The following is a 144,179-nucleotide window of genomic DNA, read 5'->3' on the forward strand; positions in this document are numbered from 1 at the left end:
TGATCTCGCGGTCCATGAGTTCGAGCCCCGCGTTGGGCTCTGTGCTGACAGCTCAGAGCCTGGAGCCTGTTTCGGATTCTGTGTCTCCCTCTCTCTGACCCTCCCCTGTTCATGCTCTGTCTCTCCCTGTCTCAAAAATAAATAAAACGTTAAAGAAAAAAAAAAAAGAGTCAGAAGCTCAAACAACTGAACCACCCAGGTGCCCCTTTCCTTTGGACTTTAAAATGATTAATTTTTATAGTCTTAATGCACTTTTTTGTTACTGACCTCAAATGCAACTAAATACGAACACCTACAAAGCAGAAGAATATAGCCCATGTTTTAACAAGTAAAAAGTTATGAAATTGGCTAAATTGTAATAGATTTGTATCCTAAAAGACCATTAATTAGTACGAGTTAATCATTTTCTTTAAATCTTAATCTAGAAGGCTTCAAATGTGCTTGCTTTGCTTCTGAATTCTATCTGTTTTCTTTCAGTTTGTCTCCCTCTGGTGGATCTTAAAAAAATACTAGCTTTTATTTTCAGAATAACTATGGATTATTTGGGACAGGTTTTGCACAAGTTAAGAGCTCATCTTGTCAGCCTGGTTTATGTTGTGGAATTCCTAGAATACTGTGTTGCCTGGGTGGGAGTCTTTGCAGAGACTCCAATTCAAGGAGGGTAGAGATAGGCTAACGGCATTTGCTCCATGACACCAACAGGAGCACTGATAAACACATGCAAAGACACAAAAGTGTATTCAGAGAACTACAAGTGGTTTGAAATGGCTGGGAACAAAGTACAAGCGAATAGCGGTGAAATGCTATGGGAAGAGATGAAGTGGAAGGGTAAGCAGGGGCCAAGTCACTAGTTATGTTTGAATCTTATTTGGTAGGTAATTTGGATTAGGCTGCAAAAACCAAAATCCAGTAAGTGGCTTTTAAAAAACAGAAGCTCAGTTCTATCTATGTAAAAGAAGTCAGGAAGTAGCTTGATATGGAGCTCCTTGTCATTGGGGATCCAGGCTCTTTCCAATTCCACTTCCTCCGTCCATAGGGTGTGGCTTTTGTCTTCATGGTCCAAAATGACTGCCAGAGCTCCAGCCATTGTATACGTTTATCTAATTGGAGATCTATATTTGCACTTCAGACTCAATTTTCCCAGAAAATAAACTGATTTCACAAATTTTTAAAAAATGTTTATTTATTTTTGAGAGAGAGTGTGTGCAAGAGAGAGTGGGGGAGGGACAGAGGGAAAGAGAGACAGAGGATCTGAAGTGGGATCCATGCTGACAGCAGAGAGCCATGAACCTCGAGATCACAACCTGAGCCAAAGTCTGACGCTTAACCAACTGATTTCTAAATCAGGTGCCCCTAAACTAACTGATTTCTACCCCCAGACTAAGTTCTTCCCTTTTGTTCTCTAGCTCCCTATGTCTCTAGAAGAAAGAGCAATAAAATGAGACTGAGAAGGAGGTATAGAAACCCTGGAGCTGAGGTGAGAGAGTTCAGAAAACAACAGAGGAGTGATCTAAAATGGAGTGGTGAGGAGCACCTGGCTGGCTCCATTGGTGGAGTGTGGGACTCTTGATCCTGGGGTCATAGGTTCGAGACCTACATCGGCTGTATAGATTACTTAAAAATAAAATCTTAATAAATAAATAAAATGGAGCATGGCCAATCATGCTAATGCTGCAGAGAGGTGAAGTCACACAGGGTCTGAGGTCAGCTTTTATTAGAGCTGACGGTAACGTGATTGGTGACCTTAGGGAGGGTGTGTCTGCACTTTTTTGTAGATCAGAGCCCTGCTCAAGCAGTGTTGAAGCTCATGGGTTAGAATTTGCATCTCTCTTGCCTCTTACTGTTATCACAAAGGTGAGATAGTGGGGGGTGGAAGTTAGTTGGCAGTGAACTGAGAAGTGAAAGGAGGGATAAAGAAGTACAGAAAGGGAGTGTTGGCCTTCAAGAAACTCACATGAAAGAGAAGTGTCCTGTGTTGATCCCTGTCATGATTGACCCAACCTCATACTGTGAGGTTAGCCTCCAAGCAGAAAGAACCATGGACATGTCAGCTGTGTCCGTGGAGAAGTCCCAGACTCCCTTATTCTATTTGCACCTTTGTTCTTAACCTTTAGCTCTATTCCTGTGTTTGCTGGAAATCTGATTATTTGGGGCCTCCACGGCCCCTGCTTCTTTCTTGGTTTTAACGACAGTCTTAAGTTTGCAGCATTTTCTTTAGGGTACCATCTTGTGTTTTCCTTCTGGCTTCTACCACTTCCAGCTGCCCAGGCCACCAGCCCTGCCTGAGGCAGCCTCTTCTACATGAATCCAACGTGCCTCATACCCCTCTACATCTGCCATGCCCTTCTCTAAGGGAGCACTGACGTGAAGAGGGATGGAAAGGTAGAGAAGGAGCCAGAGGGCGGAAAGAGCAACAGGAGTGGGCATCTTTTCTTTTTTTAAAGTTTATTTATTTTGAGAGAGAGAGAGAGAGAGAGAGAGAGAGAGAGAGAGAGAGAGAATGAGCGGGGAAGGAACATTGAAAGAGGGGGACAGAGGATCTGAAGTGGGCTCTGTGCTGACAGCAGAGAGCCTGATGCAGGGCTTGAACTCATGAACTGTGAGATCATGCCCTGCGCTGAAGTCGGACACTTAACAGACTGAGTCACACAGGCACCCCTCTTATTTATTTATTTATTTTTTTCAGAAGAGAGAGATGCTGAAGATGGAAGGAAAGTGGGATACTTGATGTAGGGAGGCCCCTGGGAGATGGAGAAAATGAAAGCCAGGGTACAGGTGTGAGACTGGCCCCAAGTAGCAGGAAGAACACTGATTTCTCTGAAGCCTGAGCTAATCAAGGGCTCAAATGAAGGGAAGGAAGTTTGTAGCTAGCTGTGGATGAGACTGGAAACTAAGAAAAGTATTATCAGTAGAGTTATTTTAGATGACTGAAGACGCAGTTGGTACTGATTTAGTTCACATTTATGGAGAACTTCTGTTCCTTGCAGTGTGCTTGTGATTTTCGTATACATTATTGATTTTTTGTTTGTTTGTTGTTGTTTCAGGGACAGAGAGTGCGTGTGTGTGTGTGTGAGTGTGTGTGTGTGTGTGTGAGGGTAGAGAGAGAGGGAGAGAGAGAGAATCCCAAGCAGGCTCTGTACTCATCTCGAGTCAGAGGTAGGGCTTAATCTCACAACCCTGAGATCATAACCTGAGCTGAAATCAAGAGTCAGACGCTCAACCCACTGAGCCACCCAGACACCCTATGTTATCTATTGTAATTCTCATAAATATATTTAACAGTCAACTGTATATGGTCAGAACACGTATCAATATAAATTTATATACAGTAATGTTTCACATTTATCAAATTGTTTCACATGTTTTATCTAATTTGATTTTTCTAGCAATTATCTCATTTTATAGGTTAAAGAAGCCAAAGTTGAGACATAGATGAAGCAATTTGCGTGACAAGAAGGTTTTATGACTTTAGTCTCCCAAAGGAACTATTATTTTAGTGAGCCAAATTTGGAAACAGATTTGGAAATATAAGGCATTTTAAAGGGCTGCTGTTTTGGCATTAACAAAACACTCTGCCTGAACTGGACAGCAGGGTTCAGTTGGGTGTTGGAGAGTGAGTTATGCCCCAAGTCAGGCAGATGCTAGCCACTGGCTCAGAAAACCCAGCCTTGAAACGAAATGAGGTTCATTCCGGTTGCTCACCCTATGAGTCGTATGTTGGCCAAAAGTACATTTTCTAGATTCTCTTTTATTTTTTTTAAGATTTTATTTATTATTACAATTTTTAAAAAATATTTATTATTTTTGAGACAGAGAGACAGAGTGCAAGCAGGGGAGGGGCAGAGAGAAGAAGACACGGAATATGAAGTAGGCTCAAGGTTCGGAGCTGTCAGCACAGAGCCAGCCCAACATGGGGCCTGAACTCATGAAATGTGAGATCATGACCTGAACCAAAGTCGGATGCTTAACCAACGGAGCCACCCAGGCACCGCTTAAAGATTTTATTTTTATTTATTTATTATTTTTTTTATTTTTATTTTTTTTAACATTTATTTATTTTTGAGACACAGAGAGACAGAGCATGAACAGGGGAGGGTCAGAGAGAGGGAGACACAGAATCTGAAACAGGCTCCAGGCTCTGAGCTGCCAGCACAGAGCCCGACGCGGGGCTCGAACTCACAGCCCTCACGGGCCGCGAGATCATGACCTGAGCTGAAGTCGGCCGCTTAACTGACTGAGCCACCCAGGCGCCCCTAAAGATTTTATTTTTAAGTAATCTCCACATCCAACGTGGGGCTCGAACTCACAACCCAGAGACAGAGTCACACACTCCACCGACTGGGCCAGCCAGGTGCCCCTAGATTCCCTTTTCTTATCTTCCTACAAAATCTGAGGTTCTAAAAAAATTAATCAACTTGGAGCAAAACTGAGATTAGCACTGCTCCCTCTTAAAGATGGGTTTTCATTGCTCTTTTGATTTTTAAGACTACAGTGAGTCCATTACAAAATGACTGTTCCATCTTGTGGTTGTTGCCAGGGATTAAGTCATAATCCTCATCCTTCATAAAATAAGATGTGTCATTATTACAACAGAGAGCTTCTAAAATGCATGATCCCAGTTTCTCATCACTAGCCTTGAATAGGGTTTTTCAGTGTTTGGGAGAGTTCTATTAAGCTATGCAATTTAGTAGCCTACATTTACAGAGCATTAATCCTCTGCCAGGCTCTATGCTAAGCACTTTGCATACATTATCTAACTTAATCCTCATTACGATGCTTTAGGGTAGGTAGCATTATCATTTTCAATTTCCATATGAGGAACCTGAGGTACCCAGAATTAAGTGACTTTCTCTTCTGGTCAGCTGTGGACAGGATTTGAAGAGAGAAGTACATCTCAGTGTAATAAATAAAAGATCAAAATTCCCCTATACAATCTGGAGATGGCTCATGGGTGATGCTTGATTCTGTGGAGTATTATTTCTGTGGCTGGAATTAAATTGGGGGAGCTTCTAAAAGTGAATAAGAAGAGGGAAGTGTGGTTAGTGTTCTGTGAACAGTTCAGGGCCAGGCACTTGGGGAGACAAGAGTGAGATAGACAAGGTCCTGCTCATTTTGGGCTTATGGTCTTGGGGGACAGATTACGATTTGGTTCTGAGGCCATGCATTGTCTGTGGTCCTATTTAACTCCTAGCGATAACCTTAATGGACACTTAATAGTTTTAATAGGATTTATTTCTCATTTTTAACCACTTACCGCATTCCCTCATGGTTGGGCATTGAGAATTTTTCCAGTTTGGGGCCAATATGGATTGACAGTTTTCCTGCATACTTTTTGGCTTCTACGGAAATATTTTTTTTTTTTTTAAATTTTTTTTTTTAACGTTTTATTTATTTTTGAGACAGGGAGAGACAGAGCATGAACAGGGGAGGGTCAGAGAGAGGGAGACACAGAATCCGAAACAGGCTCCAGGCTCTGAGCTGTCAGCACAGAGCCCGACGTGGGGCTCGAACTCATGGACCGCGAGATCATGACCTGAGCCGAAGTCGGCCGCTTAACCAACTGAGCCACCCAGGCGCCCCATGGAAATATTTTCTTAGAATACATTTTTGTAGTACAGTTACTAGGTCAAAGGATGTGAATATCTTTATGGTTCTTCCCATACATTATTATGGCCTCTGCCTTCAAGAAAGATACCAATTTCTGTCACTAGAAATGTATACTTTTTTTTTTTTAAAGATTTTTTTTTAAGTAATCTCTATAGCCAACATGGGGCTTGAACTCACGATCTTGAGGTCAGGAGTCACATGCTCTGCCAACTGAGCCATCCAGGTGCCTCTATACTTTTACTTTTGATGCTAAATCACCAGCACTGAAATTAAAAAAAACAAAACAAAACAAAACATTTTTTTTTTTACTTGTAACTAATTTTTTTACACTTGCATTTAATGATTGGCTGTTTATGTTCTATTTTTATATGAATTAATTTTGTGTACAGGTTGATTCTTTTGTGTGAAATACTGTTGCCCATTTTCATATTGTTTTCTTTCTTATTCTACTTATAAACTTATTTTTCTTATAAAATTGAAAGAAATGTTTCCATTTTCTGTCATATTTAATATATTTTTCTTGTTTACTTGCATTTTATCATTTCATTGTTACTATTTTGAATTACACATAATTCTCAAATTTTTATATATTTGAGATTGTCAGTCTTTCCTTTGGTATATCTTTTGCCTACAAACCGAATGACTATTTTCCCATAGATCTGATAAATATTATATTCTTTTTTCTGATGGTTGCTCTATAACTTAACCTTAAATTTTAGAATCTTTTTTTCTAGAGAGACAGAGAGTGAACCTGTGTGCGAGTGGGGGAGAAGAAGAGAGCATCTCAAGCAGGTTCCATGCTCAGCACAAAGCCCCTGGTGGGGCTCCATCTCAGGACCATGAGATCATGACATGAGCTGAAAGCAAGAGTCAGATGCCCGACTGAGTGAGCCACCCACGCACCCCTAGATGATTTTTAAAGTTAGTTTTAGAATGAGTACTTTATCATCCATTCGGTTTTTCTATATAGTTGGAGGCACTTCTGATTTCCCTTTATATCCTATTGAATACATTTCTATTACCTGTACTTTTTGCCTTTTCTTTTTTTTTAATTTTCTTTTTTATTTTTTAAATTTACATCCAAATTAGTTAGCATATGGTGCAACAATGATTTCAGGGATAGATTCCTTAATGCCCCTTATTCATTCAGCCCATCTCCCCTCCCACAACCCCTGCAGCAACCCTCAGTTTGTTCTCTATATTTATGAGTCTCTTCTGTTTTGTACCCCCCTCCCTGTTTTTATATTATTTTTGTTTTTCTTCCCTTATGTTCATCTGTTTTGTCTCTTAAAGTCCTCATATGAGTGAAGTCATATGATTTTTGTCTTTCTCTGACCGACTAATTTCACTTAGCATAATGCCCTCCAGTTCCATCCATGTAGTTGCAAATGGTGCACTTTTTGCCTTTTAAAAGATACTTATGCTTTAAAAAATTTTGAAAAGAAAATTTAAAAGAAAAACCTTTAACTGTAAACTTCATCTGGACACTGGGGATAATATTAATAGTTACCTCATAAAATATTCAGGAATAAATGAAAAAAATCCCTTGTAAGACATTTAGTATACTTTCCACCTACACGCTTTGCATAGGAAATACAGCACTAGAAACGCGTTATTGTGCTTAGCTTGAGGACAAATAGCCATTTTTACAACTTCATTTTAAGGTGGACAGACCATGTTTTTTTTATACTATGGATCGACAAAAGTCAACTCTTCTCATTTAAAAGCCATCTAAGGGGTACCTGGGTGGCTCACTCAGTTGGTTAAGCTCTGACTTCAGCTCAGGTCATGATCTCTGGTCTGTAGGTTCAAGCCCTGCAAAGGGCTGTCAGCTCAGAGCCTGGAGCCTGCTTCCGATTCTGCGTCTCCCTCTCTCTCTGCCCTCTCCTGCTCACCCCGCCTCCCCACAACTCCTCTCTCTCTGTCAAAAATAAAATAAACATTAAAAAATAAAATAAAATAAAAAATCCACCTTAGTGAGCTGCCATATGTCACTCAGAATCCAGCTCCTCCCTCCAGCCGGATTTAAAGGGGCCGAAGCTCCGCGCGGTAGCTGAGCCGGGGAGGGGCGGGCCCCGTTGCCTAGGAGAAGTGGGCGGTCGGATCTAGTGTTTGGACTCGCTGAGACTTAACAACGGCGCTTCCTGGGGGTGGGAGGAAGCGAGGGCGCGGTGCCCGGCGCCACGTCCAGCAGCCAATCAAAAGGCAGGGCGCCCATTCAAATCGCTGCCGCAGAGGGAGCAGGTTGTGGGGGCTGTGAGCGGTGTGGGGACTTCCTCCGGGAGGTCTCGGAGAGTGGCGAACCCTGCGGAGGGGCGAAGTATCGGTGTCGTGGGGGCGAGAGGGCGTCTTCTTTACCGGCGACCGCTGAGGTGCGGGCGGAGGCCTTAGCTCGGGTCCCCCACCACCCCGGAATCCGGGTCGGCGGCGGAGGCGCCCCCGGAGGACGCGCACGGGCGGCGCCTCTGCGGGGACAGCGCAGCCGGACTTCAGGGCCTCTCGGCCCACAGCCTCACCCACCGAAGTCTCGCCCAGTCGGTTGACATTAAGAGGTACACTCGCTGTCCCAGCCCTCGGAGTGACTAGCTTGAGAACCCATCCACGGGGATCTTTTGGTTTGGGTTGTGACAGTTTTTTCCCCCTTCTGTTCATTCCACTCCTTTTAAAACTCTATGGCGAACCCCCTCCTGCCCGCCCCCCCCCAAACAAACAGAAAGCCGTGTCTATCAGCGTAAGTAGCAAATAGTTTTTAGCTGCCCTAGAATTTCCGGAATCTTCTTGCCTTTACATTTCTTTCCATAATAGGAACACTCTATACTTTTTTAAGAGAAAAGGTTGAAGGGAGGAGCTTACGTCCTGACGATTTTTTTGGGGTGGGGGTAATGACTGTTACTCATTTAGAACTTTAAAAGATTTACTTAAAGATTAACTTCTATTATTTTGTTCCTCAATAGCATTATCTACGGAATTGAGCAAGTGTCATTTTACAAGTTAGAACCCGGCATGCAAATTTAAAGACTTCTTTACATCAATATAACCAGTTTGGGGCAGAGCTGAGTAGAAGCCAGGCCTTTTAGCTGTCACTGCTGTTTTTTTTCTTCTAGACATTAATGCCGGATAGATATTGTTGACATATTTACTTACACACCTGTCTACTTTGTTGTCTAATTGCTAGAGGGCAAGCTGTCCACTAATCTTGCATAATTTTTCTCAACACAAGTAATTAATTTACAGTACTTCTATTTATTGTCTGCACTACTTATTTGGGAATACTCTGTTTTGTGACACCACTCAAACTAATCTCCATGACTGTTCCTGTATTTAACATACATGCAACAGGTATTATCAAAATGCTTTACTCCAGCCTTTGATTTAGGGGCTAGGGTTTCTGTTAGTCCCTCTCCTAATCTGCAAACACAGAGTACTTAAATAAAAATCTCTGCTGACAGGCGCTCCCTCCCTCCCTTCCTTCTCCTCTTCTTCTCCTCTTACTCCTCCTCCTCCTGCTGCTGCTTGTGTTAAAATACACACTTATCATCTTATCTACTTTTATGTACACATTTTATTTTTTTTTTAACATTTATTTATTTTTGAGACAGAGAGAGACAGAGCATGAACGGGGGAGGGTCAGAGAGAGGGAGACACGGAATCCGAAACAGGCTCCAGGGCCTGAGCTGTCAGCACAGAGCCCGATGTGGGGCTCGAACTCACGGACCGCGAGATCATGACCTGAGCCGAAGTCAGAAGCTTAACCGACTGAGCCACCCAGACGCCCCTATGTACACATTTTAATGTGTATATCCTTAAATACATTCACATTGTTGTGCAGCCATCACCACCATCCATTCCCATAATCCTCTGTCATCTTGTAAATCTGAAGCTCTATATCTATTAAACAATAACTCCCATTGTCCCTTGCCCCCAGCCCCTGGCAACCACCGTTATACTTTCTGTCTTTATGATGTTAACCTCTCTAAGTACCTCCTATGAGTGGAATTATACAATATTGGTCTTTTTTTTTTGTGACTGGCTTATCTCTCTTAGCATTATGTCTTCAGGGTTCATTCATGTTGTAGTAGATTGCAGAATTTCTTTTTAAAGCTGAATGATGTTTCATTGTACACGTATACCCCATTTTGGTAAGGCCATTCGCCAGCCCATGGACACTTGGGTTGCTTCCATGTTTTAGTCATGTGGAATAATGCTGCTATGAACATGGGTGTACAAATGTCTCTTCAAGACCCGGCTTTCAGTTCTTTAGGTTACATATCCAGAAGTAAAGTTTCTGGATCAAAAGGTAATTCTGTTTTTTAATTTTTTGAGGAACTTCCATACTATTTCCCACACTGGCTGTGCCATTTTATATTTCTACCTGTCGTATTCCAGGGTACCAATTTCTCCAGTCCTTGCCAAGACTGTTTTTTTGTTAGTAGCCATCCTAATGGGTGTGATGTAGAATCTCATTGCAGTTTTGATTTGCATTTCCCTAATGATTGGTGATGTTGAGCATCTTTTTTATGTGCTTGTTGGCCATTCATATATCTTCTTTGAAATGCACTTTTTACATCTTTTAAGTCGTTTGGGACGTTTGGCCTGATATAGTGGTTATCTGTGTATTCTTTCTAGACTAAGGAAATGGGAACAGGGTCTTGTTTTTGAAATCCATAGTATCTGTCAGAGGGCCTGGCACATAATGGGGACTCAGTAAATATTTGTTGCACAATGATTGTAAGCTCTTTGAAGGCAGAGATTTGTCTGAAACTGCTTGGGAATAGTATCTGAGGAGGAGATCGTGGTTTATTCTAATGTGTTCCTCCGGGAAGTTACTTTCACAATGGAAGTTTCTCATATTTAAAAAGAAAATGGTTTTTTTTTAATGTTTATTCTTGAGAGAGAGACAGAGCATGAGCAAGGAAGGGGCAGAAAGAGAGAGGGAGACACAGGATCTGAAGCAGGCTCCAGGCTCCAAGCTGTCAGGACAGAGTCCAACGCGGGGCTTGAACTCACAAACCACGAGATCATGATCTGAGCTGAAGTTTGATGCTTAACTGACTGAGCCACCCAGGTGCCCCTAAGGTTCTCATATTTTTTAAAGTCTGTTTAGAGTCTGTGTAATCTCATTTTTTTTTTTTTTTTACAGTTTAGCCGATAGTTTTGGAAACTGATACTTAAAATATGGCTGGAAGTCAAATGAACGTCTAAAGAAGAGCTTAGTTGCTTCACTGACCTCCATTTTTTAAGACAACTTGCTGCCACAATGTCAGTGTTCACCACACATAATAGAAACAACAGCGATATCCTTGGTATACCTTCTTCCCCAGGGAGTTCCTCGCTGAATGTCCTCACCCATGGTAGCAGACCTGAGCTGCATTTGATGTCGGATATGACAGAATGTGAACACGATGATCCATTATTGAGATCGGCAAGGAAAATCAGAGACATGAACAGTACTTATGTGATTTCTGCCTGTAAAAAAACAGGAGATGTACCTCTGACTCCTAACCCTGTAGGTAGATTGGCACTTCAGAGAAGAGTCACAAGGAACAAAGAATCCTCTTTGCTTGGCAGTGAGTTGGGAGACTCCGCCGAAAGCACCGCAGAAACACGTCTTACGTTGCGGCGGCGTGCTAAACCAGAATCAGTGGAGAAGCGGAAAACAGCTCAAACAGATTGTGGGGAAAAGTGGAAAACAACACAGAATGTGGGCAGTGCAGCCGAAAATGATGGTGCCTCACTGGAAGCTAGTACAAATGTAAGGACTGTACATAAAGATAAAAACCCTTGTATTGCACCGGTTGTACCTTTAGCGGCCCCAAAACGCATTAAAATGATGGCCGCTGAAAACCACAAAGAGACATTTGTTGCCCTCCCTGGGGCAAATGAAAAGGTCGCACTTAAGTACTTAAGTAACAGAGCACCCACTGGTTCCCAGGGTCAGACTGAAGCTGTTCCATCGGGACGCTTGGCAACCAAACCTCTTCCGAGCAAGGTGAACATCAAAGTGTCGGGGAACCTACCTCACAGAAGTATTGGGAAGGATACTGCAAAATCTGCAAATAAATTTGAAAGCTTAGAAAAAAGAAGAACACCTACAAAATACATCGCAGGACACCGATTGACACCGAAGTGTGACACATCACAGCTGACGAGCCCAGCTGCGTCGTCACTGCTGAAAAAGAGGGTGCCTAGCCTGCAAGCTACACAAAAGCGAACAAGTTCTCTGCCTGCAGATGAAAGGGAAAGGTCACGAGAAAATACACTCCCTCTTGAAGAGGAAACCGCAGGTCGGAACCCCCCTGCAGAGACAGACCCCTTAAAGGTGGAGAACAGTCAAGTGACAGTGGCGGTACGGGTGAGGCCTTTCAGCAAGAGGTATGTTACACCTTTTATGTTTTCTATTTATCATTATTATTTTAATGTTTATTTACTTTTGAGAGGTAGACGGAGTGTGAGCGGGGGAGGAGCAGAGAGAGAGGGAGACACAGAATCCAAGGCAGGCTCCAGGCTCTGAGCTGTCAGCACAGAGCCCGACGTGGGGCTCAAACTCACGAACCCTGAGACCATGACCTGAGCTGAAGTCGGACACTTAAGCGACTGAGCCACCCAGGCGCCCCTCACCTTTTAATGTCTAAGGCTGAGCTAGTGACACGTAATGTGTGTAATTCCTCTCTGCTTTTGGAAAGTGAGCGTATTCGCGTATCTTCAGGCGTGGCGTGGCATTTCTGTGTAGAGAGGACTTTTAGGTTTAGTTGTAGTTCCCTGAGTATTTTTGATGATTGGCTGTAAAATTAAAACATTGAAGTCACTGGAGTTTGCAAATGTAAATTTCTTTCGATGTACTGCTTTTAAAAAGTCGGAAATACTTAAGTCTCTAATGCAGTCTGCTTTCAAATCTGCAAGATATGGTGGGCTATTCTCTGTTTCCCTTAAAAAGAGCACTTGTTAGCTCACTTACTCCCCATAAAGGCCCTTCCAAAACCCCTTCCAGTGTAGAATCATCCCCATCATCATCTCTGATCTATAGTAGTTATAAATGCAGTGATATATTAGATTTGATTTTGATGGCAAAAAAAAAAAAAATCTGTCTCCAAAGTGATTGGGAATGAGATGGTCACAGATTACAGGTAAGGCTGAAAAAGATGGACGTGAATGTGGCATCTGATTATTTTTGAGTGTTTTACGGAGTGACCGTGAAAAGCTTCAGAGTTAGTAGTTTTTGACTTGTATATCTAAGCAAGATATGAGAGGATATGGTGGCAATGGGAAGGAGCCTCTAGTTTGAACCTAAATCAGTAGTTTGAGGCAAGTTACACAGTGCTTTAAAGCCTGTTAGTAAAAATGTGGGGTTAGTGACAGGTGAGAGAACTGAGGGTGAGTTGACTGGAGAGAGAGAGGGTGGGGAAACCTAAAAGGCCTCCAGAATCATGATAGGATGAGAGGCAACAGAAAGAACAGAGCTGGTAGGAACAAACCCCATGATGGAGGACTACCCCGAAGAGAACTTAGCGAGGGACCCAGTGCCTGATTCCAGACTCATCAGACAAGCCCTGTAAACTGTGTTTATAGCCCGGGTGGAGGGGCATTTGTCAAATTGATGAGGCAGGTGCTTTCCAGGACGAATTCTGATCTAAAGCAGAGTTGGGACAAAAAGGGGTATCTGGGACCAAACAAGGACCGATAATGTTCTCCTGCAAAGGTAGAGTAAGTGAAAGATTTCTACGTAGGTCTGAGATGGAAGAAGGATGGACATGAAGATCCATAATATTAAGGGAGATAACCTAACAGAGGGAGGCGCCTTTGGATTAACAGTAACAATAGCTAGTGGCCAAAAGAGATTTATGATTGAAATTATACTTAACTGAGTTTGTTGCACTTATATTTGCATTTCATGTCAGCTTCATATAGATCTGCACCTACAAAATTTATTTATATTAAAAAGTTTCCAGATTTGAACTGAAGAGTATAGGTAGGTTATAGTAGGTGGGATGAGAGAAGGGAGAGCTCAAGAGAAAAAGGAAAAAGATGGAAAATCCTGTAAAAGGAGGGTAACTTTTCAGATAACATTTTTGGAACTCCATTTGCCCTTTAAGTGGTGGCAACTGGAGCCAGGGGAAGTATATTTTGGAAAACCACCATAATTATGTTAGCTGGTCTGCACTGTCCACGGAAAACTAAAGAATTATCTTGCCCTACAGGAATTTTATATTTAACTGGTTTTGAGGTTCTTATTATATTTCATGGGAAAAATACTCAAAATAATTAAAATAACTTAATAGTTTTCTTTCTGCTTCTTTTTCTTTTTTCTTTCTTTCTTTCTTTTCTTTTTTTTTGTGCTTCTTTTAAAGAGAGAAGGTTGAAAAAGCATCCCAGGTGGTCTTCATGGATGGAGAGGAAATCGCTGTGGAACATCCCGACATGAAACAAGTTTATAATTTTATTTATGATGTTGCATTCTGGTCTTTTGATGAATCCCATCCAAACTATGCCAGCCAGACAACTGTTTATGAGACCCTAGCCGTTCCGCTCCTGGAACGAGCCTTTGAAGGCTACAATGCCTGTCTCTTTGCTTATGGTCAGACCGGCTCTGGAAAATCATATACGTAAGTTTTATTCCAAGTACAATTATTGAGAAACCTTTAAGTCTTTGGTGAGAAGCAGCATGGTTTGATAGAAAGAATGTGGTTTTGAAACCATACAGATCTAGGCTCAGATCTCATCCATTTTATATACCGGTTCTGCAAACTTGGGCAAGTTACTTAACCTCTGGGCTTCAGCTTATGCAGAAGATACTGTTTAGCTTGTAAGTGTCAATGGCCCATTTGACTGTACATTATATTTCTTGTATAAACCAAAGCCCTGAGAGGTTATTTTGTAAGTATTCTTGTGAGAATTAAAAGTAAGTCATCTGATAAATGGTAATGGTATACCTGTCCTAGAAGGAGATACTCAGAATTTTAACAGTAGCTAACGTTTACTGAGTTCTTACTATATTCCAGGAACTGTATTAAAGACTCTGCTTATACTGTCTCACAACAACCCTCTGAATTAGATAGTTCCTATTTATTCCCATTTTATAGAAGAGGAAATTGAGGTTTATTGGGGTCAAGTATCTTGTCCAGGGTCACAGACCTAATAAGTGGTGAGATCAAGATTTGAACTCCGGAAGATATGGCTTCAGAGCCTACATTATTAGATTTTAATGAGGTTTAATTAGCTTGCTTCCCATTCACTCCCAAACCCTTTTCCCCAAAAAGAATTTTAAAAATGCTAATTTTATGTAACTTCTCCCCCGCACCCCACTCCCCATTTATTATGTATTTTTCAGGATGATGGGACTTAGTGAGGAACCAGGAATAATTCCAAGGTTTTGTGAAGATCTTTTTGCTCAAGTAGCCAAAAAACAAACCCAAGAGGTATGTTCTCATCTGTAAACCTTCATATCAGACTAGAAAACAGTCAAATCAAATTAAAATCAGAGTCCTCGCCACTAAGGAAATAATGGAAGATGTGCTGTGAGAGAATATACAAGATAAGAGGGAGATAGGTTTTCTTAGATGAGGGAACAACTGAGCTTATTTTGGAAGGAAACAGCAGTTATTAGCTTGGTGAAGAGGGGGAAGGACATTCTAGGCAGTGGGAGCAGTGTGTGCAAAGATTTGAAAACGAGAAGGTAGGGGGGCGCCTGGGTGTCTCAGTCAGTTGAGTGTCCAGTTTTGGCTCTGGTCATAATCTCGCGGTTGGTAAGTTCGAGCCCCACATCGGCCTAGCTGCTGTCAGCACAGAAGCTGTCAGTGCAGAGCCTGCTTCAGATCCTCTGTCCCCCTCTCTCTCTGCCCCACCCCCACTTGTGCTCTCTCAAAAAATAAATAAGCATTAAAAAAAAAAAAGTAGAGAGACTTTGGGAATCTATAAATTGTTTACTTTAAGCATGGAATCTGAGGGTGGGGGTGACAAGAGATGAAACTAAAGAAGCAGGCAGAACTCAGCTTGTGAAGGACTTTATGAGTCATGCTTCCAGGAATCTGAAAGGCTATAGAAGGTCAACAGGGAAGTCAAAGGATCATCTTTGTTCTTAAAAAAAAAAAAAGATAGCTCTGGCTGCAGTGTGGCGAATGGATTGAAAGGAAGTAGAACTAACTGGATGCAAAGAGATCAGCTGTGGGACTTGTAAACTGTGTAAGGAAGGCATGACAAGGAGCTAGATTAAGTCAGTGACTGTAGGGTTAAACATTTGAGAGATCTTAGTAAGTAGAACTTATCTTCTTTGAAGAAATGTCTATTCAAGTCGTTTGCCTATTTTTTAACTGGGTTGTTTGTCTTTTTGTTGTTGAGCTGTAAGAGATCTTTATATATTCTGGATACTAGAACCTTATCAGAGCTATGATTTGCAAAAAAAACACAAGGGTTTTTTAAAATAAGTTGCATGCTGTGTCTCTATTCCTCCTACTAGGTCAGCTACCACCTCGAAATGAGCTTTTTTGAAGTATATAATGAAAAAATTCATGACCTTCTGGCTTGTAAAGGTGAAAATGGGCAGAGAAAGCAACCAGTAAGATTGAAACAATTTATAATTTGCTTTTAATTTGTTTTTGTAAATGCATGTAGTTATATTGGTTCTCAAGATGATCTAGAGAGCTTACATTTTGACTAAAATTGCTGTTAAATGATAGCAAATGCTTGGAATCTACAGTCTAAATAAGTAAATCGATAGTAAATAAGCTGAATGTTATTGTTAGTGGAAATTAACTTAGGTATCAAATTTAACCTCTTGTAAAGCAAATATTGTATACAAATTAAAGATAAAATATTTGTTCCAGAGTTGAGTCGGACCACTTAAGTCAAATGCCAAATCCCTAAAAGTCTATAAAAGCCAAAACCAGAAGTTTAAAAACTGTGTTGTTATTATAGAATATGTATTTTACCAGATTATTTAGCAAATTGATAACATTTGTGGTTACAAAGTTTAAAATGTATAATGTAAAACTGAAAACAATTTTAACTGTCTGAAATTTATCGAACATATTTTAGAGACATATTTAGAAGCATAGAGATACTAGTTACTGCAGGTCTTAAGAATAAAGAACTAGTAAGATATTTGATGCTACAGTCAACTGTAGCATATTGTGCGATTAGAAAACAGTTTGGATATCGAAATTGTCTTAATGCCTTACAGATTTGTGTTTGTGAGAACCTTTATATTTACCCCTGGGTCAAGTAAAGGCAAATCTCTTTGCCTTAAACTCAAAATATAGACAAAAAAAATCATTTAAAATTATATTTTATATGAAATAATTTGTCATGCCCTTAATAGTGCCAATGTTTGCTTCCACTAGCTGAGAGTAAGGGAGCATCCTGTTTCTGGACCATATGTTGAAGCTCTGTCAATGTAAGTGTTTGGCTCAGCAAGAGCAAGGAGAAAAGCAATGAGTAGAGTGAATATTGTTCTCATTTGCCTCCCCAGCTTTGAAACCCTGGATAACTATTTAGCCTTCTATTCTTAACATTATTCAAATAACCATTCCTTCTCTTTCCAACTAGAGTGTGGGCTGCGTGTTTTTGTATTTGTTTATGTATTTCACAACATGTGTAAAGTGCCGAGCGTAGAGTGTTATGCTGTGTGTGAAATACTTGATTTTTCTCCCTACCCCCCGCCTTTTCCCCATTAAGTTAAGCCTTCCCTCTTGAGCTGCTTTATATATCTATTACTTGAAGCTGAAGAGGGGAGAAGGCAATAAGATAAGGTCAGTGTTGAGAGTGTGAAACATACTGAGTCATTTACTTCATCTTTCAACACTCCCAAATGCTTTCTTATTTTTTATTTTTATTATTTATTTATTTTTTAATTTACATCCAAGTTAGTTAGCATATAGTGCAACAGTGATTTCAGGAGTAGATTCCTTAATGCCCCTTACCCATTTAGCCCATCCCCCCCTCCCACAACCCCTCTAGCAACCCTCTGTTTATTCTCTATATTTAAGAGTCTCTTATGTTTTGTCTCCCTCCCTGTTTTTGTATGATTTTTGCTTCCCTTCCCTTATGTTCATCTGTTTTGTATCTTAAATTCCTCATATGAGTGAATATATGATATTTGTCTTTCTCTGACTAATTTCGCTTAGCATAATACCCTCCAGTTTTATCCACGTAGTTGCAAATCGCAAGATTTCATTCTTTTTGATTGCCGAGGAATACTCCATTGTATCTATATACCACATCTTCTTTATCCGTCCATCCGTTGATGGACATTTGGGCTCTTTCCATACTTTGGCCATTGTTGATAGCGCTGCTATAAACATTGGGGTGCATGTGCCCCTTCGAAACAGCACACCTGTATCCCTTGGATAAATGCCTAGTAGTGCAATTGCTGGGTTGTAGGGTGGTTCTATTTTTAGCTTTTTGAGGAACCTCTGTACTGTTTTCCAGAGTGGCTGCACCAGTTTGCATTCCCACTAAATGCTTTCTTAAGGGAAAGGGAAAGTGATTAGGAATGGATTCGGCTCCATTTAATAAAACTGGGATTATGTTAAGATCCATACATACCAGCATATCCACCCCCATGTATACATCAAGTGTATGTTTTAGTCTCATGAATTAGACTTGAAAATTATAATGTTAAGAGCTAAGCTGCTTCATTAATTAAAATCATACTTTTTGGTAAAATTAAAGCATTTTATTTTCTACCCTTCAAAAATGGAGATAGTGAAAGATTCTGTGAGAATCAGTATAATAATACCTATGAATTATTCAATTGTGGTCGTTAGAGGGTAATTATATAATTGAGAGGTTATTATATTATGAGAATAAGAGTGTAATAATCAGTTAAATTGATTTTGTCTTCTTACTTTTTAAAAATAGGAATGTTGTCAGTTCTTACTCTGATATCCAGGTAAGATTGATTGTGTTTTATTTTCTTTCCACTAGATAAAGATCATAATCTTAAGTATTCATAAGAATCTTTCTCCTTAATTACTACTTACATAAGTAAAAAGTTAATCTTGTTAATTCATTATGAGCTGATTTTGTTTGTTAAACTTTAATCAAAAGAATTACTCTTCTTAACTAAAAATAAAAGTTGACGATCATAGTAGCTGAGAGTTATTGAAATAGCATTTTAAAAATATGATTTGCCTGGCTGGCTCATTTGGTAGAGCATGTGACTCTTGATCTTGGGGTTATGAATTTGAGCCCCAAGTTGGGCATAGAGATAACTCAAACGTAATAAAATCTTAAAAAAATAAAAAATAAAAAAAGGTGTGATTTCCTGTTTCAGATACCTGTGATGGAAACAAAATTGACAATGGGAATACAAATTATTAAATGATAAACATGTATTTATTTCATTTTATAAACAGATTATAAAGCATATATGTTGCCAAACATGCTTATGTAACTTTTTGTTCCTTAATTTGTTCCGATAAATTTTAGTTTACAGTTCTGACCTCCCTCTCTTCTTTCCTCTAAGAGTTGGCTAGAATTGGGAAATAAACAAAGAGCGACGGCTGCTACTGGTATGAATGATAAAAGCTCCCGATCACATTCAGTTTTTACCCTGGTGATGACCCAGACCAAGGTATTCTTTCTGTTGATTGTTTTCTTATGTAAGATAACGACTGTATTCAGGTTTTATGTTTTTCTTATTTTATTCTTTAAATCAAAGGTAAGAGTATAGTAATCTATATATATAACATAATTGGAATTGAGTATACACAATATAACTGAATGAATTTTAGTATATATGGCAGGGTTTTTTTTTGCTGTTTAAAAAGTCAATAACATGATTATTAATTTATATTATTGGTGTTATCATATCAATATATGATAATAGGTTATCAATATATGGTAATTGTATAGTATTTGGAAAAACCTATCAGAAAGTCAGAGATTTAAAAAAATTCAGCCATAGGTTCCGCTACTCAAATAAAGCATCTCTAAATATTGTGGTATATTTTAGTTATTTTACAGTCACACTTAAACACATTTACAAGATCTACAACAATTTTATGCTATTAAAATTCTTTGCCAAATATAATTTTTCATAGCTGTGAAATATTCCATTGACTATTCCAGTTCCTCAAGTTTTTCTCTACTGTTGGACATTTATGTTGCTTTTAAATACCTTGCTCCTTTAATGTTGGGATAAACAACACCTTTGTGTTCATTAAGCTTTTGCTCTATTTATGGTTTTTTTTCTTTAATAGAGTAGTTGTGAGTTTTTCTCTCTTTAAAGTCACTTCTTTGTGGCATAATGCAAGCATTACTCCGTATATTCTTGGATATGTATGCATTATAAGTTGTCACAGATTCATGAAGGGATAGTTTCAAAAATAAATGAGTGGTTTGTAATCTTGTATAACTTTCCATTTCAAGACTTACATTGATAGCAAGTCGTAGAAGAATTTATGACATACTATTTTACTATCATTTTGCTACAGATAGAATCTGTGGAAGGTGAAGAACATGATCACAGAATAACAAGTCGGATAAACTTGATAGATCTGGCGGGCAGTGAACGCTGCTCCACAGCTCAGACTAGCGGAGAGCGCCTGAAGGTAAATATGAGGCTTTGGTGGGGCACCTGGCTGGCTCAGTCAGTGGAGCATGTGACTCGATCTCGGGGTTGTGAGTTCAATCCCCACGTTGGGTGTAGAGATTAATTAAAGAAGTAAAATCTTTACCAAAAAATATGAGGCTTTTCTAATTTTGATAAAACTTATTCCCCACAGCATTATTTTTAGGAGATTAATATGAAATATATTTAGCAAGAGCAACAGCAACAATAAAAAACAAAAAACTTTATGTGCAGTTTATAGATTGCATTGCTGTGGTTTAAAACGAGATCTTTACCTTTCGTTTATGTTTACTTTTTAAAGAAAATTAGTAAATTTTGAGTTGTAAAAAGGTGGTAGTTTATGGTAGAAAATATTTACTCAATAATTATATGAGGGAAGGAATATATTTTGTGAAATAAATTTATTGCTGAGCAGTTATTTTAAATTAGATGTTATTATCTTGTATGCAGGAAGGTGTGAGTATTAACAAGTCCCTGCTCACATTGGGAAAGGTTATATCTGCGCTTTCTGAACAAGCAAACCGGAAGAGAGGTTTTGTTCCTTACCGTGAATCTGTTCTTACATGGCAAGTATCTTTTGAAGTACAAAGAATTGTATAAAATATAGTGAATACTGTGGGGAAAAGAACAATTGACTGACTTCATGTAGCTTTGGGACAGAGCAGAAGTGCTTAGTGGTGTGAATTCTGGAGCTGACCTACATGGATTTGAATCTCAGCTCTGCATCCTATAAGCTATGTGACTTTGGTCAAATCCTTAATACTCTAAGAATTTTTTTTTTTATTTATTTATTTTTAACGTTTATTTATTTTTGAGACAGAGAGAGACAGAGCATGAACAGGGGAGGGGCAGAGAGAGAGGGAGACACAGAATCCGAAACAGGCTCCAGGCTCTGAGCTGTCAGCACAGAGCCTGATGCGGGGCTCGAACTCATAGACCATGAGATCATGACCTGAGCTGAAGTCGGACACTTAACCGACCAAGCCACCCAGGCGCCCCAAATCCTTAATACTCTAGTCTGTTTCCTCCTCTGTAAAATGGGGATAATAACAATGCCTACCTCTTAGGGTTATAGTGAAGATTAAATAATTAACATAAAACTCTTAATACATAGTATGTTCTATATCCATGTAAGCACCTGTTACTATACTTACTATTTTTAGTGCTTAATGTTTAATGTTTGATATCACCGAACATGTTGGTATGTGTGTAAAGTGAAATTGTCTTGTTTATTTGGCTAGCATTTTAAGCGTTCAATATGTGTTTTCATTAATGAATATGTTTTCATAAATCAGATACATTACATTCAAATTACATTTGTATAGATTTAATATCTACTTGTGACAAGCATTAATACATCATAATTCTGGTAAGGACTGTGTCTCTACTTGACAGCAACATGTCTTTACAATTGGCTTATTAGAATGTAGTTGTCGCCTCAAAACACGTAAGGGAAAATCTGATTTGTGTGTGTGTGTGCCTTTTGAAAGTTAAAGAATAGTGAAATTCATTCTGCATTAATAAAGATAGGCATTTTAGTCTCATACTACCTTTTTTCTTCTAAAGTAAGGCTTTTGCATATAGTAGAAAACAAAATTTTTGTTTATATGTCCATTCATCATATTCAATATGAGCACCTGTTCAGAAAGGTTGTGGTAGCACTGGAACTACAGGGATGAGCAACACACATCGTTTGTTTCCTGAAGTAGCTCAGAGTCTAGCCTGGGGAGAGGGAAGAGCTACCTTACTAAATACTTGATGGTTAGCCATATTTTAAAATCTTTGCATTGGTTATTGTTTCATGAAACAATATAAAAAGTATAAAAGGAAATAAAATGTTCGTGAGATCTAAAAGTAGCTACAAATATCAAAAAAGCTCTGAATGGTGGGGTGCCTGGCTGGTTCAGTCGGCAGAGCATGCGACTGATCTCAGGGTCATGAGTTCAAGCCCTACAATGGCCACAGAGCTTATTAAAAAAAAAAAAAAGTTCGGAATGGTGTTTGAGTGAAGAGTATAATTCTGTGTTTTATACCCTATTAGCTTGTTTTGTGCTTTCTAGATAATCACTGCTATTAAGTTGTTGTAGAAGCAAAGTCTAATTATAACTTACTTCCCTTGAAGGCTGTTAAAAGAAAGTCTGGGTGGAAACTCAAAAACTGCAATGATTGCTACAGTCAGTCCTGCTGCCAGCAACATTGAGGAAACATTAAGCACGCTTAGATACGCCAGCCAAGCCCGCATGATAATCAATATCGCCAAAGTAAATGAAGATATGAATGCTAAGTTAATTAGAGGTGACTATGTTTCTAAAAATTTAAAAATTATTTTGTAACAGTTAAATCTCAAATATTAATTTTAGTCATGAAAATGTGCAATTTAAGAAAATTAAAGATTTTTCTTTCATACTTATTTATAATAGATTTTAGTCATCATTCTACAGTGATGGTGGAAGTGATGATGGAAGGACAATGGGAAAGAGAATAAAGAAACCATCAGGAAAACTGCATAGAAAATAGAGAGTGGGTAAAGGGGAAATAGCAAGTATAGCAAAATCATCTTACAGACTGACCCATAGATGCATACAGCAAAATAACAATAATATTATTTACTATTTTTTCTCTTATGACCTTTTCTCCATTGTCATTCTGTTTATCAGCTCTACTCTTGCTTAATTCATTGATCTAAAAGATAGTGATCCTGGGTGCCTGGGTGGCTCAGTCGGTTGAGCGTCTGACTCTTGATTTCGGCTCAAGTGATGCAGGGTTGTGGGATTGAGCCCCGCATCAGGTTCTGTGCTGAGCATGGAGCCTGCTTGGGATTCTCTCTCTGTCTCTCTGTCTCTCTCCCTCCCTCTGCCCCTCTTCCCTGCTCATGCACTCTCTCCATGTATAAAATAAAATACAGGGACGCCTGGGTGGCTCAGTCGGTTGGGCGTCCGACTTTGGCTCAGGTCATGATCTTGCAGTCCTTGAGTTCAAGCCCCACATCAGTCTCTGTGTTGACAGCGTAGAGCCTGGAGCCTGTTTCAGATTCTATGTCTCCCTCTCTCTCTGCCTGTCCCCTGCTCATGGTCTGTCTCTCTCTCTCTCTCAAAAATAAATAAAGATTAAAAAAAGAAATTAAAATAAATAAATAAATAAATAAATAAATAAATAAATAAATAAATAAAAAAGATAGTGATCTAAAGGCTTGAGTTTCTAGCAAAGGCCTAACTTCATTTATGCTAAATACTACATTCTGTTTATCTCTTGGGAATCACCTGCTGAGGATGGGCTTGAGCACCTGCTAGGAACCCTTGATTTGTGCAGTTTCTCTTGGCTTATGTGGAACTACCATCTTGTCATAGTCCTTTGTCCTCTGGTCCTTTTGAGCACCAGAGGGTGAATAGCTACTTCAGAGGAGAAGGCCAGAGAAGAACGAGTTTATTGTATCACAGTCCATTTTCTCTCTTTTGGATTCCCCTCTCTTTCACAAATAGGGCTGTTTTCATTAAAAATAAGTATTCTGAATTCCAGCTTGAAAAATCTTTGATTTTTATCAGACATGTTTTTATGAGTAAGGTTTGCCAGGGCCGTCCTAGTTTATATCTGCTGTCTCAGTGTGATGAATAGTTCTGCCTTTCCTTCTCAAAAGTGTCCCACTTTGGACACTACATTATATGGCCATAGTGTTTATGAGGCAGTCGGGGGGTGGGGGTGGAATTCATTAACCTGGGAGCACTTTTTCAGGTTAAGTAGGGATTTATAGGTAATGTAAGTAAAGTAAAATTGATTTCTGCAAATATTGTTTTATTTAATAATATTTAAAATTTCAAGTAAGATTGGAGGATTAAGCCTCCTGTGGTAGTTATTACATACCAGATGTTGTTAATCATGCATCTTTTTACAAATATTTAGAATTGAAAGCGGAAATTGAAAAGCTAAAAGCTGCTCAAAGAAACAGCCGAAATATTGACCCCGAACGATATAGGCTGTGCCGGCAAGAAATAACATCCTTAAGAATGAAACTGCATCAACAGGAAAGAGACATGGCGGAGATGCACAGGTGGAATGTAGTCAGTACTTCAGATGTCAGGGTGTTGTCTGGACTCATTGGACTGGTGGGGCTGGGGCTGGTGGAGAGGGAGGAGCTTGGGAGGGGTCTGCAGCTCTGTTTCTCTACTTTCTGTGTGAACAGAGCAGTCCATCCCAGACTGTCATTTGTTAAATATTCCGAAGTGGCTTCCTAATCTTTACTGATGGTCTTTTGAGTCTCAGTATTACGTGTCTGGATATTTTTAACTCTATTATTTTTGTCTTTGGAAAGAGCCTGGAAAGAAAAATTTGAACAAGCCGAAAAAAGAAAACTTCAAGAAACAAAGGAGTTACAGGTATCATTTCAACTCTCTAAACTGATTTGAAAATTAAATAAAGATGACAGTAAATATGCAAATCTAATTTCTCAAATACTCATTGCATACTCTGTACAAAGCAATACCATAAACAGAACTGGTGTAAAGAAGTGTCGAGATAAAGATTGTGATTAGTTAGAGCCCATGGCTGTGTTGGAAAGTTAAAATATAAACAAACCATCTAATTCTATTTACTTTGGTTCAACAAATATTAAATATTTGTGCTGTGCTGGGCATGGGGGTGGCCCAAGATGAATAAAATGTAGTTTTGGCCCTCAGAGAGCATGTGATCTGAAGGGAGGTTTACAAAATGTAAATAGATGAGGGAAATGCAGTTTGACTTGACTCAGTTGAACCATATGACACTGCCATTTTTTAGATAAAAAATGGTTGAACACTGGGAGGGTCATGGGGTCATGTGGTTCAATCTAATGCAATGAAAAGCATATAAAAGGTAGAGAGCAGGAGATGGGAGGGAGTAATTAACTTTGATTGGGATGGTTATTAAGGAGGACTTTAAAGAGAAAGAGACAAGATTTTGTTAGGCTACCAAAGTCAAGATTTCTAAGCAACAAGTCCCATATTCAGAATCATGGAGGGACAACACAGCTTGGATGTTCATGGAATTAACTTGTTTATTAATGCTGGTGACAGAGATTAGACTGGAGGGAGATGCAAGATTCAGATCATGACATAGTTACGAATTTGAATTTAGGTGACTAGGAGCTACTGAAGGGCTCTAAATGGAAAGGGAGTGACATGCGTAGACTTGTGTTTTAATAGATTATTCTGGTAATGGTGGATTTGACGGAGGAAAGACTGATGATGTGTGGGGAGATTATTCATGTAGGAGCCTGTTACCATGTTTAAGGCAAGAGATGGTAAGAGCTTGGAGGAAAGAAGTGGTGGGGGAATGTCTAGTGGAGGAGCTGGATTCATGAGATAGAAAGGCGTTAAAATTGATAGGCGCAGAGGGTGTTTTTCGATGTGTGTGTTGAGAGAAATGGAAAAGTAAAGAATGATGCCCAGGTTTCTGAAGTGTGTGCACTGCATTGTGAAATTATGAAGTCATCAGTGTGGTCAAAGAAGTCCGACGACAGTGGGTTAAAGAATGACTAAGGAAATAGAGCCATACATGTAAACCTGAAAACCTCAAGTGGGAACTGAAGGAATCAGGAAGGGGCTGTGAGATTGTGGGGAAATTTTATTTTGTTCCTTTTGGTTTTGTTTCTTTAAAGGATGGAAGAGACTTAAACTTTTTTTAATTAATTTATTTATTTACTTAATTTTGAGAGAGAGCTAGAAAGCCTGAACAGGGGAGGGGCAGAGAGAGAGAGGGAGAGAGAATCTCAATCAGGCTCCATGCTGTCAGGCTCCGAGCCTGATGCAGAGCTTGATCTCAGAAACCATGAAATCATGACCTGAGCTGAAAACAAGAGTCAGACGCTTAACCCACTGAGTCATGCACCCTGACTTAAACTTTTTTATAGGAATCAAAAGCCCTTAATGGAATGAGGTTCTAAAGGGAGATGGGAGAGCATGGGTCAAGGGCAAAGGTATTGGCAGCGAAGGAAACACTTCAAATGATTGGTAGGTAAAGTATCATAAGAATTGAGCGGAAGGGTGGAATATTCCTTGGTAGTGGTCAGTCCAGCTTCACAGAAGTGAGATTTGAGTTTTGAAGATTTGGCTTTGAAGCTTGGGCAAGATTTTGATAGGCAGAAAAAAGGAAGAGTGCATTCTAGGAAAGGAAAATTATGTGAGAGTAAAGGTATAAAAGTTTAAGGTGTGCTCAGAAGAGGATGTGTAGATCAGTTTTATGGGAGCAGGCAGTTTGTATAAGGTCATAGGGAGATAAAATTGGCAGCATATGTTATGGTTAGTTTATTGATTTTCAAGCTAAGAAATTTGTTTTATCCTGTGTGAACCGGAAAGTGATTGAAACTGACCAGGGAGTTGACATTTTGAGAATACTCTTTCAGGAGCATTAATTTGGTATAGGATGTAAGATGGACTGAAGACAGGAGGAAGTGTTGACAGGGCGATCAGGAGGCTGCTGCAGTCGTTCAAGTATGAGGTGATAAGGGTGTGAACTAAGGTGATGGCAGCAGACACAGCAAAAGGAACTGACCCATTCTAAAGACAATCAGTCAATAAGAATAGTCACAGTTTGGGGATGATGGATTGTTGTATGAGAGGGCTGAGGATGGTGAAGATCAAAGAAAGGTTAGCATAACTCTAAAAGTCTAAGAAGTATGATGGTAAGAGTCATAGAGAAGTCATGAAGTAGAGAGTCTAAGAAACCTTTATTGAGACCTCACATACAGTGATTTTAATGTTTAACATAGACCATTTATTTTAGGTGGATTTAATAATTTGATGCTTGTCATTACGGTTAATTTGTTTTCTCTGATCTCTGCTAGAAGGCAGGAATTACATTTCAAATGGACAACCATTTGCCAAACCTTGTCAATCTCAATGAAGATCCTCAGCTATCAGAGATGCTGTTATATATGATAAAAGAAGGAACAACGACAGTTGGAAAGTATGGACCAAACTCAAGCCATGATATTCAGTTATCTGGGGTGCTGATTGCTGATGATCACTGGTATGTCATTCTTCTAAAAATAAAAAGGCACCTGTTCATTTTTAAATAGGCTTCTGTATCTTGGTAATGTATGGTTTCCTTCACATGAGGCGTTCATTTATACTGATTCTTTGGTATAATTCTTCAAATGCATCTTTTAGCCAAGGCAAACTGACATTCTGAGTGTTTCGCAAGGAAGATAGGTTAATTACTCTCAGTGTGAGGTACAGTGTAATGCTATTTCTGTTTTGGTGTATGTGATCTCTTGGTTGAGGGATCATTTCTTTTCTTGGAATGATAATCATTGACATTAAACTAAACTTCCATCCATCTTTTTTTATTTTTTAAGTTTATTTTAAGTAATCTCTACACCCAATGTGGGGCTTGAACTCACGACCCCAAGATCAAGAGTCACATGCTCTTCTGAGTGAGCAAGCCAGGCACCCCAAACTTCTCTCCACCTTACATGGCAAGATTTTTGGTTGGACTGAGAAATTAAAAGTTCTTTGTTCGATGTGAATTTTGTTCATATGAATTGAATGATTATATACATATTGTTGGGATGACAGTGTACGTAAACTGTTTTGGCTCCGTGTTGTTTTCAAGATTCATTCATGTTGATGTTCTTTTATTTTTACTGCTGTGAAGTATCTTATTAGGTGTATTTATCTATCTTTTATATTATTACAGTATATCTCTTGTCGATAGACATTTCGATTGTTTCTAATTTTTTGTTACCATGTTACTGCTGTGTCTATTCTTATACATGCCTCTGGGTACAAATGTGGAGAGTTTCTCTAGAGTAAGTTTCTCAGATGATAAACTGAGATGTGAGCCCTCAAGTGGTAGCCAGTAGGAACTTGGGAGGCCTGACCTACCAGACCAGTCATGTTTAACTGTGAGCAGCCTTTCCGTTTACCCTGATCTGCTGTATAAATATTATGATGGTCTAATTATGCTAAAATAATATTAATTTTTAAAGTTTGAGAAACACTCTTAGATTATATCTAAGAATACTTGAGATTATAGGATATGTTCTTATTCAACTTTACTTCAAAGTAATTTCAAATTGTTTTCCAAAATAATTTTCCATTTGTTTTCCAAAGGGTTTTCCAAATTAGTTTTCCAAAATTAGTTTTCTAAATTTGTTTTCCAAGATGATTATGAGTTTTTACTTCCATTGGCATTGAGAGTACCTATTTTTCTATATCCTTGTCAACACTTGGTATGCTCAGACTTTAATTTATGCCAGTATGGTAGACATGATATGGTATCTCATTGTGGATTCTTTTTGCATTTCTTTGACTAATGGTCTTTCATGTATTGGCCATTTTCGTTTTCTTTTATTTTTTAAATGTTTATTTATTTTGAGAGAGAGAGAGAGAGAGAGAGAGAGAGCAAGTGGGCGAGGAGCAGAGAGAGGGGGAGAGAGAGAATCCCAAGCAGGCTCTGGGCTGTTAGCGCAGAGCCCAATATGGGGCTCCATCTCACGAACTGTGAGATCATGACCTGGGCCAAAATCAAGAGTCGGGCGTTCAACCACTTGTGCCACCCAGGCGCCACTAGTTTGTCTTTCTGTGGCTTGCCTATTTATGTCTTTTGTCTGTGTTTTAGTTGGATTGTTTTTTTACTTGGTAATTTGTAAGAGTTCTTTATATATTCTCATTGCCAAGCCTTTGTTTTGTGTGTTGCAAGTATCTTTTTTTTCCAGTGTGTAGTTTATCTTTTCACTCTCTTATTGTGCCTTAGGATGGATCAAAGTTCTTCATTTTATTGTAGTACATAGCATCAATCTTCTCCCTTTACAACAGTTGTGTCTTCTTTAAGAAATCATTTCCACGCTGAGGTCATAGAGATGTTCTAAATTTTCTTCTAGATGTTTTGAAGTTTTGCTTTCACATTTAAGTCCTTAAGTAGTTCTGGGGTTTTTTGTTTGGTGTGAAGTAGGGATCTAAATTCATTTATTTCTCATGTGAATCACCAATTCTCCCAGTATCATATATTAAATAGTATAATTGCTTCTTTTGTGATCTGTAGTGTTCATATAAAAATTTTCCAAAAATATGGGAATCTTTTTCTTCTCACTAATACTCTCCATAGTCTTAATTATTTGAGCTTTATAATGTCTTTGTATCTAGTATGGCAAATCCCCTTCTTCAGGTCCTTTTGTTCTTCTATTAGTTCACTGCTTTCTATAACAAATAAATCTATTATTTACACCAGTGGCAAAGATACATAACATAATCCCGAAGTGTTAATGGTCCAGTAGGGGACTAGGAAGTCCCCTGCTTGCCTGGCAGTCTGTATTTCCCCTTTTAGTACGCTCATCACTATAGTCTTACTCACCACACAGTGAGCTTTATGACAGCTGGGTTTGTGTCTGTCTTCGTTGCTGAGACATACCTAGTACATGGGGGCTTAATGAATGAAAGAACTTCAGTAGCTGTCAATGTGTATTAATGTTACACGGGTCTTGCATTCTTAGTGCTTAGAAGTAAAGTCCACTTATAGTTTGAATCCTAAAGACAAGCTTCTAGCATTTAAAAAAAAATTGTTTTTAAGTTTATTTATTTTGAGACAGAGAGTGTGGGAGGGGCAGAGAGAGACGGAGAGAGAGAATCTCAAGCAGGCTCTGTACCATCAGTACAGAGCCTGATGTGGGGCTTGAACTCACGAACTGTGAGATCATGACCTGAGCCAAAACCGAGTCAGACACTTAACCGACTGAGCCACCCAGGCGCCCCAAGCTTCTAGCATTTAAGTTGGTCCTTGAAGGACGGAAGCAATAACATTCTTCCTATGTTGAAGAAATGACTCAAAAGAGAGAAGCTGATGTCAAGGCAAATTCAGGTTTCTGATATGGATGGTTGAGTATAAGATAGGATTCTTATGGGGAAACAGTGATGGATAAAGAATGTTGGTGGTTGAAGCCAGATTGTGGAGAGTTCAGAATGCCAGCAGGCCAAGGAATTTTGATGTTAGAGTAGATAGACCTAGGAGAGAGAAGGAATCAGAACAAGTAAATATTGTTTAAATCTTTACCTGGCTAAGACCCTAGACTGGTAGGAAGGATGTATTGCTTAGGGGTGAGCTATTCCTTCCAGATTCTTTTCTCTAGATGCTCCATTTGAACCGTTATTCTTTAATTATAGATCTTGGAGCCGAATCGACAGCTAGAGGTTTTGGGTTAGGACTCAGCTTTTGCTGCTGTTTTTTCCTCTCTGTCAAGTTAATCCAAAGATGACTTTGGAGTGTCTTTCCTATTCTCTAAATAAAAAGACTCAAAGGAACATGTAGCATTTATAGCTGATTTTCCATAGTGTCAGGGTCTAGTTAATTAGATTTAAGGAGTCTAATCTAAGCATCTAAGTGCTTCCATGCTTTTCCTTCTGTATTACCCTACTTTTCATGAGAAGAGAATGTTTGTTTTCCTATGCATCTTTAAAACTCCTACATAAAACCAGAAATTAAAAAATAAAACACTTAAAACTGTTTCATTCATAGGTCACTATTGTCAATCTTCTAATGTTTTTTTCCTTGAATTTATTTCATTTTATTTTTGGGGAGAGGATTGGTATTTTTTAAAGTAGTTGTTTTCAAAATATATATAGTGAACATCCTTCCCACCACTGGTGGACAGAATTGCTAAATAAGCCAGGCTTTTTTTCACCAGAAGTTCAAAATATAGTTGGAGGAAAATAAAAGAATTTTAAGTTTTTTTGGTCAGAAATTGATACGAACCTTAACACCAAAGGAATAGCCCAAGCAGGATGATTTCATATTGCCCGTTTCTTACTTTTTCATCTGTCTTGTAATTATAACAATGTGCTTCTTATCTTAACAGTATTATAAACAATTCTGATGGGATAGTGAGTATCCTCCCGGTTGGAGAGGCAAAGACATATATAAATGGAAAACATATTTTGGAATCCACAGTATTACATCATGTAAGTTAGCTGGTGATAAAAATATAACAAATTGTTTCACTTTGGGCAAGTTGTTTACTTCATGTGAATCCCAGTTTTCTCCTAAGATAAAGTAGTGAACTAGATTAAGGATTTTTTAGTTCTAAAATTATCTTTTCTATTAATTTACTAATTGCCTTTGTGTAAAGACACAGGTTGTATCAGTGTAAACCAGTACCTGAAGAGCTGACCACTGATAACATCATTATATGTCCAGTAAAGAGCTGGGCTTTGGAATTAGGCCAGACAAGGCTGAAGCCCTGGTCATTTGCTAGGTGATCTTTGAAAAAAATTATTTAACTAGGGTGATTATATATCACCCAAAGCGGGACACTTTTGAGAGCATTTTCTTTTCTTTTCTTTTTTTTTTTTTAATGTTTATTTATTTATTTTTGAGAGAGAGAAAGCATAGGCCGGGGAGGGGCAGAGAGAGAAGTAGACACAGAATCTGAAGCAGGCTTCAGGCCCTGAGCTGTTAGCACAGATCCCGATGCAGGGCTTGAACCCACAGACCATGAGATTATGACCTGAGCTCAACCGACTGAGCCACCCCGGTACCCCGAGAACATTTTCAATAATTACAGTGGGAGAACAGGCATAAACCAGTGTGTTGCAGACAAAGCAAGACATTTGGTCACTTCATATATATCCTACTTTTCGGGGTAGGGGAGGCTTAAATGAAATAATGTATAGCTCTTAACACAGTGTTTGCAAATTGTAAGCTCAGCAAGTGCTTATTGTTAATTAAGTTCTGTGCTCTTTAGCTTCCTCATTCCTGAAGTTGAAATAATAGTAGTGTCTCATTGGGTTGTTGTGAGACATAAATGAGATAATGTATATGTAAGTTGTTTAACACAGTGATTGGCATATAGAAAATATTTAATGTTAGTTGCTATGATTTGTATGTTTATTATTACCATATTAGATTATATTGAATTGTTGAGATTAATGATTTGTCCCATGTAAGTTTGTGGTTCAAACTCACCTCAAGTAGTAAATTTTTTGTGTGCTTTAGGGTGATCGGGTGATTCTTGGTGGAGATCATTATTTTAGATTTAATCATCCAGTAGAAGTCCAGAAAGGAAAAAGGCCATCTGGTAGAGATACTCTTATAAGTGAGGGTCCGAAAGACTTTGAATTTGCAAAAAATGAGTTGCTCATGGCACAGAGATCACAGTAAGTATTATTGTTAATAAGAAATAGTAAGAATATGAGAGCAGTCTACAAGAGAGAGTTAATCATATTGTGTGTCTCCAGTATTAATTCTTTGGGTGTTAGTTTCTGGTGATATGATCTTTCTCTTGGCACATTCATTCATTTAACAGCATTTATTGAGCAGATGTTATGTATCTGTCACCATACTAGGAAATACAAAACATGGCTGAAAGTTAACTACTCCCCTGGAGGAATTTATCATCTCATGGTCTGAGAGATAGTTGTGATAGAGTTCCAGGACAGAGTCCTGCACTGTGTGCAGTTTATGGAGTGAGGGGTACTCCTAGCCCCAACCAGGAATCAGCAAAGTTTTCTAGGTGATAAGAAGACATCCAATGGAATGGAGTCCCAAGAGACTGTTAGAAGTTAGCCAGCAGAACAGGGAGAGTGTAACCTTTTTTTTTCTTTGCCCCATTTTTAGTTCCTGCAATATTGTAGGATTTCTAATTTAAGCAGTATCCTAGTAAACTAATTGGTGAAGTATACATAAATAAAATACTATGGAGTTTGGACTTTATCTTAAAGAATATGGAGTCATTAAAGAATTTTAAGCAGACAAGAGACAGACATGATCAGAAATCACGGTTTTAGAGCTCACCATGAGCCAAGTCTGGAGAATGGATTCGAGTCAGAGTGAGTGTAGATTGCAAATGCAGTTCAGAGATTGTCGAAGTCAGAGAAGTACAGTGTGGTGGGATCTGAGAGAGAGTATCAAGGAGGAAGAATCAACCAGGCTTGATGAACAAAGAAGATGAAAAGAGGAGGAATCAGAATGACTGTTATGGACTGGGCTAATCCTACTTTATCTTTTTTTTTTTTTTTAATTTTTTTACATTTATTTATTATTGAGAGAGAGACACAGAGCATGAGCAGAGGAGAGGTAGAGAGAGGGGAAGACACAGAATCTGAAGTAGGCTCCTGGCTCTGAGCTGTCAGCACAGAGCCCGATGCAGGGCTCAAACTCATGAACTGTGAGATCATGACCTGAGCCAAAGTCAGTCGCCCAACCAACTGAGCCACCCAAGCATCCCCCTACTTTGTTTATCTTTTAAAAGTCTGAACTTGCTTTTGCTCTTTTTAAAAAACATTATGGTACAATATAATGTAACATAAAATTTACTACTTTAACCATTTTAAAATGTACATTTCAATGGTATTAAGTATGTTTGCAATGTGTACAGCCGTCAAACTATTCATCACCCCCAAATGAAACTCTGTACCCATTAAACTGACTCTCCATTCTCCCTCTGGCCCCCCTCCTGCCCTGGGCCCTGGTCACTGCTAGCCTCCTTTCTTTTGCTATTCTTTTTTTCAGTAAAATTGGGAATGGAAATTTCTATACAGTACTTGCTAAAGCGTTGATTTTATTGGGAAGAAAGAAGCTTTTAGTTTTCTATATTTCTTGATGCTTTTTCCCTTACATATTGAAAGATGACAATACTAATTTAATGTTTTGACTTATCAAAATGTCAAATTATTATAGATGGTTGAAAACATATACTATCTGTTTTATCAGCTCTCATATTATTTTTAGTTATTTCAATTTTTTCCTAATCTATGACTTAAACGTGAATTAAAAGTTACTGATATTTGAAATAAAATTTTTGTAGTAACCATTATTAAACATAAAATTTTATGTTTATTGTAATGTTAGCTATAAGATTTACTGCAGTGTTCACTATGACATCATATTTTTATATGACTTATTTTCTTTAAGATTAGAAAAATATATTTACTTAAATATCAGGTATCTGCTCTAGTAACCGAATTAGAAATAAGCAAATTTTTATCCTTTTATATTGCATGGTGTAAACAATTCTAAGAGCAGTAAAAGTTTAAGAATACTGTTGGTTGAGTATGGGAAAATTTTGAGTTTAAAATTTTTGTTTAGTGGAAACATTTTAAATTGATTAAGAACTATGGTATATAGAGGATTCTTAATATATTCTGTGAATATCTTGCTACTTTGTAGACTTGAAGCAGAAATAAAAGAGGCACAATTGAGAGCGAAGGAAGAAATGATACAAGGAATCCAAATTGCAAAAGAAATGGCTCGGCAAGAGCTTTCCTCTCAAAAAGCTGCATATGAAAACAAAATAAAAGCATTGGAAGCAGAACTGGTAAAAGGCAGAACTGGTTTTCTCTTTCTCTGCGGGTGCACCCCAAGTAACGTATTGGCTGTAAAATCGATTGTATCCCTAGATATCAAAGATTAGAGATAAAACCACAGTGGGTCCTGGCTTTCTTTAATTTTACTTTAGAAAGCAAGTTAGCAGTAGACAAATGGCTGCTGGAAGATGAAGAAAAATCGAAAAGCTTCTGTTCTTTTTTATGAGAAGGCCCTTCTTGCCTGAAAGCTTACATCTTGGTGATGCTCACAGCTCTGCTCTCACATCATCACACAAATATTTCAAAAGGGACATCTTGCATTCCCACATCCCATTTTAGAGGAGAATGCTCTACAAGGTTTGACTTGTGATACTTATTCTAAGTTAGATCAGTCAGGCTGAATTAGGCAGAGGAACTACAGGGCAACTTTCTATTGGTGAGTGGATTTCTTACACACTGATTAAAGAAATGGACTCTCGTACACTTTTATATTATTTTTGGAAAAATGCTGTGTATTTTTGCCCTAGTTATTTTTTATTATTGTTCTTTAAAGAAAGAAGAGTCTCAAAGGAAGAAAATGCAGGAAATAAATAACCAAAAGGCTAATGACAAAATCGAGGAATTAGAAAAGGCAAAACAGCGTCTTGAGCAAGAAATATATGTCAACAAAAAGCGATTAGAAATGGAGACTTTGGCTGCAAAACAGGTAATTTCATTTTGTAGGTACTTGGCTGTATTCTGAGCAACAGTTTGATTTTTTTTTTTTTTTTAAGAACTTAAGGGACCTGAGAGGAGATGGCTGAATCTGGGTCTCCAGATGAGAAGGGCTCTTCTTTTTGTTTTGATTAAGATCACTTCATATATATATATATATATATATATATATATATATATATATAAAATTTTATACATTTTATACATATATACATTTTATACATTATATATATACATTTTATATATAAATATATATATGTGTGTGTATATATATATAAAATGTATAAAATGTATATATTTATATATAAAATGTATATATATAATGTATATATATACATATATATATATGTGAATGAAGGGCTTTTCTTGCCTGAAAGCTTACATCCTGGTAATGCTCACAGCTCTGCTCTCACATCATCACACAAATATTTCAAAAGGGACAGAGCTCTTATTTCTAGCTGGTTCTATTACCGTTTTTTTTTTCCTTGTTATGCTCCCACAACTGTCCTGTGATCAGTCATGCCAAATAATGTAAGTGAATGAAATAGTGCTAGGGCACAATATGTGGAAGGAAGAAAGACACAGCTCTAATACTGGGTCACATTCTAATGTCAGAATGAAGCTTTCTCCATCTGTGAAAAGAGTGGCCAGCAGGCTACTTGCCTGAGTGACTCTTAAGAGAACTCACAGTAGGGTGTTTGTTATCCCAGTTGTATGAACTCAATCACTGAAACTTTTGTCATCTCAGTGAGGACAGAGGCATCTTCCAGGCGCTGACTCACATTAATCAAGTTCACAAGACTGAAGCATAAAACCAGAATGTCAGTATTTTAATATCTTCAATTGCCTTTTAATCAACCTTTGGCTATTCTTTCTTCTTACATTAGTGGTTCTTAAAGTATGGTCTCTAGACCAGCTACATCAGCATTACTGTTCGAAATGCAGTCTGAGTCCCCACTCCAGAAACTACTAAATCAGAAGCTCTGGAAGCGGGGCCCAGAATCCATTCTAACAAGTCTTGCATGGAATTCTGACAAATACTAAAGTTTGAGAAGTGTTGTTTTTATCTCTGCTTTGATTCCTTGTATCTTAACCTCAAAGTTTTATCCTCAAGTGGCAATTTTCTTTTTCTTTTTTCCAAGTTTTGTGGCAAGACTATGGGTAGAAGAAAATACCTCTAGTAACCCCAAAGTTCTGATACAATAATGTAGTGATGGTACATTACCCTAGGACACAAAGTACCTAGTGAATCACTTGAGAGTCTTAAAAGAAAAAAAAAGCTGTTTAAATCTTGAAAACAGTAATTATTAATGGGCTATTTGTATCAAATGAGGTTTTCTTGGTGTCTTTTAAATGTAAGTCTATTTAGTCAACAAATGAACTCTTTTGAGCAGTTTTTTTCTCTTTTTTTTTCCTGAAGGTTTTTTTTTTACTTCCTATCAATGGGAAGAACAAGATTAATTTATGTCATCAGAAATTCCTAATGATTTTGTTACGGGGCAAATTTCATAAAGATATTTTATAAATCACTTTTTAAAAACATTTTTTGCTTAATAAAATATACAAAACTTGTATGAAAATGAGGTTTAATTATACTGTGTTACCATTATCAATTACAATTTCTCTTTTTGTATATTCTCATGTGTGGGTCTATGTGAATGAATACCAATTAGGCTTTAGAAGACCACAGCATCCGCCATGCAAGAATTCTGGAAGCTTTAGAAACTGAGAAGCAAAAAATTGCTAAAGAAGTACAAATCCTACAGCAAAATCAGAGTAATAGGGATAAAACTTTTTTAAGTGAGTATATGATGATTTTAGCAGGCATTTTCAAGTTTTATATGTTATTTCATATAATTACTAAAAAGTTACTTGCCTTTGTATATTACAAATGGTTTATTCTAGATGTTGCTGACCTTTTGGATCTAAATAAATAAGTTTGTAGGCATGACTGTTTTAGAATATTCATATTTTAGAATATTTAGTTACAAAGGCAAATAGTAAACAAAATTTCAAGTGTTATTTTAATGTGTAAGATGTTTTTATTTTTTTTAAATGCTTATTTATTTATTTTGAGAGAGAGAGTGAAAGCAGAAAAGGGGCAGAAAGAGAGGGAGAGAGTCCCAAGCAGGCTCTGTACTATCAGCACAGAGCCTGACGTGGGGCTAGATCCCACAAAACATGAATTCATGACCTGAGCCGAAATCAAGAGTCAGACGCTTAACTGACTGAGCCACACAGGTGCCCCATGTAACGTGTTTTTAAATACAATCTCTTTTTCTGGGGCACCTGGGTGGCTTAGTTGGTTAAGTGTCTGACTTCAGCTCAGGTCATGATCTCATGGTTCATGAGTTCCAGCCCCACATCGGGCTCTGTGCTGACAGCTCAGAGCCTGGAACCTGCTTCACATTCTGTGTCTCCCTCTCTCTCTGCCCTGCCTCACTCGTGTTCTCTTTCTCTCTCAAAAATAAATAAACATTAAAAAAATAATCTTTTTCTAATTTTTAGTTCTTGTATTTAAATGGAACCTAATCACTGTGTAGTTCATCTTCTTTTTCACTTGGATGTTATTTTTCACGTATACTTCTACACTGCTGTATAGAACACGCATGTTTTTAATGTAAATGTTTTTCATTATGGAAAATTTTCAACAAACTGTAAAAGTAGAGCAATTACTACAACAGATCTTATATCCCTATCATCCAACTTTAGCAATTACCAACATGTTCAGTCCTGTTTTGGTTATGCTCAGTCCCCTGGCCTCCTTGGACTGCTTTGACGCAAGTCTAAGACCTTCTACCATTTGATCTATCAACACTTCACTGTGTATCTCTGAATTAGATGAGGACTCTCTTTTCTCTCTTTCGCTGTCACTCTTTAACCATCACCATGATATTATTATCAAACCTAAAAAATTAATAATAATTTCTTACACTCATCAGATTTCTAGTCTACATTCAAATTTCCTGGGTTATATCATAATTTTTTTTTATATCTTGTTTGTTTGAATCAGGATACAAGTGTGATCCACATGTTGTGTTTGGTGGATATGCCTTTGAAGTCTCTTTTATTTATTTATTTTTATTTTATTTATTTTTTAAGTAGGCTCTACGCCAACATGGGGCTTGAACTCACCACCCTGAAATTAAGAGTCACATGTTCTACTGACTGAGCCAGCCAAGTGTCCCTTTTTAAGTCTCTTTTAATCTGTAAATTTGCTCTTCTTTTTTTTCTCTTTCCCCTTGTAATTTGTTTGTTGAAAAAATCAGGTTATTTATCCTGTAGTTTCCCACATTCTGGATTTTGCTGTTGTATCTCCATGGTGTTGCCTAACAGGTTCCTCTGCCCCTAGATTCCCCATAAAGTAGTTGTTATTTCTGCAGGCATGTCAGACTCACATTCAGTTTTTTAGCAGAGTATTTGGTAGTTGTATTGTATACTTTTTATAACTTCTATTTTTAAACACATTGAAAACTATTATATAATATAACTGTTGTTATATCTGTTGCAAGAGGTGAAAAAAATACACTCACTAATAAATCTTTTTATTCCTCTTAGGGCCTAAAAACAGTGCCTTGCAATGAATACTTGATTTTTTTTACCATGTGAATAATGAGTTTTATCCTTGCAAAAAAAAGTGTTCTAATGGAATATTGGTTATAAGTTTGAGTAATACAGAAAATATTTATGATAAAATCTGAAATGTAACTTAGGAAAGTGGAATTGTGGCCTAAGTTATTTCCCTTTTTTGTTTTGATGTCCTGAAACATATGTTTGTTTGTTTTAATTTTCAGGCAAAATAAAAAAAAGATTGTAGTTCTATATAAGTAAGGCTGTAGTATACTTTACCTAAAATTTTAAACAAATTAGAAGTTAGGAAAGAAATAAATGAGAAAAACAAATCTTTAAAGATAGAAGAAAAAGCATTGTCTTTGGCATTTCCTCTCTTACAAAATCTTTTCTGTATCAACTTTCTGTGTCACCTTCAGCACCTTTTTTCTGTATCTCCACAGGTGAAAGACCTCATTTTCTATGAAGAGTATTTTATTTCAGGCTTGAGGAAAAGTTACTCACATATTGCCCTTACTTTCTGCAATAAATAGTTAAAGCCATTTATTTGAAATCAATATATTTTTTTCAGGAGTTGGTCTGCCTAATGATAGAAGTTAGGGCTCATATGTGTATTTTGAATCTTCTCTTTGTGCTTTCTACTAGTTCAGCCAAATTGGAGCTCCATGAAACTCTCAATGATGATTCAGGAAGCGAATGCCATCAGCAACAAATTTAAAAAATATTATGTTTTTGGCAGGTGAGCAATTATCTTAATTATACAGTAATTCTTTGTTTTAAACTAACTGACCCTCATATGATTGCTTTCTAAATTTAGTTTCCATAAAGGTACAGTATCTGTAGTGCCTGCCTAGAACAGTATCAGAATCCCCAACAACACTCGCAGATACCCCTTTCCGGACTCACTCTGGAGTAAAAGACTTTCGACAATTGCCATACTGTACTAAGTATGCTTATAAAATAAATATTTATTTTAAGCATTTTTAAGTATATTTAAGTATACAATAAAATATACTTATTTTATAAACATAATAATTTTAGATGTTTTAGGAATTTACTAACTTTCTTTTGAGTTACAAACTTATTAATATTACAAGTTTGGAAAGAAATATACATGATTAGAATTTGATTTTTAAAATTTTTATATAAGAAGTTATTCTTATATATACTAGACATGAGTTTTACTTTAATAAAAATGTTAACAGTGGAGAGAGATATTTAATCAGTGGACTGCATTTTCATGGAAGTTATTCTAATTCAGAAAACCCTTAGTATAAATGTGTATGTATGTTTTAGGGTAAGCAGTTTTCTTTGGTTTTTCTTTCAGACATGATGTATCAGATAAAGGAAGTAGTTCGGACACTTCTGTGCGGGTTCGTAACTTACAACTAGGGATCTCAACTTTCTGGAGTCTGGAAAAATTTGAATCTAAGCTGGCAGCAATGAAAGAACTTTATGAGGTTTGGAATATTATTAAAATCTCTATAAACTTTTTGAAATAAAAAATATGTAAGTGACATGTTCTTAGTAAAGAAAATTGGTAAATAAAGGAAAAGGCAATTTACATTACCCAAACCAACCGGTATTACCAATTATGTATGTTTATTTTACTTTTGCCTATAGATGGGCTTCTATTGATTTGTTTTAATATAGTTATGAATGTAGGGGCGCGCCTGGGTGGCTCAGTCTGTTAAGCGTCTGACTTCAGCTCAGGTCATGATCTCACGATTCGTGAGTTTGGTCCCCGCATCTGACTCTGCACTGACAGTGTGGAGCCTGCTTAGAATTCTCTCTCCCTCTCTTTCTGTGCACCTCCCCAGCTCATTCTCTCTCTCTCTCTCTCTCTCTTTCTCCCTCTCTCTCTCTTTCTCTCAAAAAAATAAAAATAAAAAATATTTAAAAACTAATATGCGCAGATATATTTTTAGTTCTATTAAAATAGCAAACAATTAGAAACACCAAAAAGCACAGCAATGGGGAAATATAAATTTAATTATGTAAAATGCATATTATAGGCATTGAAGATCATTACAAATGATACAAAGTGTTTTATGTCTATGAAATTTCTTCTTCCCTTAAGTTTAAATGTAAAAGTTTGAAAACACACAATTATAACTGTGTGTGAACAGATTAATAGAATATACAAAATTAATATAATTAATGTAATAATTTCCAAATTTTCTGCAATGAATGTGGATTGCTTGTGTAATTATAGCAACAAAAAAACTATTGAAGTCATTTGATCATTCTTGCTTTGATAGATGCATTAAAGTATGGTTTGTGAGTTAGCTTCATTATCTTCCTACTTGCAGCTGTTGCAATATTCTTTGATTATTTTTTCTATATAATTATACTATTTCTGAATCAAGCTCTATATGTATAGTATTTTTTTAGAACTTTAATTAATATTACTTTAAATACTTCAAATTATCAGGATTAATATATTTAACCAGGGAGTGATTGAATTTTAATGTTGTCATATTATTTTCCTTCTGAGGATTTATCTTTCCTGTTCTTACTATGTCTTCTAAATCCCAAGTTTATTTTTTTGAATCATTTAATGGTTTCTGTTTCTTTTATTAGTAGAGCTCTTTTAATACAATTTCTAGCATCATGTGCTTGATTTTTTTGTTTTATCAGGAATGGGATATTTTTAGACTTCTATCGGGTAACCTATACTTTTGCTAATTTTTTAAATTTGAAATGTAACAAACTTAAACTTTTTTTTTCTCTTAGTAGCTAAACATTTTTAACCCAACTTAGTAGAAACCATATATATATATATTTTTTTTTTTAGAGTAATAGTAATAACAAAAGTGAAGATATCTTTTGTGATCCTGAAGATGAATGGGAACCTGACATTACAAATGCACCAGTTTCTTCCCTTTCTAGAAGGAGGTAAAGACATTTTTATTTTTTTGTTCTGGGTACACATATATATCATTTCCTTATTTTAAAAGATCTATTGTCATAATGAATATGTCTGTGCAGGAAACCCAGTAACATAAGAGAAATAGTATGTTATTGATCAAATTACAGCACTTGGGGCATTAAGTTGTTTATCAGTCAGTTAGAATAGGAACAAAAATGGTTGGCATTTCACCAGTAAGTCTTAAGAGTGACATAAGACATAAATAACATAACTTTTTTTTAAGTCATATTTATGACTTAAGACATAAGAAACTAAATCTAATTTCCTATAAAAATGAATAGTGTTTATTACTTTTAAATTACCCTTTTTCAAGAACTTGGCATATTCTATGATATGTTATTATAAGTTATAGAACTTTAAATGCTGTCAAGTTAGTATGAACACCACAGAAGAATAAATCATGGTGATAGAGAACTTCTGTATATGACAAAGGCTGCTTATTAACTAAAAATATAAAAGACTTCCACGGTGAATAGATGCTTTTTGAGAAAAAACTAGCTCTGTTTAGACCTCAGATACTTAGATTACAGAGGGCAAAATGGTATAATAGAAAGGCCTTGGTCTTGGAACCAATTTAGCTGCTTAGTTTGGTTTTTAAACAAAGACTTCTTTTTAAATAAATACTTCTTAGTTTGTTTTTAAACAAGACTACTGTCTGCTATGTCTTGAGGATATAAAGATGAATAAAAAATACTCTCTGTCCTCAAAGACCAGGCACTGAGGAAACTAGAGGAACAGTTGATAAAGACCCAAAATTAAACCAGGCAGAAGGACTGGAGAGGAAAGCCTGGTTTTATACATATTCAGGAGGAAGAACCAGCAAGAACTTGGCTGGCTGTGGGGTTGAGGGTGATAAAAGGCTCCAGAATGAATCCTGGTCTAACTAGGGTGACTGGTGAGGGGAAGATGGTATTCTCTGAAATGGAGGTTCAGATCAGTTTATTTTTGACCCTGATGAGTTTGAGATTCCAGGGAGCATCCAAGTGTATATTCAGGTCAAGAACTTTGAAGGAGGGATTTGGGAATTTTCAGGATATAAGGGTCAATGGCATTCATCCATCCAACGGAAGCATCATCATTATCAAGAACATTTATTGAATGCTTGCTAAGTATTATCTCATGTCGTTCTTACAACAAATCTATGAGGTTAGTGCTGTCCTTACCTGCCTTTTACAAATGAAAAGGCCAAAGATTTAAAGAGGGTAAGTAACTTGTCCAAACTCATAGAGCTAATAAGGGAAGAATGGGCACTCAAATCCAGGTTTGAGTGACTCCAGAGATCCTGACTTCCTTGACTGCCATTGCCGGATAGCCCCTTCTTTGCATATGAAAGGACAGAATCTTTCTGGTTAAATAATTTTTTTTTCCACTTCATCACTGTCGGCTGCAGCTCAGAATCCGTTTGGGTTTCCAGACCTTTTCAGGCCTTTCTTGTTTTGGACTCATTTTAAACTCGTAAAATTTCAGAGAGATGTAATTGCTTTATAGGGGTTCTTCCCCCTGTACTTTTGTCCTATTTGCTGTATGCCAGCTCCTAAGCTGCAGTAAGAAATAGCCAAGATCTAATAGTTGATACGTGTTATCTTATATGTTATATACACAACAGCTGTGTGTTTCAAGCTGAAAGAAATACAGACCTTGTCCTTTAAACAGATTCTGAATTCCTTGAGCATAGGGAACACATCTGTATCCCCTACAATGTAGTATAATAAGAGAGTCACAGGCTCATGTCACAGTCCTGGGTTCTAATTTTTTGTATTAAGTTTTTAATTTTCATTCCAGTATAGTTTACAGTATTATGCTAGTTTCAGGTATAGTGATTTATGCAGAGTGTGGCCATGGGCAAGTGACATTACATCTTCAGGCTTCAGTGTTCTCGTCTACCAAATGGAGACAGTAATACATATCTATTCTACAGAGCTTATCACTGAGTTTAAGTGAGGTCATATATAAAAACAATTGCTTCTCCTGCTACTTCTATGACCACCATGGGGCTGATGATGATGATGTTGTGAAGTAGTTATAAGGATTAAGAAATAAAGTATGTAGGGATGCCTGGGTGGCTCAGTCGGTTAAGCGTCCAACTTCAGCTCAGGTCATGGTCTCGGCATTTTGTGCATTCGAGCCCCATGTCGGGCTCTGTGCTAACAGCTCAGAGACTGGAGCCTGCTTCGTGTTCTGTGTCTCCTTCTCTCTCTGCCCCTCCCATGCTCATGCTCTGTCTCTCTCTGTCTCTCAATAAGAAATAAATGTTAAAAAATAAAAATAAAAAAATAAAAAAGAGATAAAGTATGTAAAACTCCCACTGCAGTGGATGGGTATTGAATAAATGGCAGCTCTTATTATTATTGGGTGCTTAATATGTATTAAGTAAAATTAAATCTTGGAATTCAGAGATGATCTGAGATCTGATTTCCGATTTAATACCAATAAACAGATAGTGATATCTTTAGGTGATTTATCTGGAGGACTTCAAAACAGAGTTGGGCTCTCCAAAATGAGCTAAAGATGGCCTGTGGGGGAAATTGAGTGGATGGGCTTGGAGTACTTACGCTAACCTGGAGTAACATAAGCCTCCCAAAAATTCAAACCAGAAGTACAAATGCCTGAGGGGGTGAATTATAAATCCTTTTAGATTTTATAATTACTGGTTTCTTATTATCTTTTATTATAAACAGATACAGACTTAGAATTGTGGATCACAATATGAGCATTAATAATTAATGGACATCGGTGGGTGACAGGACGGGTGAAATAGATGAAGGGGATGAACACTTAGCATGATGAGCACTGAGTAACGTACAGAAGTGTGGAATCACTGTATTGTGCACCTGAAACTGATAGAATGCTGGATGTTAACTAGACTGGAATTTTAAATTAATTAAAAATAAATAAATCATGAACATCAAAATTTTAGCTTAGTGAAAGTTGGTGATTTACATCTTATTTTCTGCTAACTTCAGAAAAAATTAGGCACCAGGAATCTACTCCTGAAATCATTGTTGCACTGTATGCTCACTTGGATGTAAATTAAAAAATAAATTATTAAAAATAAATAAATAAATAAATAAACATTAAAAAAAATAAAAAAAGAATTAGGGAACCAGCAGAAGTTTAAATTGTTGCTGAAAAGCCAAAGCTTCTTTTAATATTTTTTAAGATTTTGAAATCCAGGTGTTTTCGTTTGGTAAAGAGGTTTTTTTGAGAACTTCTATAATTTAAAAGTATCATATTTTTTTAAAAAAATGAATTGCTCTTGGTCAGAGACCTTGTATATGAAGTTTCAGCCTTGTAAGAATGTTTATGACAGAATTGCAAACTCTGAGAATGCCTCCAGGTAATGGAAACACTGACAGATTCTTAATTATGGAACTGCTACCCGGCCACAATACGCACAGCTGTTCTGCAATAAAATAGACTGGTTTGGCTGCCTATAAATTTTGATATGTATTGTGGACAGTTAAAAGTAAAATTTCCCCTGAGGTTAAGTGAAAATTCTGTGAAAAGAACGTAACAAGCATTTTATTTGTGTTTAAACATTGTTTAACCACGATAGTGTTAAAAGAGTAAGTTTTCCTAGTTTAGACTTATTGTAATAATATACCCTTTCCTTTCGTCCCTAAGTACAAAAAACTGTTACTTTTGAGAATTGACATTTCCTCTCCCTACTACCAGTCATACTGAGAGTTGATTTTTCCTCGCCCTGTTATCAGTTATATTTCTGTGTTTTTCTTGTAGGAATTCATGGGGAAAAATTAAATTTGAAACATTTAGAGGACTACAGATAGAACGCGTTTTTGTTTAACGGTCTTTTCCACAAACAGCATTTTTCTTTGAGGGGCCGATGGTAATAGAGAGTTCTGTCAGGAAAGAGACTTCAAAGGATCCCCTAGATTTAGATCCAGGTCACCGCTCGTGTCTTCAGGGATGTAATGAGGGCTGGAGTTGGAGTTTAGAAAATTGATAGATGAATGGCAGGCAATCTGGAAGTAGGCCGCCTTTTCCAGTAGCAGTTAGGAAGAATGAATAACAGCTAGACAGCCAGTCACACTCAAGGGAGAAATCTGAGTGGTTTTATGGGCTGTGGGAAAAGAGGCAGCCAAAAGAGTGATTAAGGATAGAGTCATTCTCTCCATTTGTGCTATTGCTGCTACACTTCACAGGTGTTATGCTTTTCACACTGTAGCAAATACTTACTTGAATGTTTATTCAAGTGTTTAGAATCCTTCCCAGGATGTTCTCAGGATAAAATCCAAGCTTCCTTAATTGGCATCCGAGGTCAGCCTCAAGCTGGCCCCCACACACCTCCCAGCCTCATCCCTTGCTGCTCTTTCACATCTTAGACTGCGGTCCTTCCAAACCTCGCTTGGCTCTTTGCACGCGCAGTACTTTTCTCTCATCGCCGGGTCTTCCCGCATCCTGGCGCCCGTGTCTGAATACTCTTCCTTCTTTCTCAAGCCTGCCTCCTCATTTGGCTAACTCCTGTGCATCCTTCAGTGTCACTGTTCCCAGAGGCCCTCCTGACTCCTTGGGCCAGGTTGAGTTCTCCAGAATCTACCACGGCATGCTCTGCTCTCATGAAACATCACTTTATTGTAATTATTTGCCTAATTTTGTTACAGAAAAGGAGCCCAGAAACCATGTTTGCTTGTTTAACCACAGTATCTAGAGCCTGTAAATAGTAATACTCTTCAAATATCAAGCAAATATTGTTTAATTAATAACTAACTGTATGCTTAGAATAATACCTCTAAATAGTAAAGTTCGTGCTCAGTAAACCAAATGAACTATTTCTTGATGAAAAGGTTTCCATAGAAAAGACACACGTGCATACCCAATTTCTTTAGAGAATTAAGAATATTCTTGGGGTGCCCAGGTGGCTCAGTCGGTTGAATGTCTGACTCTTGATCTTGGCTCAGGTCATGATCTTGTGGTTTGTGGGATTGAGCCCCACATCAGGCTCTGCATTGACAGCACAGAACCTGCTTGGGATTCTCTTTCTCCCCCTCTCTCTGCCTCTCCCTCTCTCTCTCTCTCTCAAAATAAATAAACTTTAAAAAAAAAAATCTGTTCCTTTTTTTTTAAAAAAAGAATATTATTAATATTATTACTCCATGTAGTATATAACTACTAATTTTATGGTTTATCTTTTTTAGGAGCAAAAGTTTGATGAAGAACAGGAGAATTTCTGGTTGTTTACATGATATACAAGCCTACCCAATTCAGAATTTGCATTCTTCCCATTCATCAGGTATTTTTTCATCAAATTTTCTTACATCCTGAGAAAAGCATCAAGTCCTGGCTCAGTCACTACCTTGTGTCATGTTCTTGTTGCAAATCATTTCATCCAAACTTTCACTTTTTTTGCAAAGTGAAGAGGGTGGGCTGGGTGGCCCTTTCCATGTCTAAAATTCTGTGCTCAGAGCCTTTTAATAGAGTGCCTAATTCAAATGTGGAAGGAAAGTTTAAAAGAAAAAATTACAGGAATTTTTCCAGCAAATAATTATTTTATGTGAATATGGATGACAGTATTAATTTTCCTATAGAAGGTGGACACCCTGTAAATTTGCATGTGTAACTACCTGTAAGAGTTGAAATTACTACCAGGTAGTAGGGGCTATACAGCAATAAAAGAGAAAAACGCCTACTTCACTCAACAACCTGGATGAATCCCAAAAACGTTCCATTGAGTGAAAGAAACCAGGAAACAAAAAGTACATGCTGTATGATTATATTTCTGTGAAGCTCAGGAACAGGCACAACTGATGTATGGTGACAGAAGCCAGAGCAGTTCGGAAGAGAATAATGGCTCCAGAGGGAACCTGTTGGAATGTGCTTGTGGAAACCTTGCACACATTGATCTAAGAGGGGGCGCGCACACATGTGAAAGCAATAAGCTGTATACTTAAGACGTGCACACTTTACAGAGGGTAAACTATACCTTAGGAAACAAAAAGTTTTAAAGTTGCTGTGTAAGTTAATAATCTGTGTGATAAGGGCACTAATGGGATACAAGTAGTCGTAAAAGAAATTATATTTCATCTTGACTTTAAAATAGAGAAATTTAGTTTCTTTCTTTTTAAACCCAAAATTACTTTTTAGGAAGATAATTATCTTAATACTTATTTAATCTAAGGGAAACAAAATAAGCTGTAGGCTTTTTGTTTACCAGCACAATAAAAGGTTATGTATCTGTGGTATCGTTATTTATTCAGTATTATTTGAGAGTAAGAGGTTTTACAAAAGTAGTTTTTCCAGATGAATTAAAGCTGCCTTTTTAAGGGCCATATTTAAAAATTAAGTAAAATACAAAAGGGCTTTGCTTGTTCGCAGTTTTCAAAGAGGGAAACAGAAACCCCCATCTGCATTTAGTATGGACTCGCCCGGGCTGCGGGTTCTGGAGGGTGCACTTTTCAGCTCTGGGAAGTTGAGCAAATGTCTAAACTTCTCACCTTAAGGGCCATATATTTATATTTTTTTAATGAAAAAAAAAATTTAAGTTTATTTATTTATTTTGAGAGACGGAGCGTGCACGCCGGCAAGTGGAGTAGGAGCAGAGAGAATCTCAAGCAGGCTCTGCATTGTCAGCAGAGCTCAGTGTGGGGCTTGAACTCACAAACTGTGAATCCATGACCTGAGCCCAAATCAAGAGTAGGGCGCTTAACCGACTGAGCCTCCCAGGCACCCAGGGCCATATTTTTAAACTAGAGTTTTGCAAGGCTTTGTAAAATGTTGATGCTGGATTTTATCTATTTATTATTTATTTTGATTTTTAAAAATTATTTATATATTTTATTTTACTTTAATTTAATTTTATTTTTTTAATTTTTTTAATGTTTTATTTATTTTTGAGACAGAGAGACAGCATGAGCAGGGGAGGGGCAGAGAAAGAGGGAGACACAGAACCAGAAGCAGGCTCCAGGCTCCGAGCTGTCAACACAGAGCCCTACACGGGGCTCGGACTCACGAACTGTGAGATCATGACCTGAGCCAAAGTCGGACGCTCAACCGACTGAGCCACCTAGGCGCCCCTATTTATTTATTTTAAAGACAGGAAACAAACCATAAGAGACTCTTTTTAACCAGTTAAAAAAATTTTTTTTAAATGTTTATTTATTTTTGAGAGAGCTGGAGAGGCAGATTGTGAGCGGGAGGGGCAGACAGAGACACAGAATCCGAAGCAGGCTCTAGGCTCTGAGCTGTCAGCACAGAGCCCCAAACGGGGCTCAAACTTGCAGACTGAGGTATCATGACCTGAGCCGAAGTTGGATGCTTAACCGACTGTGCCACCCAGGCTCCCTGCTATTGTTCTGTTTTGTTTTAATATTTATTTATTTATTTATTTATTTATTTATTTATTTATTTATTTCAAGAGAGAGCATGCAAGCATGAGGTGGGGTGTGTGGGGGAGGGACAGAGGAAGAAGGAGAGAGAATCCCATGCAGGTTCTGTGTTGTCAGTGCGTGTAGCTTTCTATTAATCATGAGATCATGACCTGAGCCCCAATCAAGTATTGGACACTTAACCAACTGAGCCACCCAGGTGCCCTGATGCTGGATTTTAGAATGCATTAACATCATTACCTTCTTAAACAGAGATTATATTGGTAACTATTTATGATGACTAGATTATAATCATTATTATCATAATATTATTACCCTGCAGTTTAGAGTTTTTTCTCTTCCCAAATCAAATTCATCTTTGGTCTAGACTCTTTTTTTTTTTTAATACTTTTATTTTGTTTTGTTTTGTTTTTTTTAAGTAAACTCTACCCCCAACATGGGGCTGATCCCGAGATCAGGATTCTTATACTCTACTGACCGAGCCAGCTACGTGCCCTGTTCTAGACTCTTAATAGTCCCCATCCTTTGCCCTCATTCTACCTTCCTTTTAGTTTGCTGTTTGTATTGCCTATGAACTGTATCAAAAAAATAATCTTATTTATTAAATGAGAATCATTATACTCATGAGTTAGCATTCTAGTATAAAGTTATTTCCAGAGGCTCCAAATGAGCTCTTTCAAGCTTTTCCATTTACTTCTGATTTGGATAGTGCTTAGAAAATTATGGTGAAAGTCTGTCTCCCAGAGATGTGATTTATTAACTGTAGATAATTGGCTTTAGCCTATTTTGATTATAGTATACTTAGAGATGGAACTGTTAAAAGTAGAGCTACTGAGACATTCCTCTTAATATAGTTTGCTTTATTATTGCCTACGTTTACAGCTTATGAATTAAATTAACTTTACATTATGATATTTATATTTATTATTTTTATATTATTTTATTTCATGTAACTGCCATTGTTTCCACCAATTCACTGTTTCTTAGGTGTTCCCAAAAAGTACATAAAGAAGGAGATTGAACCAGTGGTTATTTAGTTTATTTGAATTGTCTGTTATTTATATTGTTGAACTACTAACCTATGGATTGATGCCATTGAAAGATTAATTGACTTCCTTTATGGACTTGTGTTTTCACTTTGGCATATAGAAGTAAGGGTGTATTGAAATAAGAACAGCCTGCTTTGAAATTACTGACGAATGAGTCCATAATATGCTTGCATTAATGTATTTGTTGGAAAGTGTTGTGCCTGAAAAGTAGGCTTAACATGGCTATTTTCTGCCCATATAGGCTTACTGGAGAAATCGAGCACCATTTCCCCAAGTTCAGCAGAATCTTTTCTTCCTGGAATTTGCAAAGAATTGATTGGGTCATCGTTAGATTTTCTTGGACAGAGTTATGATGAAGAAAAAAGCCTGGCAGACAGCCTGATTAATAATTTTCTTAAAATTTATCATGGGCTATTTGCCATTTCCAAAGCTCATGAAGAACAAGATGAAGAAAGTCAAGATAACTGTAAGCAACCTTACTGCTTTTATTAACTTACATGAATGACTATTTTCTGCACATTACATTTGCTTTTGAATGATTGCCACATTTGGCATGCATTTTCTGACTATGGTAAAATGTTTCTTAAACATTTTAAATCCTAACCTTAACCCTAACCTGAATCCTAGACTAGAATAATCTTTTTTTTTTTTAATAAATTTTTCTTTTAAATGTTTATTTATTTTTGAGAGAGATGGAGACAGAATGAGAGTGGGTTAGGGGCAGAGAGAGAGGGAGACACAGTATCCGAAGCAGGCTCCTGGCTCCGAGCTGTCAGCATAGAGCCCGACATGGGGCTCGAACTCACCGAGCTGTGAGATCATGACCTAAGTCAAAGCGTCCGAAGTCGGATGCTCAATTGACTGAGCCACCCAGGTGCCCCTAGACTAGAATAATCTTTTATTTGGAGATTATTTCTTCCAATAATTTTCCTTCTTCTTTCGAAGTGTTCTCTTCTGATCGAGCAACCCAGTCATTTACTATCCAGGTCACATGTGCTTTTGAGCAGCTTGTGGTTCTAATCAAACACTGGCTGGATGATATTCTACCTTGTACCAGCACAGCAAGACTTGAAGATGAACTGAGACAAGAGGTTAAAAAACTAGGAGGCTACTTACAGTTATTTTTGCAGGTAAGTTGATTTGCTGATTGTCATTTGAAGAAGTCATTTATTCAGCAAGTATTTATTGACCTTCTACTGTCTGCATCTTCCCTAAAATTAGATCTGTAGGATTTTCAGAAGTGATTTCTGTTTTGCAATTCTGAAAGTGTGGTTTTCTATGATTGTTTATTATTTATTGCCTCTGTGCCAGGCACTGAGAATTCTCAGTGATTGACAAATATTAACTCATTCAATTCTCTTAACAACTTTAGAAGTAGGTACTTTTCTTAATCACCATTTTATAAATGAAGAAATGGAGGCACAGGATATGTAGTCTTTCCTGTTTTATAACCAGTAACATATTATACTATGCTAGCCCTCAATAATGGCTATTGGGAAGAAAGGCGGAGTCTTGCTGTGGTTATATATTGGGTATCAACTTGTGCTGAATGAGTCGAGTCACAAGCCCACTGGTATATGGTCAAGAAAAGTAATTTTTTTTTCCTGTTTACCTTATATCAAGTGAGATTAGGCATGGCTGTGAAGAAGAAGTAAGATAAAAGCTTCTTGGCTGTCACATAAAATCTGGAAGGAGGCATGGTGGCTCTGTTCCACACCTTGAGAGCTAAGCTCCTTCTAATGTACCCTCTGCCAAGCCTCATGCATGCCCTTTATTTCATGGTACACCCTAGTGGTGGAGCTCTGTCTGAATTCAGTGCAGCAGGATGAAAGAAGTGACAAAGAAGGGAAAGGCCAAATGGGCCTTCTTTTAAGGGTAGGTTCTAGAAATTTCCATATGGCATTTCTCTTTATAAGTCTTTGGCCAGGACTTCATTACATGACCACATCTAGCCACAAGTATAATTGGGAAATTATTTTTTATTCTGGACAGCTGTGTACCTAGTGAAAAATCAAGAGTTCTATTACCATGGAAGAAGTAGAGAATTTGATACTGGTTAATACCTAGTCATCTGCCATATCAGTGAACTCTTCCTTAAGAATTCCTTGACTGTCTGAGGGAAGTAGTTATGAAAATACCAAAGGGGATAGGTTCCACTTTTTAAAATGGGTAACTTGGCTTCTTGACAAAATGTTCTAGAATATTTGAACAAATCTTATGTTATAGCGCCCACCAAGAGACTTTCTACATTCTACTATTGTAGTACTTCCTGAGTGGGCTATTTATTTATTGATGGGATTTGGAAATGTTTATTTGGTTGAGTAATCTAGTCAAATTGAAATCAAATGTTTATTTTTAATTATCCATTATTCTTCCCTAGGAGGTCTTTCTGGGTCTCCCCGTGACTTGGTTAGACATTTCTCTTATTTGTTTTTCTGTTAGGCCTGTACTTCACCTGTTATGCCCTTTAATATATCATATTTACAGGCCTGCATACCTCATTGGGCAGAGTAAGCTTTGGGTAGTTAGAGGGACAGTGGGTCTTTTTTCACAAGGACTCATCATACGATAGCTGCTTGTTTGGATACTTGTTATTGAGGTAATGAAAAATTCACACTGGATGAAGGATCACTTGGGATATAAGTGGTGAGGAAACAGAATGACCCTAAGACAGACAGGTGGACTGCAAACAGGTGTGGGTGAAGTATTAGGTGAAGAAGATGCTCTGAGCACAGGGCCATGAAGATGAAAGGGAAAGCTGGCCAGAGAGCAAAGCTGGGGAGCCAAAACCTGAGGATCTGACTTATGCTTGAGCCTGGAAGAGGAAGCTAGCAGAGGGGTGGTCTGTGGTGGAAAAGAGAGTTTGAGATATACTTAGTCTTAGTTGGCTCTTAGGTTTGAGAGGCAGTTCAGGAACAGAAAAAAACAAAACAAAACAAAAAAACCACTATTGGCATTTGGAAAACCAGTGTTTGAACCCATGCTGAATTAGTTCTGTGTCCTTGGGCAAGCTGCTTCACTTTTTGAGTCTCCCATTTTGTCACCGGGAAAATAAAAATAAGGCCTGTCTGGCAAGATTGCCATGAGGATCAGATGGATGGATGTGATAAGAAGGTACCTGTTAGAGCAACTGGTGGGTAGTTTCTTTCCTTCTTTTCATTCTCTGGAAAGACCACTCTGAACTTAGGGGTTGCGACCTACAAGCTCTATGGGAAATGTTTTATAGGAATTGAGGATGGAGAGAACAGGTGACCTGGAGGGGAAGTTAGACGGAGCTCAGGAGACACTTGCGTTACGTTGGCACAACTGAATTTAGTGACTACGCTTACTAGCTAAGTATGGTGTGAGAAGTCTTACCTTTTAGCAGTATTATAAGCATGTCCCAGAAAGCAGGCCAAGAGAAGTATTTTGAAGAGAATCACTGTAGTTGGCAGGTAACAGAAAGAAAAGCTCGGGGAACACCTCCTCGTTGGTCATGTGCACTCTGGTGCAGGAGAAGCCTTTTGTTTGGAGGGTGGTCTTCTCCCCCTTTTCCTTCCCTTTCTTCTTCCTTCTCCCCTGATAAAAGAAAATATCTTTGCCCACCATCTGTCAGATGGCTCCCGGGACAGGAAAAGTTCAAAGGCAAAAGCGCCATGGTTTTGTTCCTTCTTGGGGGGTGAGGACTTTCACTTATCACTTCTTTCTTATATTAGTTAACTGCATGCTTGTCTTATGTCTCCTATTAGTGTGTAAGGTCTTTGAGGGTAGAGACTATATCCTAGTCATTTTATCCTCGTTAGGAGCTATAGGGTTGCATGTTTTCTGGCTCTGAGATTTTTATGAAGCATAGTCACCATATCGATGAATGCAGAATTTGTTTTCTTCAAATTGCTTTTCTTGTCTTTACCACCCTGTGTAATCTCATGTATCTTATGTAATGGTCCATTTTTATTTTATAGGGATGCTGTTCAGATATCTCATCAATGGTAAAAGAAGCTCAAAACAAAATAGTCCAAATTGTACAACAAGCTGTGAAGTATGTGGGACAGTTAGCAGTTCTTAAAGGGAGCGAGCTACATTTTCTGGAAAACAGTAGCAATAAGGCTACCAGTGTTCAGGTAATTTGGTAACATTAGTTTTGAAAGACTTCATCTGAGGGAACAGTAGACTCCTGATAATAGTATCACTAAACATGATAAGTTGTTTTTATTTGAAAATAGCTCATACTTTTAATAGTTTAGCAATATAATTTAAAACGGTTTCAGTCTAAGTTGGCTAAATGTACTGGATAATTCTGAAATCCTCATTTTACTTTTTGGATCTTTGCTTTCATGATAGCCACCTACTTAGCCAATGAACATATGAAGAACTCTATAATTCTAGAAAATTTGTGTTTGCTTGCTTTAAGTTTTCATGCCATTGAAAACATAGTAATAGAATGTTACTGTGTTCTAGGAATGTATTGTCCTGTCTAAGATGACAGACATTGTTTATAGCACGTTATATGTGGAATGCTAAATTACAGGTTTGCTACCTTTCTTATAGACTGTTAGATCTTATTCCAGCTTTAGTTGAATTTAATAAACTTGGAACTTATTATAATCCTACAATAAGCAGAAAATAAAATTAGTTGTTTGATAATTTTTAAAAAAATGTAAAACCTGAGTTTTCCAGTTAATACTTAAAAACTTTTTCTAGGAGGATTTCATGGATGCTCTTTGTGATGGTGTAGGCTTAGGAGTGAAGATTCTATTAGATTCTGGACTAGAAAAAGCAAAAGAACTTCAGCATGGACTCTTAAGGCAGTGTACCCAAAATGAGGTAAGAGGAATGAAAGAACATTCTACATAGTACCAGATGGTCTGTAAAGGTGATTTAAAAAAATTAGTTCTGGGGCATCTGGGTGGCTCAGTTGGTTAAGTGTTTGACTTCAGCTCAGGTCATGATCTCACGGTCCGTGAGTTCGAGCCCCGCGTGGGGCTCTGTGCTGACAGCTCAGAGCCTGGAGCCTGTTTCAGATTCTGTGTCTCCCTCTCTCTCTGCCCCTCCCCCACTTGCACTCTGTCTCTCTGTTCCTCAAAAAATGAATAAACACCAAAAAATTTTTTAGAAATTAGTTCAATAAATTGGATTCTTATAGATTTATGTATTTTAATTTGTGTTGAATAATTATTTTATTGAAAAGGCTGATGCTATCATTATGTCATGGTGATATTTTCCCCAAGTTACTCTTGAGTTACTGCAGCCTCTGTTGTATAATTTTGTCAGTTATTATCCATGAAAATTCAGCCTGTGGATACACTCCAGAGCAGAATGGAGTGTGGCGCTGACACCTAGTGTTCACTTTCTGCTTGTCTTTTTCTTCTTGCTCTTTGGTTAGGTCTCTACTTGTCCACTTAGGAATAGAAACTACCCGGGCACCTGGGTGGCTCAGTCGGTTGAGCGTCCGACTTGGGCTCAGGTCATGATCTCTCAGTTGACGAGTTGGAGCCCCGCGTCGGGCTCCATGCTGACAGCTCAGAGCCTGGAGCCTGCTTCCGATTCGGTGTCTCCCTCTCTCTCTGCCTCTCCCCTGCTCATGCTCTGTCTTTGTCTCAAAAATAAAGATAAACATTAAAAAAAAAGAATAGAAACTACCATTTATTGATCCAATATTTTAAACTAAATATTTTGACAGAGGCGTTCACCTCTGTTATTTCATATTAAGACACAGAACCAACACAGATTTGAGTAACTTCCTAAAATATGCTTCCTCCCCACCTCCTCCAGCTAACTAACATGAAAGCATAAAAGCAATGCTGTCTTAGAGGTGGCACTGTGGTTAAAACCTGTCTCTGTTATTTTCCAGCAATCATTCATCAAGTCAGTGCTCTGACTCTGTTTCCTCACGTGTCCTATGTAATAATACCTATGTCCTAGGTTGTGACATTATTTATTAAATTTATTAAGTCACTTATTAAATCATCTCTCAGTGACAATTACAGGACTGGTGCTTTATGTGTAATAGTGGTGAACCTCCCCACTTGCAAGGTAGGAATTACTCATCTTCCTGTGTGTTTCACTGAGCTGGAGAACCTTGTCCAGTCTCCAGCCAGGGTTTTATATTCTACCCACCTGACTCCGAAGCTCAGAACGCTAACTAAATAAGTTTTGTAAGCCATTGTTCAGGCACTAACTTTCTTCACTGAGAGTTACTAGTAATGAATTGGGGATTCAGAAGGTAAGTTCAAATCTTACCACAGTGAGTTTCAGAGACGCGTCTGTTCAGCAGTCACATTGTAACAACTTCTTGTTAAAACCATCTCTGCCCATTCCCTTTCTTTTTCTGGAGTCAGTCAGCTGGGATGGAGCTCCCTGGGGTTTTGGTTCCTGAGATCATCCCCCTTAGGAGGGATATCATTTACATACATATTGATTTACCTAGGGAAGTAAATCCGGGGGAAGACTGTTAGCTTCCACCCCTCTGGCTAGTTGTTTCCAGGAAGGCATAGAGTAAGTTAATTTTTTTTTTTTCATTAATGTATGTCTAGCTTATCTTTCTGGGGGAAACTTTCCATATAAGCCAGAGGGGATCTCCATTCCTTTCCTCAGACTAAAGGGCTTTATAGGTTAATCACTGTCCGAACCGTCTCAGAACTGGAGAAAGACCCTGAACATTAAGTTGCTCTCCCACTTCCTGTGTAGCTTTGAGCTGCTTGCCTGAGCCCCACTTGTTCATTTAAAATGTGAAGATGATCATAGGTACTTCGTAAAATTGTTCTGAGGATTATGTGCCAGGCCAGTCAGGTTCCTCAGCTCGCTTGGTCTTGTTCTCTGTGGATGTTTGCCTCTCTCACTTTGTGCTTTTATTTTGTTTTTAAAATAAAAACTCATCCAAAAGGAGCTCATTTTGTCACTAGATCAAGATATCTGGGTCTAATCATATTGTAGGAGACATGAGGCTGATTTCAGTTCTATAATGCAACTTTGAAGAAAGTGGACTCCTACTGGCCACTGCTGACATCTTCAGCTTGGTTTTGCTCAGCAGCACATTTATCACTAAAACACTATCACTGTTTGCAGATTGAATGTCTGCTGGCAGTAAGTGCAAGAGGCTATAGAATAAGTTAATGAAAAGCAGAAATGAAGTAATGCATGTGAATGTGCACAGCAAGTAGCAAAGCAGGGTGTGGATGTTAGCTTTGCTATTGTTTTGAGGAAATAAACAGCAAATGAGTCAGGCCCATCTTGCATAAAATTCATATTATCTGCATTTCATGCAGACCTCTACCTCCCTTCCTCTCATTTTCTCTCTGTGGTATGCCACAGCTATTTATTTAGTCATGGTGGGGTTTTAGCTTATCGTATTCTTAGAAGTTAAAACTCAAGAACCTATGGCAAGAAAGCAAAGAATCTAAAGAAATAGAAAATAGGCTCAAACATAAGGCATAGGAGTTATAATTGTAAAGCTGGAGTCAAGGGGAAAAAAGATATTTTTTTCAACCAGATACAGGAAATCTAAGACGTAGGGAAGAGCTGTGTGGGTAAAGCCAATTAAATTCTTAAAATAGAATCCCCTGGCAGAAATTAAGTGAGAAGACACCTTAGGGGGCAGCATTGAGCAGCACAAAAGCAAAGGCTTAGAATTTACACTGGGGTTCCGGCCCTGGCTCTGAGTCGTAGGAGCGCGGGATCTGTTTTCTTATTTGTAAAAGGAGGACAATTGCATATGCAGCATAGGGCTGTAATGGAGAAGCAAATAATAAAACATGTAAGTGAAATAACTTGGACACAGGAAGACAAGTATTATATGATCTCATTTATATGTGGAATCTAAAAATAAAGGTTAAATCATAGAAACAGAGAACAGACTAGCGGTTACCAGTCAGAGGGTGGGGATGGGGAAATGGGTGCAGGTGGTCCAAAAGTACCAACTTCCAGTTATAAGGTAAGTCCTGGGGATGTAAAATGCAGCACAGTGACTATAGTTAACAGTACTACTATATTGGGTATTTGAATGTTGCTAAGAGAATAGATCTTAAAAGTTCTCATCACAAGAAAAAGGATTGTAACTATATGAGGTAATGAATGTTAACTAAACTCCCTATGGTGGTCGTTTTGCAGTATACTGGATCATGTTGTACACCTTAAACTAATCCAATGTTAGTTGTCAAATATATTTTAATAAAACTGGGGAAATGTATTTGTAGTTCTTAGAGCATAATATTTGCTTTATATTAGTTATACTCTTCCAAGGGAAGTCTTGGAAATTTAATTCCTATAAATATTTAAATATAAGGCAAAATGCTATTATTATAACAAGCTTCAGAGGGTATCTATATTTAATGTAGAATCAATATGCAATTTATTTTGAAAGAAATTTTGCTCACATGATTTAGGTACCCCAGTTGTTTAATTATAGTCCCAATAAAAGAACTCGAGTCTTTTGTCTTCATAGACGAAAATTCTTCCCTGTCTTGTCCCATAGAATTCTAGGATTTCTAAACTTCTAAATAATTATTTGTATAATAAAATATGTTAACATTCTCTATAGGTTACCAAACAGATGAAAGCTAATGCCATGGGATTGATTGGATCTCTTGAAAACATCTTTGCTGAGTGGAAAACAGTAAGAGAAGCTTTAAATTGTTTTTGTGTTTACTTTTCCTTGGTGTATTTTATCATTTCATTTGGTTTAAGTGTAGATATGATATGTTTATTTATGTTTTTTAAAATTTTTTTTAATGTTTATTTATTTTTGAGAGAGAGAGAGAGAGACAGAGTGTGAGCAGGGGAGGGGCAGAGAGAGAGGGAGACGTAGAATCTGAAGCAGGTTCCAGGCTCTGAGCCCTCAGCACAGAGCCTGACGCGGGGCTCGAGCTCACAGACCATGAGATCATGACCTGAGCTGAAGTCAGATGCTCAACCAACTGAGCCACCCAGGTGCCCCTATTTCTGTTTTTATCCTTAGCCAGATAATTCCTTTGTGCATGTTTAGTTGAAGCACGTACAGTAGCTCCCTAGCTACTTCCTCTTGGATGTCATAACTTATTTGTTTTAGTAATACATAAGATATTGTATAGAAATTGATTAATATTGATGTATTTTATCTATTTCTTAGTTTAGTAACTGTCAGCTTTTGCTGAGATAGTCATTGGCTGAAAAATTGTGTTTAATAGGGGCGCCTGGGTGGCTCAGCAGGTTAAGCATCCAATTCTTGATTTTGGCTCAGGTCACGATCTCATGGTTCCTGAGACCTAGTGAGCCCCTGTCAGGCTCCAGGCTGATAGCACAGAGCTTGCTTGGGATTCTCATTCTCTCTCCCTCTCTGTCCCTCCCCCCATCCTTCTCTCTCTCTCTCTCTCTCTCTCTCTCTCTCTCAAAATAAATAAACTTTAAAAAATTTTGTTTATGGGAATGCAAGCTGGTGCAGCCACTCTGGAAAACAGTATGGAGGTTCCTCAAAAAACTAAAAATTTAGAACTACCCTTCGACCCAGCAATTGCACTACTAGGTATTTATCCACGGGATACAGGCGTGCTGTTTCGAAGGGACACATGCACCCCCATGTTTATAGCAGCACTATCAACAATAGCCAAAGTGTGGAAAGAGCCCAAATGTCCATCGATGGATGAACGGATAAAGAAGATGTGGTATATATATACAATGGAGTATTACTCGGCAATCAAAAAGAATGAAATCTTGCCATTTGCAACTACATGGATGGAACTAGAGGGTATTATGCTAAATGAAATTAGAGTAAGACAAAAATCATATGACTTCACTCATATGAGGACTTTTAGAGACAAAACATGAACATAAGGGAAGGGAAACAAAAATCATATAAAAACAGGGAGGGGACAAAACAGAAGAGACTCATAAATATGGAGAACAAACTGAGGGTTACTGGAGGGGTAGTGGGGGGGGGGTGGTCTAAATGGGTAAGGGGCACTAAGGAATCTACTCCTGAAATCATTGTTGCACTATATGCTAACTAATTTGGATGTAAATTTTAAAAAATAAAAAATAAAATTAAAAAAATAAAGAAAAACAATAAAGTACATTAAAGGTTAGAAAAATGTGGTTAATAATATGCTTAAAGATTTTAAAATATAGGTGAATTAGACAAATTATTTTATTTTCATATGACAAGTAAATAGAAAAATATAAACTAAGTATATAATCAATGTGTTAAAAAGGAGGGAAATATCTATGTCCTAAAAATTTTTACTTAAATAAAAATAAATAGGAGATACTAAGTTGAACTCTAAAAAATTAAATAAATTTATCGTTTATGATATTGGGTAATAAAGGGTACTAAGGTTTTATTTCATTCCCATGTAATAGGATGACTGGATTTTGATTTAAAATTAATTTAAAATTCTTGGGGTACCTGGCTGGCCCATTCTGTAGGGCATGTGACTTGATCTCAGTGTCACGAGTTCAAGCCCTACATTGGGTGTAGAGCTTACTTAAAAAAAACTTTTTTTGTGGAGGATACCTGGGTGGCTCAGTTGGTTAGGTGTCTGACTTCTGCTCAGGCCATGATCTCTTGGTTTGTGAGTTCAACCCTGCATCAGGCTCTGTGCTGACGGCTCAGAGCCCAGAAGCCTGTTTTGGATTCTGTTTCCTTCTCTCTCTGCCCCTCCCCCATTCATGCTCTGTCTCTGTCTTTCTCTCTCTCTCTCTCAAAAAAAATAAAAATAAAAATAAAAAATTTAAAAACCAACTTTTTTTAATTAAAAAAATAAAATTCTTATTTCTTTTGAAAACAGTAATTATTAATATTGTATTTGGTCTTGCTTGTGGAAACAGAATTAAGCATTCGTGAGGAAAGTAACTCTTTCTTGAACATAAGATTCTGGTGATTAAAATCATATTGACTAAGCTTTACTGTCATGTAGTCTATTGTGTGGTTTTAAAAATATTAATTTTATTTACAGAAAAGTTTCAGAAGCGAACTACAACAAGAAAATTCTGGATACCAAGATTTGAAGAAGATGGTTAATCTTGCTCCAAAATTCTTGAAGTTAAAACATTGCTTAGAGCAAACTATTCAAATTATTATTTCTGCACTGAGAGGTATATGCTCCAGATGGAATTTGTAATTAATCAAAATTTTATAGTATAAAGACTCTCAGACATCTGTTCTTTTAATTTCTAGTTTAATTCATGAATCCAAGTCTAATTAATGCTACTTCCTTGACATTAATTACCAATATAGGAACTTGAATGGTTGCATTCCCACTTAATATATATAAGTACATTACCTAAATAATTAGATCCTAAAAAACCAGGTGCTTAGTTAGCAGATAAACTGAGTAATCTTAAGTAGTTTAGATTTGTCTTGATAGGGTTACTTTGACCTAAAAGATATTTACAGTCATATAACAGTAATAAATACATGATAAAAAATGAAAAGGTTAATTAACTTTTTCTTTTCCTTGCATAGGATGCCACAGTGACAAAAATCTTCTCAAGAATTGTGTTGAAAGTCTGTGCAACTTGACCAAGGATTTTCATGATGACTTCAGCATTCACTCTGCTTCTCTTGACAGCTGTGAGAAGAGAATGCCTCAGGGCAGCCACAGGGGGCTAGAGTCTCTAGTCAAGTCACTCCTCTTCTGTTTTGAATCTGAAGAGAGTCCTAATTTGTTGAAACCCTGGGAAACTTGTAATCAGAATACTGGAGAAGAAGAACAATCTAAATCAAGCAGGACTGACTCCGTGAGGAATAAAGGTGTACCAAAGCGTGTCTATGAACTCCATGGCTCATACCCAGCAGTGGCGTCAGAGGAAAGCACACCCAGTAGGATTCAGTGGGTATGAATTCTGCTACGTAGGCACTTTACGCCCATCCATCAAAGAGAGAGAACACTGGGCAGGCAATTTTCCTCACATAGAATATAAAAAGCAGGAAACCAGCATAAATGTTTCAAAGAAGTGCATGTATGTTGGTGGTCTTCCACTGGGCAGGGACAGCATAAGCAGCATGGAATCCTGATTTCAGAATGTGCATTCAGAAGTTTCTGAGACAATTTCGAATAGACATTTTCTGTATTGGAACATGGTGGCAATAGAATGAAATTAGGAGTTTGAAAACAAGTGAATGGTCTCTTCTCCAGGTTCTCATTGCCTTGAATTTTAAGTGTTTGTTTTTAATATTGATATACTATTTCTGGTTGGTTCTTTAGCTTGTTTGTAAATGGTTACTATAGTTATTATAAGTTATTTTCTCATGAGTGGAAACATGTGAACAATCAGCTACCTTTGTGCCTGTGCCTTCTCTCCTCTGCAAGTAGCTACGATGAGGTTTGTGGTCAAGTTGCCAATGCGTTTAACTAGGGCAACGTAACTGACATTGTTAAATCTAAAACTCTTTTCTTGAAAGGTTAACTGGTTGCCATTTTGAATAGTGTGTTCAAGGCATGGTTTCCTTTTCTTTCCAAATTATAAGTAGCTACCTAAATATAGTATGATTATATATTAATATGACTTGCTGGCATAATAATTCACTATGTTATCTCTGTTCCATAATGAGGGCTGTATGAATATAATTTAAAAACCTATTAAATATTGACAGAATCACACTTACTGAATGGGGTTAGGAAATCAGAGGCTGGACCTTTTCTTGATAATGCTTGTTTTGTTAAATACGTAATGAAAGAGTTTGTACATGATTTGGTAAAGATGAAAGATCTTTATTATATCTCACAGCTTAAAACACTTTTGATTTGCAATCAAGTAATAAAGAGAATATTCTACTTTTGGGATCTTTCATTAAGGAACTGACTTGAGGTTTTTGACCACACACATATGTGTAATTTGGGAAGATACCTAATGGTTCTGCTTAGATGATAACGAGTAGTTCCTTGAGAATAATTCTTGTAAATAACTTGATTCTTGCATTTGTCCTTTTCACTTGCAGGTACCACTTGCACATTTGACACGACTAGTGAAAATCAGATGTTAATACCATAAGTAAATTCGATCATTTCTTTGTTAGGGAGAGACTGTAAATAAATACCGGTTATCGTAGCCAGAACAATGTTAATACACCATGTGCTGTGTTGCCAGGTGCTTTCAAATGGTGCAGAGTAGGAAATTTTGCTTTCATTTTCTTTTTTTTTTTTTCCTTCTATGTTTGGCATTTGAGCTTGCATTCTTTCTGAAGTTCTAAACATACTTTTAATAGTCAATGCTCTGCCAAGTAGCACTTTTGCGATCAAGTTTTATAAAGTTTATCGCTTAGATGTACATTAAAGAGCTTTTCTTGAAGGTTGTACTTCTTTGAAGAATTTTCTAAAGTATCAGTACAGTAGTTTTCATCTTAATGTTTGGTACTTTATCTTTACCCTCTGCTTTCTAAACTCATAAGTTCATTGGTCAGAAATCTGTTAGTGTTGTAAAATTTTGCGTATGTATATATATATATTTATACTTTCAAGTAAATTGTTATGCAGTATTTGAATGAATGATGAAACATATATTTGCTATAGAATCATGTGCACTGATAAGAATGTTATAAAGAGAATGCCTTTAATAAATCTTGTTGGCTTCAGAATTATCTCTTGGCCTAAGGTATTTTTAGTCTATTGGTTTTCTTCATTTACTTTATTTCTGACTCAAAGTTACTATAATAGCTCTGCCTTGATAATAGTTATACTAGTTACCTAATAGTTTTATTTGTAACTGTGATAATATTTATACTGGTATCGCAAATCAAACAATTAGGAAATACTAAATATTAGGACAACTACTTGGATTTTTTTTTTTTTTTTTTTTTTTTTTGACATTGCTCTGCCTCTTTGCAGTTGGTTGTCTGGAATAGATTTATCCCCATGTGCTGTAGTGGAAAGAGCATGAGCTTTGGAGTTTGACACATTTTTCATTCATTAAGAGTATGAATCCCGAAAGGCTATTTAGTAACTGTATGACCTTAGACAAGTTGCTTGCTATCTTCTTACCCATTTCCTCATTTGCAGCAAGAAAAGTATTACCCCTCCTCATAGCCTACCTGAGCAGTAAATGAGAAAAATGTAGGAGTAGGTCCTGGCATGTAGTGGATTGTTAGTAAATGTTAGTGTCTGTCCCTCCTTCCATTACTAGCAACTAAGCCCTTGTCACGATGCATACAGGATCACGTTTGGTGCAAGCCTATGCCACTTGCAATATTCTGCCCATGTACTGAGTTGTACTCCAATGCTTTAAACATGGCATACTTGAAAACAGATCTGCCATTAGGTTCTGTGATAATGAAAGGACTAAACAAGATCTCGCCAGCCTTCAGGAAGGTAGAGTAGGACATAGGTGTGCCCTTCATGAGGTCCTTCTGAAATTTTTAGCAAAATATTGTTTAGTTAACTAATTAGCCTTTTAATTTTTTTAATGTTTATTTTTGAGAAGGAGGGGAAGGGCAGAAAGAGAGGGGGACAGATCCGAAGCAGGCTCTGCACTGACAGCAGTGATGCTGATGCGGGGCTCGAATTCACAAACCATGAGATCGGGACCCAAGCCGAAGTTGGGCTCCCAAATGACAGCCACCCCGGTGCCCTGGGAATTAGCAGTTTTAAATTTGCAGTGCCTAACTATGTGCCGATAATGATTTTGTGGCTTTAGCGAATATGGAAAGTAAGAATTCATTTATCACAGAGGAGGGGGAAAGGTGTCAGTGTGGTTCAGTTAAGAGAAGGTTGATCTGGGGGCGCCTGGGTGGCTAAGTCGGTTAAGCGGCCGACTTCGGCTCAGGTCATGACCTCGCGGTCTGTGAGTTCGAGCCCCGTGTCGGGCTCTGTGCTGACAGCTCAGAGCCTGGAGCCTGTTTCCGATTCTGTGTCTCCCTCTTTCTCTGACCCTCCCCCGTCAATGCTCTCTCTCGTCTCAAAAATAAATAAACATTAAAAAAAATTAAAAAAAAAAAGAGAGAGAAGGTTGATCTGTTCAGCTTCTTGTGGGTGATTCAGCAGGGAAGCTTGCACTCTGGAGTGTGCAAGTTACAGTCATTGTAGGATATAATCAAGACTGGATTTTCTCATCTTTCTTCCTTTAGCCATTATTGGTTTATGGGCTTTTTAGAAGAGGAGTATGGGCATTTAGTTTATATCATCTGATAACCAGTTTCATTCCACTTATTCCAATAATTATTTATTTAAAGCCAGCCATACTTCTAGTGCAAAGTCATAGAAACGTGAAAAAAAGCTTAGATTGCCTCAAATCCGGGACTTGTGAAAGACCCAGTTTGTTGGATCCCCAGTTGTTCACAACATTATGCCTTCTCATCAGTGCAGAAGACGTCAACACACTAATGTCGAGGTACATGAGAACCACCAGAGCACCACTGATTGACACAAGAAAGAATTCAGGAGGACACCATTTTGGTTAAGCACCTGGCTATTCACATTTCTTATCACTGAATCCCCCTGAAATCAGATGCTTATAGATTTTTAAGAATATAAGAGGAAATTGAGTCTTTTCTGGGAACGAGTCATGCTTTTGTTTCTCTGGCTAATTTTTGGTGTAAATGTCTGAATTTGTCTACACCATGAAGCATCTGCCCTGCCTCATTTTCAAGATGCACAGATTGAGCTGTCCACTAAAAAGACGGGGAATCTCTGAAATTTTGAAAATAGATATCACTTCTTTTGACTTTTCTCTGTCTTTTAAGCCCTTCATTTTGGATGCGGGGCTGTGAATTCACGGTTTCCCTTTCCTTCTCTTTCAGCAACTCCATTGCTGGCCGCCCGCCCCCCCCCCGCCCCCCCACTTCCTGAAACTGCTCTAAGGTTGTTGGTCATCTTGTTTTTTTAAAAAATATTTATTTATTTTTTTGGGAGAATGCAAGTGGGGGAGGGACAGAAAGAGGGGGACAGAGCATCTAAAGTGCGCTCTTTGCTGACAGGCTGACATTAGCGAGCTCAATGTGGGACTCAAACTCATAAACCGCGAGATCATGACCTGAGCCGAAGTCACACGCTCCACTGACTGAGCCACCCAGGCACCCCACATTGGCCGTCTTCTAACTGCAAAGCCCAAAGCAATTTTTCAGTCTTCATCTTACTTGGTTGCTCCCTCTCTTTAAAAATTCTTCCCTTCTGTGTCCCCTGTAACAGAAAATTCTGGCTTCTACCTCTTGGATTGGTTTTTCCTTTTTTTTTCATCTCCATGTATTTCTCATTCTTCACCTATTCTTTTATTTATTTTTTTAATTAATCAATTTTTAAATTTACATCTAAGTTAGTTAGCATGTAGTGAAACAATGATTTCAGGAGTAGATTCCTTGATGCCCCTCCCCCATTTAGCCCCTCCCCCCTCCCCCAACGCCTCCAGTAACCCTCTGTTCTCCATATTTACGAATCTCTTCTGTTTTGTCCCCTCCCTGTTTTTATATGATTTTTATTTCCCTTCCCTTATGTTCATCTGTTTTGTCTCTAAAAGTCCTCATATGAGTGAAGTCATATGATTTTTGTCTTTCTCTGACTAATTTCGCTTAGCATAGTACCCTCCAGTTCCATCCACGTAGTTGAAAATGACAAGATTTCATTCTTTTTGATTGCCAAGGAATACTCCATTGTATATATATACCACATCTTCTTTATCCGTTCATCCATCGACGGACATTTGGGCTCTTTCCATACTTGGGCTATTGTTGATAATGCTGCTATAAACATGGGGATGCATGTGCCCCTTCGAAACAGCATACCTGTGTCCCTTGGATAAATACCTAGTAGTGCAATTGCTGGGTCATAGGGTAGTTCTAAGTTTTTAGTTTTTTGAGGAACCTCCATACTGTTTTCCAGAATGGCAGCACCAGTTTGCGTTCCCACCAACACTGCAAAAGAGATCCCCTTTCTCTGCATTCTCGCCAACATCTGTTGTTGCCTGAGTTGTTAATGCCATTCTGACATCCACCTATTCTTTTAAATACTAGTGTTCTTGAGGATTCTGTGCCCAGTGACCTCCTCTATGAAGTCTACTGGCGTTCCCTAAGGACAGCTGAATAGTGTAGCTGTTGAGGATACAGGTTCCAGAGGCTTTGCCAATCACTCCCCTGCTTCCTGCCCACTCCCTTGACAGAGGTAGAAGGTATACAGTGAGCATAAGGTTTTTGTCCTGGATGACTTAGTGGATGGTGGTGCTTTCCACTAAGATGAGGAATATAGGAAGAATTAGATCTAAAAGGGTGAGGGGGATGAGGTACTTTTTAGGTACATAAAATTTTTTTAAATAATTTTTCTTTTTTTTAAATGCTTATTTATTTTTTGAGAGAGAGACAGAGACAGAGCACGAGCAGGAGAGAGGCAGAGAGAGAGGGAGACAGAATCCGAAGCAGACTCCAGGTTCTGAGTTATCAACACAGAGCCCAACGCGGGGCTCGAACCCACGGACCATGAGATCATGACCTGAGCCGAAGTTGGACGCTTAATAGACTGAGCCACCCGGGCGCCCCTAGATACATTTAAATTTAAGGGGGCTGTAGTACTACCGGGTAGACTCGCTGAGTAAGAGTGCTCAAGGGAAAGAGATGTTAATTTGGGAGTATCAGCTCATACATGGTGGTTAAAACTGCTCGAGTCGACGAAATCAGCCAATAATAGTGTCTGACTTTTCTCCAGTTAAGTGCTGTAGCTGTATTGCCTGTTAACCCTCACTTCCAGGACTCTGTCAGGTAGGTACTGTTCTTATCATCATTTCACAAATGAGTAACTGATTTCTAGCCCAACATGGTAGTTTTACTTGTCCTTGGACTTCGTATAAATGGAATCGCACAGTGTGTCTGTGTGTGTGTGTGTGTGTGTGTGTGTGTGTGTGTTTGGTTTCTTTCACTCAGCAAAATGTTTTGCACTTCCTCCAGGCTGGAATGTGACTCAGCCCTTCAGCCCTTCAGCTCAGGAGTGTCGAATGGATTAGCCCTTCACCTGTTGATGGACACGGGAGTTCTTTCCAGTCTGGCTATTTGTCCACATGGATCTCCTATTTTTCTAGATTTCAGTGTGGGACTTTGCTCAAGCTCTAATTTTAGAATTGAAAGGGGTTCTTCTTGCATCTTATCCTTCCAGACTTTAAGTCATTTCCATTAACGTCTCCACTAGGCCTCCCCTGTCAGCAGGATCGAGGCTTCCCATGTCCCTGTTGTGTTTTCTACTCGTGCCTCCACACATCCCCTTCCTTCTGTGCCACTCCTGGGCCCACTGACTTCCTGCCCAGAACCCACAGCCCCTGCAAGCACTCAGGACACTATCTTCTGTACCGTCCAGGCAACGTCCCCAGAGGACAAACCCTGAGGGGTCTTAGATAAACCTAACCTATTTACTACTCAAGAACAGAGAAGGAAGAAAGACTTCTTAAAGCTCCTAGACGTGAGTTCATATTCTTTCCCTGCTTCTCTGGAACAAAGCCCCCTCCCCACCACATAATTGAGGACAGAAGTTGGTTCAAGTGAATAATGAAGTCACTTAAGAATGGCAGAAGAAAATTATCTCAAGCCTAGTCTAGGGCACAACTTTTTCCATATGATTCACAACCACCTTCTGGGAAGGGATTAGCATTCCTGATAAAGTGCTTGAAGAATGTGTGCTAGAACAAAATGAGATTATAAACTTCTGGGAAGCTAGGGTTACTCAGCTGACTGACTAACCGAATCCTCTTTAAAGAGACTTTTTTTTTAAACCAGTAATTCTTTTTTTTTTTTTAAATTTTTTTTTCAACGTTTTTTATTTTATTTTTGGGACAGAGAGAGACAGAGCATGAACGGGGGAGGGGCAGAGAGAGAGGGAGACACAGAATCGGAAACAGGCTCCAGGCTCCGAGCCATCAGCCCAGAGCCTGACGCGGGGCTCGAACTCACAGACCGCGAGATCGTGACCTGGCTGAAGTCGGACGCTTAACCGACTGCGCCACCCAGGCGCCCCTAAACCAGTAATTCTTTAACCATTCTCTTCCCTATGAAATTTCTCCACCAAAAAGGTCTCTTGGCACTGACTTGCTCGAAGGCCTCTTCCCTGGTAGCCACTTTGAAATCAAACTCTGACATGTGCTTATCATCCATCTGGGACGTCGCTTTGACATTGTGAGAGGATTTTGGATGGTCATTTGGGTAACGCTGAAGTTGACATAAGTCACTTTTCATAGATTTAAGCATTTAATAATTTTTTTCAAATACTTCCTTGCCTTCACTCTTTAAAAGGTGAATATATGAGTTTGGGGAGAAGCTAAAAAAGAACACATGAGGAGCTGGAGAACACAGGGCTAGGGCTTTGGCTGCCCAAACAGCTAGGAGGAAAGACAGAAAAAGGCTGAGGGTAAAAACTAACACCTCAATCTTAAAAATATCCACAAAGAGAGGGCGGCGGGGGGGTGGGGGTGGGGCAGGTAGCCTGGAGTGGGACCCCTGTGGAACCATAGGCTTGCCAGACCCTACTATATGACTCTGGGCAAGACCCCCCACCCCCACCCCCCGCCTCAGTTTCCTCATCACACCCAGAGATAATAACACCTCCTCCCAGGGGCTGTTGTGAGATTAGTTGAAATTGTTAGGCCAGGGCCTGGTACATGGGTTTCAGTGAGAAGCGGTTATTATTAGTGTCATTATTATGAACGCATTAATATTATCTACCCAATTTCCAGCCTCAGGCCTGGGATGGGCTCTTTGCCTCCCTAATGGCACCTCCTCACAGCCTCTGGCCACTTATTAGTCTGGCTTTGTCTGCAAAGCGCAATGGTCATTGTTTCTTCTTAGAAGTCACTGGACACACCAACATGTTAGACGTTTCCCTTCTGGCCACGGTTTCGGATTCTAACAAATAGAATCACAGCCAACGCCTCCTGTGAGCTTGTACTCTAACCTTAGTGAGTAAGGACGTTGCACTCAGTGCCTCCCAAGCATGATCGTATTTCATGTTCAAAGTAACAAATAATGTACCGTTATTGCCGCCACTTTAAGGGTAACAAAATTAAGGTCCAGAGATGTTCAGTAACTAGCACAAGATCACACAGCTGGAGGAGGCACAAGGCCTGGAATTCTAGATTCCTGATTACTAAAGCCTCTATTCTTTGCCACTGCCTTACACTGTTCCAGTTGGCCATTTATGTTCAAGTCTGGCTCCTGCGCCCTCACTCCTACGCCAATTACACGTTAGAGGCAAGAGTACTGTTTTGCAGAATCCTTAAAATAACACAAGAGTCCCGCACTAGTTTGAAATTTTGCACATATAGAGATCTCCGTTCTTTTCATTTCCCTCAGGTTCTATGTCCTCCCTAGCTACACCCCCAGTTTATCATCAGGCTAGGGGATCGAGAAATGTGAAGAATGCATCCCCATTGCCAAGTTCACATGGGTCTGGCATATGGGACCTGAAACTTGTCAAAAGCATAAGCACTCAGGTCATATCCACACAGCTTAGATTTTGGGAAATTCCACCTGAAGTAAACTAAAGCATGCTAGACATCAAGGGAAATTTACAGCAGAGCAACCCAAGCTCTTTATAACCCATGTGCAAATCAGCAAGGAGTTTCAGAGTTATTTGCAGAGTGGTGCTTTTAGTAAGGTTTTCTCAAGAAAAGCGAATAACCTCTGGGCCTTCCAATTCTCCTGGATCTTTCTGTAGTATTAAATGCTTTCATTATCCCCCTGCCTCCCTTGCAGAATGCCTCCCTGGCTTCCATTCCCTGAACACTGTTCCAGTCCCTTCCTACTTCTGTCCCATGTGATCTCTGTCACATTTCTCTTGCGGTCCCCAAAGCTCGAGGCTTGGTCTCTCTCTCTCTCTCTCTCTCTCTCTCTGTCTCTCTCTCTCTCTCTCCTTTCTCTACACCTTTCCCTCAAGGACCTCAAGCACTTTCTATGTGGGTTTTCCACATCTCTCAGCTCAACAGGCTCCCACATTCCAACTTTTCATCCCCACCTGTCTCCTCAAACATATTTTTTTCTTCCACAAACTTCATTTGCACCTGACTTGCTTGTCACTGCCTCGCAGTTCTAGAATCTTAGTCTTTACTCTGTCTCTCTATGTCTCCCATCATCCAACTGGATACCTATTCTATTGACTCTTTTTTTTTTTTTGACTCTTTTTCAACAAAGCTTCTCACATTTGCCTCTGTATTTTTTTAATTGAACAAAAAAAAATTTTTTTTAACGTTTTATTTATTTTTGAGACAGAGAGAGACAGAGCATGAATGGGGGAGGGGCAGAGAGAGAGGGAGACACAGAATCAGAAGCAGGCTCCAGGCTCTGAGCCATCAGCCCAGAGCCTGACGCGGGGCTCGAACTCGCGGACCGCGAGATCGTGACCTGAGCTGAAGTTGGACGCCTAACCGACTGAGCCACCCAGGCGCCCCCCCAGAAATTTTTTTTTAACTAAGTAGGCTCCACACCCAGCATGGGGCTTGAACTCATGACCCTGACATCAAAAGTTTCATGCTGTACCAACTGAGCCAGCCAGGTGCCCTTGTCCCTTTCCTTCTTTTCCCACTGATAGAACTCTAAATCTCTGTCACCTTGTGCCTAGAGGCTGCTAGTGACTGATTTTATTCCGCGATTCTCCAGTTCCATTCTCCCCTGCTTGCCATTTCCAGGATAGTCTTCTTAAATCTCTGAATTTATTTTTTTTCATCTCCTTCTACAAAGAATTTCAATATTTTCTTCTGCTTACAGATTGGCACCCAAATACAGAGCTTGGCACTTTACTCCTTTTATAATCATACTCTTCCGAACTATGACCTACTCAGTGCCTCCCAGATGAACCTCGTGAATTCCGGCCCCAAGTTTTGGCTGACATGCCACTTCATCAAGGCCTAGCCACCCCTCAAATGAATCTCTCACTTTATGAAAATCTCTCACTCAAATATTTTTAAAAAATGTTTAAATGTTTATTTATTTTAGAGACAGAGACAGAATGTGAGCAAGGGAGCAGCAGAGAGAGAGGGAGACACAGCATCAGAAGCCGGCTCCAGGCTCTGAGCTGTCAGCACAGAGCCTGACGCGGGGCTTGAACCCACAAACTGTGAGATCATACCTGAGCTGAAGTCAGACGCTTCGCTGACTGAGCCACTCAGTGGCTCACTCAAATATTAATTGAATGCTGTTGGTGTGGCAGGCAGAGCACTGAGGCATTGAGGATAGAATGACAAGGAAGACGGCCCAGGACCTCCTCCCATGGAGCTCCTATCCTAGGGGAAGGACAGACAAGTCTGCAGTAATGACAATATGGTGTGACCGGTGGTCTGACAGGGCATGTAGAGGAAGTGCCTAGCCCACAGGTTCAGATGTGATATGCAAGACCTGGAAAATGAGGGGGCTTCAGCCAGGTGAGGAGGCGGGATGCTGAATATCTCAGGCAGAAAGAACAGCATGTGCAAAGACCTGGAGGGGAGACAGAGCTGGATGCACGGCCAGTGGGGCTGGGGCTGATGGAGGCAGGGCTGACTGGAGAGACAGAGGCGGGAGACATCCTCAGAAGGAGGTCTTCAGGGAGACACTTGTAAGCTGTCTCAAAGAGTTTGGCCACTGAAGGATATTAAGCCAGGAAGGGATTTTGAATTTGGATTCTAGGAAGATCGCTCTGTTTGTAACATGGAGAATAGATTGGTGAGGGAGAGGCTGGTGAGCCTCTGATCTCAAGGAGGCCTGAATGAAACCCACGGTTGTATGCATGGGCACAGTGTGTGGATTCTAGAAATATCCAGGAGGGAAAATGGGCAAGACTGGGTGACAAGGAAAGACAAAGAAAAAGGTGGGATGAGTCTGATGCCCAGGTATGTGGCTGGAGCAAGTAGGTAGAGGTTGGTATGATTTACTAAGACAGGAAATACCAGAGGAAGATGGGAGGTAACAAGGTGCATTTGTTTGCCACAGCTGCTGTAACTAGTTCTGCAAACTAGGGGCTTAAACAAGAGACTTTTGTTGTCTCAGAACTCTGGAGACTAGATGCCCAAAATCAAGGTGTCGATTCCTTTCGAGGGCAGGGTCTGTTCCAGGCCTCTCCTTGTGGACGGCCTTCATCTCCCCGTCTCATCATACTGTCTCCCCTCTATGCGTGTCTGTATCCAGACTTCTCCCTTTTATTTATCATTATGTTTTTTAATGCTTATTTGTTTATTTTGAGAGAGAGAAAAAGCGTGAGTGGGGGAGGGGCAGAGAGAGAGAGGGAGAGATTGGATCCCAGGCAGGATCAACGCTCAGCATGGAGGCCCACATGGGGCTCGATCTCATGACGGTGAGATATGACCTGAGCTGAAATCAAGAGATGCTTGCCCGACTGAGCTGCCCAGGTGCCCCTCCAGACTTCTCCCTTTTAAAGGATACCAGTCATATTGGATGAGCATCTACCCTTATCTCATTTTAACTTGATTACCTCTGTGAAGACTATCTCCAAATCAGGTCACGTTCTGAGGCACTGGAGATTGGCACTTCAACATCTGAATACGGGATGGAGGAAGACAACAATTCAGCCCATAACAGGAGGCATAACAAGCTTAGTTGTAGATCCATTGACTTGAGGGATCTTGGCACATTCAAAGTATGTCATCCAGTAGAAAGTTGACAATATGAGTCTGAAGGGTGAGACGATGCTGCTTTATTGGTCTTTTATATTTTCGTGCTGTGGTATATCTTTCCCCTTTTCATGTAGACTTTGCCCCTACCTAGACATGTTGTCTGAGGGGCTTAATGAATCCTTTAGTTCTTACCGTCAGTAGTTTACTAATGTAAGGATAAAGGCTTTCTCCCATTTGACAGAAGAATAAACAAAAAATTTAGAAAATTTAAACTATCTGTCCAAGATCACACAGGGAGAAATCATTAGAATTAGGCCTCAAATACAGATTTTTTAACTCCTAATATCACACTTTTTTTTTTTATTTTTTTTTTCAACGTTTTTTTATTTATTTTTGGGACAGAGAGAGACAGAGCATGAACGGGGGAGGGGCAGAGAGAGAGGGAGACACAGAATCGGAAACAGGCTCCAGGCTCCGAGCCATCAGCCCAGAGCCTGACGCGGGGCTCGAACTCACGGACCGCGAGATCGTGACCTGGCTGAAGTCGGACGCTTAACCGACTGCGCCACCCAGGCGCCCCATATCACACTTTTTTTAATAAAGCTTGATGGTGGAAGGGTGGAGAGACGAAGAGAGGGTTGGATGATGATGGATGGGGGGAATGAATGGGTAAACAGGTGTGTGGATGGAAGGATGGATAGTTAGAGGGATGTCTCTGTCTGTCTGTCTGGGTGAATAAACGGGTGGATGGGGAGACAGACAATGACAAGAGCTTGCATTTACTGAGCACTTCCTCTGGGGAAATTCTCAAACTAAGAGGCTCAGGCCAAGTAGAGTTTATACAACTATGCATTTAGTCATCAAACAATTCTATGAAGGAGATAGTACTGTTATTCCTACAAGACTAGCTGGAGAAACCAAGGCTTGGGTCAGCCAGTAATTCTCCTGGGGCTATCGGGTGAGGAAAGGAGTGGAGTTGAGATTAGAACTCAGCTCTGTTTAAAAATTTTGAGGCTCTGAGAGTCACTTGGGTGGCTCAGTCGGTTAAGTGACCAACTTTGGCTCAGGTCATGATCTCACAGTTTGTGGGTTCGAGCCCCGTGTTGGGCTCTGTGCTGACAGCTCGGAGCCTGGAGCCTGCTTCGGATTCTGTGTCTCCCTCTCTCTCTGCCCCTCCCCAACTTGTGCTCTGTCTTTCTCTCAAAAATAAATAAGCATTAAAACAATTTTAAAAAAATTTTTGAGGCTCTGTGCTAATTAGTGCACTACTGTGCAAATGTCAATGCTGCTCCCAGACTTAGAACCTCCCTGGTTTCATCTGAGTCCATAATTAGTCAGCAAGCATTTTTAAAGACTGTATGTGGGCAGGACTACACCAGCTCCCTGTGGGAAGACCCTTTCTTTCTTTGCTTCTCTGAATAGCTGTCTTGTCATTCTGTATACCATCATGAAATTGTGAACTTTAAGACATTCATATTTTAAATGTCTGCTTGTTCCTAAATGCCCTTTAATTTTTTTAATTTTTTTTTTTTTTTACCTGCCCTAAGCATGACATACTACCTGGCAGGCTGAATTTTCTTTAAATAATTCGATTTTCAATTGAAGCGTAACAAATACATAAAATGCACAAATCATGTGTCATTTTCACTATATGAATCAATATAGCCACTACTTAGATAAAGAAACTGGATATTCCAAACACTCAGAAGCCCTCCTTCATGCCTGCTCCTCGTCATTGCCCCCCACAGGGGACCTCTACCCTGACCTCTAATGCCACCGTTAACTGTGCCTGTTTTTGAACTTTATATAAGTAGAATGGTATCTGAATCATTTTAGGTCTACCTTCTTTTGTTCAGTGTTATGTTTGCAAGATTCGTGGTGTAGTATGTAGCAGTAACTCATTCATTATCATTGCTATATAGTATTTCACTGTATTGCAATTACCATATTACGATTTGTTTATCCACCGATGGATAATTTGCATATTGCCCACCCTCCCTGTAGCCATACAGCTTAGTCGTTTCGTTTGCTAGTGCCTGGTACACATGCCTGTGAGGCAGGTGTAGTTCTCTGCCGTGGCTTTGGCCATGTGACTCGCTTTGCCTAAGAGGGTCTTAGTAGAAGGGACGCGGTGCCTCCTCTCTGGCCTCGGAGAGCCCAGCCTAGATCACCTGACCATACAATTATGAGCTAAAAAAAATGCAGTTTCTGTTTGCCATGGAGATTATGGGCCCACGGTTAGTTAACACTCTGTGCTGCCATATCGTGCCATGTCTATTTGATGCAATTTGTTTTATTCTGTGCTTTATTATTACAGTAAAGTTGATATGAGCATATGTGAGAAGGTCTTTTGGTGCCCACATTGACAGTTTCCCAATGGCTCAAAATTTTAAAACTTAATAGATGGGAGGTCCTCAGGCCATTTCCTTTAACCATTTTATTACAAAAGATATCATATACCCAAAAAGGAAAAGTAACGTCTCTATGCCTTTGTTTTCATTCAAGCCTCTAGAGAGATTAATATTAATTGCACATGTATGAATAATTCTAAGACCCCAAGTGGTTAAGGACTGGCTCTTTAACTGTGTGTGCAGATGCTTACTTTCCTACAATCACGAGGCCTTGCAGGGTCAGTGGGGATGTGGCCTGGTGGAATCCAAGTGGTGCCTCTCTATGTCTCTACAAGCTAAACCCAACCCACTTTGAGCTTGTTCTCTCCCCGTTGGTGCCCTTGTTAGGGTCATACATCACCTGCATGCTTCCCCCAGACGACCATTTCAACTATACATCATCCAGGTGAGCGGGGGACTTCTTAAAGTATTGCTCTTATACATCAACACAGTGAGCCACAGCTCCGGGAATCTATTAGTGTAATACGCCATCAGGGTGAGGCATATTGATAGAGCAAAGCTGGTCGATCTGTGAATTGTGGATATCTAGAAGTTCGGGTCAGGAGAGTAATGCAGATTTCAGGTTGGATTGATGTGGCTATGAATGGTATTTTATGATATAAAGTTTACCTCTGATTTAGAAAGTAATTTAATGTGGGTGACAGCTGAGGTTCAGGCTAAGAGAGGTCGACATGGTAGCTATCTGTAGCTCTTGGAAGATATATTTTAGGAATAAATTACTGGTCTTGATACTATTATTTCATTTTGTGATATGTCATTGGGGGCACCAGAAAATTGGCCTGGGAGGAAAGTTTTGCACATAAAGCAAAACGGGCTCATTCTGCTGCCTGCCAGGTAAATAAATATGAGGTGAGTGGGCCTCTGCGAGGTTCAGTTGCCATCTGTTTCAGTTGGTTGGAGCTGCATTCTCAGAGGATCTTGCTCTTGACCTAATGTTTGGGTAACAAAGCAGCAGTTGCAATACATACATTGTTAACAACTTCTACGAGACTTTGGTGATAAGAACTGTAGCGATCAGGCAGAGGAACAGGGGTACACAAGGTACAATGACCAGATGCTGACACGTGGTTCAAATAAATTACAATCCAAATCAGGGGACACATAGTTATCTTTGTTGTTCAGGAAATAAGAGGCTTTATTCTGTCCCACAGATATACCTGATGGCTTCTGACTAGACATGGAAAAAATATTCTGGTGACCCTCAAGACTCTCTCTGGTGACTCTCAATACTACTATGTTATTTCACTTAATCCTCACAACAGCCTTATGAGTTAGGTACCATTATTATGTCTATCTTAAAGTTGAGAAAAGGGAAGCACAGGATGGTTGAGTGACTTGCTCAAGGTCACACAGCTGGGAAATGCTGAAGATGGGATGAATACAAGTATCTGGGTCTAAATATTTTGCTCTTGACCACCAGGAGAAGAGAATCTCAAACCTGGCTGCACATCAGCATCACCTGGGGAGGTTTTTAAAAATATCAACACCTGATCCCTGACTCCCAGGTTTTGTGTTAATTGCTGTGAGGTGAGTTGGTCCATAAATATGTTTTAAAGCTTCCTAGGTACTTTCTGTTGTGCAGGCAGATGAGAACTACTCAGTACCTTTCAATAAATGGTACTTATTTTTATTATGATATTTTAATGCAACTGCACCAAAAAGCAGCAGATGTTACTTATCAATTAGCATTAAAGGAGCAAAGCCATTAGAGAACTCTGAGCTAGAGGGGCCACCTGAGTAGTGGGCTGCTCATTGGCTCAATGACGCCACCTGCAGGCAAATAAGACGAGTGCAGGGCTTCTTACAGGAGTGACTCGCATTACCCACCATTGTCTGTGTTAAGACATCAGCGTGGCCGACTACACACTGCCTTATATAACTCACAAGCTCCTTTTTAAAGTAGAAAATGTTCACTTTTAAACCGAACATCAATTTTTTAGAAAGGTTTTAAAAATCACTCCTTATCTCAAAGGCAATGTGTATTTTGTTCCAACTGAGATGCCTTTCATAGTTCATTCCGGTCATGACAAACGGACCTTGTGTTCTGTCCTTTCAGGCAGCTGAGACAGAATCGTGGGCTGTTTGTGAGAGGGCTCCCTTCCCTCTGCTGGGCCCGCCAGTCCCCGTGCGGGGAGTCTTAATGCTGTCTCTGTTCTCATTCTCAGTGGCTGAGGGCAGGAATCGGCACTGCAGGCCAAATGGAAAATGGCACAAGACCAACTCATTAGTACATCCATTTGGCATTTTCAGTGAAAATTAGGAAACAGCCACTCTTCCAAGGGTTTACTATTTAATGATGGCAGGACACAAATACAAATTAACATCCTAATACTGCAAATTCTTTTGATTTATATATATGTATATTTCACATTCAGCCAAATATACATATATATTTTTTAAAATATTTTTTTAAGTTTTATTTATTTATTTTGAGAGAGAGAGAGCATGAGTGGGGAGGGGCAGAAAAAGGGAGACTGAGAGAGAATCTCACTGACAGTGTGGAGCCTGATGTGGGGCTCGAAGTCGAGAACCATGAGGTCATGACTTGAGCCGAAATCAGGAGTCATATGCCTAACTGACTGAGCCACCCAGGTGCCTCGTATCCAAATATATTTTTTAACTTAAGTATAGGTGACATACAATATTATATTGGTCTCAGGTGTACTACATACCTGTTCCACACTTACATACATTATGAAGGGCTTACCATGGTAAGTGTAGCTGCCATCGGTCATTATACAAAGTTATTACAATATTATTGACTATATTCACCATGCTATACTTATCTCGGTGACTTATATATCTTATGACTGGAAATTTTTATCTCTTAATCCGCTTCACCTAGTTCATCCATCCCCTGTGGCCTCCCTTCTGGCAACCACCAGTTTGGTCTCTGTTTTTAAGAGTCTGTTTCTGTTGTGTTTCGTTTGTTAATTTGCTTTGTTTTTTTTTAGATTTCACATATAAGTAAAATCATATGAATTTTGTCTTTCTCTGCCTGACTCATTTCACTTAGCATAATATCTTTTAGGTCCATCTATGTTGTTGCAAATAGGAAGATCTCATTCTTTTTTATGGCTGAGCAATATGCCATTGTATGTATACCATAAATTCTTTATTTTGTTCTTTTGGATGCCATTGTAAATGTGATTGTTTTCTGAATTTCTCTTTCTGCTAGTTTGTTACTAGTGTATAGAAATGCAACAGATTTTTGTATATTAATTGTATATCCTGAAACCTTACTGTATTTATTAATTCTAGTATTTTTTTAATGGAGTCTTTAAGGTTTTCTTATATATAGTATCATATCATCTGCTAATAGTGACAGTTTTACTTCTTTCTTACCAATTTGGATGCCTTTTATTTTTATTTTTTGTCTGATTGCTGTGACCTGGACCTTCCAGCACTATGTTAATAAAGTGGCAAGGATAGGGGCACCTGGGTGGCTCAGTCGGTTGAGCATCCAACTTCGGCTCAGGTCACGATCTCACGGTTTGTGAGTTCGAGCCCTGCGTCAGGCTCTGTGCTGACAGCTCAGAGCCTGGAGCCTGCTTCAGATTCTCTCTCTCTCTCTCTCTCTCTCTCTCTCTCTCTGCCCCTCCCCCACTCATGATCTCTCGCTCTCTCTCTCTCTGTCAAAAATAAATAAACTTTAAAAAAAAAATAAAAAAAAAAGTAAAGTGGCAAGGATAAACATCCTTATCTGGTCACCATTGACTATGATGTTATCTGTGAATGTGTTATACATGGCCTTTATTATGTTGAGGTATGTTCTGTCTATACTCACATTGTTGAGGGTTTTTATCATGAATAGACGTTGAATATTGTCAAGTGCTTTTTCTGCATCTATTGAGGTGATTGTGTGATTTTTTTTTTTATTTAGTTAATGTAGTGTATCTTATTGATTGGTTTGTAGGTATTGAACCATCCTTGCATCCCTGTAATAAATCCCACTTGCCCATGGTGAATGATCCTTTTAATGTATTTTTTAATTCAGTTTGCTGATATTTTGTTGAGGACTTTTGCATCTGTACTTATCAGGGATACTGGCTTGTAATTTTTTTTGTACTGTCTTTGTCTGGTTTTGGTATCAAGGTAATGCTGGCCTTGTAAAATGAATTTGGAAGCATTCTTTCCTTTTAAATTTTTTTGGAACCATTTGAGAAGGATAGGTATTAACTATTCTTTAAATAATTTATAAAATTCAATTGTGGAGCCATCTGGTCCTGAACTTTCATTTGTTTGAAGTTTTTAAATTACTGATTCAATTCAATTTCTAGTAATTGGTGTGTTTAGGTTTTTCTGTCTCTTCCTGATTCAGTCTTGAAAAATGGAATATTTCTAAGAATTTATCCATTTCTTCTAGGCAGTCCAATTAGTCTCTTGTAATCTCTTGAACAATATGTTAATGTTTCTAATGTAGTATAAGCATGTGAAATTATCTGAAACTGACCAGTAAACTTTCCAGTGCTACTATAGAGTATAGATTGTTATGAATAACACTCGATTTTAGCTCAAAGTTTTGACCCTATTAACACTTACATAATGAATAGGACTATGAAGTTCATATGTGTAATTTTAGAAATCGAAACTGATAAGCTTTTTTTTTTTAATTTTATATATTTTGAGAGAGGGAAAGAGAGCCCTGGTGGGGGAGGGGCAGAGAGTGAGGGAGAGAGAATACCAGGCAGGTTCCACACTGTCAGTGCAGAGCCTGATGCGGGGCTCAAGCTCATGAACTGTGAGATTGTGACCTGATCTGAAATCAAGAGTTGGACACTTAACCGACTGAGCCTCTCAGGCACCCCAAACTGATAAGCTTTTATTTATTTATTTATTTATTTATTTATTTATTTATTTTTAATGTTTATTTGAGAGAGAGATCGTAAGTGGAGGAAGGGCAGAGAGAGAGGGAGACACAGAATCCGAAGCTGTCTCCACAGAGCCAGAGGTGGGGCTTGAACTCACAAACCATGAGATCATGACCTGAGCTGAAGTCAGATGCTTAACCTACTGAGCCTCCCAGGCACTCCAAACTGATAAGTTTTAAAAAAATAATTGAAAGGCTCACACTCTGTCTCTCTCTCTCAAAAGTAAACATTAAAAAAAATTTCTTTAAATATATAATTGAATAAATCTATGGTGTCCCTGAAGTCTTAATTTTATAACAGTTATGTGTTATCCATTAGATTATATATATATAGTATACATGTATATACATATATATATGTATATATATATACATACATACATAGTAAGAGTGAGGGTTGCTGTTCTGCGTATGGTGGGTTAGGAAGACCTCCCTGATATGATGATATGGGTGCAGAGACCTACAAGAAATGATGAAGCCAGCCACACAGGGCCTGGGTGAAAGCATTTGAAGCAGAGGAAAACACAAAAGCAAGGCCCTGGGTGAGAGCATTTGTAGCAAGGAAAACACCCTGTGGGGCTCAAGGTGGGAAATCTTTGGACTGGTAGGAGAGGAGAGTGTGGTAAGTAAGAGGAAAAGGCACAGCAGACCTCACAGACATTTACAATGACTTTGGATTTCGCTCTGAGTAGAGAACCACTGGAGGGTTTCAAGTAGAGGAATTACATGATTTGATTTCAATTTTGAAAAGTTTACTCTTTCTGTTGTGTGGGGAATAGACTGTTGGGGAGTAAGGCCAGAAGTAAGAAGAACATTTACGAGACCATAGAAATAATCCAAGGGAGAGGTGATGGTGGCCATCAGGTGTTGTCCTCTTATAAACTTGATCAGACTGTACTCCAATCACATAAGACCAAACTCACAGAGTGGATAAAAATGAAAATGTTGGTGGGGATTCCATCTCGGCCTTTGAAGTAGTTCAATGCTCATAGAGAGCTCTGGGGTCGAGAAATCTTCCCTTGGTGCTCTATCCAGTCTAAGCTCATTAAGCAACCATGGAATAATAGAAAGCAGTACCAGGACAAAGCCAGGGAACAGCTTGGGATTCACAATGTCTGGGATCATTGATCTTGGTTTGTAAAGGGGAGAAAAGTAATCCATGTTAGTGTCAACATGAAAATCGACCTGGGGTAACTGAGCTGATTCTGGAGCCTAAGATCAATACAAATTTCTCATTACCACCTTAAAAAAATTTTTTTTTTGAGCATGATAAATACATATAAGAAAAAATGAAGAATTGATTATACCTTAGATTTTTTTTTTAAGGTAATGAAATTATGTGGAGAAGACTACCCAACAGGAGCCCCATTTGTCAGGGACCCAGACATACAGCATATTCCCATGACAAGGGAGCTGGGGAAATGACTGTCACCCTTTCACTCTCCTGCCTCCCTCCAAGCTCCTACTGAGGCTCCCCATTGGCCAGATCCACTAGGAAGTCAGAGGGCAAGGGAGCCCCTAAGGGTTTTCAGTGGGGGTCTGCTTCCCCAACATGGCATGGCATAGAGTGGAAGTGAATTTAGCTTCGACCCTGAAGGGCAAATACCTTTGGGGTGGTGGAACGTGTGAAGGAAAGGTCCTTTCTCTCCTCCTCCTACTTTGGATCTCCCTTCCCTCATCAGAAGGGGAATTGGAGAATTAGGGAAGAGGCCCTGGGCAAGGAGCCTCCAGTCTCAAGAGAATTAGGCTTTGCAAGAAACCCAAGGTGGAAGAGGGAATAAATACTTTTTTAGCATAAAGAAGTCAAAGTTATGTTAACAAAGGAAGAGATCTTGAATGTAGACTTGAGGAGGGTTTACTAATAGGATTAACTTTTGTAGTTTCTAAGGGGTAATCAAAGAAAAACATGAAAAAACAAAACAGAGCAAAACACCAAACTGTAACAGAGAGAAAGGGAATCACCCCTGCATCCTTCCTTCCGGCCCCTCTCACCCTCCTTGGGACTGGAACTCCCCCTTCCCCACCAATGGGTGGAACAGGCAGAGGAAAGAGGCTGGGGCTCACCCTCCAGCCAGAGGTGTGTGTAATGCCCTGAAAGAGGCTTGAGGCCTGTTCACTCCTGAGGGAAGGAAGGCTGCAGGGAAGGGAGGGAGACAGGACTTGGGGAAGGAGGGCTCTTGTGTATCCTGTGGCAGAAGAGAAACGCCCTTTGTCTGGTTGCACGAGGAGGGAGAGGACTTGTGAAAGACACTTAGCACTCGTCTTAACACCGAATAAACGTGAATTGTGGCCACTTAATGCTTTCACTCTCCTGTGCCACAGACTCCCACACACGGCCAGCACCAGATCCCCGCTTCAGCTACAGGAGCCCTACTCTCTGGGCTCACCTCCCTGTTGTGAAAGAATCTTCTCTGGAGGACCCTGCTGCCTTCCAGGTAGATCTTGCTACGCAATGTGTGGTCTCTCCGCAAAGGCTCTGGGGGAGAGGGTCGGGGGAGGGTGGGATTCCAACTTTCCAGGCCTTCATCCCTTTTCCCAGCGAGAGTACTTGCCTGTTTGATCCCGGAATTGGCCCTTTGTCACTGCTGGGCATACGGAGGGGTGGGATTTACAAATTAGGCATAAGATCTGTGGAAGGTGTTTGATCTGTGAATTTCTAGACTCCACCTCAGTCTGTGGGGCCTCTGACAGTTCTGAAACCAATTCCAGATGAGACCTGAGGGGGCCGCGTGGAGGGAGGGGGGGCTCCTGGGCTATTTGGGTGAATTTTAATCTTACAGACACTCCTCAGAGGGGGACAACACCTTTGAGGAACCTTCTCCCTCCTCATGCCTTCTCTGCTTGTATGTTTCTCCCTCCCCCTGATTGCTTTCTTTCTTTGCTTTCCGGGCCCTCCTCTGAAATGGGGACTGAGCAGAGAGATGACTGGAGCTTAGGGTGGGGAGTAGAGGGAGAGAAGTGAGCAGAACTCTCTTTTCTTTGTGTCTTCTCTTTGCTCCCTCAGCACTGAAGCCCCTTTAGACGACCTGTTGGCTCTTTGTCTCCCTGTGTGATGCAGTTCAGTTCCCGTCTGAACTGTGGCATTTGCAAGGCCTCCCTGCCCCTGAGGGCTCAGACTTTACCATCCTCTCCACTTCCGGGGGCACAGGGCGGGAGGGGGCAGCAGGGACGCCACTCCCAGATATTGCAAAGTGCACCTTTCCCTTCTCTGGGGAGCTGTGGCTTAATGTGGCCTCGGGGAGGGGCAGGGAGATGTGCCAGGATGTGGCCCGAAGCTTTGGGTTAAGAGCCCCAGGAGGGGGTCACAGCTCCTTTGCGGCTGCTCCGCAGAAAGGTGGGAGTAGCTGTGACAGCCGGCAGAGGTCCTCAGTTTCAGGGTCTTTACCCAAATTAAATACGGCTTGCTGACAGCTTAGCGAACACACCTCACTTCACACATAAACCAACGCTGACATGTTAATTTGTCTCTGTATGGTTTGCAGTCACCTGATGGGGTTGGGTTTACAGGGTAACCCTTCAGTCCCCGCTGTTTTTTCCCCCCTCTCAAGTCAAGAAGCCTGAATTTCCTGTTGCAAATAACAAAGGACCTCGATTGACTAGAGGAGACTAGAAGAGCCTGGAAGAGCCTAGAAGCCCACCCATGCTGTTCACAAAGATAAGTGTGTTCTTAACCACCCACAGCACTTGGTAGGGATGCTTAAAGGATGGTCACACACTTAGCGCTTCAAACGTGCCAGGTGCTGCCCATTCATCTTTAAAAAGCCCCATTAATCTGACCACTTTTTACAGGAGGAGGAGGGTGGAGTGATTTGCCCAAGGCCACAGAGCTAACAAGGGCAGGGCTGGGTTGTGAACCCAGGGTGCTCGGCTGGGGAAGCCGTAAGCAGAACCACCATGTAACCACTGTATTATTCTGCCTCAGTGCTGGAGAAGGCTGCTTTCCAGGATCTGAAAGAAACACTAACGTTTAAGTAAGACACTGGTGTTTCCTGATGACTTCCAATTCTTACCAGTCATTGCTTAGTTTCTGCCCGTTTCTGTGACAGGTTAAAATGGCAACTGCCTTCGCTCATAATGAGTCCTGTTCTCTAGGTGGGGGCTTTAGTAACTTTAGACTGTGATTCAAATGCAGATAACATTTAAAAAGAATGATTTCATCCTTGAAATTGTGTTTTAATTAAAAAAAATTTTTTTTAATGTTTATTTATTCTTGAGAGACAGAGAGACAGAGCATGAGCAGGGGAGGAGCAGAGAGAGAGAGGGAGACACAGGATCTGAAGCAGGCTCCATGCTGTGTCGACACAGAGCCCAATGCGGGGCTCGAACTCACGAGCCGTGAGATCATCACCTGAAGCAAAGTCAGATGCTTAACGGACTGAGCCACCAGGCGCCCCTGGAATTTTTTTTTTTCTAAATCTGATTTTCTGCTGTTGCTTGCTATGTCTTGCACTTTTCTCCTTTTGAACTTGAGGCAGGGTGGGGACTGTGAGGCTGCTGGTTCTCTGCTCTGGACTTGGTCTGTTTTGTTTGAATGGTGCTTCACAGTTCCCAGGGGCAAGGACGAAGCAGAGGGCCGTCCTGTCTGGAGACAACCATCCACAGTTGTGGGATTCGTGCACTCCATCTGATCCAGCCAGAGCTCAGCAGCTGTGATTTTCATCCTAAACCCAGCTTAGGTTATGGAGACCTGGAAGGCTCTTTTAACCCCAGCTCTCGTGGAGGCCACCAAAGAACAAGGTAAGAACTGAGCGTGCACAGTGGAAGTAATGCCAGAGTTAACTCTCCAACTCTTAAAAACATAAATGTGATTTGAATAGAGTTCCTAATGCAGGTCAATGGCAGCGTCATTGCAGTCCCTTTAGAAGACAGGGCTGACTGCCACCATGTGACGTCTGGGACTGATGCATCATAGAATATTAGAGCTTGAAAAGGTGAGAGTTCTTGCGCCCCACCCCAGTCAGGCACACGGCCAGCAGGAGGCCAAGCCTGGAATAGTAGAATTCTCTCATGATTTGGCTGTAAGTGTTGCGTCTCTAAGAGGTGGCACGAGAAATCATGAAAATGCCTGCGGGAGGGGCTGTAGAAAGTACTGTAGGAAACAATAGATCCCCAGGAGGATGGGCCTCCTAAAGCTGGCTGGCAGCTGGTCAAACACCTTTGGAGTGCTAGTGTCTCCCTACAATCTGGCATTCTGTGGAGGACATTTTCTCTCAGAGATTGACGATGGGTACGGTCAGAGTGGCTGAAAGAGTAGGAGAATCCTCAGTCTTGCAGTGAGAGCTATTTTTTTTTTCTTCCCAGTCTGTCCAGTGTCCCTGATGTGTTTGGCAAACTGCTGCTTCTCTGTTCTAAATCATGTGATTCTAATGAGGGAGCCAATTACAGTGTTCCGTCCATGGCCATAAGGATGATCATGTGACCTAGGCCTGAGCGAGAAGAGAGAGGAAAAAAAGCAGAGGCCTAATGACTTCAATAGAGTTCTTGGATCCAGCTGTGTCTGAACACAGTTTTGCTTTCTGGACTTTTTGGCTACATGAGGCAATTAAGTTTTTATTACTAACAACCAAAACAGCTCTAACAAATGTCTGGGGCTGGAGGAGGAAGGGTAGGTTGCTGAAGGGGCTTGACCTGGTATGTGAGGTCATCAGACTGGGCAAAGAGGCAAATGGTTCCATAACAGAACAGAGTCGACCCGGCCCTGTTCTTGTGTGGTATGGCGTTGCTGCACACAGCCAGGCTCCAGAGGCCCCTGCATGAGTGTCCGGCAGGCTGGGGGGGTCCCGTCTCTGAATTCTGTCACCTGTTACCTGAGCCAGTCATCCCAGGAAGGAGAGGGCTATGGACTGGGCCAAGTGTCTTCAGATGGTCCAGGAAACAAACATGGTGGCCAGCGTGAAGATAGAAAAGGGCACAGTTCTATTGTCTGAGGAAAGGTATTAGGTTAGGGAGCACTCTGTGGGGGAAAGGTAAGTGTCTTTCTGGCCTCTAGCGCTACCTCAGTCCTTTGAGGAACCCAGGAACACACGCAGGCCTTGATTTCTCCAGGCCTTACTTCCAGAAGCAGAGGCAGGGTGGTCAGAGCTGCAGGGGTGCCGAAACTCCCTAGACCCCCGGGCATGCTTGCACCAGTTCTGCCAACTTCCAGCAGGTGGACAACTGTGGGGTGGTCGGCCAGTTGGAACAAGCACAGCTCAACCTCTCAGGCTCTTGAGTGAACAGAGGAATGTTTCCGTTGCCCCTTCTGTTGTGAAACACACCTTCAATTCCTACCTCTTGGCATCTGCTACAGGTCTGGAATGTGTGCCTTGGCTCTTGATCATTGTCTTACAATAGGACTGAGCCTTCTGCAGTCCATTGTCTCGAGCAATGCTTTTTCAATTACTTGCTTTAGATCGCTGTAAGGAAATTCTGATATTTATAGGAACCACCCTTATGTAGGTCTAATCGATCAGATGTCTCTTGCAAAGGCATTGCTACTTTGGCATTGAAGAGCTGTCAAAGTTTCATGTTTTACACCCATGGCACAATACTCAGAAAACACCGCTGGGAAATACATAACAAAATGTCAAGTTTAATTAAAGTTCATGCTGAAATTTCCAAGAAACACTGTCGGTGGGCAAGGCTACCATATTTCTGGTGACACCTAGATAAATTTGGACCTTGCCGGCCATGTGATCAGCCAACTGGGAGAGTCACAAACACATGAGCACTTCCTAGAAGTTCGTGCCCTATTTTACATATGCTTAGAATTTTCTAGTTTATCCTCTTTGCCTCTGAAGTATACATGCAATTATCAGAAAGTTCACTGCTTTCTAAAACAGTAACAGTTCATGTTTCGTGGGTTTTTTTTTTTCTTTTTCTTTTTTTGTCTTGCATTGCATCACAGAAGGATTTAGAGGAAGGACAATAATATGAATGCAGTTGACTCAGCAGATGGGCTGTTGACTTCTCAGTGACAGGTTTTCTTGCCTTATTCTTTGGTAGAAATTGAAATATTGAGGGTGACACTTTTTAATCTACCAGCCCCCAAACATAATCCTGGTAATGACTGTTGGAGAGTGCACACACTGTGACGTAATAGATTTTTTACTCGCTAGGTATTTTCTAAATCCTCGGAGCAGGAATGGTCTCCTTTAAAGTTCCCAGTGATTTATGCAAAGAGACTTGGCTCCTGGATGTCCCTCGAGCAGTAAGCACACCGTATTAAAAAAGCACTTGGGGAAGAAGTCGAGGGAAGTGATCTTTGTAGGGATTCTTGGCACTGGAGAGAGGCTTGTTACTAAAAAGAGCACACATTGGGAACTGGAGAACTCCAGAGGTTTTCCTTTCCCTTTTGGTCTGTAAAGCTAACTTCAGAACAGATTTGTGTCGAGAAAAGGCAGGGCCCTCGTTAATGGGGCCCAACTTGTGGGTAACTCGTGCCGTTCCTGGCGAAGGCTTGGAGTGCTCTGCCGTTCTCTTCCCTGTCAAAGGTCCTCTTGTCTCTACTGGTGTCATTTCCCTGCCCCTGAAATTGCCTTCAACAATTCTCACCTCTAGCTTCCCGTGTTCAAATGACAGCTTCTTGGCCTGCTAGCTTCTAAAGAGAGGCTGTGTTCCCCTGTGGCCTGACTGCAGGGAGATTGGAAAGGGCTCCCTGCATCCCAAATATCTCTCTAAGTGGCCTCCCCTCCTTTCCACACCGGTCAGGCTTTTGGGTCAAAATTCAGTTCTGCAGTGGAGGTCGCTGCCAGGTGGAGCACAAAGTTGAAGAGATAAGCTTGTGCATCTGGGATGGGGTTTTATTTGATATTATCTTATTTTATAGAACCCAAGAGCTTTCTAAATTGTCAAGTTTTGTCCAGCATTAAAGGGCAAATAAGCAGATGGCAAAGTCTGGAGGAAAGTCTAAGCTTTTTTCAATTTTGTTCTTTTTTAATTTTTTAAGACATTTTTATTTATTATTTTTAAGAGAGAGAGAGAGACAGATGGGGCACCTGGGTGGCTCAGTCTGTTAAGTGTCTGACTTCTAGCTCAGGTCATGATCTCATGGTTTGTGGGTTCAAGCCCCGCGTCGGGCTCTGTGCCGACAGCTCAGAGCCTGGAGTCTGCTTCGGATTCTGTGTCTCCTTCTCTCTGCCCTTGCCTTGCTCATGCTCTGTCTCTCTCTGTCTCTCAAAAATAAATAAATGTTAAAAAATTTAAAAAAGAGGGAGGGAGAGAGAGACAGAGTGTGAGCAGGGGAGGGGTGCACAGAGGAGGATCTGAACTGGGCTCTTCACTGACAGCAGTGAGCCCTATGTGGGGCTTGAACTTACGAGCCAGACTGTGAGATCATGACCTGAGCTGAAGCCGGATTTTTTGTTCTATTCCTTCCCTATCCTTCCCTTCCCAAACTTTGGCTCCTTAAAGGCAACCCTTTCCCCCCAGGTGTATCCCCCAGAGCATCTGTGATAGGGGCCTCCTCACAGCCAGCAAGCTTTCAACAGTTTCTCTGAGCTCTACACGGCTGTTGGCCTTCCTCAAGTGATCTGGAAGCCGCGTGCTGTGAATAGGAGGTCAAGGAGAAGTAAGAAGTTAGAGCCCTGGAAAGTTCTGCTGAAAGCGTGTGTGAGTTAGCAGATGTTTACCCGCTACAGGGCTCCCATCTGGAGAGGCAGAGTGACTTGTGGCCCTCCACACTCTGCTTGCCTGGGGCTGGGGCAAAGGGAAAGGCAGGTCAGGACAACATTAATCAAGAAACGGTGTAAGAAAGAGTCAGTAACCGGAGTTATATCTTTCTGTGTGATCTTGGGCAGATCATCTGTCCTCTGAGTTATGTAAAACTCAACCTTTGTTGTAAGGATCGTCTGAGAAGAGGTTGCAAAAGAATCCTGGAGGCTACTTTATAAGATCGGAGACCTGGTGCTTCTCCAATGGTACATGAATCACCTGGGGGTCTGGTTAAAATCAGATTCTGAAGCAGCTGATCTGAAGCAGCCCCTGAGACTGCTTTTCTCACAAGCTCTTCGGTGATGGCAATGTTACTGGTGTATGGACCCGTAGTAAGAAGCCAGGGTTAGGGGCACCTGGGTGGCTCAGTCGGTTAAGCGGCCGACTTCAGCTCAGGTCACGATCTCGCGGTCCGTGAGTTCGAGCCCCGCGTCGGGCCCTGGGCTGATGGCTCGGAGCCCGGAGTCTGCTTTCGATCTTGTGTCTCCCTCTCTCTCTGCCCCTCCCCCGTTCATGCTCTGTCTCTCTCTGTCTCAAAAATAAATAAAACGTTAAAAAAAAAAAAAAGCCAGGGTTATACCAAAGCTTTGCCATAGGCCAGGCACACAGGAAGCACTCCAGAGCTGGTAACTATGATTAGTTGTAATATTCTAGATAGGTTTACTCTCATTTTGGTCTAGGGAATTGCTTCCAGACTAACTTTTCAACCCTACCACTAATCTAGACGATGGTATATTTTGTAGCCCCGAGGAAAATGTATACCAGGATCTCTTTTTTTCTGAAGAACTTTCCCTGTAGGCAGCCCCTTCAAAGTGAGGGCTTTTCTGATTATGTTTCTAGAAGGATTTTTCTTTATCCCTTTTCATTATCTCTGCTCTATAGATGGGTTAAGATGCATCGCATCTAATTTTCTGTAAAGCCCAAGAGCTTGGGATAATCCTGTGTCACATCAAAAGAAGCATAAGAGCTCACCATTTCTACCAGTTACGTAACAGGAGACCCATTGAGACAGGAGAAAATGTGAATTTTCTTATGATCCTCCTGAAATTCCCATAGTCCATTCCATGGCTCTGGAAGATGTGGCTTGCTCCAGTTCTGACATAAAATAATAAATAAATAATAAACACAAGCTGGTAGCCCCAAGGAGCTCAAAGATGTCTCATTTCTTCATTCACTTTTACTGATTTTTAAAAAATAAGGTTTCACAGTTAACACTGAACTTGAGAGGCATGTGAGAATTTGTAATAGGTAAAGAGAGAAGGAGCCCTTGTCCCTTGGCTGTCAGTCAATGTCTCCATTTGATCTTATTTAATCCTTAAAACCTCATTCTTTTTTTTTTTCTAAGATATTTTATTTTTTGAAGTCATCTCTGCATCCAATGTGGGGCTCGAACTCACAACCCTGAGATCAAGAGTCACATGCTCTACTGACTGAGCCAGCCAGGTGCTCCCTCATAGCCTAATTCTTACTATTACCATCCTCATTTCGCAGGTGGGGAAACCAAGTGCACATTCCCAACAAGGGTTAATGCTCATCGACTGACCAAGAAGATACATCCCTTGACCTCAGTGCTGAGTAAATGATCGACTGGGGTGGGACGGGATTCTGGTTCTTTTGGAAGAATGGGACAGTTCTTTTCATTCCTTCCATTTGCAGAGTACTTAATGCCTTTTCCCTCAACTGTCCGTGACTAGTTGGTTTTCCGTCTGCATTTCTCCATACAATGAACTTAAAAGGAAGCTCTGGGCTTCCAGTCCATTTGGATTGTGCACCATTTACGAACTGTCACTTTTCACCTTAGGAGGGGCCGCATTTCAGTGGGAGAGGATGTGCTCCCAGTGTGTAATTTATCTGTTCGTTTATAAAGCACTTTAAGGTCTTTTGGGATAGCAGGGCTGTGTAAATATGCTATTTATTATTTATCAACTTTATCCTTGTAATGATCCCCCCCTGACAGGTCTGAGTCAATCCAGAGGGGTCGGCCTTCCAGGAATGCCACTCCACCTCCCTTGAGAGGCTTGGCCACTGCTCACACACTGTCTTGTCATAGGTTATGTTAGGGTCCACAGCTGACCTGAGGTGCTTATGAAATTCCTACGGTCACCTGTGCCCATCACAAAAGTGTTGTTCAAAACACAGAGACCTCAATTTATGGGTAAGAGAGCAATAGTCTAGCAAATTGAGTATTTTTGTCTTAACCCTTTGGAGTTGCTGAAAATCTTGCTAAACATTATGGCTCCTACTTCCTACCTTGCTTAGTGGAGTATACTGAATGCAAATACTCTTCTAAAAGTCAGACTTTTGGGGGGCACCTGGGTGGCTCAGTTGGTTAAGCATCTGATTCTTGCTCTTGGCTCAGGTCATGATATCATGGTTTGTGGGCTCGAGCCCAGCATTGGGCTCTGGGCTGACAGAGAGGAGCCTGCTTGGGATTCTCTCTCTCCCTCTCTCTGCCCCTCCCCCCTCTCTTTCTCTCTCTCAAAATAAATAAATAAACTTAAAAAATAAAAGTCAGACTTTTTTTTTTTATCCGATTATGAAAATATTAGAGTGCTCATTTGTAAAAATGTAAGAAAAATAGAGAAATTAAAGAAGAAAATAAATATTACCGGCAGTCCTTGCTGCCCAGGAATAATAACTGCTCTAAGCTTTTAGTTTTAATTTCTTTTGTCATCTTCACACATATGCACGTGCACGCACACATAGAGGTTCATCACGCTGCCTCTTGCTCTTTTCATTTACTGTTTTATGTCGAGTATGAGGATGATAGAATCGTTTGAGAGCGTACCGGGCAAGAAGCAAGCAATGATAGTAAGACCACGATCATGGTTCTCCAGCAGCCATCACACCTTCAAAGACTCTCTGATGCCTTCACTGGTACACTCTCTGTATTTAGTGATACCAGACATGAGAGCTTAGATAGGTGTACTCTGAGGTAGACCTTTCCCATTCCTTTTAGAAGTGTGAATTGGAACAGGTCAAGCTGTAACTAAAAGAAAATAAATCTGAAATAATTCACATGAAGACCCAAGAGTCCAGGGGGAGAAGCAAGCCTCAGCAAAGTTTAGCCTCTGTGTGGCAAAAGCCCTAACCGTACTGGGTGAGTGTCCATCACGGGCTCTTCTTAACGGGGTTCTTTCTTGGAGCCTCTTCTTATGAAGATTTAATTCTGACCCAAGTTTCTAGCAAGCTGGGGCCGTGTCTGTGTATCCCTTTGTACCGTACCTAGCCCAAACACACTTGCAATGGCACCTAAAAAGAGGTTTTGATGTATTTATTTCCTAAAGAGGTAATTCCATGGAGACCTGGTTCCAAAAGGCACAAAAGAGTGTCCAGTAATAAAAAGCTTTCTTCCCACAAATGTCCCTAGCCACCCACCTTTTCAGTTTCTTATATGTTCTTCCATAGATATTTTCATGCATTTTATGCAAATACCTATATATTTTTTCTTCTTTTTAATCAAATAGTACATTCTATATACGCTCTTCTCTGCCTTGCTTTGTTCACATAACAATATTTTGGGAATCATTTCAAAATCCGTTCACTAAGAACTTCATTTTATTTTACAGCTATATGGCATTCCATTGTTTGAGCCATAATTTAATCTATTCCTTATTAATTGACATTGAGGTTTTTTTTTTTTTTCAATATTTTACTATTACAAATGGTGCTTCAATGAATACAGACAGAATAGGTCATTTTATACGTATGCGGGGATAATGTATGCCTTTGAGTCTCACTAAGCAGATTTGAAAACTTGAAAGGAACAGGATGAATTGGGGCCAGTGTAGTTTCACATTGACCTGAGTAGGAAGCCAGTTGGTTCAGTTCATTTTCTAGTAAAAACAAAATGAACTAGAGTTAAGTATCTGGGAAGGCAGATTGCGTACTGTTGGGATGACTGATGTACAGGCTTTGCTCTGTCCTCTCTCTCATCACCGCATGTAGGTAAAAAGCAGTTGCTTTTAGGTCCTCACATTTTCCAAGACCTTCTCTTTTATTCTTCCCCTCACCCATCCCATTTTCTTGCATTTTTAAAGAATCACAAATAGATATCAAATATCCCAAACATGGGAATTTCAAGTGCTATCCATTCTCTGTCTTTAGCTCGAAAGGAAAACTGAGCCTCCTGTCATGTTAATTGTATTTCCTTCCCTTTCCTTCCTTCCTTCTTCCCCCCTTACCTGCTTCCTTCCCTCTCTTCCTTCTTTTCTTCCACCAGCATCCAATCACCAGCCTTTACTAAGTGCCTGGTGTGTGTAAAGCCTGTGCCCCAACCTCTGCCCTCCATGTTCTTATGACTTAACAGGAGAGGAAGAGAGGGCTGTCCCTTTGGTGGGACAGTTCAGGGTGGACTTCCTAGAGGGAGGCGTGAAGAAGACCTCACGGGCAGGATAGAGGTCAGGGAATCCCAGGCACCGTTCTCTCCAGGCTGAGGGAACGGAACGAGTGAGGCCCAGAGGCAGAAGGTGTGTGTGACCCAGCCACAAAAAGCATCCAAGCAGTATGGGGTGGGGGGAGCGGGCATTGCAGGCAAGGTTGTAGGTCTTCCCGGTGCTAGGAGTCAGAAGCTGTGTGAACAGAGCGGTGCAGAGGTCAGAGCTGGAATGAAGTCACTGATGGACTAGGCAGACTGGCCTCTGGTGTGGATTGAGGGGAGGGGAGGCTGGCATCTCAGGACCAGGTAGGAGGCCATCACAGATGTCCAACTGAGAAGAGCGAGCCTGAGCAGTGGTGATCGGGGAACCCATAGCAGATGGGTGGGTGGGGGGGTGGTGGCACTGGAGAGCTGTAAGCGGAAGGATCTGATGAATACGACACCAAGGCTTTGACGTTACTTTTGAAAGAAAAATTAAAAGTTGCATTTTCCCAGGTTAAGTGGGAATTGTAGGAGAATGTCCATGTGGAGATGACAGGAACGCAGATGGACAGAGAGAGAGAGAGAGAGAGAGAGAGAGAGTGGGGTAGGGGTAGAGAGAGAGGGAGAGAGAGAGAGAATCCGAAGCAGGCAGAGCAGACACAGGGTTTGATCTCACCAACCTTGAGGTCATGACCTGAGCCCAAATCAAGAGTCAGATGCTTAACCAGTTGAGCCACCCAAGTGGCCCCAAAAGTCTGTCAAATTAATAGGACCTGATGAGGTACCAGAATGAAAGTCAAACTGTGGGAAGCCTGGCTTCACCTCCCTTGGTCTCTCGTGAGCCTCTCAATTCCTCCTCCTAAGGCTGTTGTGAGGGGAAAATAGCAGGAGGCAGTGAAGAGTCGTGAGATGGAGCCCCGAGTCAGGCTCTGCACTGACATCGTGGAGCCTGCTTGGGATTCTCTGTCTCCCTCTCCCTGCCCCTCCCTCTCAAAATAAATGAACTTTAAAAAATTAAATAACATATAAACATTTTCTCACATTTCCTCACATGTAGCTTTTATGTGTGTGTCGGGGGGAGGAGGGGTTGAGAAGACTTAAGATCTACTCTCAGCAAATTTCAAATACATAATGCAGTGTTATTGATTGTAATCACCATGGTGTTCATTAGATCCCCAGAACCTATCACCGAAGGACTGTATACTTTGACCAGTATTTGCCCCTTCCCTGACCCTCCAGCCCCTGGTAACTGTGTGAGGTGATGAATGTGTTAATTAACCTGGCTGTGGTAATCATTTCAAATTATTCATATATACACTATATATGTGTATCAAATCACCACGTTGTATACTTTAAATACACACAATTTTATCTGTCAATTATATGTCAAGAAGGCCGAGGAAAACAAATTCCCAGTGACTCTTGTCCCCCGGGTATATAGATACCACATCAAAAACAATGGAAAGAATTTTTCTGAAAATGCCATTTGGATATATATTTTTTTTAATGTTTATTTATTTTTGAGAGAGACAGAGACAGAATGCGAGTGGGTTAGGGGCAGAGAGAGAGAGAGAGGGAGACACGGAATCCGAAGCAGGCTCCAGGCTCTGAGCTGTCAGCACAGAGCCTGACACGGGGCTCGAACTCACAATCTGTGAGATCATGACCTGAGCCGAAGCTGGACGCTCAACCGACTGAGCCACCCAGGCGCCCCACCATTTGGACATTTTTACGTAAGAATTATCTGAGAAAGAATTTCTGGAAGTTTGAACTCAATGTCTCAAATATATTAAGGTCATTTCAAATGAATGTTGAAGGAATGGTAGTCATGCAGACACTAAGAGTTTTTTTAAAAATGTGTCTTTTTTCTATTTTTAATAATTAAATTGTTAATCTAATTGGAAATGTAGCAAAGTAAAAAGAGGAGGACAATAATCCACAATTCTCCTTCTAGAGAAATTATGTTAACATTTAGGAATCTTGTTCCATGTTGGGGTGTTAAATGTAATATATATGTGCATATGCATATACATAAATATGTATACTGCTTTGCTTATTATATTTTCAGTATATTCTCATACCAATCAATATTCTTTCACACCATTACTTTTAATGACTGCATAAATCCATTTCTATGAATGCACCATCACCATTCTTCTAGCACGGGAGATTTGTGTTTTTCCCAATTTCACACTATTACAGATAATGCTTCAGCAAGCATTCTGGTGCATAAACAGTCGCATCTCTGATTATTTCTTTAGGACATATTCACAGAAGTGGGATTACAATATCCAGGGGAATGGAATTTGTAAAGGAGTTGAATAGGTATTGACAAATGTACATTCCCACCACCAGTAAAGGAAAGTGGAAGTCTCAACATAAGCTCACTAACAATGAGTATTATTACTTTAAATAATTTTTAGGCTATTTCATAGGTGAAAAATGACACCTTGCTCTTTATTTAATTTAATGTTTCAGTTATTAGTGAAGGTGAACATTTTTCCCATGTGTTATTTAACCATTAGTGTTTTTTCTTTTTTCTTTTTTTAGTTTTTTGAATGTTTATTTTTGAGAGAGAGAGAGAGAGAGAGAGAAACAGAGCATGAGTGGGGGAGGGGCAGAGAGAGAGGGAGACACAGAATCTGAAACAGGCTTCAGGCTCTGAGCTGTCCACACAGAACCCGACGCAGGGCTCGAAATCGGGAATGGCAAAACTATGACCTAGGCTGAAGTCGGATGCTTAACTGACTGAGCCACCCAGGCACCCCTAGTGTTTTTTCTTTAATGAAGAAATTGCTTATGCTTTTTGTTCATCTTTTTATGAAGGCGTTAGTGGGGTTTTGTTTTGGTTTGGCTTCTATTTTAGTTTGGGTTTTATGTTAGCCTCTTCCGTGGATTTATAAAATTTTGTCATGTGTATTGCAAGCATAGTTTTCAATTTCTGGTTTGACATTAAACTTTTCTCACAAATATTGCAAATATTTTCCAATTTCTAGATTTCCTTTTAATTTTGTTCGTTGTATTTTTGAAATTCAGGAACTTAAATTTTCGTGGGGTCAAAATCAATCAGTATCTTATTCCATTGTTTCTTTTCATACATTTGGTGCCTAGAAAACCTTTTCCTATCTTCAGTGTGTGTAAATAACATTGTATTTTTCTAGCTCCTGTTAATGCTTTCACTTTAAATTCCTTAATGCATTTGAGATTTATTTTGCTGTAAAAGAGGTAAGGAGGAATTTCCCCAAATAGTTAGCCATTTTTATTAAATGCTATTTGTCACACACTGCAGCCTTTCCTCCTTGATCTATGATTTAAAAAATAAATATTAAGGGGGGTCTTGGGGGGCTCAGTCGGTTGAGCAACCAAGTCTTGATTTTGGCTGCGGTCATGATGCCAGGGTTATGGGAATGAGCCTCGCCACGGGCTTCAGCATGTGGCTTCTCGCTGAGTGTGGAGCCTGCTTAAGATTTCTCTTTCTCTGTCCCTTTCTCCCACTCTCTTTCTAAAATAAAAAATATATATATAAATAAAAAATATAATACTCTAATATCTCCAATATTCTAGGGCTCATTTTATAACCATTTTTTTCTATCGCATCTATTTATTCTCACGTCAGTTCCACATTGTTTTAATTAATATGTCTTTAAGTCGGTTTTAATGTCTGGTAAGGCAAATCCTCCTTCATTGTTCTTTTCTGTCAAAATTTCCTAACTATTCTCAACTGTCTATTATTTCAGATAAATGTTGAAATAATTTTGTCAAACTTTAACGGATGGTATTTTAAATTTCCTAAGCCTATATGTTAATTGAAAGAAAGTATTCCTCCATGAATTTTCCTGCCTCTCTTCTCGGATGTGTTGCTGATTTTAATCCAACATGAGAAGGCCCTTAAAAGTCCCTGGCAGATGACAGAGAGGAAAATTAGAAGCAGATAATAGCTCTCTTGGGTGACTGGTATTGAACATTACGTATTTCCTTGTCAGAACAATTAGAAAGGGGGGAAAAAAAATCAGTGGATGCCTTAAAACCTACTAGGGAGTTAAGTGGGCAATTTCAGAAGTAGAAGTTACATGCACATGTATGTTAAAAGAGTCGAAGTGGCCTTAATTGCAAATGTATTGCTTGCGCTCAAGAGAAAGGTCGCACGCTGTGTGTGCCTGTATTTCCTTAATAATCTGGAGTCCCTTTCTGTCAGGTCGCGAAGAGCTCACATCAGCATAAACACAGCCAACAGCAGCCATCGTGTTTTTGTGTCCAACCCCCTCCCTTGCCCCTGCCCCCATTTCGTGGGTTGGCGTGTCATCAAAGGAGTCGAGCATGATTCACTCCGCTGAGTCAGGGTCAGACGCCGGGAATCTTAAAAATAGATGTGCTGGAGAGCAGAGTTAGCTTGATTTCACAAAACATCCTATGGTACAGGCAGTATTAAACCCTGATGGACACGTCAGTATTTTAAGACTTCTCGGAGAAAATTCTCCTTTGGGCTCAGTTTCAGGGGAAACCTAAGGGAAACAAAAGAGAGAACAAACTCCCTTTAAGTTCTCTCTGATTTTATAAAGACTCACCCGTGACGGGATGAAGTCCTTGTAAAAGTAAAGCTAAAGTACTTTATTCAGTTGTGCGGAGCCTTACATTAAAATGACAGCAACGCAAGATGTCTTTGCTGTTACAGAAAAAGCAATGTTTATCATTTCAAAAAGACTGTCTTGGAGTTTTATTATTTGGGGCGGACTGATTGTTGTAACAAACAACCCTCGTATTGAGGGGTTTAACACAAGAACGCTTTATTTCTCGCTCGTGTTACAATCGAATGAGGGTTGGCGGGGCACTATTTCAGGGATGCCAACTCCTTGTACCTGTGGCTGTTCCACCGTCCTTTAGGTTATTGGAGTCCCTTCTTTTCAACTGGCAGATGGGAAAAAGAAAAGAGCATCCCATATGGGCAGTTTTAACAAGCCCAGCCTGGGCATAGTACTTCCAATGGCCATACTTCGGTCCTATGGCCAGACCTCGCTGCAAAGGAGACCAAAATGTGCCATCTAGTTGTGTTCCCCGGGGAAGAAGAGACACTGCGGAGTGCTAGAAGCTTCTGCCACAGGACTCCTTTATTCATTCATGATATTTATTGAATAGCTATAGTGTGTCAGACACTATCTGTAGCTAAGACAGCGGTCCGCAGGATTGCACGGGTGTCTGCCTTCAGGAGAACGTAGTCGGTTCTGAATCCTCACCAGCTGTGTGAGTTTCAGCTGTTTGAGCTGTGAGGTGGGGATGAATGAAGCTTGCAGTGCTGTTTGAGGGCTGTCTGAGATAATCATGCTTTGGATGATGTAGTAAAGGACCTGTTACGTGTTGATCACATAATTTGTCTCAATATTGATCGCTAAGCTATCACTGTTAAGGCACAGAATTCACACAATACAGGCTTTCCTCTCAAATCCCAAAATTGTGGATTTGTTTTCAAAGTTCCGACGTTTTTCAACGGTTACAAATTAAATGGCTGGAGTTTCTATCCAAACATCATTTATCTAAAAAACCCCTATCTTAATCCTTCAATCTAAATAGTTTATGGGTTTTATTATGGCCCATTTGTACTGTTAATACTGAAGAAATAAAAACATCCATTTGAGAGCCTAGACACCATAGTCAGTATAATTAGTGGGAGTATTGGTAGAAAGGAAGGTCATAGGTTTGCAAATTAAAACCTAGAATTTGAGGGACAAAAGCACCGCCAGTCATCAAGTGCAGTGCTCACATTGGCCACTAGATGCCAGTGTCTCACAGGAATATGGTGAATGCAGGGGGTGGCTAGTGGGTCTACTTGCCATTGGACTTCAAGTCCTAACTTCAAAATGAACTAAAAAGAATTTAAAGGAGCAGTAAAAAAAAATGTCAAAATGTTTTTGTTCTTATTATTGTGAAAATAAATACCTCTAACTCAAAAATTTCTCTTGTGGCATTTTATATCTATTTTTTTTTAATACTTGGAGGCCAACAGAAATAATACAGTGATTTATGAACGCTGAATGTGTATACATGTGACTTGTGGGGTTTTCTGAGTCATTTTCTGAGTGCCCTTTGAGTTTCACTTCTATTCTTGGTTTTCTATGCACATTGAGGAGCTGGTCTTGATTGGGGCTGCTGATATAAATTCTCATTTTTTCCTGGTGAAAAAGAATAGAATGAGGCATTTATGTGGAGATATCTAGAGACACTGAAAACTAATGGGGAATTCTAGTAGTTTTTGTCCTTCAGGTGGTCATAAGACTGTCCAATGTGGAATGGAAACCAGTTAATGTTTTATTTGTTGTTTTAGTTATAATGTGTATCTATACAGTTTTTTCAGAGAACTCAATGTTGAGTGGCACTTCAGCAGATATGGACGGTGATGGTGCCTTATGAGAAAACTTCATTAATCATCATCATCGTCGTCAGAGAGGCTATCATTTTTACATTTTTTTAAAATTTTTTTTCCAATATATGAAATTTATTGTCAAATTGGTTTTCATACAACACCCAGTGCTCATCCCAAAAGGTGCCCTCCTCAATACCCATCACCCACCCCCCCCTCCCTCCCACCCCCCCATCAACCCTCAGTTTGTTCTCAGTTCAGAGAGGCTATCATTTATTGAGCTATTGCTGTGTGTCAGGCACTGTTCTAAGGGCTTTACATGTATTATCTCATTTAATTCTCACTCAAGCCAAGCATGTGAAGAAAATACTGTTATGGTTAATTTACAAGTGGGGAAACTGAGGCAAAGAAAGGTTAAGTAACTGGTCCATGATCACAGAGCTAGTAAGTGGTAGATTGAGGACTTGAACGTTAAAGAAAAAAGAAAAAGGGAAAAAATGGACCATTGTTTTTCTTATATGTCATTATTTTATTCGTTTTCTAAATTCTAGGCTCTGTATATTAGCATTTTCCTCATCAGGTGCTAACTTTCAGAGGTCAGTCCTCATTAACACCATACGAACACCCTACCACTCGCACCCCAAAATCAAACTTCATTTCTAGAACGAATCTAGAAAAAAAATCTAGCCAATATTTTTAAAAACCTTGATCCACAGCCTCAAGCAAGAAGTTGAAGGAACTAAGATATTATAGAAGTCTTCCCCCTGTGGGAAGCTCACTTGCTTTCTCTAGGGAGTGACTGGAGACACATCCGCGGCCTGAAATTAAGCCTTCCCCACCACTGCCATCAGCCAGGACTGCCTAACACCTTCCCATGGCTTCCCGGTGGTCGTGACACCCTCAACCAAGCAAGGACAGTGAACAGGTCGCCAGGGTGATGCGCCTCCCCCTTTCACCCCCAATCTCAGCTCTGCCGGACACTTACTCATGTTTCCGCTGTTTCATATCAAATGTACCGGGTCCCTTCTGACCTTCATAGAATGTGTCTGGGTTCCCAAGGACGCATTTATTTGGTTACTGGATGGTCCCCCCAACAAGACCGTGAATCCCAGCACAGCCGCGCCCATGGCTTCCGCTCTGTCCATCCCGACCAGAAGGGTGCCTGATACACAGCACTTCCTCCAGCATGACTGCTTAGACGAAGAAACTTACTGGGATCGTATGTGCAGAATAAAAATAAAGTCACACGCCCTGGAAAAGGGTCTTTTTCCTGATCGGTTCGTTTATTTATAGGCAGTCACGTAAAGGTAAATATATCTCATCACGCTTTTTGTTACTCTTAAAAACCAGCATAATCCAGAGCTTTCAGTAATTTATGCTGGAAGCAGGACTGCAGGGAAGACAGGGCTGCGGTGGGGCTGGGGAGTTGGTGCCCGGGAGGCGGGGCCAGACCGTGAAACCAACGACCTGCTCTCCTAGTTCAGAGAAGCGCGGGCCTTGCAGGGAGGCCCCAGGGTGGGGGGCAGAGGACAGACTGATGCGGGTGAGGGCTGGGGGCTGCCGCCTAGACCCCCTCGTGGCGCATCGCCCCGCTTTGCCTAGGGTAGAAACAAGCACCACGGGGCTTTCAGCATCGCCTTTCTACAACTTCTCCGTAGAAACTTTTGCACTAAATCTCAGCCTTCGGGAGAAGCAAGCTTTTGGCATCTCAGCAATAGTTCTGGGGCCTCCCGCCCCCGCCCGCTGTCAGGTGTGCGGGTTTTATTTGTGTGTGTGGTTGGAAAATTCCCCTGTGAGCCTGGGCAATAGCATCGATGTCGCTACACAAATGGGCTCGTGGTTCAACCTATAGTATTGGGCGAGCTTTTGAAAGTGAGGCCCATCAGAGAGGTGAGGGTCAGGCTGGTAATTTCGCTCCGGGCTCTAGTCCGACATTGGTCTTTGTTCTGCACTATTAGGAGGTGACAACAGCCTGGGGAAGATGAGGCTGCGCTGAGCAACAGGGCACATAAAACACGTTTACGATGCCCACAGTGGCGCTGCTTATGGGCTGTTTGTGAGATCCTGGAACCAGAGCTGTTTTGTGCTCTACCTGAGCCCCCCGCCCCACCCCCCGCTGAAAGTCTCCACAAGGCTGTTGGTGTCGCTAGAAGGATCTCCCTCAGTGCAAATGCAGACTGGCCAGGTCTCTCTCCTTCCACATCTTCTTACCCCTCAGTCCCCCCACCCCCACCCTCCTCCGCTCTTTTTTTCACCAAAGACACAAAGACAAGTGTTCTCTCTCTCTCTCTCTCTCTCTCTCTTTTGTCCACCAAAACCAAATCTCTCTTCTCCGTGATCCTTGATAGTTTTGGGGGAAGTTCACTACAGGAAATTTATTTCGCATTTTAATGTTTCCATTATTGGGTGTCGTGTGTGATATACAAGCATGGCCACACGCATTGATAAAACCAAGAAGGATTTGCTTAGGAAGCAAGGCCACATTTTAGTTTACACCAGCATCTTTCCCCTCTTCCTTGCTTCTTTGTAAAGTGCTTTTTTGTTGCCAGAGCCCCGTCTGGCACCACCTGTAGAAAAATTGCCCTCTTACCTCTTGGTGTGGGACTTACTTCATCTCCAACCTCTGATTTTCATGTCTCTGAAATTCCCCCAAATCTTTTGGGCTCATATGTAATAGACCTGTGTTCGTGTAAATCAATGCCTATAAACCGTTCACTTGGGAGCCCGGAGCCGCTATTTTTTATGGCTCAAAGGACGGTAAAAGCAGCCTCCACCTAGGGCAGCCACAAGTTTTGTGATTGAGTTATTAAGTTCCTGTTAGATCCCTGTCCTGATGTACTGCACCTCTCCAGTAGCCTGTAATTTCTCTAGCGAGAGAGGGGCTAAAAGGCAAGCAAGTTCCAGCCTGAAAAACTCTGGAATCTCAAATACACGTGCAGTTTGAGAAATGATTCCAGTTCAGGTTTCCTGGGAGGGCAAGAATTAAGTATGGGGTGAATTAAATCAGGTCTACCCAAATATATCTTTTGCAATGCTTATTTGTTCCTCTTTCTTTCTTTTTCTTTCTTTCTTTCTTTCTTTCTTTCTTTCTTTCTTTCTTTCTTTCTTTCTGAGAAAGAGTGTGTGTGGGGAGGGTGGGGAGGGCAGAAAGAGAGAGAGAGAGGGAGAGAGAATCCTAAGCTCAGAGTCTGACGTGGGGCTCAATCCCATGACCCTGAAATCATGACGTGAACTGAAATCAAGAGTCAGACGCCCAACCAACTGAGCCACCCAGATGCCCCATTCCTATATTTGTTTTTTAATGTATTCTTTCAAAGCAGGGGTTAGCAAAAAACGGCCCATGGGCCAAACTCACGCCTCTGCCTGTTTTTGCATGGCCCTCAAACTAAGAATGGTTTTAAATTTTTAAATGGTTGGAAAAAAATCAAGACAATAATATCTTGTAATGTGCGATTACATGAAATTCAAACTTAAAATCCATAAATGGAGTTCTATGGAACACAGGCACACTTGTTCATCATTATACTGTTATGGCTGCTTTTGTGCTTTTGTGAGTAGGTGCCACAGAATGAATGGTTTGCCAAAGCCTGAGATACTTACTGTCTGGCCCTTTGCAGAAACAGTTTGTGGGCTCCTGTTCTAAACAACCAAAACGATGCCTCTTTGTTTGCTAATAATTTCTTAAAATGCAAGTCCCCAAAAGGCTACACAATTCTTTCATGTTTAGGAGTGCCTTTCCACAATGGTCCCTTCCGAGCTAGGTCCTGTATCATCTTACAGTTCTTCAGATCAGGTGCTTGTCCCCAGGAAGAAGTCTGTTCAGTGAGTATTTTTTTGCCCTAGATATTACCTTTCAACAGGGACAGAAACTCTTCATTTGAGAAACCTGTAGATCAGGGCTTCTTATCCCTGACTGTACTTCAGAATCGGGGGCGACAGCAGGGGGGGAGGGGGAGGGGGCGGGAAGCTTGAAAAGAATCCCAGTGGCCAGGTGGTATCCCTGACCCATTAACTTAGAACCTCTGGGTGGGGAGCCTAGGCATTGGTAGTTCCTAAATGCCCCCAGGTGATTCTAATGTGGGTCAAGGTTGACCACCACTGTGAAAGTTTATGAAGGGAGAACCGTCTGCTATTTGAAATTAAGGTTCTAATCGCCATAGCCAATTCCATTGAGAATTCAGTTCCTGTCCACACATGTTTATTGAATGCCCACAAAATGGTAATTGCTCAGGAAGTTGTATCTCAAAAAGAAAGACAGATGGGGCGTCTGGGTGGCTCAGTCGGTTAAGCGTCCGACTTCAGCTCAGGTCATGATCTCACGGTTCATGGGTTGGAGCCTCGAATCGGGCTCTGTGCTGACAGCTCAGAGCCTGGAGCCTGTTTCAGATTCTGTGTCTTCCTCTCTCTCTGCCCCTCCCCCACTTGCACTCTGTCTCTCTCTGTCTCAAAAATAAATAACACATTAAAAAAAAAAAAAAAGAACATCAACACCAAATGAAGTGTCCTCCTTGTTCCCAGATAGGCTAGTATCGAAGTCATCATTTCTGGGAACCGGTTAAATATGCAGAATTGGGTATGTAGGTATATGGAAGCCAAAAGGTATTAATAAATAAAGTACTAGCTTTATTTTTTAATTAATTAATTTTTTTTTTTTTTGAGAGCAAAAGAGGGAGAATCTTAAGCAAGCTCCACTCACATTCAGTGTGGAGCCCAGAGTGGGGCTTGATCTCACACCCCTGAGATCATGACCTGTGCTGACATTGAAAATCAGATGCTTAACTTACTGAGCCACCAAGGAGCCCCAAAATACTAGCTTTAGAGCCATCTAATGATCATTTTGGAGATGACTTCATTTATATTGCCCAAAATCTGTATGTGGGGAGCCTTCAATGTTGTTTATCATTAGAAGCAGCAGCATCACAATATAGAGCTCTCAGGTCCTCCCACATACCAGCTAAGCAACCTTTAGCATGTCCCTTGATTTATTTTAGATTTGCTTTCCTCTTTTGTGAAGTAGAGGTAATATGATACCTATGTCACAGAGTCGGTGGAAAGATTAGATAATACAATAGAAGCTCTTCTGTGACTATACAGTTCTAGTCAACACACTTTCACCGGGGCTTACATTGCAGTGGGACAGACAGAAGTAAACAAGGAAACAAGTAAAATGACCAGCTTACCCAGAACTTTTGTCTCCTTCTCTTGTTTGATCCAAAATTGTCGAGGCCCTAATTTGGACAGGGTATAACTTTGCAATATCTGGTGATGCCTCTTGTTCTAATAAGATAATCAGATATGGATAAAATAACTACCCACTTTTCAGAAACCTAATGGTATACCTCACTTAGGTATAGACTTAGGTCAGCCCCAAACATAGGCAGTTGACTTTGTGTGTTACATGGACATGCTAACTCCAAACCAACTTGCAATTGATAAGATTAGAGGCTGCTTAAAACTCCTTCTAGAAAATGGGTCAAGAACATGAAAAGAACTTCACAGAATAATTCATAAAATTGGTTAATAAACATATGGAAAAAGCTTATTTTCACTAGTGACCAGGGAAAGACAAATTAGACCAAGATAACGTTGGGAAATTGGCTTGGTCATAAAATGGTGGCCGGGGTATGAAATGACACCTCCTTTTTTGGAAGGCAATTTGTTGATGCCTGTCAAAATTTAGAATAGATGCACATAAACCCAGAAATTCCATTTTTTGGAATCTATCCTCTAGAAATAATCACACACAGTATATAAAGATATATGTATAAAAGTATTTATTATAATAGTACAAAAAATATAGACAATTATTATATCATAGGTACTTGATATATATTTGTTACATGAATGCATAGATAAATGGAATATGGAATATTATAAGGCAATTATAAATGAGGTAGATCTGTATGAACAAAAAGGAGAGATTACTATGTTAGTGACAAAGAAGTACATTGGAGAACAATATTAATACATGCAGCGTGTAAATACAAACACCCATACCGTGTTATGAAAAGGTCTGAAAAGCTGCTAATCAGGTTGTACAAATCTATTGTGCTAAGAATAATAAAGGGCACTTACGTAAAGCTTCTCTTCATATGTTGCAGAGTGGGAGTTAAGGAGGTAGTGAGGGAAGATTTTCGCTTTTTATTTTACACATTTCAACATTGGTACACATGCTTTCAATGACCACTTACTACTCAGGTGAGTTTTCAAAATTAAAATAATTCGGGGCGCCTAGGTGGCTCAGTCGGTTGGGCGGCCGACTACGGCTCAGGTCATGATCTCGCGGTCTGTTGAGTTCCAGCCATGCGTGGCCCTCTGTCCTGAGAGCTCAGAGCCTGGAGCCTGCTTCGGATTCTGTTTGTGTGTGTGTCTCTCTCTCTGCCTCTTACCTGCTTGCTCTCTGTCTCTGTCTCTCTCTCAAAGATAATAAACAATACAAAATTTCTTTTTTAAATTAAAATAATGTGTATTTAAAAAGCTTTTTAGAAATATATGTATTTGTAACTGGGGAAAAGCATAATATTCCTCCTTAGCTAACTAACACTCATTTCCGACCTAATGTAACTGGTTGAGCGTGGAAGGCATCTCCTAAGTGTCAGGCCCTTTGCATATATTTTTTCATTTAATTTTGCCAAAAGGGGAGATGGAAGCCTCTAGAAGGTAAGTAATTTGCTAACGACCACACATCGGCATGTTGTTAGACTCATCTGGTTTCAAAGATCATGAGTCTTCTTGCTACTGACCAGTGATCATGGAGGAGGTCAGGGTCCCGAGGACACAGCCTACCAGATAGAAATGAGGGCTCTGAGATCATACCAGGGCACTCTCAGTGACCCAAGAGCAATATTGGAGGCAGGGACGTTTTGCCTCGTGTCAATCTATGTGCAATTAAAAACCAAGATATGGCGCTAGAAAATTTTGAATCATTTCAACACTACGAGGCCAGACACAGGCACCAAAGAATGAGTTTAGAACTCACTGAGTTGCAGTTCAGCCACTGAGCCACAGTAACCAGAGAAAACCATCTGAAACCAGAGAAAGCCATGTGAAAACCAGTTCTCATTTGCTATAAAACAGATTTCTGGGAAACTGACCATTCTGTCCCCCAAGGTCCTGAGTACATGATTCTGGGGAAACATTTGTAGAATCGAGTGCCTGGGTAGGACTCAACTGGTCACCCCAAGAAAATAGCTACACTTTCTCCTTTCAGATAACTTTCAGACAACTAGAACCTTGTAACCCACATGACGCTGCTTTTTGGCTCTGGTTGTTAGAAAGCAAATTTGAAGCTCAGTTATTACATCTGTTAGGCCTTAGAGGTAGCAGATCTGTTGACTCTGGATATTCTCTTCCCAGATTTTCTAATTTTGCTTATATTATATTGCCATGTCTTTTGCCCACAGAGTCAAAGCCAAAGTCCTAACAATGTCCTGTCAGGCTCCCTGTGGCCTGGCTCCTGACCAGCTTTCCAGCCTCACGGCTAACCATTCACTCTGACCACGACACACTTTCCGCAAACACACACCAAACTCAGAACTGCTTGGGGCTTTTGTCCTCTCGGTTCATTTCTGCACTTCCCGTGTAGCTCTTTACGTGGTTCGTTCCCTTCAGGTCTCGGGGGAAGGCCTTGGGGAGGCCCTCGGTGACCTTTCCCCGCTCAGTGTCAGTTACGCTGCACCGGGTCACCATGTTCATTTCCTTCGGAGCATTTATCGTGGTCTGTATTGATCTTGTTTACTTACTGACCATCTCTCACCATTGAAAGGACCAGAGTTCAGGACCTAACTTAGTCCTCTCTATTCCTGACTTAGTCACCTCTATATACCTAGGGCCTAGAAGGGTAGCATGAAGTGGGCACGCCATAAATATTTGTTGACTGTTAGGTGAATAAATTTGTTTTAGGCTGCTTCAAATTCTTTTTGGTTCTACAAGAAAGGTAAGTTATAGATATTCAGATCAATACAAATCTCAAACATAATTGTGAGCTGGGGAACATTTCTCTCCTATTTGCCTGTGGAGCACATACCCAGGATTTTAGCTTATTGTACTGAGCACTGCAATTACTGTATTTCCTGTAGACAGGTCTCTGGCAGGGTAGAAACTGCTTTATATAATCCTTGCACACCAGCTATCAAACTTTATTCCTTAGTCTCCCTTTCATGGGCCCACAGAATACTTTTATTGAGGGGGTCAAATGCTCCCTCTCGGCCTTCAGACTACTCTAATTTCTCCTTCCTCTGGAATGTTAGGCATCACACAACTGGTTCACCCCTGAGTGTGTGCTCTTTCCCTTTGTCTGCTCTTTCCCATGTGTTGATCTCGTCTCAAGGAGATGTCTGGCAGGGTAGGAAGGGCTTATATTTTCTTATGTGACTCTCCTCTCACTGCCTGGGACCTCACACAGCATAGATACTACGTATGCATTTGATGATTGAATGATTGATGGACATGTCATGTTATCAACAGGAAGGCATGTTTATTTCATATTTAACTGAAGCTGTGCCTTGACAGTGTGTCATTTAGTAATGTGCTAGATGAAGCCAGAGAGCACACTCATCAAGGGTAGAACAGATCTAGGCATTCTGGAGGAGGTTGGATGAATTAGATGGTCTCTGCCTGCAAGGAGCTTGTGGTCTCATTTGGGAAGTGGGAAATATAAAGTTAATTAACTTAAAAGTTAGCAAACTTTATATATATATACATACATATATATATATATATATATATATATACACATACACATATATATAAACATAAACATAATTGTGTGTTGAGATAGTATATAGTAAGCTCATGGAATTTTAGTGTGAGAAAACATAATAAGGATCTAGGCTAGGTATTAGCAAACTTTTTCGGAAAAAGGCCAGACAGAAAATGTGGTAGGTTTTGCGGGCCATGTGGTCTCTGTTGCAACTGTTCAAATCTGGTGGTTATGAGCGGGCAGAAAGCAGTATTTGGCCCCAGGCCGTAGATTGCTGACCCCTATCCACAGTATTTCAGTAAATGTCTTCGGGTAAGCAGAAAGCTGGGCTCCTGTGGTCCGGAAGGCAGCACTGAGGTAGGAGGTGGGAGCTGACCTGGTCTTTAAGGCATCATTAGGTTTGGAAAGCAGACAAGAGGAAAAGCCATGGTTGAAGTCAGATGACTGTGACAAGAACCAAAGCAAAGCTGGGTATTTGGGGAAATGGTGAGAAGGTATGTTGGTAGGAAAAGAATTGGCATTCGGGAATAAAGAGAGGGAGATAAGACAGGAAAGGTGGTGGGACCTTTGGGCTAACCCTGTAGGTTAGAGCTTCTGGAACTTCCTACTCAAACAGCAGAAGGGGATGATAATCTGAAATGAGCTGTCTTTGTGAACGGTTTTATCTTTTTTTAAAAAAAATATTTATTTATTTTTGAGAGACAGAGCGTGAGTGGCGGAGCGGGAGACACACACACACACACACACACACACACACACACACACACGCACACACACACACACAGAATCTGAAGCAGGCTCCAGACTCTGAGCTGTCAGCGCAGAGCCTGACGTGGGGCTCGAACTCACAAACTGTGAGATCATGACCTGAGCTGAAGTCGGACGCTCAACCAACTGAGCCACTCAGGCGCTCCCTGAATGATTTTATCTTTAAAAATCATGTAACTTATCATTCTACTCTATAATGTGTGTTTTAGTGAAAACAACTAATGGCATAACCTACTTACTGCTGTGTGAAATGAATGCTTTAGGAAAATGTGCTCTTTTCATCCAGTGGTTTTGAGGACTGTGCCGCCATGCTGGAGGTCCTCTTATTTTAGTCTGAGAAGGATGGGTGTAGGCAAGGAGAAGGATTTGCAGAAGGACTGGGACTGGAGAAGGAAGGCCCTTTATAAAGGCCAGTGTAACATGCTCAGCTTGCTGGGCTATATGCAGAGGGACTAAAATTGAGGGGCCTGGGGACTGATTAGAAAGCTCTTTTCATAGACAGCTTTGACATAGCTATGACACAGATAGATGAGAAATCATGAGGGTCTGTAGTGGAGGGACTGGAAAGACGAACACATCAAGGGGCAAGGATGCCAGGGCGTGGTGACAACCAGGTGGGCAAATAGGTATACGCATCCAATAACTTCAAACTTCAAGTTAAGACAAAAGACTGACCATTTTTTTATGCTCTCAGTTTAGAGATATCCATCTGTTGGGAAGGACTGAGAGGCAGGCCTTGTAACATCGTAACATATCTGGAGTTGGAATGCATCAAACAATTGAGGATACAACACGAAATTATGAAATTATGGGATGTTTTACCATGCCTACTTAGATTTTTTTAAATATTTATTTATTTTGAGAGAAAGAGAGAGAGAGAGTGTTGGGGGGGATGGGCAGAGAGAATCCCAAGGAGGCTCTGTGCTGTTAGCGCAGAGCCCAACTCAGGGCTCAGTCTCACCAACCCTGAGATCATGACCTGAGCTGACATCAAGAGTCAGACACCTAGGGGCGCCTGGGTGGCTCAGTCGGTTAAGCGGCCGACATCGGCTCAGGTCATGATCTCGCGGTCCGTGAGTTCGAGCTCCGCGTCGGGCTCTGTGCTGACAGCTCAGAGCCTGGAGCCTGTTTCAGATTCTGTGTCTCCCTCTCTCTGACCCTCCCCTGTTCATGCTCTGTCTCTCCCTGTCTCAAAAATAAATAAAACGTTAAAAAAAAAAATTAAAAAAAAAAAAAAGAGTCAGACACCTAAGCTATCGAGCCACCGAGGTGCCCCTTAGATTTGCTGAAATACAGTATTTGTAAGGTTTCAATGACAAATTAGCAGCTAACAATTTCTCTATTTAATATACTAAAAACTGCTCCAATGTGCGAGTAATTTTATCTCGTATTTGTGTGTGAATGAGTTAATCAGACTCTCTATCTAGTAGGGAAACAGAGATGGGGAGGCAGAGCTGACTCCAAAGAGAGTAAAAGGTAGGTGAAGGTCTGGAAACGAGTGAGGCTGGGTAAGCGATGAAGTGAGGGGAGGCTCCAAGCCCTTCACGCCAGGCTTTCTGAGCCCATCGTGGGGTTTTTTGATCCTATTCTCAAAAAAAGGCTGTTCTCATTGTCCTGTTAATATATGGAGGCAGCACAGACTAAGCTCCCAGGACTTTTCTTTTCCTCCTGTAACTGCTCAGAACAATGCAAGTTTGTGTGATCACTTAATTTTTCACCTACTATCCAGCAGAGACAACATTATATACAACATGTGAATAAATCCAATAACCCTTCCATGACCTTTGAGAGGATGTAGGTTTTGTCAAACTAACGTGAAGATTTTTTCTTCAGACAACGTCCTACTTTTATTTATGGCAGTTAACTTACGGTAAATGTCAGCTCCACTGTTTCCGGAGCAAAATATTAGGTAGTTTGCAATATTCTAAAATTCTGGAAGCTGAAAAAGAAAAAATAAAAAAGTAACCCCAAATTTTGGAAGCTGTCCTTTCACTGGGAGGTGAATGAGTCATCTTGCCTCAGCCTTAGGTGGAAGATCTGGACTGGCCAGAGGTGAGGCGGGGAGTGTGGGCGTGAAGGGCTTGGAGCTCCCCGCCCCCCCACCCTGCTTCATCGCTTACCCAGCCTCACTCGTAACTTACTCAAAACTTACACTTAACTCAAACTTACACTTAAAAATGTTCTACAGGGGCGCCTGGGTGGCTTAGTCGGTTGGGCGTCCAACTCTTGGTCTCGGCTTGGGTCATGATCTTGCGGTTTCATAGGTTTGAGCCCCTCCATCGGGCTCTGTGCCGGTAATGTGGAGCCTGCTTGGGATTCTCTGTCTCCCTCTCTTTCTCTGCTCCTCCCCCATTTGCCCTGTCTCTGTGACTCTCAGGATAAATAAACGACTAAAAAGTCAAAAAAATGTACTATAAAATGTCATCTGCGCATAAAATAATAATAGTAATAACGATATTTTATAGGGTGGTTGTCAATGAGCTGATTTTCTCTGAGTGTCGAGCACAGAGTACACACTCACTAAATGGTGACTGTTATCACTACTGCTATGTAGCAAAATCCCTAGGAACTATCAAAAGATGTTATCTCTGCAATGGTGCAGAGACGGTGAATTCTCCTTCCCAGCTGGCATAAGCCAAGAGCGTTCTGATGTAGGCAGTGAGCTTCAAGAGCTACAAATTTTATAATGTATTTCTGGTGTGTATTTTTTCAATTTGAAACATGCATGCATTTTCCCACCATGGCTAGGTTTAGCTAGCAGTAGGTCTCACTGAGCAATGGCAAATTTCAAGGGCAATGAGCTAATCCAAACGTCTTAGCAAATGGTTGAGGACCTATGTGTGATGGGAATTTAGAAGGGATCTGCTAACATCATATTCTTCCTTCCTTAAATTGCCCTCCCCCCACAATTTAAATATTTTTAATGAAGTGAATTTCGTAATGTACCTATGAGATGTCCTTGTCAGGACACAGCTTCAAGGAGATTCCAGGCTGATAGTCAGGTTCTGAGTCGTGGAGTGAGGTTGGTGAGGTTGGTCGGACCCTGCTGGGATTGGGGTTGATTAATGACGTTGTGATAAGCAGGGAAACAGAGTGGCGGCTCCTGCTCCCAGCTGTCACAGCTGTGCCTCTTCACTCTTCCAGCCCCAGGGTGCTCCCGGGGAAGCCTTTAAGGCACCTCCTTTCTATGGAATTTCTGCAAATTATTTGCTCAGATGCCAAGACGCCATAGAAGCAGCTGACTCTGAGAATTTGGTCAGATGCATGTATTACCTTTTAGCAATTCCTCCTCCCTGCCTTCCCCAGGAGTGAAGGGGAATACACATATTCTAACTTTGGGGAGAGAGAGAGAGAGAGAGAGAGAGAGAGAGAGAGAGAAAGCTAGCGAAGTGGCAAAAGCCAAGTGCACAGTTAGTAGGGGAATGTCGTACATCATTTCTTTTTCTGAAATGTTTTATAAAGGTGACTGATGGGTGAGCCATACATGGGCTTCTGAGACCCTTACACAGAGAGTGAATTGCCAAGTGAGACTTGCTGTCTGAGTTAATTCATCCATTGCAGCAATGTGGCATTATTTCCATGGGTAATGGAATAATAGTAATCCAGTGACCTATTACATAGCAACAGGCACTCAAATCACCCTCAACACAGGGATTCAGAGGCATGCTTTCATTTTCAGGAGTCTCCAAAGGGTCAGTCCATTAGGTCCTGAAGAATGATTTAGGCTGGCTGAAGGAGAAGCCAAAAGCAGGCCACGCGAACAGTGCTCCGTTTTACCCCAATATGCGCTGCGTGCATCGGGTTTCGAGGACACTAAGGACAGGAGCAATCCATGGCACGTTTACCATGTTGGCTGGACTGGTATTGCTATTTCCGTTTTTAAGAGGGAAACACTGAGGCTCACAGAGGTGGATGAATGAGAGAACTAAAATAAGATCTGGACCCACATCTTCTGAGTCCTCAGGCTGTTTTCTTTCTACCACATCATATCAATACATTTGTTTTTCTTAAAAAAAAAAAAAAAAGGAAAGAAAAGGGAGAACACTTGACAATCTGTAAGGTCTCTTCTGGTTTTGTTTTTTTTTTCATGTTTGTTTATTTTGATAGAGAGATAGAGAGAGCCAATGGCAGAGAGAGAGAGGTAGAGCTGGGTCTGAAGCAGGCTCCGTGCTGTCAGCACAGAGCCCGATGTGGGGCTCGATCCCACCAACCGTGAGATCATGACCTGAGCCAAAAATCAAGAGTTGGACACTTAACTGACTGAGCCACCTGGGAGCCCGTGGTCTCTTCTAGCTCTTGTGGTCTGTAAGTCTATGATTCTGAAATACAAAACCTGGATTTTCAGACCCAGGTGCCTGTCTTGGTCAGCGTCTCAAAGGCTGCATCCCGCAATGCAGACTTGTTCATTCTGAAAAAGTAAGTTGTATCCTTGAAGTCAGAAACAGAACGAGATGATTTAGCAATATTTGTTATTACGGCATCTAAATATGTCTCAATAAGTGGTCTCCAAGTAAATAATGAGAACAATACAGTGAACACTGAAAGGCATTTAGAATTCTTAATCCTTTCTGGAGCAGTTTCAGAAATATGAGCAAAACAAAGAAATCAAAACACTTTTGAAGAAACTCTTGTCAGTTGGGTTTCATGGTATTAAAATAAGACATTACTAAAGGCCACTCGGACCTCCACACTCCTCCCAAGGCTCCTTTACACAAAGCTAGCAGGTAATTTTTCTGAGAGACATTGGAAGACCCATAAACCAAATCTCTCATTAAAACAGGATTATGGAAATGTGTTTTCCATGGGAGAAAGTTAATTTTTTAAATATACATCTTTTCAACTTCTAAATATGGGACAAAAATTTCTCTTTATTTTTAGATATAAAATGCGTATTCCTGAAAGCAACGTGACTGAAGACCTTTTGTCTGCAACTTCTACTACTATTTATTTATTTTGCCATTATCTGGGATGTCAGCAATGTCTTGTAATGCCTTGTGTCATTACACAAAAGCAAACACAGTCACGTTACATTAATGACTAGGCTGAGATCATATAACTGACTGGCTATAATTCTATGCCCCCTTGCTATAAAAAACATGACCCTAAATCCTAACCAGCTTTGGAATAAAAGGCCCCACAATTATGATATAGTAACAGCGTTCATGTTATATACAATTTGATTGTTTCAATGCTCTTTGTCTATGCATTTTCTTTCACCTACTATTTATACGTGGTAGTGAAAAGTCAAGCAGAAAATCCACTCTGGTATTTTAGGTACAGCACTCATTTACCCAACATGTTTGGCAGGGTAAAACTAAATACAGTGGAACTCTCTTTCATAATCCCGGTGTTTGAAAGTTAGAACGGTGTAATTGTAATCACAGACCTTTTCCATATGTATTCATGTTTTTCTCAAATGAGGCCTGGGTAACGATCTACATCTAAATATATGATCAATCATCCCCAATACCACCTGATTTTTAGCTAACCTTGTCTTTGCCAGATAGTAAGTCCTCAACAAGTGCTAACTATCTGAGGCAGAAATAAGCTTTGTTTGGGCTGTGACTTACCCAACAGGTTCAGCAGAGATTTTTTTTTTTTTTTTTTTTTTTTTTTTTTAGTGAAAGCAGTGATACATGCGAGATTAGGCAAAACAACGCTAGTAAAAGGGGATCTGTATGATGCTGTCTTCCTGAGGCTAGATAGAGAAGGCATCCACCATCGTATCATTTCCTTCAGAGCCAGCAGCTTTTATTCTTTTCAACAAGTGTTTAGAGGAAAGTGTTGGTGCTTATTAATCTGTTTCTTGTCTTACAAATGTGCTGATGCATGATTGGTGGCAAAACTACCCATCTGACAGCTCTCAATGTAATCTACGCGGCAGGACAAGATTGTTACACTGAACAGATCTGTTTGGAGTTGTTATTCTTTGTAATTACCTTCATTAAGTGAAAGCATGTGTCAATCAACTTTGAACTTTAAACATACCAGTAATTTGCAAGAAAAAAAATGCATTTCTATTTCCTATAGGCGCATGTGTGCTTGAAGATGAGTATATATGTGGGTAGGTATATATACTGTATTAGAAACGTATTTCTGTAACTCTCTGAATATTTACTTACCCCCTGGTTTGCATTTGGTAACTTTAAATATAAATAAGGTGCACAACTCCAGAGAACTGTCAACAAAGTAAGTTTAATAAATAGCTAAGTTATGTGCTGGTGTGAAGACAGTTTTTTTGTTTTTGTTTTTTAACCTTTATTTATTTTTGAGACAGAGAAAGACAGAGCATCAACGGGGGAGGGGCAGAGAGAGAGGGAGACACAGAATCGGAAACAGGCTCCAGGCTCTGAGCCATCAGCCCAGAGCCTGACACGACGCTCGAACTCACGGACCGCGAGATCGTGACCTGAGCTGAAGTCGGACGCTTAACCGACTGAGCCACCCAGGCGCCCCGACAGTTTTTAAATAAAGAACACTTCTCCCCAAATTTCTGCAATAAGAGTGTACATTCACATTACTTTCAAACAAAAACTGTTCACTAGGGATATAATTTGAAAACACATCAACTCTGTTGCTCTACCGTATTGTAAATCAACCAGGGTATTGCAACTTTCTTGATCTGATCAGACTCATCTGGGTCAGAAACCTGCAGACAAAGTGCAGAGCAGTCCACGAAAGCCTCCTGAACTTTAACAAGTTAGTCAACAAACACTACTCATTCTGCCCTTCACTGACAGTTATTAACTGGTACCTTTTTCTCTCCTCGGTAACAGATGCCCCCATGTGTTTATTCATTTATTCATTCACTCAATCAACCCACATTTATGGGAATCCCTGCGATGTGCGCAGCACTGTGAAGAATTAAAAAATGAATAAGATGCTCACAGCAGAGGCTCTAAGAAGGGTAAGAGGAGGAAAGCTGCAGAAGTAGCCGCATGGTGTCCTGGCGTGGCTCTCCTGGGCGGCGCATTAGGCAAATTCCTTTTCTGCTTCTTTCAAGTGGCCACTTACCTCCACCAGGGGGTGTTCAGGGATAGAAAGTAAAGATAAAGGGGATGGAGGCAGCTGTGCAATTGCCTGGCAAACTCCGTCCCTGGTAAGGACTAGGATTAGTGGTGAAAGGGAGGGTCTCAGTTAACCTGTTGACTTCAGTTTATGCTCAATACGGGGATCCCTGGACACGGCCAGTCCCCAGTCTTAAACCTGCCAGTGGCTTCCCAGCTCCCGAAGTGAAAGTCGAGCCACTGTCACCTCATTTGTCCCCTGGAATCCCACACCGTATCCCCCACGACTCACCCCATCTCTCAGGCCACTGCAGCCCCACATCAGCGTTTGCACAGTCTGTCCTCTCTGCCTGGACCTCTCTTCCCCGGATGTGCTCCTGGGTGTACCCCTTCAAGTCTGCCAAATGTCACCTTCCCCATGAGACCCGCTCTGACTGTGCAACCCCTCCCTCTACATGCACTGGCATGACCTCCCCTCCGCCCCGACTTTAAAATAGCGTGTACCTCCTTTTTTTAAAATTTCTTTTTATTTTTTTTACTCTCATTAGATATATTATAAAATAGCACGCACCTTCTAATACACCACATCATTTATTTACTATTTTCATTGTCTGTCTCCTCTCACGAGGAGAGAAGTTCTATGAGCGCATGGGTTCTTGTTTTATTGTATGTATTCCTAGTTCCTAGAGCAATACCCAGATCCTAGAGCCACAGACATCGTGTCTACTAAATATTCTGCAAATAAATGGGTATTTCCAGATCCCCATGACCAAGCACAATGGGGTTGGCTGTGTTAGGCCGTCTCCTTCACTTAAGTTTTGCTATTTCCAGTGGAAACATCGGAGGTGAGCGTTGTCAATGCCACAGTGCCTGGCCCATGGTAAGCTCTCGCCATGCGGGAGGGGAGGTCATGATGGGAGGCACAGGGTTAAAATGTGTGCTTTGAGTCTTTAATCCACCTTTCCTTCATGTGCAGCCTTGGAAGATGACTTCATCTCTAGGTGCCTCAATTTTCACTTCATAAAATGGAGATGGTAATAATATGAACTACCTCAGGCTGAGGTGAAGCTTCACTGACTGAATCTCTGTGAGGTGCTTGGACGAGAAGCTGGTTGCTGAGAACCTCTTAGGGGATGGCTTTGGGAGAGGATGATGGGGGGCTATGGTGAGAAAGAAATCTGAGGAGAAACTGAGGGCTAGTCTAAAAACTCTCAGTTCCAGGAGTGCTTGGAGCAGAGTGACTGACGGAGATCACGAAGCTCTTTGAACAATTTGAGAAAACTTGACTCTGGAGAGCTGACCTGCTGGTGCCCCTGAGGGCTGGTTCACTGGTTCTTTAGAGGAAGAAATCCTACAAAACTGTGGAGTTTATTCAACTCACAAAATCCCTCGTGGTCTTTATGTGGGGCTGAGTGTATGATGCTGGGTAGATATTGGGTGGGGATGTCATTTGGATAAGGGTCGGTCCCGTACTTGAACACAGGGTCTTTAAACACGAAATCCTAATCTCTTCGATGAGAAGGGCTATAACTTCCACAACTACCTGTAAGTGGAGGTTGTGAAAATTAGTGAGCCAGATACAGAAAACTTCATGATTGACAAGGAAGAGGTGCCACTAAATTAAATGGGAGAAGGGGAAGATGGGGAAATAGCATATAAGATGCCCAAACAGCACATGAAAGTTCCCTGATGTTTCCATAATTAAGGAAAACATTTTTGGAAGTGATGGGTCATATTTCTCTGTGTTATATGGTGACCGCTCTGACTGCAATATTCCAATTAACACACTCACTTAAAGTCTACATGATTTTTAAGAAATATGGTCACTTCAGCATTCATAGTGTTCTCTTGTTGAAGGACACATGTTATTTTTATTTCTAATGGTTTTATTCAGATATGATTCACGTGGCATATAATTCACCCATTTAAATTACACAAGTCAATGGTTTTTAAAGTGTATTTGCAGAGTTGTGCAACCATCACCACAACTGATTTTAGAACATTTTCATCACCCTGAAAGAATTGTACTCATGAGCAGTCACTTCCCATTCCTCCCTCCCCCAGGCCCTGACAATCACTAGTCTTCCTTTCGTCCCTATGGATTTGCCTCTTCTGGACATTTCATGTACGTGGAATCATGCCGTGCGGGGAGGCTCCTCCTGACATCTTCCACTTAGCGTATGTCTTTAAGATTCACCCACGTTGCAGCATGAATCAGTACTTTATTCTTTTTAGGGATGAATGATATTCCACTATATCCATTCTTAAATAAAATGTGGTGCAATCATACAGTGGAATATCATTGATATTGATGTTGATGGACATTTGAATTGTTTCTACTTTTTTGGCTCTTATGAATATTGCTGCTATGTATATTGGTATCCCAGTGTCTGTGTTGATGTGTATTTTTATTTCTCATATATATTTATATATAGGAGTGGATTTGCTGGGCCATATGAAAACTCCATGTTTAATTTTTTAAAGAACTTCCACCCTTGTTTTCAAAGCAGTGAAGCACAGATTCAGCAGTAAAACAAGAATTGTGTATATGCTATGGCTTTTCAACAAGCTTTGATTTTTATCCAGACCTTCTCCTGAGAGCTGATGTCTGCAACCTGAAGCCTCCAGGGTAGCTGGCCTGCCTACGGTGTCACGGGCAGGTGTGTGGGAGGTCTGATGGAAGAAAGTGAGAGGACAAGCAGGACAAAGAGAAGAGAAAGAGCAGGAGGAATTGGAAAGAAGGAAGGAAAGGAAGGAAGGAGGGGAGGGAGGGGGAGAGAGAGAGAGAGAGGAAGGAAGGAAGGAAGGAAGGGAGGGAGGGAGGAAGGGAGGAAGGGGACAATGGAGGCAGGAGTAACAGAGGGTTGGGTTGTCTATTTGAGGCTGCCCACTGCTAAGCCTCGAGTTGATTAATGTATCTGTGTTACAAGCTTTGTGAATAATTCTTCCAAGTGCTGGAGAGGAAGCGTGTGTGTCTCAGCTCCGTGAAGAAGGCTGCACATTGTGTCATCGGCTGTAGCCCATCCACAGGATTGCTCATGTCCTGTGGCGAAGGGCAGATAGGAAAGTGACTCACCTCACCTACGGCAGTGCTTCTGACTCACATGAGAATCACCTGGGAGCTTTTAAAAACTATGGATGCCGGGGCCTCATGCCAGACATTCTGATGGGATCTGTCTGCAGCGGGGGCCTGGGTGCAAGTATATTTTAAAAGGTCCCCAGGTACTTTGTATATGCAGCCAGGGCTGAGAACCACTGATGCAGCCCTACAGATTTTATATTTCAACAGACATTTTTAAGACAAACAACTACCGTGATGATCTTTAAATGATCTTTTCAGAAGCACATCAGAGCCCCATTATAGCTGCTTCTAAAGGATGCTAGTGAATAGGGGATTTTGACTGTGATATTAATTTGCCTCCTTAGTGCTCTCCTTTGATCAGAAGCTATTCTATTTTGGGACCACGGAGCACATCTGTTGGGACCCATGAGAATCTCGAGGGGGAAGAAAAGAGCGTCTGGTGGAGCTAGACTAGGTAAGTCTAATCGATATGGCCTCTCAGAGACCCGTGAGCCCAGAATGAGTTTCCTGATCTCCAATCTGGGGGTCATTCTAGGGAGTGATTCTCTTTATCCAGCCATATATTCATCCAATACGTATTTACAGGGCCCCTTCTGAGCACCCCATAATAATTCAGGGCCCTATTGGAGAGTTAGCAGCCTGGTCCTCTGGGCTCTCTGACTTCTGTTTCCATGAGTCTCAGTGCCCTTCGTACTGCCACCCTAGTCCGGGTCACCATCTTCCCCAGCCTACACCTTTGCAGACCTACCTGGTCTCCCTGCCTCTGTTCTTAGTCCCGTGTGACCTATCCTTCTCAAGGTTGGAGGGATCATTAAAACAAAACAAAACAAAAAAGGTCAGATGTCATCATTCCTTTGCTCAAAGATTTCAAATGGCTTCTCATCAGACTTGGAATCAAATTCAAGCCCCTCGATCTTATAAGACCTCACCTGTTCCCATCTCTCCACTCTCATGTCTCTCCTCCTCTTTCTAGCACTTTGGACTTCATGCTCATTTTCTCCTCAGGGTCTTTGCACTTGTCCTTCCTTCTGCTTGGAATGTCCTCCCCTCAGCTCATCGGTTGCTTTTCTCTGCCATATCCCCTGTGAGATGACGAGCCTCTCTATAGCAAGGACCCTGTGCTTGTCATCTGTGTGTCCCTCACAGCATCTGATAAGGTCAACTGCATTTAGGAGGTACTCAATAAGACACTTGAGGATGTGAGTGGACACGAATATAAAGAAAGCAACATGCTGGAAAAAAACCCTGTCCAAAGTTCTCTGGAACAGGTAACTCCAAAAAGCCAACTCAGCATATCAAAGTCTGATGTGGTTCTCTTGCTGCTCCGAGAGCTGCAAAGATTTTACGCTTGTGCAAGCAGATCCTCTAAAAGAAGTAATTTTCTCTTTAGGAGAGTAGCAGTACACAGGCTCAGCAGTAAATTCACAGCATTTTACAAGAAGATGAAAAGTGAAAATCATATGAAAAGTAGTCATCGTACACTAGCAGCAACTATCTCTGCAACTTAATGGTCTGGTGCCATAATTCGCCCATAATTTCTCTCTCCCTCTCTGTTTCTGGCTCTCTCAACTACGGAAAATCCTTAGTGGTCTACACAGCCTGAAATAAACCAGTGGGAATATAGACAGATACATTTTGACACAGCACAGTCCTTGTTACCTATGTTTCTGCTACCATTTCAGGAGCAGTAAGCTCTGCCTCCTAATGCAGACAATAGTGTGGGACCTTAAAGACATGGCCCAAGATGGCTGGAGTCCATGGGTTACCAACCTCAGATTAAGGTAGAGACTGGCAGCAGAGGTGGGCACCATTTCCATGTGGGTTTTTTTTTTTTCTATCTTTGCTTTTTTAACCTTTATTTATTTTTGAGACAGAGAGAGACAGAGCATGAATGGGGGAGGGTCAGAGAGAGGGAGACACAGAATCTGAAACAGGCTCCAGGCTCCGAGCGGTCAGCACAGAGCCCGACGCGGGGCTCGAACTCACAGACTGCGAGATCATGACCTGAGCTGAAGTCGGACGCTTAACCGACTGAGCCACCCAGGCGCCCCTATCTTTGCTTTTCTTAAAAACAAAATATTTTATTATTTGTAAGTAATCTCTACACCCAATGTGGGACTTGGCCTCACAACCCTGAGATCAAGAGTCATGTGCTCTACCAACAGGTGCCCCCTATCTTTGTTTTTAATGGGTTTTCCAAAAATGTTTTCACCCTATAAGATTCATTCTACTTACTATTTCGAAGTTGCTCTTCATCACTCAAAAATTGTCTATGACTGACCTGAGTGTACAAGTCCAAGAGCAATCCATGTGAATTCTAATGGAATAAAGAAAAAACAGTCACCCATAGTTCTACCACTCAGGGAAAAGTCTTAGTAATTCTATATTCCTATGTGGGAATACTTGAACATTTTGAACTTTTTCCCTATGATTTTGAAAGTAAAACATCTTCATCATAGAAATTCTGGAAAATGCAGGAAACTATAAAAGAGGCAGAGGGATAAACTGTCCATAACGCAGGAAGAAATTTTGATAATGAGTATTTTACCATGACACACACGGAAAACAAAAGCATCAGGCTTACTGGTTGAAAGACCCAAATAAAAAAAAATACAAGAATATTCCCCTAGGCCTGAAATGAACAACATTTGTCGCCTCTCAGCATAGACAGTGCCTTCTAGTTTCTGGAAATGCTGGGGGTAATTCCTGGTCCGGAAGATGACTGTGGAGTGGCTTACAATCACCACAAGAGATGGGAAGCAGGGTGAAGTCTAAGAGTGTGTGTGTGTGTGTGTGTGTGTGTGTGTGTGTGTTTGCAGAGGGGACAGGAAAGCAAAGTGGGCTTGCTTACATGAGCATTCAGGGTGGGAGAGGCCACCAGAGGTGGCTCAGGGCAGGGTCCTGAGCTGGTGGGCCATTCTAGTTTGCAGGCTGTCCTCCGGGGGTGCCTTGCGGGCCCTGAGATCCTGGCCTGGGGTCCTTCAGATGCAAGGTGGCCTTCTCTGAGGCCTGACAGGACTATTTGTCTGTAAATCAGCTGCTCTGCACCAACTAGGGTGCCATCTACCCAAGTAGACCAAGATGAAGGGAAAGCGGGCTCCAGAGGTGGAGGTGGACCCTCAACCTGCTGTGTTACGGGGGGAAGTAACGGGGAGAGCTCCAGCTCTCCAGGTGCTTCTGGATGTAGCCTTGAGGAAAGAACACTCTCCTGGAGCTCATCAGGCATCCTGCTTCTCACCCAGCTCTACTACTGGCCAGCCGAAAGCCCATTGTTCTCTTTAGCCCAGGTGTTTTGTTTTCGTTTTTGTTTTTTTTAAGTGAAATCAACATCTGCCTTGCTCACCTCTCAGGAGTGTTACCATAAGAATAAAATGAGGTGATAAACACGAGAGAATATTTTTACTATTTGTAGTAATGTTCTGAGGCTGATTCCCACCCACCCTTCAGATCTGTTAGTTCAGCACTCCCTCCAGGAGGCCTCACTGGACCGCCAACCTGGGTGAGGTGTCCCCACTTCCATAGCAATTGATCCCTGGCAGATTGATTGGCAGTCTGTTTTCTTCTCTGCCTAAGCCAGTGGTTGGCGTCCTGGGTCTTACCCCAGCACCTCGCAGTGCTGGGGCCCGATACAATTTGTGGACTGAATGGCCAAGTGTTGCTGTTGAGTCATTGCAGAATATAATGCAATAGTTACTGGTCTGCTTTTTATATAACACAACCAGAAATTGAGAGATAGAGAGAAGAAATACAACTCAGGAAGACTCCAGCTGCTTGAGGCACATTTGTATCCTGGACCGGCCAAGCTCCACTGTAAACTGCCACTGTGGATATTCACTGGGTGGGCATTTTGTGCCCTGGGAAGGAAATCTGTTAAAACCTCATGACTGCTACTCTCCTCCCAGGCCAACTCCTTAGAGCCAGAGGTAACAAAAAGAAGATTGGGCGAAGCAGGACACATACAAAGCCCTGGATTCCAATCCAGCCTCGCCACTGGCCCGCTTTGTGGTTCTGGGCACATGTCACTGCTCTGGAACTTTGCTTGCCTGTCTGCAAAATGAGTTGGTAGGGCTGTCTCTGACACCCTTTGATTTATGTTGTCCCGAAACACAAAAACGTGTGAACCCAGCAATACAGGCTTAGGCAGCCACCCAAAGAGATGGGTTTTGTTTGCTGGCTAAGATGAGGCAGCAAATAACCTTTTTGTCACAACGCCTGGCAAGGATGAAAACATTTAAGCGAAAGACGTGAAATGGAAGAATTTGTGCCGTGTGTGTGGCTAAGTTCGCACGTCAGTGTGTGTGCAGAAGGCTAGAGCAAGGGGAAGAGCCACACCACTAGTCCAAGCTGGTGAAGCATGTGTGCCATCCTGATTGATAATAAAGAGAATCACAGAAAGTGTGTGTGTGTGTGTGTGTGTGTGTGTGTGTGTGTGTGGCAGGAGGAGCAGAGTGGAGGGTTAGTAGGGGAAAAACCATTTATCTCATCATAGGTACACTTTCACTTGCTATTTTGGTAAATTTCCTAGGGTGTGATATATTTTTCACACATATTTGTAATGTGACTGACTATTGTCACCATCTCCTGCTGTGTCACAATTGTTCCTAACTCAAGGACATTCTCTATTCAAATTGTAAAGTTATCCCTGAGCACGTTGTGTTATTATGTTGCTAAGCTCTTGGCCTTATTTTATTTTAAATGAATCTAATGCAGTGCCTGACATGTTTATCATACTGATATTATATTTAATATGCACTTCATGTGTATTAAAAGTGTGTAATACAAAATATTTCTGACTTTACATTATAGCATTGATGACTGCATTCTAAAATTGGTAGCATGCTTCTCGAATCATATAAGGAATATTTTCTAGAAAGAAGTAAATTATTTAAGGTTTGGATGGGCGAAAAAAGTAGTTCGTACTTTCTTTAATATTTTTCATTAAAAGAAGTTTTTGTTCATATGCAGTTATTGCAAGATGAACGTGCTGGTTCCTGGTAATGTTCTCATTCCTGCACCCCGCAGCCCCGCCCATCTCATCACTGCATATTTATTTAGTAGCTAAAAGTATCATCCTCAATTGAACGGAGGGTGTTTCAGATCAAGGCACTGGTTATCTAATAATCAAAAGGATGGTTGACTTTCCTACTGTGCCATCCTAAAAAAAAAAAATCAGTGCATATTTTGGAGATTAGAGTGATCCATCATGCATAGAAACTCTTCATTATTACTCTCCAAACTTCTACAAAATAGGTGTTGTGGCTCCAGAAAGAAATGTGTTGTAGACTAAGAATTGCATCTGAGTGTAAAAGAAAAAAAAATAAGTCTGTTTTCTTGTAACAGTGTTTAAGATTTATATAGAATTAAGCTTTTTCCTTTGTTTGAAGAGAACAATAGCACAACTCTCTGTTGGGGATGATTTATCTCTTGCTAAACCGCCCTAACTGTTTATGACAGCAAAAAGACAGGTATCATTAACCTTAGGTGTTGACAATTTAGAATTCATGAGAATGAGTTGGAAACACGATAGACGGGTCCCACCCCTGAGTTTGTGGAAAGCAGATGAATCCTATGAACTATTGCCACTGAAGCCTTTCGTTACCACAAAAGAGTTCCCCTCAAATTTTCATAGAGGGTATTTGGTTTTTAAATGTCCCTTCTCTCTGAAGTTGAAGTGGAAATTGTTTTTAGGAAAAATGGATCTATATTGCAATCCAAGTATTTGCCAAGGTCCTAGAATCAAGTTTATTTGTAAATCCATAATTTACTGAACCATTTTACCTTTCTTGTAAGTGATTCATGTATAAATTAGTGATGAATTCCTGATTAATTTATTTTTGCTGCTGTTCTTGGATTTTAAAAGCTTGCATTCCTCAAGATCACCCTCTTCATAAATACCTTCAATAAATTTCAGCACAGAACGATGGCTCACGCTCTTTTCTCCTTTACAGGATGGTCTAATCGGGCATTCTAAGGCAAATAAGAATTCGGTGACCCCAAAAATGTACCAGATTAAAACCTACCAATAAAAAATAAGGTGTTGCTGGAGAAAATACTCTGCAGCTCTCTTTTGCCTTAGGCATACATAACGACAACATGAATTTAGGGTAGGATCTGGTCTTAGTGCGGCATGCATTAATTCACATTTTGAGGTCTTTTACATATATTTATTTTCCTATGGGCCTATTGCTGTACTACATTAGATCTACTTAAAATCTATTGAGAGTATTGATTTTTTTTTTCTTCAGAAAAATCAACGCAGTGAGATGGTCTCTCTCCTCTTATAAAGCCCATTAGAGAAAGCCAGAATTGTGTTGACATAAAAGGAGAACGCTTCCTAATGTACATGACTTATTGCCGTGGTTCAGAGGACTCAGCTCTCATTCAAATCTAATTAACCGATTTTGTCCAGCTTGTGCTCCAGTCTCTGCACGGTGATCACACCTCTACCAACATAAACTCCCCTGCTTAAGAAGTGGCTAAAAAGGACTGATAAAAATATAACTCTCTTAATGCTAAAGATAATAGTATATCCAATAATGGCATGAAATGTTTGAATTTCATTGGGGCAGCTTTTTTTTTTTAAGATAATTTCAATTACTATGAGCTTGGAATTGAAGAGTGTATGATTTAGCTGAAGTGTTTTAGTAAAACTTGGTAGATAAATCAAATACCCTGAATTCCTTTAATAGCTGTTACGATTCTGACATCTCCTTGGTTTAAAGAAATTGCTGAAAATTTGACAAAACTAATGTGGATGGCTAAAATTGAACTTGACAACATCTATATGGGGGAAGAGGTGAAATCACTATATTTAGAAAAGAATGTTCCCATCCCAGCCCAACTACATATTCAGGTTAAATGTGTGCACATCCTGGTAGCTGGAACATCTGTTTCTAGCTTGTTGTTCCTCTTGGCTGCTTTTCAATTGGATTTCCTCGAGCAGGTCCCAGGCTTGTCACCGCAGCTAGGGTCTGTTAACCATCACCACTGGTCCTACATTAAGTAGGAGGTTCAGGGCTAAGCTAATAACTCGCCTGCCTTTCTGACTGATCACAGTGATGCTCCCCGTGGCCACTTATCATCAGACTCCTCTGGGAGGGTGCTTTTCTTTGTCTGTACCTTTGGGGGGAATTGGTTTTGTTTTTCCTCGCTCCTGGAGTTACATGTGAAAAGGCACAGCTCATTGCTGCTTCTTTGGTACGGCTGTGCGATGCTTCGCCTGCGTCCCTGCTGTCCCAGAGTCAAAGGAACCAAGTCTCAAACATGACACTCCCTGTGTCCTTTCCCAGGAACCCTGTTATGTGTCTGGGATGATTCTCTTCTTCCTCTACTCTGAAAAACAGAAAAGGAACTGTCACTGAATATGGGTTAAAGGCAGCGAGGCAACTTTTAGCATGAAACACGGTACTTTAGTGTTCCAAATCGTGGTTATGATTTGGCATAAAATCCCAAGTGGAAAACTTTTGATGTCTATAGGGTGGCAAGCATGTTGTCCACATCCCAGGGGGTGAGCTGAGGGTGGGGTTGGAAGGAGATAGGCAACTGTAAAGATGCTTATAAAGGCTTTTGTACAATTCGGTGGCTTCCTCTTTAATAAGTGTTCCAGGCTGAGTATAAAAGGGGATGGTCACATTCAAGGATAGATGAAATGCACTCAGAGAGTTTGCTAATGAGTGTGGGGACGCTTGCCGAATTTGCTTCCCGTTCCTACTTTCCAAATGGCTTCGGAGATCGCAGAGAAATGTGGATTCAATCCAGTCCTTATATCCCGGGATTGACACCATCCTGGGGTGACTTCCACAGTTGAGCTCTGATAGGAATCGGTTCCCTCTGCCAAACCCTATGCTGACTTTAAACTTGGCAAGTATTTCTTTCCCTAGGGCAGGGATTTCATAGGGAATTCTCTTGCCAAACCTTGCCTTGGTCCCTTGTAGGGTCTATTGCCAGGTGAAACACGGACACTGGATGAGTAACCTCAAGAAATAATAACACCAGAGGGATCAGGTATGGTTATTGAAGTATAGGAAATAAGATCAGGACACAGTACTATTCTGATACACGTGGGTGTTCCTTCTTTTGAGGGGAGGTGGGGAGCCGGTGGGTGTTATCCAGATTTCTGACTACCAAAGTCATGAGTAAACCTAGCACTGAGTCTTACTTAATAGGACAATGACAGATATTTTGTTCTGGTTTTATCTATTCCCTTTGCTTACCCATTTTTTTTGAAGTTTATTTATTTTTGAGAGAGAGAGAGAGAAAGAAAGAGAGAGAGAGAGAGAGAGACAAAGAGAGGGACAGAGAAAGCACAAGCGGGGGAAGGTCAGTGAGAGAGAAGGAGACACAGAATCCGAAGCAGGCTCCAGGCTCCGAGCTGTCAGCACAGAGCCCAACGCCGGGCTCGAACTCACGAACCGTGAGATCATGACCTGAGCCAAAGTTGGACGCTCAACTGACTGAGCCACTCAGGCTCCTTCCTTTGTTTTCCCATTTTATAAACACTTCTGGGAAAGGATCCTACCTTTAGGAATTGTGGTTGTTAAAATCTCCTCATTAGCCTGCTTTTAAAGCACAGAATTCCATTGTTAGTGATTTGAACTTTAAAGAGAAAATAAATTGATGACATAAAGAATCAGTGAGAGCTCTCGCATTTGGGGATGAGGCAGAGATTGCCCTTTTGGTCCTGCTGGCAAGAAAAAAAATGCACCTGCTGCTGTTGACAGGTGATTGTGCAGAAGTCGCAGGCTAGTACTTACTGAGCATTTACTATGTAGCTAGTCTTGTACTGAGTGCTTTCCCCGTGTTACTTCCCTGAATTTTCACAAGAATCCCACAAGGTCTCTGTTGCCTTTGTATTTACTGAACCAAAAACAGTGCAGTTGTTCTAAAAGTTTATCAGCACAGCAAGCGTCTACTTCTCCTGTTTAAGAAAAGTCTAAGAGGTGGGTTGGGGGGATGGGTGAAATAGGTGATGGGGATTGAGGGGTGCACTTGTCATGATGAGCACGGGGCGATATGTGGAATTGTTGATTGACTACATTGTACATTGAGACTAATACAACACTATGTGTTAACTTGACGGACTTAAAATGAAATAAAATTTAAAACAAACATACAAACAAATAAAATTGCCACCTACCAGAAAAAAAAAAGAAGAAGAAAACTATGAGAAATACCTGGATCCTTCCTTCCGTTCACGCCCCCACTTTGTCCGTTCCCTTTTAAGCCGAGGGAAACTTGTATCGTACATAAGTATAGGGTGAACCCGAGAAAAACCTTGAAGAAAGATGACGTAAGTTGAAAAATCACCTGAAACTGCAGTTCCAGTCCCGAGCTTTGCAGAAGAAATGAAAAAAATCTGGAGGGAGGATAAAGGCAGCAGAGAGTGGCTACAGAAAAGGAAGAACCAAAGGCACAATGAATGTGGTCTTGAAATTAAGAATTTCAAGACAATTAAGATTACGCTTATTATGATGTCTTTTTAAGTAATCTATCATTTTCTATACTAGAGTGACTTTTTTTTTTTTTTTTTTTTTGGGACAGATGCAATTATGTATGATAATAATGAAAGAATTCTCCCCAAGCATAGTAACGTGTAAACACCATGACTAAATCCAGACTATTTCCAAATGCTGGGAAGGGGAAGGGAGATACGTATTACAAACTAGCAGTATTAATTCAAACTCCTTCCTTTTTTTAAAAAAAAAATTCATTTTAAATGATTTTATATACCACATACATTATTTCCTTGACAATAAATAATAGTAACTGCTCATACTTTCTGCCTATGTTGTAATTTTCTTATTTTAGGATTTTGTTTTACTTTGATGTTCTACTCAGGCTCCAGATTCGATTTTGCATACTACCTTCCCCTTCTTAGCATTCTATCTGAAGCATAGCACTTGCTATGGTCTTAAATATGATAGAGACACAAGGTTTTTTATTTATTTATTTTTTTAAATTTTATTTGTAAGTAATCTCTGCACTCAGCATGTGACTCAAACTCACAATCCCAAGATCAAGAGTCACATACTCTTGTGGCTGAGCCAGCCAGGTGTCCCCAGAGACAAGATTTTTAAAGACTATATAATGTTCTGTCCAGCAGGTGGTTCAGAATTATCCCCATAGCTCATATTTTGAGGTTGTTGCCAATGTGTGTATATGTACAAACATTTTAATAACTAGAATTTCTTCTGTGTTATAGTCCCAGCATGACTGAGTTAAAGGTGTGCATAGTTGAAGAAATTTGAGGTTCTTTAATTTTTTTCTTTTTCCTCCTTTTTGAAAGTATGCCTTAATTTTTTCAATACCAGAAAGAATGCCCTCTTTCAAAGTTTTAGTTTAGCAGAGGAGCTGAAACTTCTACCACAGGGAATTTGCTTATATGACCCACGTCTTAATACACAGGATGGTTCCTGGCTTATTCAGAAACACTGCCTGGGTGGCTCAATCGGTTAAGTGTCTGACTTTGGCTCAGGTCATGATCTCACAGTTGGTGAGTTTGAGCCCCATGATGCGCTCTGTGCTGACAGCTCAGAGCCTGGAGCCTGCTTCAGATTCTTGTCTCCCTCTCTCTCTGCCCCTCCCCTGCTCGTGCTCTGTCTCTCAAAAATAAAATAAACATAAAAAAATAATATATATATATATTTTTTTTTTTACGGGGAGGGGGAGGGGCAGAGGGAGAGAGAATCTTAAGCAGGTTCCATGCCCAGTGCAGAGCTCGAACTCACAACAGTGAGATCATGACTTGAGTTGAATGCTTAACCAACTGAGCCACCCAGGCACCCCAACCATAAAGAAAATTTAAAGTGAAAAAAGAACCACTGCATACTCTGTGCTCAATACAAACATATTTTCCAGGGTAAAAAAAAAAAATTCTGATTTATCTCATCTATTTATAAATTTGGCTTGTAAATATATCTTAGGGAAGGCAGTAGATGGGATTAGGAGGATGCACAAACAGAGAGGGTGTATTAATAGGTCTGTAATGATATAAAATTTATTCTGGGGGTAAGGTAAAACTTAATGGTTCATAAATAGCAAATTCATTTTGTTTTTAAGACTTGGGTTATATTAACACCATATAACATCTTTATGGTACCATTAGTAGCATTTAAATCCTTGACTCAACTTGAAAAACAAACATTTCCAAATCTTGACCATGAAATGATTAGCCAAATAAAATGTTTTAATAAATATTATTGGATTAGCACATGGTTGGTTGGGTCATAAACTGTCTTATAAATGTTTTATGTCATCTGTTACACTGCATTTTTAAATGTTAACAAATTAATTTATTTTAAAGGCCACATCAAGGTGAAAACACCTTGTTTTCACTGGGGCATTAGGTGGCAGGCCAATTCATCATGTAAGCCATTTCTCATTCAGTCATATCAGTGGCAGAAGAGATGTTAAGACATAAAATGTGGTACGGTTTGTTAAATATTCATTTATAATTTGCATTCATTATTAAATTCTGTGTTGGGCTAATCTTTAATCTTAAAAATACATACAGTGTCATAAAGCTCTCAGAAGACATAATAAATATTTAATAATTTAGTGTTACTTTAAGTGTTGACTAGAATGCACACAAATGTTTGTCAGTAATGATACTTAATTATTCCAAGGAGATTTGATCTGCATTGGTATTGAGTTCAATAATTCATTCCAGCCTTCAGGTCACTAAGAGAACTATCAGTTTGGGGATCCCATCTCTTCATGATTAATGGTGATTCAGCTACTTATGCCTCATGGTAACACTGTCATTCATTCATTGCCTTAAACCATTTCGATGGAGTGGTGATTTTTGAGGGGTTTAATTTTTTGTGGTCTCCATGACTATCATGATAAACTTCACTTTGGGTTTGGAAGCTTGAGAGTTGAAATTCTCTGAGATTCCGTCCTTTGAGTGACTATCCCAGAATACAGTAAATTCCAGGCTAAGAATTTCTCATGCTCGAATAGTCAAGTATTTGATTAAGCTCCATAGCCATGATATTCAATTTGCATTTGGTAAACTGAAAAAGTACAACCATCATGAGAAAGCTGGATGTGGCAGAGTGGTGATTTGTATTATAGTAGCCTGGTAGCTGCCCAATGAACCATGTAAAAACAGTTCATTAAAATGTTTATGTGCTTGGCTGGTTAATGCAAAGAAAGCTTTATTGCAGCTTTATAAAACCTTAGCAACTTCAGGTTGGAGTCAGATCAATGCATTGTAATAACTCAGGCATATGTTTCATCTCTCCTGGAGTGGAAAGAAGAACCCAGAAACTTCCTTTTCTTCCTTGTTTCCATGCCCACATATTTTCAGGTTTTTTTAAGCCAGTCTAGACTTCATTCCTTTTAGCTCTTTTTTTAAGCCAGATAAAATATTCCAAGTTCATTTGTAGGCAATTTGTAATAATTTTTTTTTTTTGCATAAAACCTTGGGGGTACTGTTTGTAATAAAATCTAATCAATGAATATGTGACTGCTACATTTTGTTTGGAGGTTAGACTTTTATGGAATCTCAGCTTTATTGAACATCAAAAAAATAATATGTATTAAATTGGAAAACAGACATGCTTATTTATTTGCCAGCTGGCTTCTCCGATTTACTTAAACATTTTGGGGCGATGTATGGACATATTTTAAGCCCATGAGGATATTACTGGGAGATTATAACTGTCTGAGGCTGTTAGATTCCTCTATGTTGACATTTAAAAAGTATTTAAAAACAACTGGATTTATAACAAGAAATTATTTTTTAAATTCCCTTAAAACAAACAGAACATCCATTTTAACAGAAAATCAATCTCTGTGGGCATTTACCTTCATAGGATATACACAATTAGGCTTACAGTTGGAAAGTAGTATTTCCAATTCATCAATACAAAGCCTTCTAATAAAAATGGTTTATTTATTAGATTAATATGTTGAAAACAAGCATGAGAAGAACATACGCTTTCAGGAGCAGAGCCAAAGATGCTAATGTGATAAAAGTATAATATATATGCATATTATATGTACATATATATATATGTATATATATATAAAGTTTATATATAATATATATAAGTATATATATTATACTTATAATATATAAGTATATATATACTATATTATATATATATATATATATATATAAAGCTTATTTATTTATTTTGAGAAAGAGCGAGCATGCACACAAACAGGGGACGGGCAGATTGAGAGAGAGAAAGAGAGAGAGAGAGGAGAGAGAGAGAGAGAGAATCCCCAACAGACCCCACACTGTCAATGCAAAGCCTGATGGGGGGCTCGAACTCACTAACCACGAAATCAAGACCTAAGCTGAGATCGAAAGTTAGACGCTTAACCGACCGAGCCACCCACATGCCCCCTAGAATATTAAGAAGTATATCGCTATATATTTTCTCTCCTTCCCTTGCTATACATACCACTATTAATTATAAAAAGCTAACACAGAGGAAGAGACCACATAGTACAATATTATGGTAAAAAATACATCAATTAAAATAGATGCTAGCTGCACACAGAAGTCTCAAAATATTCTTAATGTTCTGTGCATCAGCCGAGCCATGACATTTGAAAATTGCACCTTAATATGCTTGTGAACATCCAAATCTACCCCTACCCTCCCCACCTCCTGTAAAGTTGAAAATTGGATGGCTGCCTCTAGTTGGCACTTGGAGTTATACTTCCCTAATTCCCAGAACTGTTCAATCTAAAGGGGAGTTCTTTTGGAGTTAGGTACAATATCATAGCAAGATGAATTTGACTGCAACATACTGTATATATTCAAAAAGTATCAGTAATAAATCTAAGCCAGCACCAAGCACAATGTTTGATACATGGTAGACACTCAGTAAACATTTGTTGAATGAATGAAGGGATGTTGAAGGAGTGACTTTTCAAATCTGCTTTGAAATCCAATGGCTGGTCCTCTTACCTGAGAGTCTGAGGTTGGAGGGAAGGAAAGGAAGGGAAGAATTCATGAAGCTAAATACAAGAAGCCATATACTGATCTGCTTTGGAGCCCTAGCCTAGGCTTCAGATGTACACAGAACACCATTTAAAACACCTATCAGTGGGGCTCCTGGGTGGCTCAGTCGGTAAGCATCCGACTTCGGCTCCTTACTGACTTCGGCTCACGTCATGATCTCACGGCTGGTGAGTTCGAGCCCCACGTCGGGCTCTGTACTGACAGCTCAGAGCCTGGAGCCTGCTTCGGGTTCTGTGTCTCACTCTCTCTCTGCTCCTCCCCGACTTGCACTCTGTCTCTCTCTCACAAATAAACATTAAAACAAACAAACAAACACCAGCACACTGCTGGACACAAGACAGTTTTCCTTCCCTATGTGCATTTTTAAAGGAGACTTTGAGTTGTTGAATTGGGTCTGAAGCCACACCAGTTTAAGACCACTTAAATGAGAATCTCTTCTTATCATTTTAGATTGCACATCCCATCAACTTCCCCATAAGATTAAGAGGATGTAAGCAGTGATGTGGCCTCTGGTGCATTATCCTCTGGTTCGTGATTATAAATGGGGCACTTATGTGTGCTGACCCATATCTTACACTAGCACTACAGATATCTGTGGCCATACTCAGATTTGGATGACTGTTTTGGCTTCAGATGAGACTCAAAGCAAGTCAAGAATCAATTTTTAAATTTATTTGACTAAAATCTGTGTGTGTGTATGTGTGTGTGTGTGTGTGTGTGTGTGTGTGTGTGTGTGTGTAGCTATGGGTATGACTATGTGAGTACAGTGGGAGAGGGGATAGTACAGAGCTGGAAAAGAAGGCCCTAGATCTGAAACTCACTATACTCCTGACCATGGCTTTTCAATTCCTAGGATGAGAAAACAGATCTTGGATAAGTTTAATTAAGCTCCCTCATCTCTTGCAGTTTCAAAAAGGCTGAGTGGGGTGGAGGGAGGAAAGCTTGCTAACCATGTGGGTCTCCTCAAGCCCTCTCAGATTTAATTGCAAGCATAAATGACCCCCAGTCCTGCAGCGTATCAACTTGATGTGTATAATTGATAGCCAAACATTTTTTACAGGCTGTTAAATGGTAAGGCCAGAACGAAATGCATATAATGTTGATTAAAGTGATTTTTTTGGTACAAAAGGGTCAGAGACATTAACAAGTTAAAAGAAAAGTTGTGAGCTCTGTTCTTATTCCTCTAACCTTTGTTCGTTTTTTTCCCATAATTGACACCACATGTTTACTATGCCTATTTTTGTCAAATCTAAGGCTGTAAGTATTGAATGTATTTAGAAGTGCTCTTGAGATTAAGACACTCGCAGAGTGCTCAGAAAGGTAGATTTCAGATATTATTGTATATCACATGGTAAAGGAGTAAGATTTAAATAAACCCCTCCAGTGTGCCTTGTATTAAATTGTCTGGCTCCTAATGGCAGACTAAAGTAACAGTAACTCTGAAAAGGATTCAAACGGACATCTAAATGATAATTACTGGGTAATTTTGTTTTGGTTATAATTTGTGGTGTTATTTTTATAACTGACATGAGACATAATATATTTTTCAGGGTTCTGCGATAGCCGAGCAACAAATGGAAGCTGTCAGAAAGTATTTGTAGGAACAGTTATTGAAGAACGCTGTGAGGTTGCTGAAATGCTACACAGACTAATTTTTTTTTTTTTTTTTTTTTTTTTTTTTTTTTTTTTTTTTTTTTTTAGCCCATACAGCAGTGGAATACCTTCTTAATAGTGTAATGACTGCGGACATGTGTTGTATAGCAAGCCCTCTGCCTAGGCTGTTAAAATCCTTTTATTTTCATTAATGCAAAACCCAAAGTTATCTTTCAAGAATTTTTTTTCCCCAACACGTCCTGTGTCATAACGTCAACATCATTGAGCATTTGATGCTGGAGGTGTTCGTTGTCTCACCTCCTATTCTCTGGACCCATCACCCCTCTCCCTCTTCCTCACTCTTTCCTCTCCTGTCTGGGCTTTGGGTCTGTCTGTGGCTCCAAGGACACCACAGGGTCTTTAGCTCTTGGTCCTTAACTGGCAGCACTCAAGTCTGCTGAATTTACTGACCTCTGCCCGAGCCATGAACTGAGACGGATGAACAGACCACCCAAACTCCCTGCAACTGCCAGATGGCGGCCACACTCGGCCCTTCCAGCACGAGGTAATTTCGTGAAATTTACCTCTCTGCTCATACGGCTCTGATTATTTGCTGACTTGCAATTTTAGTTACTTGCGTGCAAGTCTTATCTTCCTTGCCAGACTATACGCTGCTAGACGACAAGAGCTATGCCTGGTGCTTTTCGTGCGTCTTCCCTCCTCCCCCGGGCTTAGTATGGCGCTCTGCACAATGTGGAAATTCAGCAGACACACATTGTGAATGAATCGGTGACATTTAAGCTACAGACATGGGATATCCTAAAGACAATCCAGGTATGAATGCCCAGAGATTGGCCACATCCCTGGCTAAATCTTCAGCTGTTCAAAGTAAGTTTCCAGTTTCTTAGTTTCATAGCTATGAAATCAAGAGGATCTACATTTTAAGATTTCCACAATATCTTATTGCCAGAGATTTGAAATCAAGATGTTATATCTTCCTTCGATGAGTAGGAAATAGCTCTCAACGCCCTGCTGTGGCAGTACAAGGCTGAGGGAGTTATAATGATCCTTGAACTCAAATCTACTGATAACACGTTTTGTTAACTGGCTGGAGACCAGAATAAGACTGTGGGTGAAACCAGCGTGTCTGAAGCAATTCTAATTTTCAGGCACGGAAACTGCACTTTTTAGCAGCAGAATTTAATTTGAGAAGTGACTTTACAAGAGGAAGTTCTACCAATCATTTAGCTTCTTTCTTCCCCGAAGTTATAGAAAAAGGGTAACTCATAGCCTCAAATCCTCAAATATTCTTGACATTATAATAAGTAGACACATTTGTATCTTGTTTGCACAATGGTAATTTTGGAGAAATGCACAAAAGGCTAACTGTGTTTCTAACTTTTCCAATTTGTCCTGCCTCGTTTTTTGCCACATAGAGATTTAAAATAATAAAATAGTTATTATTATTCAATAGTTACTGAAATAATTAAAACAGGAAAAAGTCAGTACTATTCTACATATATTGCCTTCCAGAAAAAGGATTCTTTCATCACAAATTTTATTTTTCCTCAATTTCTGTTCAGTCTTTGATATTAAATTTTAATAATAATTTAATAATAAAATATTTTTCACATCGTAAGCCCATCAGCAGATAAGGTATTTCTACTGTAAGTTATAAAAGTGAAAATTCGAGGATACTGAAGTTAGAAACATGTTTGTGTCTTTTTTCCATGACTAACCCATGTCTATTCTCTATGAAATTGATGTCAAAAAAGTATTATATATTTTCAGTGGGAAATAGAAGACTGCCCTCTACTATCCTTGTCAGGATGTCGTATCCCTTTAATCATACTTTTCATTTCAGTACATTGAAATTTCCGTTACCAAGGACAACATCATAAATAAAAGTGTTTGTGAAATTTTACCTGCGGCTTCCTAACTTTGTGCATTAAGCATGAGACTAGCAGAGAGGTGGTCAAATGTGAAAATTTATAATCATTTATTACGTACGGCTGAAGCAAGAAGGGAATAAAAGCGTGAAGGCATACATCTATAAACGGAAGCCGAAAAGCTTAAATGAAAAGTAAAGTGAATTTCTGTGTCTTGTCATAAAGTAATGAGAAGCTAGAGCTTTTATTCATAGCAACCCAAGATGCATTTACTCTCAATCTAGCTTCAGCAGTAAACGCTTCCCTGATGTATTGCTTTGGACTTACAAAGAAATATTTGTGCTCTACATAATAGTATAGTTAGGAGAATTACTGCATGGTTGAGAAGATTCTATAAAGGTTTATAGCTGGTGGTGTTACTGTAATTTAATCACAATGTAGCTAATGTAGTACTTTAATATCATAGGTTACTTTTTTATTTACCATTTATTAGTAACTGACAGAGTCAATCATCTCTACATCATAAACAAATCACGGATGGATTCTGTAGAAACCCTAAAATTCCAGAATAGATGTACTATGGTCGTTTTACACTACCACATTCCCTGTAATGAGCTAACCATCAAATTATTATTTACATCTGTGGAATGTAAGTCAGGCTTCTTGTTCTCAGTCCATTGGCCAAAGACAACTTGAGAACATTTTATCTTATGAATACAATTAGCACTGCATGTTGTTTATGCACAGAAATAAGTCCTTGGTCCAATTCGAGCAATAATTGGAAGTGATTTCTGAACTTAAGGTGTTTAGCTAGAGATTCTTCATAAGTGTTCTGTAATATATTCATGAACATTACCATAATATTAAACTTAAACAAATGCTTTCTCATTAGACTTTTTTAAAAATGTTTTTATTTATTTTTGAAGGAGAGAGAGACAGAGCATGAGCGGGGGAGGAGCAGAGAGAGAGGGAGACACAGAATTTGAAGCAGGCTCCAGGCTCTAAGCTGTCAGCACAGAGCCCGATGCGGGGCTCGAACTCATGAACCGTGAGATCATGACCTGAGCTGAAGTCAGACGCTTACCAACTGAGCCACCCAGGCACCCCTCTCATTACACTTTTTAATAAAAAGTTTGTTTTTGCATTTGAAAACAAAATGCAATTACCTCTATACTTTCTGTTTATATATATTCCTCTTTTGATACGTAGATAAAGAGATGAATGAATATGAACAGATAGTAATAATTATTTGTTACGTAAATCAAGCCGTGTTAGGCAAGGAGTATTAATCAGGACTAGTCAAAGAAAGGCACTGATGTAAGCTGTGTCACATTGTGGAAATTAAGCCAAGGTTTAATTCTCCGACCTTGGACAAGTCTCCTGATCTTGGTGAATCTCCATAGTCCCATCCATAAAATAGGAGTAGTGGGATTTGCCCTTTGGATTGTTGTAAGGACCAAATAGGACATTGCATGAAAAATCATTCTGCTCACTGAACGGGTACACAAACTATCAGTACATTGGACATAAAAGACATTAAATAAATGTAGAGTTGAGTGTTCAGAGCAGATTCTTTTTATGTAATATTTCAGCAGCCTTTATTACAAAGTGGGCACAAAAGTCATCTGAAAAAAAAGGTCTGTCATCTAACTAGTATTTTTTGAGCACCTACTATGTGTCACACTGATGGAGCCTATTGCATTGAGAATAGTTGATGAAAGTTTCCAAAGGGATAATGAATTGAAACTCGGTTAAATGTTAGTATATAGCTAGTCTCAATCATCTCTTCCAGAACCTTTGCACTTGAGACTATATGTCACTCTGCTTTTCAGTGTGATTGATTAGAGCTTCTAAATTCTTTAATTTCTGGGAATTTACAGACTTTCAAATTTTCTGTAGACCTCCAGCTCACATAAGGCTAGTCCCATGTGAAGTCGTTAGGCCGTAATTCGGTGACAGTGACCGATTTCTAGTTTGGGAGGTGATACTTCTGGCAATAAAAATAGCCCCGTTCAAAAGTACAGTCTTAGATTAACAACTCAAAGAAAGAGAAACAGTCTTCAGGTAACTGAAGTGACCATTCAGTTGAGAACAGAAACGTCAACACAGGCATGGGTTTTATTGATTTTTTTCACGATGTTATTTAGTTCATGGTGCTTGGAATACCCTTCCCTTTGTCTGTCAAAGTCTTGCTAATTCTTCAAGGTCCAGTTGAAGGGTTACCTCCTTTGTAAAAATTCTCCTGTCTGCCCCTTGTACTCCACTGTAGTACATCTCATAATTCTAACATTCTGCTCCTATTACAGTTATTTCCGTGTCATTATGTATTATGCTTTCAATTTTTAAAAGCAAGGGCAAGTTATCTTCATCTCTGAGCTCCTTTTGGCTTTTGATGCTATGCCTTGCACAAGAAGCTAACCAAATGGTTGTTGAATTTAATTACCACTATTTTTAAAAAACATTATCTAATATGCGTGTGTATATAACATCAGGATTTTAAAATAGTGGTGACTTCAAAAATAAGAGCTAAAGCTATGTTAGGTATGATAAGACAGTGATATATTGGTTTTATTGTTTTCTTTTATGAGATTAATTCTTAAAATTAATATTAAATGAAAATTATGGTTAAAAAATTTTTTTAATGTTTATTTATTTTTGAGAGAGAGACAGACAGAATACGAGCAGGGGAGGGGCAGAGAGAGGGGGAGACACAGAATCTGAAGCAGGCTCCAGGCTCCGGGCTGTCAGCACAGAGCCCGACGCGGGGCTCGAACTCACAAACCGTGAGATCATGACCTGAGCCGAAGTCGGACGTTTAACTGACTGAGTCACCCAGGTGTCCCAAATTAAAATTACGTTTTAAACATCACCAAATTTTATACTTTAAATGTAGCATCACCTTATTCTTTCCCCTTTGTAGTTAATTTTAACTCCTTTTTTGGGAACATATTATGACATCCTCTTTAGTAAAAAGTAACAACAGTTCTGGCCTGAATGGTCCTCCTATGTTTGTAGCACTGTGATGGGTACAAAAGAAAAGGAGAAGTTGAAGTACCTTCCAGGAACCTTCCTCGTCTTAAGAGTTATAACAGATTGGGGGATCACCCCTCTATCAAAGCGAAACACTGTGATGATCCCTGTGAAGGTGTAGGTACTATTTGATTTGATATGGATGGCATATCAACAAGGGAAAACTGAGACAATTTACACCTCCCGCTTTTCCAGCCTGACTGTGGTTGAGGCACATTATTTCCATTCTAGAATACTGAATATCTTATGTTAGGGACAAGAGAACAGAAAACTACCGCAAAATAGGATTAATAAAATATGCCCAATGCCTTCCTATTTGAGGTAATTTTTGATCATTTTCTAAATAATTTATCTTTCTATCACCATTGGGTAAAGAGATAAACATTTGTGTTAGTAATAATAGAGGATTATGATTTAGTGTCCCAAAACCCCACCACAGTTTGGGAAGTTCTGCGCATTACATAAGCTCTAACACCTGTCTGAGTATCTAGCTTCACATCTATATATATAAAAACATTGATTTTTTTCATAACACATTTTGTGTGAAATGTCTAACTGTACCTTTTACAATTACAGACTAAGAGAATTTAGTTTGGCTTAAAATTTTTTTTGAAAGTCTACTCTGTGCCAGGTTCTTTGCTAGGGGTGCGCGTATGCTTGTGTGCACACAAATGCGTGGGTATGAATGCGTGTGTGTATGCACACGTATGTGTGCCTATGTTCTGGAGGATGTTGTGAAGAGAAAGATAAACTTGAAGTCTGCTGGGGAGGAGGATGTAGATCACTTAAATGCAAATGGCTTACCAAAGATGATGCAGTTTGCACAGCATCTATAAGGGAATTCACTAATAGAAAGTAGGATCTCTCATATAATATTTGAGACATATCTTCCCAATTACCTTTCCTTTTAGTTGTTTTTAAGTGCTTTAGATGTCTATTCTTCTCGACTGGAACCTATTATCTTTTGTGATTTTTTTTTTCTATTTTCTTCCAAATCTTGGGACACTATCATTCTTCCAAAGGAGTGATAAATACACATGGGCTTTTCATGATTAATATTTGACTCCTTAAGTCAATGTTGTTAAAGACACTTTTAAACCTCATTTTCCCAGATACACACAAAATAGAGGAAACTTGCAGGTGTAAAGAGCCGCTTGGAAATTTTTGAAAGGCATTTTAGCACAATACAGAAAACAAGTAAAAGAAAATCTTGCTGGGTTTAGAAAGAATCTCCACTCTGGAGAGGTATGATAGGTAGTAAATAAAATAGAGCAGGGGAAAATACTTGTCACTGTGCCTGGTATGTAGAAAATACCCAAATCCTTGTTGTATTTGAAGCTCAGGGAAGATGCTTGTGATAATTCTGGAAACCACTTGAAATTCCAGGTATGGAGAAGATCCTACGTATGATGCTTTTTACTCAAGCCTAAGGGAAAAAGCGGGAAAGATATGTAGGCATGAAAATCAAGGTGAAAAGTAAGTGTACTTACATTTTTGCATTTCTTGAAATGTTGCTTTACATTATATAGTTTCAGGGCACCTGACTGGCTGAATCGGAAGAGCACGTGACTCTCAATCTCACAGTCGTGGGTTCAAGCCCCACGTTGGGTGTAGAGATTACTAAATAAATAAATAAACTTAAAAAATAAATGACATGGTTTCAATTTAATTGTAATTATTTAATTTATTTAACATAATTACTCAGATGCAGTGTTTCTATTACTGATATTTAATGATAGTATTTAATGTAAAGCAATGATCAAATTTAATGAGATTATTTAGCTGCCTAGAGAAAAGCATAGCCAAGTGGCAAATTCTGCCAAACTGGCACCTCAGTTAGTTATATTCATTCATTCATTCGTTCATTCAATACTATTTATTGAGTTTCTACTTTGTGCCTGGCACTGTGGGTATAGCCAACAACCAGCTGTAGGGCTTAATTGTGGCAGAGAGAGATATTCAACAACTAATTACAAAATAAGTATTTAACTACAAATGTGCAGAGTGTGTCACAGAAGAAGTACAGGCGTCTAAGAGGGTACAAGTTAGATGTCCCAGATGGAAAGCTGGCTGGTGGGCTTTTCTAGAGATGAGGTCACGACTGAGACACCATGAACTCATCATGGTGTCCAACCTCTCCTACACTTGTATAACACCTTCCTGAAGAAGGAGGAAATGGCCTATGGTGAAGATGGGTCCTCTAGGCCCATTGTCACCCCTGTTTGATAGTCGATCTAATTGCAACTGGCAGGAGGGCAGAAGAGGGAGCAAGAGAAGAATTCATTATGAGAAACGCAAAAGGAGAAAGTCACAACTGGGATTTTCCCATAGACTCAGGAATACTCAGAGAATGGTTTGGAGCCGGTGTTGGACTTACCTTAAATGTTATCAAATAAGGTCTCTGGTAACAGAGGACAGGTGGCAAAGGCAAGGAGATTTAAAAGAGGCTGAGGGAGTGAGAAAATGAACAAGAGATTTAAGGGAAATTTGAAAAAGAACTGAAAGGAGACAGGGGGAATGTCCGACAACATTGCAACCTAATATGAAACAACTTATGGTTATTTAAATTAACAGCCTATGTCCCTTTGTGGTGAATATTCAGCTGAGTGCCTTAAATGTGCTAGGTAATGTGGTAGGTGCTGGGAATACAAGGGGGGACACAACTAGACCTTATTCCTGTTTTCATGAAGTTTGCAGTCCAGTAAATCACAAAGTAAAGTAAATTGTAGGGAGAGATGTATAATTAGAAGTGGATTTGGCTGGATTACATTGGCTAAGTGCTGTGAAAGACACAACTCTACAACAGCACGCCACAGGGGAACCCCACCTGGTCCAGGACAAAGGGCATTAGGCCAGTGATATCTCGTTTGAAAGGTGAAGAAGCAATATAAGGGTTCACTAGTAGAAATGGAATGTTCTAGGGACAGGGAATACCATGTGCAGAGGCCCTGTGTCTGAAAAGAGCGTAATGTGTTGGGGAGTCTAAGACATTCAGTATGATAACAGCCAAAAGCAAAAACAAGTGTAGACAATGAGACTGGAGAATAGAGGGGTCAGGCTGGACAGGGCTTAGTAGAGCATATTTAGGATTTGAGTATTTGCCCCAAGAGCAGTGGGATGTGTTAAAGAGCTTTAAATAACAAGTGCTATAATCTGAGTTTTATAAGATTGTTACTGTCGTGAGAAGCATGTACTGGAAAAGGACTTGAATGGATTCGGGAAGACTGGTTGGGATGCAGCTGTTGTAGCCTAATGGAGCGATCCTGGAGGTGTGAGCTAGAGGGGGGGCTGGTGCTGCTGAACACAGAGAGAAGCAGACAGACCAGGCGTATGTTTAGGAGGCAAAGTTTTCAGGACTAGGAGAAAGTTGTGGTCCATGGAAGTCGCTGTTATTTCCTGGTAGGGTCATTTCCTGACAGAGGGAAGCCTGAAAAAGGACCAGATGTGCCTTGCAGACAAGCAAGTGGAGATGTTGAGCAGGCAGCTGGATATTTGTGTTTGGAGCTCAAGTAAGCGATCAGGGTTGGAGCTAAAAATGTGAGTGCATTGGGCTGTGGTCACAATTAAGATGGCCTTAAGAGGGATTTAGGGGAAGAAAAGTACAACTTTTGGGACTAGCCTTGAAAAGTTCTAGCCTTTAGGGTTTAGGGAGGGGGGAATAAGGCTGAGAAGGAGCCAGAAAATAGGGTCTGGATTGCAACTCCAGCTTTCTGAATTCTGGTATTCCAGTATATTGCACTTTTTTTTCCCCTCTCTTCATGGAAAACAACATACCATTATCTCATATTCCACAAATGCTGATCTGAGTCATTTGTGTCTTGAGACAAACCTAGATGGTTACGTACTGTTCCAAAGTCTTTAACTGAACAAAGATGCATTGATTAGCAAAGCACTTAGGTCACATCTCTCTCCTGCTCAAAATCTGTCCAAGGGTTAAAATATTGC

At 40.1% G+C, this 144,179-nt stretch overlaps 1 protein-coding gene across 1 annotated transcript; it reads left to right on the top strand.

Annotated features, from left to right (window-relative positions):
• Positions 1 to 10,763: 10,763 nt before the first annotated feature.
• On the top strand, positions 10,764 to 63,573 carry KIF14 (kinesin family member 14). The gene is made up of 29 exons (XM_053909085.1): positions 10,764 to 11,979; positions 13,953 to 14,207; positions 14,933 to 15,020; positions 16,058 to 16,156; positions 16,941 to 16,993; positions 18,460 to 18,490; positions 19,067 to 19,174; positions 20,037 to 20,153; positions 20,624 to 20,739; positions 22,296 to 22,468; positions 24,071 to 24,218; positions 24,480 to 24,543; positions 26,988 to 27,172; positions 30,996 to 31,098; positions 32,132 to 32,292; positions 34,304 to 34,451; positions 34,994 to 35,146; positions 36,828 to 36,954; positions 39,370 to 39,463; positions 40,052 to 40,184; positions 41,522 to 41,622; positions 46,813 to 46,907; positions 50,290 to 50,514; positions 50,994 to 51,178; positions 53,990 to 54,148; positions 54,729 to 54,851; positions 58,564 to 58,638; positions 60,953 to 61,091; positions 61,462 to 63,573. Exons 1-29 carry the CDS (start codon positions 10,865 to 10,867, stop codon positions 61,836 to 61,838), a joined length of 4,950 nt encoding a protein of 1,649 aa, XP_053765060.1. The 5' UTR covers positions 10,764 to 10,864; the 3' UTR covers positions 61,839 to 63,573.
• Positions 63,574 to 144,179: the final 80,606 nt, after the last annotated feature.

Source organism: Panthera pardus, unplaced genomic scaffold, assembly GCF_024362965.1.
Source record: "Panthera pardus isolate Hobbes unplaced genomic scaffold, ASM2436296v1 HiC_scaffold_21, whole genome shotgun sequence".
Taxonomy (NCBI): domain Eukaryota; kingdom Metazoa; phylum Chordata; class Mammalia; order Carnivora; family Felidae; genus Panthera; species Panthera pardus.

Coding starts and splice junctions, on each gene's coding strand:
- KIF14 (XM_053909085.1), top strand. CDS start 10,865: ATGTCAGTGTTCACCACACATAATAGAAACAACAGCGATATCCTTGGT. Junction 20,740..22,295: donor CGTGAATCTGTTCTTACATG/GCAAGTATCTTT, acceptor CTTCCCTTGAAG/GCTGTTAAAAGAAAGTCTGG. Junction 41,623..46,812: donor TCTTCCCTTTCTAGAAGGAG/GTAAAGACATTT, acceptor TATCTTTTTTAG/GAGCAAAAGTTTGATGAAGA.